This window comes from Ovis canadensis, chromosome 10 (genome assembly GCF_042477335.2).
Source record: "Ovis canadensis isolate MfBH-ARS-UI-01 breed Bighorn chromosome 10, ARS-UI_OviCan_v2, whole genome shotgun sequence".
Taxonomy (NCBI): Eukaryota; Metazoa; Chordata; class Mammalia; order Artiodactyla; family Bovidae; genus Ovis; species Ovis canadensis.
This window is the reverse complement of record NC_091254.1, coordinates 30750996-30895174: the sequence shown is the minus strand read 5'-3', so window position 1 is coordinate 30895174 and position 144179 is coordinate 30750996. Positions and strand designations below refer to the sequence as shown.

The window sequence follows — 144179 nt, the reverse complement described above, 5'->3', positions numbered from 1 at the left end:
CGCGGCGCCCGGGTCCCCAGCTCCTGCGCCGGGCCCAGGAAGCGGCCGCAGCCGCCCGAAACCTCCCACTTCCACTGCGCGCACGCGACGCGCCCGCAAGTCCCAGCCCCGCGGCCACTTCCCCGGCGCAGCAGCGGCAGGGGGGAACCCACGCGCCCGCGGGCTCCGCAGCCCGGAGCAGCCCCGCTCTCCTCGGGCCGGACCGCCCACGCGGGTCGCTGCCTCGGGACAGCACGGGCCGCTGGACCCCCAGGTCAGGCCAGATCTCAGACTGGCAACCGCGCCGGGGAAGGCACGGCAGCCCGCCAGACACCCACACCCACCGCCCGCGCTCGGCCCTCTCTCACCTGCCTGCACCGTGTCCGAGAGGTCATGGGCGGGGGCCGCGGTCCTGGGAAATTCCTTCAGCTTCCTGGCACTGAGGTTCAAGCCCCCGGAGTTGGCCGCTTCCTCCAGCGCGCGCTCCAGCCCCCGGTTCAAGGGCAGGTTGAAGCCCCCGCCGCCGCCGCCGCCGCCTCCCGCGGCCCCGCCGCTAGCTCCGGTCCCTCCGGGGTAGTGGTGGTGGGGATGATGATGATGGGGGTGCAGCGTAGCCACCGACAGGGCAGGCACGAAAGGTTGGGGTTCGCTTCCCGGCGTCGCCATCTTCTCCCGGGTCCCCCCGCCCCGCCGCGCCGCTCCTGCGGGGGGAGGTCACACCTTCCCCCCCCCACCCCCGGAACGGGAGACGACAGCCCGGGGCCGAGTCCCCGCGGCGCTCCGCAGAGAGATGCCGGAGGAGGGGCGGAGGGTGTGGCACGCGCGCGGAACCGGGAGCCGAGAGGCGGAGGCGGCCGTGGCAGCGCGGTCTCGAAGGTTTCCTGTCCCCGGGAAGCTAAGGACTGCGGCGGCGGCGGCGGCGGCGGCGGCGGCGGGCAGCGCGCATGTGTCTCCTCCCGCCCCTGCGCCCTCCTCCCGGCTGCTCTCCCCTCCTCCGCCGCTCGCTCTCTGCTCCGCCTTCCCGCGGAGCCGTCAGTCCAGCCCCGAGCCTGCCTCCGCCGCCCCGGGCGCGGGCCCCGGCTGCTGCCGCGCGCCGGCGCCGGGCTGCCCTTGCACTCGCTTAGGGCTGGACGCGGGGAGATCACCGGGTAGGCGAGAGGCTCTCTCAATTCTGCGAATTATTCGGATTCTTTGACCTCGAGTCCCCTCCCAACCCCCAGAGGCAGTGTTTCACGGTAGGATCAGGCTAACAGACGACCCCCGCCCCTAGCACCTGGGCCCCTCCAGTGGGCCAGACGCTGGTCTCCGTAGTCGGCGTTCGTGATCTCAAGGCATCCAGGGAACCCCGTGAGCGGAAAAATTGTTTCCCTCAGCCCACAGAGGAAGTGAAGAAACCCGTCTGAGGTCACCCAGGCAGTCAGAGGCGGAGCTGGGTTTGAAAGGAGAGCCTTCGGGCTCCAGGGTTGCGCTCCTTCTGTAAACGCCAGGGCTGGACGCCGCTGCGAACAGCTTAGGAGTGGAGCAGAGGGTTTTCTGAGCGATGGCAGAAAAGTACAGGCACAGAAAGGAGGAGTTTTCAAAATGCAGGTCGTTTCTATGGTGGACAGAACCCATGGTCGTGTGAGGAAGAGGGGCTGGCTGTGGCTGGCTGAGCCCGGAATTGGGTGGAGCTGGAGGGGTCAGAAAGGCAGTGACCCCAACTATAAAATAACTCGGTCCGGGTTGGAGCCTGCGCACAGGTATTCGTCAAGGTCACCTTGTGAGCTTCTTCGAGCCCCTGTGGGGCATGGGAGCTGACGTCCCAGTCTGCAGTTGAAATCACCTTCTGCCCAGACCAACACCAAGGGCATCAGAACTTCTGACAGCATACGAGTAGAACAGTTGGAAGGTTAATAAAGTCCCCCTCCTTTCTGAAGTTTCGGTTCCATCTCTCTAAGGCTCTATACCCAAGTTTTGAGCAGCGACCTTGTGAGGGACTTAGCTAGGGGAAGAGGATGCGGGTCAAATAAGAAAATAATTCAACCCTTGGTGGAGGGGGAGATGGTGTTTTAAGTGGTGATGGGGAACGGTGATGGATCTAAAGTACCGCATGATCCATGTCACTTGCACTGACTGCGCGCTAAGTAGCCCTTGATTCCTACAGGATTCTAGGGTGAGTTCAAAGTTCTAACCTCGGAGGAGGAGACAAGCGCCACCTGCTGGTATCCTCCGCCAAAACCTCCTCTCACCAGCTCCTTTTTCGCCCCTCTGCCCCTCAGATTTTTTTCTTTTTTTAATGTTTATGTGTTTGGTTGTGCCAGGTCTTAGTTGCGGGCATGTGGGATCTAGTTCCCTAGCCAGGCATTGAACCTGGGACCCTGCATTGGGAGCTCGGAGTCTTAGCCATTGTTGGATGATAACGATGATGGTGAATGTGCACGCATATTTATAAAAATAACCTTTTTATTTTCCCAAAAAGCCAGTGAGAAACAGAGACACAGAAAAAGATTTCATTTGAAAATCTTCAGCTAAATCCAGGTGGTAGTGTGTGTGATGAGTCTGCAGGGTATGGTTGAGGACACCTTCTGACCGACTTCAAATGTAGTTCAGGCTGTGAATCGTGGTACATCGTGTAATATTTTAAGACCACAAATTCTTTTTTTTTTTAGAGGAAAATATGGGATATAGCAATCTGCCCTTATGTTAGGTTGACCTAGTTATGATAGCTTGCTTTAAACTTTTCCTTCTCCAGATTTCTAAAGTGTAAACTCCTTGAAGGAGGGACCTAGTCATGTTTGCAACTTCTTTCCCATAGTTCAGAATCCAGAAAAGTTCTTTGCATATGACGAGTGCACAATGAAGATGGGTAATTAAGCATTGCACAATAGGCCAAGTGCCTTACAGGTTGCTATTTCTTGGTACATTTTTCAGAGGATGTCCTTAAATGAAGAAAATTTTCATTTAAATGGGCGGGGAGGGAGTGTTACTTTACCCTTGAAACTGATCTTGGTTATTTATACAGTCAAAAAACGTAACAAGCCGTTTTTTCTTGCTATCAAGCCGTTTTTTTCTTGCTCTCTGGCTTCTTGACTATTTTTTCAATAAGGTGGACATCTCTGATTTATTTGATACAAATCTCTTCTGAAAACAGAATCTTCTTCCTGTTCTACTCTCCCCACACCATGCACATAGTCTTCTGATAACTGCTGTGTTATCACATCAACCCAGTTAACCATCTTGGTTATTCTGGAAGGGGACTTCTGACCAAATGACGGAACATCCAGAGAATCAGAGGATCCTGACTGTTCCTAAGTCACATCTTTAGTTTCTATGAGATAGCCAGTAGTGTGTTGATAATACATTGTGCTGTTTGTTTATGTCAGTTTTATTTGGTTTTTCTGTCAATGCAACCAAAGGTTCTAAATATTTAGTCTTTATTCCTCCTTGTTTTCTAATATTGCCTCATTTTGGGATGGTCCACAAATAATCTTGTACCAACTATTTGGATAATGGCAGCTAACCTTTTACCATGCTTTGTCTTTCAGTTCAGTCGCTCAGTCGTGTCCCACTCTTTGCGACCCCATGAATTGCAGCATGCCAGGCCTCCCTGTCCATCACCAACTCCCGGAGTTCACTCAAACTCATGTCCATTGAGTCGGTGATGCCATCCAGCCATCTCATCCTCTGTTGTCCCCTTCTCCTCCTGGCCCCAATCCCTCCCAGCATCAGAGTCTTTTCCAATGAGTCAACTCTTCGCATGAGGTGGCCAAAGTACTGGAGTTTCAGCTTCAGCATCATTCCTTCCAAACACCCAGGACTGATCTCCTTTAGAATGGATTGGTTGGATCTCCTTGCAGTCCAGGGGACTCTCAAGAGTCTTCTCCAACACCACAGTTCAAAAGCAACAATTCTTCTGTGCTCAGCTTTCTTTATAGGCCAACTCGCACATACGTACATGACTACTGGAAAAACCATAGCTTTGATTAGACAGACCTTGGTGAGCAAAGTGGTGTCTCTGCTTTTTAATACCCTGTCTAGGTTGGTCATAGCTTTTCTTCCAAGAAGCAATTTCATGGCTGCAGTCACCATCTGCAGTGATTTTGGAGCCCAAAAAAATAAAGTCTGCCACTGTTTCCCTTGTTTCCCTATCTATTTGCCATGAAGTGATGGAACCGGATGCCATGATCTTAATTTTTTTAATGTTGAGTTTTATGCCAACTTTTTCACTCTCTTCTTTCACTTTCATCAAGAGGTTCTTTAGTTCTTCGATTTCTGCCATGAGGGTGGCGTCATCTGTGTATCTGAGGTTACTGATATTTCTCCTGGCAATCTTGATTCCAACTTGTGCTTCATCCAGCCTGGCATTTCGTGTGATGTACTCTGCACATAACTTAAATAAGCATGGTGACAATATACAGCTTTGGTGTACTCTTTTGCCGATTTGGAACCAGTCCGTTGTTCCATGTCCAGTTCTAACTGTTGCTTCTTGACCTGCATACAGATTTCTCAGGAGGCAGGTAAGGTGGTCTGGTTTTATAAATAAGTTCATTTATATCATTCTGTTTTAGATTCCACATATAAGTGATGTCATATGATATTTGTCTTTCTGTCTGACTTACTTCACTTAGAATGATAATCTCTAGGTCCATCCATGTTGCTGCAAATGGCATTATTTCATTCTTTTTTACAACTGAGTAATAATATTCCATTGTATATATGTGTCCATCATCTTCATCCATTCATTTGTCAAAGAATAGTTAGGTTGCTACCAAGTCTTGGCTATTGTATTAATAAATAATTCTGCTATGAACTTTGAGGTGTGGGTGTCTTTTCAAATTGGAATTTTCTCTGGATATATGCCCAGGCAGGTGTATCTGTCATAGTCCTGCCTGTCCCCTCCAACCACAGGTAGATAAATGCATCCATCAGACTCTCCTGACAAGTGAAGGAAAAACACTCCAAAACTATAGGCAAATAACAAAAAGCTTTTGACTCCAAAGGCAGCACATCAGGGCTGTGCTGTGTGTGCTAAGTTGCTTCAATCATGTCTGACTCTTTGTGACCCCATGGACTGTAGCCTGCCAGTCTCCTCTGTCCATGGGGATTCTCCAGACAAGAATACTGGAGTGGGTTGCCATGCCCTCCTCTAGGGGATCTTCCCAACCCATGTATCAAACCCAGGTCTTCACACTGCAGGCAGATTCTTTACCGTCTGAGCCACCAGGGAAGCTCTTTTATCTTGCTTCATATCATTCTTTAACCTCTCAGCTTCAGTTTTCTCCCTCCTTCCTAAAAAAGAACCAAGAATATTTCCTAATTAATACCACCCTTTTTACTCCCACCTCCCTCCCTCCCTCTCAGTTCTAAAGTTTTCTCTTTGTACTGTATCTGTAACTATTTATCAGTAAATATTTATCTGTAAATGATCAGGGTATGTAGGTTGCATTCATTAACTTTCAAGTACATCATTAACTTTCAAGTACATTCATTAACTTTTAAGTACATCAAATGCAGAGCTCAGTTCTTTTTTTCCTAGGAAATTCAATAAATAATGTTGTCTGAGATATTTTTATATTATAAGGCAACTAATAATACCAGTGTGAATTTCTCTGAAGATAATCAATACTTTCTTGGCATGTTTAGGAGATTTTATTTTATTCTATTTTGCATTCCAAAACAATAATCTAACAAAGCGAACTTGCATGAGAAAAATTAGAACAATGTCCAGAGTTTTTCATTAAAGCCAAATGCATTCAGTTTTAAGAATTGTATGTAAATGTTGAACTGTGTATGTAAATATGACATCATGCTTTCCTATTTTTTTTCCTAGTGGAAAAAATAAAACAATGGTAATAATAAATTCTTGCCAAATTAGTCTATCCTTGTTTGGGGGAAAAAATAAAGAAAAATGGGCTACTAGAATCAGCTTTCAAATTCGATTTTTTTAATTGAATTTTTTTCCTTATCCTTGAAATCAAAAAGTCGAAAACCACTTGCTTAGATTCTTGGTTTTCTTTTTTTTTTTAATAAACTTTTTATTTTGTATTGGAGTATAGCCAGTTAACAGCATTGTGATAGTTTCAGGTGAACAGCCAAAGGACTCAGCCATACATATATACTCAGCCACACATTCTCCCCAAACTCCCCTCCCACCCAGACTGCCACATAACTTTGAGCAGAGTTCCTTATGCTATACAGCAGGACGTTGCTGGTATTCCATTTTAAATAGATTCTTGGTTTTCCTAAAAGAGAGTTAGTCATACTGCACTCCAGCTACCTGCTTTCAAGCTTTTTCTCAAGCTTTGCTCACACCAACTGTAATCTAATATATTTTCTAGGCATTCTCATTCCAGGGTTTATCATTAAGACTCGAAAGAAAATATTGTCTGCCATTGGATTTTAAAAATATTTCGCAGATGACTATTGTTCAGACCAAAATTTTCTTTCTACTCCAACCTCCTAATAAAAATCCTCAGTCCCCTCACAGGGGCTTATTTTCACTTCTCAACGAGAAAGCCTTAGAAGCGACTGTGGTGGCCAGGCCCTGCTCAGCTGTTTCTTACAGTTCTCTCCAAGATAAAGCAGAGCTCTAGGTCCTTGACCAGGGAGTCTTTATTTACGGCCTCCTTTCCACAGCAACTCCTATTAAATGGAAAAACCACAAAATCGGGGCCATCGAGATAGCAGTCTCTTTTAAGAGGCTCTCTGAATGACCAGAGAGGAGCCATCTGTGAATGAGTGGTTTTATGGGCTGTAATCTGTGTGCTAGTTCATAAACATACTTGGGCTTAGGATAGAATGCCAATTTGCATGACTTTTATTATTTTTAAATAATATTTTTTGAAGTACATGTATATATGATATAGCCAATTGTGTAGCAGAAAGACAGCATTCTGACCTAGTGCTTATGAGACATATAGCATTTGGAACGAAGCTAGGAGGAAAATATAGTTTGGACCACTCAGGTGAGAAACTGTCATAAGAAGACTTTCTTTGGCTTAATGAGGTTGATATCTGCTTAAGGAAAAAAATATCAGTGACCAACAGCTGACCCTCTGGTTCCTGCCGGAAGTTTGTTAAGTGGCTACTAGGGGAAAAGTCACTGGACAGTTAAGGACAGAAGGGGCCCAGCTAACTAGACTTTGATTTATAAAGAAATGTATTTTGTGTAACTGACTTTTTAAAGATGTGACCATATAAATGTTAGAAAATAGATAGGAATAGATAATAGCTATACTGTGATTTTGGAGAAGGCAATGGCACCCTCCTCCAGTACTCTTGCCTGGAAAATTCCATGGATAGAGGAGCCTGGTAGGCTGCAGTCCATGGGGTCGCTAAGAGTCAGATACGACTGAGCGACCTCACTTTCACTTTTCACTTTCATGCATTGGAGAAGGAAATGGCAACCCACCCCAGTGTTCTTGGCTGGAGAATCCCAGGGACGGGGGAGCCTGGTGGGCTGCCATCTATGGGGTCACACAGAGTCGAACACGACTGAAGCGACTTAGCAGCAGCAGCAGTTACTGTGATTTATCTTTCTAAAAATTCACCTATTCATTCTATTAGCTTATTGGTGTATACATAATGCCTATTATGTTATTGGTTTGTAGTGTAATGGATATATGAAATATTTAAGGGAACCAGCTGTTTGTTTACAAATAAATAGCTTAACTTGCATGCAGAAACTGAAGCAGCACTATCCTCTATATGTACCTCTGAAGATCCCCTGGAGGAGTTTGGCAACCCACTCCAGTATTCTTGCCTGAAGAATCCCATGGACAGAGGAGCCTGGCGGGTTACAGTCCATTGGGTTGCAAAGAGTCGGACACGACTGAGCAACTAACACTCAGGAATCGTGCATAAAGGGCTTCATTGCCAAATAAGTTTGAGTTCAAAAGGTTTAGAAGTTATTTTACTCTAGGACCTCTCAGAGCCTTTGATATGCTAACATGTATTGTGAATATGCAAGAGGGAGAGGGGGTGTACATCTCTGGGGTGCCAGCAATGCAGGAGTTTGATCCCTGGGTCAGGAAGATCCCCTGGAGAACAAAATGGCAACCCACTCCAGTATTCTTGCCTGGGAAATTGCATGGACAGAAGAGCCTGGCAGGCTAGAGTCCATGGGTCTCAAAAAAGTCAGACATGACTTACATGTATAAATACATAGGTCAAAGAGTTCGTTTGGGTTTTTTCTGTGATCTGAAAACGAAAAACCCAAACGAACTTTTGGCTGACTCAATATATATAACATTAACATGTCTAACGTGCTTGAAAGTGAAAGTGAAGTCGCTTAGTTGTGGCCGACTCTTTGCGACCCCGTGGACTGTAGCCCACCAGGCTCCTCCGTCCATGGGATTTTCCAGGCAAGAATACTGGAGTGGGTTGCCATTTCCTTCTCCAGGGGATCTTTCCGACTCAGGGATCGAACCCAGGTCTCCCGCAATGTAGGCAGACGCTTTACCGCTTAGTTATATATGTTAGCATAAGTGTAACATACATAATGAGGCTTCCAAGGTGGCGCTAGTCATAAAGAATCTGTCTGCCAATGCAGGAGATGCTAGGGATGCGAGTTTGATCCCTGGGTTGGGAAGATCTCCTGGATTAGGAAATGGCAACCCACTCCAGTATTCTTGCCTGGGAAATCCCATGGACAGAGGAGCCTGGGTGACTACAGTCCATGGGGTCACAAAGAGTCAGACACGACTAGAACACACACACAGCAGCAGCAGCATACATAATCAATAACACACATATATAGCATAACTATGTATACAATAGGTGAGAAATTACCACCAAATCAATATTTTAAACAAGTCAAGTGTCACTAACGCAGCACCTCCAGTAAATACCGTTCCAGGCCTATTGTTCATTAGGTGGATTTTAAAGGAACTAAAAAGTCTTCCTATTTATACTTAAGGTACTTTGCATCTAACTAAAACAGTAATTTATATGTTCCCTCGAGACAGCTTTAAGACTCTTGATGTCATTACAGGGCTATTTTCCAAAGCCAAGGCTATCATTACTGCCTTGTCAGATGTAGAACTGGGGTAGGGGGGTTGTCCCAGAGTGGCTGCTCTTCCCCAGTTTAGTAGGAAATGCACTCTGGCTCTGAGGACATTCCGAGCTGTATGTCAGATCATTCCAGTGCATCATTTGAAGAGGGGTCAGACCTGGACCCGGGAATGAGACCTCTTGATGAAGCGACATTGCAAAAGCAGGAACGGCATCACCCCAGGCTTGTCTCCTGGCAACCATATCAATGGGGAGCGCAACCGACTGTGGGTTTAGAAGCAAAACCAGATAGAACTTTCGGCAGTTTCTGGCTGGTGCAAAAAGAGCCAAGTCAGGGATTAGTGGGATTCAGACTAGACCCCTGACCAGGAAGGAGCTTCACTCCAGTGAGCAATGCTGGAATCCCTCACAGGAGCCACAGGGGGCGTGTGGTCTAAGGGTCCCTCCCAGACACTGGCAGCCCCAGACAATCGAGAGAGAACAAGGACAGTTCCAGGTCTGCAGCTTGAAGCAAGCTGCAAGGAGTGTGTCCGGTAGAACCCAGCTCTGGGAGAAGTGTCCAGGAGGCCAACGGGCTCCCCAACCCAAGTGGTTGGAAGACGGCGCCCCAGGCCCGATGGTGAGCTGCAGGCCAATCAGGAAGCACTGCATCCACGAACTATCTCTGCAAAGACGGGCGAGGATGTATAAGAAACTGCCAACAGTGATTGCTCCTGGAAGGAAAGCTCGGAGAAGGGTAGAAAAGAGATTTTATCTTTCTCTGGTACCTTTTGTTCAGTTTAAACGTTTCATTTCTGCATCCATGGGCTTCCCTGGTGGTTCAGACAGTAAAGAAGGTGCCTGCTCTTACAGGAGCCACGGGAGACTCGGGTTCGATTCCTGGGTCGGGAAGATCCCTTGGAAATGGGAACCCACTCCAGAACTCTTTTTTTTTTTTTTTCAAGCAATTAATTACATTTTTTAAAATATCCATTGAGAAGATGGAGCTTGGGTCAATAGTTCCTGGGGAACTGTTGGTGAGTCCTGAGGAAGAGTGCTCTATGGGGTAAATCAGAAGTGAAGTGAGCCAGAATATTGCTGCAGTGATGGGAGGGTGAGATGAGAAGGGCTTGGAATGCAAGGAGACACAGAATGGGAAATACCTGGAAGAGGCGACAGAGCCTCAGTTTTCAGCTAAGGTTTGCTGAGCTACTGCTGCTGCTGCTGCTGCTAAGTTGCTTCAGTTGTGTCCGACTCTGTGCGACCCCATAGATGGCAGCCCACCAGGCTCCCCCGTCCCTGGGATTCTCCAGGCAACAACACGAATGGGTTGCCATTTCCTTCTCCAATGCATGAAAGTGAAAAGTGAAAGTGAAGTCACTCAGTCGTGTCTGACTCTTTGCAACCCCATGGACTGCAGCCTACCAGGCTCCTCCATCCATGGGATTTCCCAGGCAAGAGTAATGGACTGGGTTGCCATTGCCTTCTCCGTGAGCCACTGCTAAGCCAGGTCAGTGCTAGGCACTGGATGTGGATGGAGGGACATGCTATCTATACCCTGCATTTACATTAGATGCCAGAGGCAAAGAGGAGACATAGAAAGCCATGCTTGGAGAGGGCAAATACAGAGCAGCTTATGAACATCCAGATTGCAGACACTGGAAGAAGACAAGGGAAGCAGAAACAGGAGGTATAAGCTATTTACTGGGATCCCAAGTGGTGATAATGGTAAAGAACCATCTGCCAATGCAGAAGACAAGACATAAGAGAAGCAGGTTCGATTCCTGGGTCAGGAAGGTCCCCTGGAGGAGGATATGGCAGCTCATTCCAGCATTCTTGCCTGGAGAAGCCCATGGACAGAGGAGCCTGGCAGGTCCACGGAGTCGCAAAGAGTTGGACACAACTGAAGCAACTGAGCACTCAAGCACACAGCTATTCGCTCGAAGGATTAGGGGGTTGGGAGAAGGGGAAAGTTTGAAAAGTGGCTAAAAAGACAAGTAGGCTTCCCCAGTGGAAAAGAATCTGCCTACAATGCATGAGAGGCAGGTTCAATCCCTGGGTCAGGAAGATCCGTTAGGGGAGGGCATGGCAATCCACTCCATTTTCTTGCCTGGAGAATCCCCTGGACTGAGGAGCCTGGCGGGCTTCAGTCCATGGGGTCACAGTCAAACACGACTGAGGTGCACCAAGTACGCGTGCATGTACAAAAAGACAAACAGAGCAGAGAAACTGGTTTAATGTTTAAGATAAGGAAGATCTGAGAAGACCTGGGAAGAGAATGGAAAGCCCATGGGGAAGGCAAGACTGGAGCCCCCATAGGAGAAAGCAGCATGAGGGTGGCGTGGAGGGGTAGAAGTGGGACATCCAGAAAGGGGGTGGAGATGAGAGGGTGGAATCCAGGAGAGAATCGAGGACGCAGAGCCCCCCTTTGAGCCTGGAGGGAAAAAGTCAAGAGACCTGAGTACAACTGATTCACCAAAGTATTGGTTCAGAGCCCTTAGGGCTTATTCGCCGAACAGTCTAGAATCTAAACGTATATGACCTGCTAAGAACAGAACTGGAGGTTGGAGGAGGGAAGAGAGATGTGTGAACAATATTTCCAAATCAGAAAACACACATAATCAGAAATATTTGATCTTTGACTCTTGGCTCTAACGAGCACATTGACCCATCACTGAAACCTTGATGCTGTGCTCAAGTGATGTTTTTCCTCCTGGACGCGTATATTTTCTTATAATCCTTCCCTAATCACAAAATCCGACATGTCTTAAAACACGTAGCTTGGTGTTTAAGATGGAAGAATAAACTGGCTCCTAATAAGAGACCCATTCCTTTCTGAATCCCTCCCCACAGGCAGGGCCACACCACAAAGCTTATCCACAGCCTGTCACGTCCTCAGCTATGGAGGCCTCAGGAATCCAGTCCAATTTCCCCATTCTACAGACTAGGAAACTGAAACAGTCGCATGAGGGTGACTTGCCCAGGGCTGCGTGCTGGCCGGTGCAGACACGTGGACCAGGACTCAGGTATCCTTTTCCTGTCCGCTGTGTTCTCCTTGTCCCTCGTGAGACTGGAAGTTAGCTGACTCTGCCATGACCTATCCTTCTGGAAGGTCTCTTGTCCTCCCATCATGATGGTTCATTTGCTTTCTGCCTGAGTGCAACCTTATTATAGGGGTGTCATCTTGCGCACTAGCTCACTGGGCTGATGCTGGACAAGGGCTGTGTTGGGATCCAGTTGGAGGGGCCTGAGATGGTCCAGTTACTTGACTCTGAAACACAGGCAGTGCATCCTGGGCCAGCTGAAGGGTGATGAAGATGGAGGTACCCAGGGACCAGGCGAAATACAAGACCGTGAGTCATCCCACATTCACTTCGTGTGCAGTGACCCTCCAGGATTCTTTCTGTCGTGATCAGAAAGGCTGAGTTTAAAAAATTAAAAAGAAAAAGAAAAGTTGAGCTCTTCTGACCTTTATTCCAGTGGCTACAAAATATTTTGGAGTCATGGATCTTTCGAGGTTCTTTGGATATAATTTCAAAAGTATTTGAGGCTTTCTGGATCATCTAGGGCAGATCAAACATCACTGTTCAACTCTGACTCTGAGCGAGCCTTCTTTATTGAAAAAAAGAGTCTCAAGAGAAGCAGTCTGTTCCATGATGCAATCTCAGAGAAGATTCTACTTTTTATGTGCAGCCTGTTTTTCTTGTCCTGAACCCTGACCTTTCTTTTGGGCACAGAGGGGACCAGGTGACGTTGGAATTGTCTTCCCACTCAGAAGTAGAAGAGGGGATAGCTGAGGTAAGGCTGACGCTGAAGACTCTCCCAGCGCCCCCATTTTTAACACCTTCAACACCTGCTCAAGCTTCTCCAGCCCCACACCGACTTTGATCCCCACCCAGCCAGTCCTAATTGCCTCCCACAGCCCAGATTAGATTATTCATGTGTGCTTAGGCCTTTCCCAGCATTGCTGCCATCTGGCTAATGACGGGGCGCCATATGTCAGCAGCAGGGTATGGGTCCCCGCCTGTGGGTTGGGGCGCAGACCTGCCCTTGTGAACAGCATGGCTTCCCAGTGTGTGGTTCACTCCCCACTGACACAAGGCATTTCTGTTACGTGAGTCTGCACCTAGGACGCAGATGACAGAGCTTCCTCCCACACTGAACTGAGGTGGTGGTAGATGGCATAGATGTGTTTGCGTTCCCTTCAAGTCATCCATCACCTTCCATTTACCCGGAGCTGCTTCCCATATAGGCCCAGAGATTATCTAACTAAACAACCCGTTACCCCTGCAAGGTTAAAAATCAGAGGTGGGTGCGTGCTAAAGTCATTTCAGTCGTGCCTGACTCTTTGCGACCCCATGAGCCCGAGAGTCTCCTCCGTTCATGGGGATTCTCCAGGCGAGAATACTGGAGTGGGTTGTCATGCCCTCCTCCAGGGAATCTTCCCGACTCAGGATTCAGACCTGTCTCTTGAGTCTCCTGCATTGGAGATCGCGTTCATTACCACTAGCACCACCTGGGAAGCACCCCCTCCACCCCCGAAAAAATCAAGAGGCAAACGCTTTATTATTGAGTTCAGTGGATGCTATGGTCAACACCCAACACCCTCCCTAAGGGGTTCCAGATTACTCAGGTCATGCAGTGAATTATGACTGAGAGGAAACACACTTTCCAAGCCTGATGTTAAAAACATACTAGGTATCTGTAACAGAAGCAGGTACTTTCTGTCTTCATACTTCATCAGATGGGAAACTGTTAAGTGTGTTGGTTACCTTGTGTGACTGGTGCTTCTATGTGTAAACAGAATAGGGGGATCGAAAAGTACAGGTTTATGGCAGCCTCGTGATCGGATAGGGGAGAAACACACTTCTTCCAGGTCCTTCATTAGGCTATGCTGTCCTCCATTGGCTGTTTCTAATTACACGTGCCTCTTCCAGTAGAACAGAACCATTTGGGTCCAGATGACTGCATTAAGTCTTACCCGTTTCCTTTTATCATTCTTGAAAATCCAAGAAATCCTCTAGGCTTAAGGTTTTCAGAAAAATAAAGCCTGGCTTTCCTTCACTTCCCCCGGCCCAAGCTTCCTTTTCAACTAAATAATTATTTGAATGCAAATGAGCGGTATTAAATGCAAGACTCTTCATAATGGGCCATTTTCTTGAACTGTTGACTTCAGTAGGCAAACAAATATGTGGTCAGTATCCATTGGCCAACCTGGTTTAACTTCAGCAAGCCCAGGAAAAATCCAGAAGGCCTTCATAACATGGAGGAAGGTGAAATGAGTGACAGTCATAAGATCTAGTCCAGTTAGTGAGAACAACAGTGAAAATCTGGTGTTCACTTAAAATTTATTTTTGCAAGTTGTCATTGAAATGCAAATTTGTTGCCATTGACCTTGCCCTTGATTTTTCCTTCAAGTACCTAAAACAATAAGCTTTTTTAAATTGCATGATTTCAGAAGATCAGAGAAGTTCAGGAAAATAATGTGTGTTATATGTTATTAGCTACTGAACTAACCAGAGTTCTTGAAGGCCAAGGTTATTGAAATGCTGTGTGTCATGGAAAGAGAACTGAACTGAAAATGAGGGGGCAGCCCTCTTCCTAGCAAAGCCCACAATGAGCTGTGTCACTGTGACCAAGTCATTCAGTTTCTCTGGAATTCAGTGTCTACTGTGTCAAATGAAGGGATTGCACAATTCATACCTAAGATCTTTTTTCTCTAAAATGTCATTATTCTCAAGAGTATAGTTTAATCAATTATTTCAAGTTTCTATACTACCAAAAGTATTTTGATAGTACTACTTATCTAGAAAAAGACACATTTCTCTTTTTTTTTAGTTCTATTTGACTTTTTTTAAACTGGAAGATAATTGTTTTACAATGTTATTTTGGTTTCTGCCATGCAACAAGATGAATCAGCCGTAAGCATACATATGTCCCTTCCCTCTTGATCCTCCCTCCCGCAACCCACCCCATCCCACCCCTTCGGGTTGTCACAGATCATCCAGTTGCGCTCCCTTTGTTACACAGCAATTTCCCACTGGCTATCTGACATGTGGTAATGTATATATTTCAGTGCCACTCTCTCAATTCATCCCACCCTCTTTTTTTCTCCACTGTGTGCACAAGTCCGTTCTCTACGTCTGCATCTTTATTCCTGCCCTGCAGATAGGTTCATCAGTACCATTTTTCTGAATTCCCTATATATGCATTAATATACGATATTTGTTTTCCTCTTCACTCTGTGCAACAAGCTCTAGGTTCATCCACCTCACTAGAAGTGACTCAGATTCATTCCTTTTTATGGCTGAGTGATATTCCATTACATGTATGTATATGTACCACAGCTTCTTTATCCATTCATCTGTGGATTGCTTCCAATTCCTGGCTATTGTAAATAGAGCTGCAGTGAACAGAGTAGGGTAAAATTAGGAATGGCTAATGAGAGGCCTGAGGAAATGGCAACCCACTCCAGTATTCTTGCCTGGAAAATCCCACAGACAGAGGAGCCCACTTGGCTGCAGTCCATGGTGTCGCAAAGAGTTGGACATGACCGAAGCAACATGACTGAAGAGTCCTCAGGACTATGAGCAGCCTAAGGCTGGCAGAAGGAGAAACTAGTATCTTGAATAAGCCAGGAAACACTTAATATTCTGTCATACAATGAAGAGTATGAAGTATTGCAGGAAAATTTAATTCTAAGATTCATTGTAATTGGACTATTATTGGATCTTTCCCTTCTATTTACTTTTTTGAATATTTATTTATCTATTTGGCTGTGCCAGGTCTTACTTGCAGCATATGGGCTATTGAGCTGTGACATGTGGGATCTAGTTCCCAGGCCAGGGATTAAACTCTGGCCCCCTGAACTGGAACACAGAGTCTTAGCCACTGGACCACTGGGGAATCACTGAATCTTCCCCCTTTAAATACTGTGTTGTTTCTCTGGAAGCAGTAAGCAAGGAATCTTAATGTTGCAGAAAACAAAATCCATTTCAGAAGGAAATAAGAGAGGATGCAATGTTAGCACTGCAGAAGAAACTGAGGGAAAGACCATCTCAACATCAATCTCAAAAGCTAGCCAGCTGAGTGAGTTTAAGGAAAGTCCAGAATTTTCATATGACTTGATATGTTAATGTTGTGGGCACCTAAGTTATGAAGAAGGAACCATGATAGTGAAATAACGCTGACATTGTTTCTGATTATATTGATGCATGTACACAAAATAAATTCTGTTAAAATAACTTTTATGGGTAAAATCATGAGTGTCATCCGTACATAAAATAAACACATCAAGGAATTTAACTCATTAATGAATCATATTTCAGCTGCTTCAGAAGAGAATTCAAATTAGGGACCTCCCTGAAGGTCCAGGGGCTAAGACTCTGCTTCCAATTCAGGAGGCTGAGGTTTGAACCCTGGTTAGGGAACTAGATCCCACAGGCCTCAACTAAGAGGCATGCCACTCAACTAAGAGTTCGCATGGCATAGCTAAAGATCCCATATGCTGCAAATTAGATCCAGCATAGCCAAATAAAATAAATGAATAAATATTCTAAAAATTGATGCACATATATAGATACAGATAAGGAATGCCGAAGTGAACGTACAAGTAGAAAAGTAGCCTATCCACAGGGCAATTGTCAATTGCCCTCCACCAGATACAACTGATTTGCAATTCTGTGGACAAGAATCCTTTTCATTATTACTGGTTTCCTACAATTTACAGAGTTGTAAAATAGCTCTGAGGCAGAAAACAAGGGGAGATAACTCAGAAAAAATGCACTGGACAGAACATTCAGTAATCTTTTTCTTTTTTTTTAAATTCCTTCTAAGTCTTTCACAATTTTTCCTGCCAGTTTACACTGAAGGGCTGTAACACTGTAGAGCATAAGGAACCCAGGACATGGCAATAGGCAGGCCTGGGTTTGAATTCCTTTGTTATTTTGAGCAATATACTCGACTCCTCTGAGTCTTAGTTTCCTTTTCAGTAAAATGGGGGATGACAATCCCTACCTTTCAGAGTTGTTGTTAGGGTTAAATAAAGTAAACATATAAAGAAATGAATGCCATTCACCAAACAGTTCTGAAAAAGTGCCTTTATTATTACTGCCTTTATTTGGCAGTAATAATTACACAGAAAAGTCCATAGCATACCAAAGAGATAATATGGCTTTACTGTTGAAGAAATGTGTCTTTCTGGCATCCAGAAAGAGAGGTAACAGTGCTCTGTAAATCACAAAAAAAGCTTAGTTATTTCTCATTACCTGCTGATGGGAGTAGAAAACTATATAGTCCTTTGGAAGACAGTTTGGCAGTTTTGTAAAACTAAACACACTCTTACATATGATAGAGCAATCATGCTCATTAGTATTCAGCCAAATGAGTTGAAAAGTTATGTCCACACAAAAAGCTTCACAGGAATGTAGGTGGCAGCTCTGCTCATAACTGTCAAAACTTGGAAACTACTAAGGTGTCCTTCAGCTGAAAAATAAATGGAGGTATAGCCACACAATGGGATATTGAACCAGTGATGAAAAGAAATGAGCGATCAAGCCACAGAAAGTCACAGAGGAAGCTTAAACGCATATTGGTAAGTGAAAGAAACCAATCTGAAAAGGTAACATGCAGTATAATTCCAGTTATATGACATTCTGGAAAAGGCAAAAATATGGAGATAATTAAAAGATCAGTGGTTTCCAGGGGTTGTGAAAAGGGAGGGAGGGATCAGTAGGAGTACAGAGGATTTTAACGGCTTTGAAACTCTGCTATGTGTTATTTTAATGCTGGATTCAGATCATTATACATTTTTCAAAACTCATAGGATGTACACACCAAGAGTGAACTCTAAGGGGAATTTGGGGAGAATAGAATAGATACAGGTATATGTCTGGTCGAGTCCCTTTGCTGTCCACCTGAAACTGTCACAACATTGTTAATGGACTATAATATAAAAGAAAAAGTTAAAAAACAACAGACTGAACTAGAATGCGAACTATGGACTTCAGATGATAATCATGTGTCAATATCAGCTTATCAAATTTCGCATGTACTACACTAACGCAAGATGTTAAGGGATAAACTGAAGGTGCACAGGTGAGGCAGGATGTGCGAACTCGCTGTACCTTTCACTCAACTCTTCTGTCAACCTAAAACTGCTCCCTTCAAAATCTATTAACTGTTTAAAAATTAATTATTTCCTTGTACTCAGTGTGTGACCTTGGGCAAGATCTTTAAACCCTGTGGTCTCATTTCCTTCTGTGTAAAAGGGATATAAATGTAGGATCTTCCCTCACAGAGCCGTGGTGGGCACAGGGCATGGCAGTTCTGATATTCAGCAGGTGTACTTGGTGCATCGGATCATTATTCAAACATGGCTCACCTCCTTACCCATCAGCAAATGCCTTCCCTGCGCACGTGCTCCCCGCCACAGACACCCTCCCCCTTAGATTCCTCAGACTTCCTCAGGACCCAGTAACTACAGGTCAGTGCCCCACACGGCAACAGACCTCAGCTATCCTAGGGCAGGATTAAGGACAATATCAGTTCTCATTGATCAGTGTCCTGCCACACTGTCTGTTAAATGCTTTTATAACATTCCTGGTACCTACTGAGTCCTAAGGCCTCAGGACTGATAGTCACTGTTGTTAACATAACTATTATCCTTGGTAGTTCAGACAGCAAGGAAACTGCCTGCAATACAAGAGACCCAGGTTCAGTCCCTGGGCTGGGAAGATTCCCCGGAGAAGAAAATGGCAACCCGCTCCAGCATCCTTGCCTGGGAAATCCCATGAACAGAGGAGCCTGGCGGGCTACAGTCCACGGGGTTGCAAAGAGTAGGACGTGACTGAGCGACTAAACATACACACACTTATATTATTTCAATTTTATACTTTAAGCACAGTCGTTTTAAAAAATATTTATTTACTTACTCATCTATTTGGCTGTGCCAGGTCTTCGTTGTGGATGTGGGATCTTTAGCAGCAACACATGGGACCTAGTTCCTTGACCAGAAATCGAACCCAGGCCCCTTGCATTGGGAGCACAGAATCTTAGCCATGGGAGCACCAGGGGAGTCTCAAGCGCTATCTTATTTTTTAAAAGAGTTAATAGTGAAGTGAAGTCACTCAGTCATGTCCGACTCTTTGCGACCCCTACCAGGCTTCTCCATCCATGGGATTTTCCAGGCAAGAGTACTGGAGTGGGTTGCCATTTCCTTCTCCAGGGGATCTTCCCCACCCAGGGTTGGAACCCGGGTCTTCTGCATTGTAGGCAGATGCTTTTACCGTCTGAGCCACCAGGGAAGTCAAACAAACAAAAAAACATGAATAATCTATGGCTATTAAAGGAACATATATGCTTGAAAGGAATTTTTTTTCAACTTCGGAAAACACTATACACAGAGTAGAAGTTTTTTATGCCAGCTTGTAGTCCTGGGCTCAAAATATAGGCAGCAAAATTTAATTTCAGGGTATGAAAGCAAGGTGGTCAGCTGCTCTAGTCATGGTACATAATTCCTTTATCCTTCCTGTAACATTTAGAACCTATTGGGCTATCACTAGAGATGAGAATCTTGTGGCTCCATGACACAAGCCAACAGCACTGTCATTAATTTGGATGACTGTACTTAGATGTTGCCATCACCAAGATATAATAAAAAAAAAAAAAAAAAAAAAGAGACTGTCAGAGTGTTCCCAGTGAATCTGAGGCTCTTGCTTTGGAGACAAAGTGAAAGGAAGTGACTTTATTTAGAGAGAAATACTCCACAGAGTGTGGACCATTTCAGAAGGCGAAAGAGAGAATCCTGAAATATGGTGTGGTTAATTTTCAAAGTTTTTGTTTATTAATTTATTTTTGGCTGCACGGGTCTCTCACGGCAGTGGCCTCCCTTATTGCAGACCACAGGCTCCAGGTACGAAGGCTTCGGTAGTTGCCGCACTTGGGCTACAGAGCCCAAGGGGCTCAGGGGTTGTGACACACAGGCTTAGTGACCCACCCGCGACATGGGAGATCCTCCCGGACCAGGGATCGAACCCATGTCCCCTGCACTGGCAGGTGGATTCTTAACCACTGGACCACCAGGGAAGTCCCTGGCATGGTTAGCCTTTATGGACTGGGTAATTTCATAGGCTAATGAGTGGGAGGATTATCCCAATCACTAGTGGGGAAGGGCGGTGGTTTCCAGGAATTGGTTCACCACCCACTTTTTGGCGTTTTATAGTCAGCCTCAGAACAGTCATGAACCTGGTGGGTCTGTCATTTAGCATATTGCTAACGTCTTAAAATGAGCGTAAATGGAGGCTGAAGGTCTACTGGAGGTATATCTTCTCTCACTTTAAAATGTCACCTTCCCATAAAGTATCATTTTTATACGTGTGCCGAGAGCCTGTCTAGGGATCGTTAACTTACTGAGCTCACTGGGCAGGATGTGGGGCTCATGCCACCATTATTTTATTGTTTTGGGGCATGCCTCGTGCTTCTGTTGCACGGTTTGGTTGCTAAGCAAGTCTGCCAGGTTTTGTGGTTAAGCAAACCTTCTTTCTTGAGTGATCATTAACTTCCAGGGACCTCCCAAACTTCCTTCTTTACTAACAATCCCCAAGAGGGATTAACTCTTTAATTACCTACTTTGTCCCTCCCTAGCATTATTCTCTCTGACCAATGCACCAGTCACAGACTGAAGGACTGTGACTGAAGGCCAAGGACTCAGGGTGGGAAAGCTCTCTGCTGGGCTGACGGAGTAAGAGGAGGAGGGAGGGAGGAGACCTCTGCTTGTTGGCGGATAAGAGCCAAGTCCTGGTCTCATTATTCCCATGGGTCTCTCTACCACGGGGAGGAACCAGCTAGAATGTTTCCTGCCAGCTCTTCTCCAAGAGGGTTGAAGGGCTGGGTGAGTTCCTCAGCATCTCTGGGAGCATCCTGGAGTTTGTACTCCACAGCCAAGGAGGCAGAGCGCTGCACAAAAATGAAAAGAAATCCCACTCTTCGTGACTTAGGTTTCATTCATTCATTTCTTTCTTTCTTGGCTGATTGGTCCCCTGGCAGATGGACTGTGGGCTCCATGAGAAGAAGCTTCTAATGGGGGAAAAACTTAGTGTGGAACAGAAATGAAATCAAGCCAATTTTTAATGTACCTGACATCCTCAGAAAATGAATTATCTACATCGTAGCCCTTGTATTATAAAAAACAGCCTCTGAAGTTGACACAGAGACATAAGGCTGCGGAAAAAAGTAAGGCTCAGTCTTCCCTCGATCTCACTGAAATGCTATCTGACTGTTTCAGCTAAAATGTAATTAAATGGTAATCATTGTGATGAAAGCCAGCCATGCAAAATGAATATCAAATGGACAGGATTATGAACTTAAAATAGCGTGAGAAAATCCAAACAGATTTTTATCTTGAAAACTTCTCTCTCTCTTCTCTTTTTTTGGTCCTGTTTTTATTTCAAGAAGCGGAAAGATGTGTATGGGCTAATGGCACTTATAAAATGAAAGAAACGTTTTACCCAGCAGGCTTAATTGAGTCTAAGAACAACACAACTGTGACAATAGAGTTTTAAGTTCTTAAAGCCCCTGAAAAACCTTGGATGAAATGAATCAATAAATGATTCACTAAACAACCCCATTTTTTCCCCAAGAGTCTGGAGAATAAAAATTGTGAAGTCAAATCACTTTAGGGACCTCAATAATCTGCTGTAGCGCATCTGCCCTTGGAATATGTTGACAGAGGTGCTGGAGGGGGGTGTTGTCTCAGAGGAAGGCTGGGTGCAGACACCAGAAGGGCAGATGGACTGTGAGCAAAAAAATAAATTGGGAACTGTATCATCTGCCCGTGTGTGCCCTACCCTCATGCTCCACCTCTGCTTAAGATGCTGCATTTTTTCTGGCCACGAGGCAGCATGTGGGGATCTTAATTCTCCAGTTCCCCCACCAGGGATCAAACCCATGCACCCTGCGTTGGAAGCATGGGGTCTTAACCACTGGACCACCAGAGAAGTCCCAGGTGCTATACTTCTTAATCCACTTCAACACTTGGACAATTCGACTTTGAAGTATCTTCACTGGGTGCAGGACTCCATGAGGACTAACAGAATTCAAGCAAAGGGCCAAGAATCCCATGGCTGCCATAAAGTGTCCCCTATATGAGTGATGAGGGACAAAACAACACTCTTTTTCATTTTAAGGAAAAATTTTAAAAAGTATCATTTCAAACACGGACAACACTAACAGAAATTGAGGTAGAAGAAAAAAAAAATTCAGCCGACTCTGCTGCTGCTGCTGCTGCGTCGCTTCAGTCGTGTCCGACTCTGCAACCCCATAGACGGCAGCCCACCAGGCTCCCCCGTCCTTGGGATTCTCCAGGCAAGAACACTGGAGTGGGTTGCCATTCTATGTCCTCCAACATACCAAATAGTTTTTATCTGAACTCCCTTTTTAGTTCTTTTTCATACGCATCCATATTGTTTATAAAATTATGGTAAATGAGCCTGAGTTCTAGCTGCAACTACAGAGCCAATCTTCTGCAACAAGAGAAGCCACTGAAATGAGAAAGAAACCCGCTCTCCGCAACTAGGGAAAGCCTGATGAACAAAAGCGACGAAGACCCAGTGCAGCCATAAAAGAATACATAAAATAAAGTTTTGCTAAAGTAGAAAAACGTGACATGAATCGTCTTCATTCAACTTGTATCACAGTCATTTCCCCTTGGTTTCCAGTTTAATTAGTGCAAAAACTTTAATGAGTCATTATACAGAATGAGTACTTCCATTATTCTCCGTAAAATAACACAAATAAATAACATTTGTATAACTGGGAGTTCTACACTTTGTTTCACCTGAGGATCGCAGCAACTCCGTGCAGATGACTTTGTTATTCATTTCCTTTTCACAGCTGAGGAAAGAAAGACTCTGAGAGATGAAGTTACCTGTTTTTGAATACAGAGCCTGGAGGCCCTGGGTGATGACTTGAGCCCTGTGTTTCCAGGGGTCAAGACTCCATTTGCTTTGCAGATGTTGGTTCTGGAAGATCTTTACTTTTAGAACCTAACTGCCCAATAACTTCTACCTGTGACACAAGTATCCCTGTCAATAAGCAGAGCTCTCTGTCTTTATGAAAGGACCTCACAGCTCCCTACATGGGGTAATTTGAAGACACTGAGAAGTCTTTTATGTTCCTAAATATCCCATCCATCAGGCCTCCTGCAACGCCTCTATTAGAAAGGCATTTCTCTGAGCTTGGGTGACCTTTTGGTCTTTAAGAGGCCCTTATTAAAATCTCCAAAACATTGACAGGGATGACTGCATAAACAAGGTTTTGCTAAACCTAGTAAGAGATTGTTTTTCAGGCCTCAGTGTGCATGGGCTACCAGACATCTGTTGTTTTCTTTGCTCCATACCCTACCTACCCCCACTCTCACGTAATGGAATTGCCTCTCCCTCCCAGTGACATGGTTATTATGGAAACAGTCGTGTTAGAATAATATAATTATTGGTGGTGATCGTTCTAGGGTCAGGATTGAGTTATTCGAATCTATCTTGAGACTTTGGGATTGAGATACAGAGAAAAAGACACCGCCCTCCTCACCTCCTTTTCTCTGTCTCTCACTAAAAACTAATTTTACAGTCCTACTGAAAGCAAAAGCAGAAACTCTCTGCTCAGAGGATTGGGAAGACAAAAATTGAGTCCAGTTCTAAAGAAACCTATAAAAACACAAATTTTGAGCAGTTTGAATTTCAAGGAGTTAAATAAATGTTAGTAATCACTCCCACATCATCACAACTTGTGTATATTTAGTTCATCCTCTAGTCAATAAGCACCGACTGAGAACCGACTGAGAACTCCCAGGCCCTGGAGACACAGAGATGCAATCAGCTCCTTCCTCAAGGCTGATGAGAGAGCCTGGCAGGCAAAGAAATTATTTCAAGACACGTGACCAGCTCCCTAAGGACGAAAAATGTGTTAGGTACTATAACCAAGGAAGGTACGATTATGGAAGAAGAGGGGCCTAGCATGGGGTCAGATGAACTTCAAGGAGGTGTTAATGTTTTTTAAAAAATAAAGTCTTTTTAAAAATTTATTTATTCATTTGGCTGCATCGGGTCTTAGTTGCAGCAGGTGCTCTAGATCTTTACTTGTGGCACTCGGATGCTCTCGTAGTGGGCCCCAAGGCATGCAGGATCTTACTTTCTGGATCAGGGATTGAACCCAAGTCTGCCGCATTGAAAGGAAGATTTTTAACCACTGGACTCTACCAGGGAGGTCGCAAGGCACTAACTTTTGAGCAATCGTTGCTGGATGAGTAGGGATTTTCTGATGAAAGACGTTGGGCGTGTAGACACTGAGTCTGGGTGTGTACGATGCTCCATGTGGGGAGAGCCGGGTATGTGAATGAACGGAGGAGAATAAAGCGTGGTGTTTGGGGGAAGACTTGCAGCCTGTGGGGTTGAACCTCAGGATGCAGGAGGAACAGGAGCCCTCAGGGAAGCAGAAGGGCAGGAAGCAGAAAGTCAAGGAAGAGCCATCCTGGGCTGGGCTTCGCTCTGGGCTGACAGACTCCATCCTGTGTTTGAGGATGATTTCTTTGAAGGCAGAAGAGTAAGAGGTTAAGCACATGGGCTCTGTGGGCAGCTAGGCTGGGGTTCAGAGTCCCAGCTCTGATGCCAGTAGCTGTGTGACCTTGAATAAATTGATGATCCTCTCTAAGCAGTAGTTTCCTCATTTGCAAATTGGTGCTCTTTGTGGTATATAGCACAAAGGCTTCTTGAGAGAATTAAATGAGTCATGTTTTGAAAGCACTTAGCACAGAATCTGACAACGGTACTGATGGCTTAATACAAAGTAGGTCCTATTAGTACTTTGAGTAGCAGTAGGTTGACGGCTCCAAAAGGGAGTAAAGACACTTAGGGTATATCTAAGGATCTCTCAGGGCTTCCCAGGTGGCTCAGTGGTAAAGAATCTGCCTGCCAATGAAAAAGACCTGGGTTTGACCCCTGGGTCAGGAAGATTCCCTGGAGGAGGAAATGGCAACGCACTCCAATATTCTTGCCTGGGAAATCCCATGGACAGAAGAGCCTGGTGGGCTACAGACCATGCAGTTGCAAAAGAGTCAGATATGACTCAGCGACTAAACAATAACACGGATCTCTCAAGGAGGAGAAAACTATCACCACTTCTGGAGAGAAAGTTTAGAAATCTTGTTCACCGGACATCATTTCCTGTCCCCACTGCAAATTGTCTGGAAATGTGTTTCCAGGTAGCCATGTAGAAGAAAAACTATTAGGAATAACAGTAAGATAAGTTTCATTGAATAGTTTATGTAACTTATATAAAACCAAAGACACTTGAAAATTGCTAAGAGAGCAAATAAATCTTAAAAGTTCTCATCACAAGAAAAAAAATCTCGTAACTATGTATGGTGACAGATGTTAACTAGACTTCCTGCAGTGATCGTTTTATAATACATACAAATATCAAATCATCACATTGTACCCCAGAAACTAATATCATGTAACATGTCAATTAATCCTAAATAAAGAATAAATTAAATTAAATAAACTCAAAGACAGAGTCAAGGAAGTTTAATGTGTCTTGTTTACATCAGTTTGGGCTTCACCACACTGGGGAAAACCAAGATTTTATTTTTTTTCTCAACAGAAGAACATGCTGGCCTTTGATGCAGATGTGTTTAGCTGATTAAAGAGTTTGTAAAATGTGCGGGACCTTTTCCTCTTTGTCAGATTGGCAAGCAACAAGGAAAGACGATTGATGCACTGGAAAATAGTGTGTGTGGGGGGGGCTTTTGTTGTGGGCTACTTCGGGGAAGCTGAGATATTAAAATCTAATCACTTCTAAGCAAACAACGAGTCTGCGGAATGACAAAACATTGGAGCATATGTTGATTATTTAGATGACAATGGACTATTTGGCCAAAGAATCAAAGTTTTGTTGTCCATGATGCCAAACATCTGGAGACTTAGAAGCAGCTGTTTGGCAACCTGTGGACCAAATAGAAGCATCATTGTACCACTGTGGGTCTAGATTGCTGTCTGATCTGCCCACTGTCCATAAGATACGGTCCCACAAACACTGTTGACAAAGCAAGGACAGATATTAGCTTGGGTCAAGGTCAGGTAGTAAAGTCGATGGAGACAATTTTTCACTGGCATTTAGATCTAACCAGCAGATGTGGGGCAGATCTATTAGACAGACCGAACCTCTTAAGTGCAATAGAAATGGAATTCAGAAAGCTGCAGTGCGTCAGTACAATACAGGAGGTAGTCTGGAACCCAGGGCAAGAGTGATACCTCCTTGCTTCATCTTTTGCTGTCACTAGCATGACAGAATGAAAAGAGCATAGGGGACTACCCTGGTGACCCCATGGTTGAGAAGTCTCCTGCCAGTTCAGGGGATATGGGTTTGATCCCTGGTCCCAGAACTAGGATCCCACGTACCTCGGGGCAGCTAAGCCTGTGCACCAAAGCTCCGTACCTGGCTCAAAGCACACACACAGGAGCTGATATCAGCAGCTCAGGTAAGCCTCTCATTAGGGACAGGCTGAACCCCAGTCCCTCCAAAGCATTGATGGTGTGTGAGGAGGTTGGGCAAAATTATTTCTAAATGTCCTTCAAATTCAAAACTCCCCTGAGTTCCTTTTTTTTTAATTTTTAAATTAATTTATGTACTTATTTGGCTATGCCAAGTCTTAGTCTCAGTATTCAGGATCTAGTTCTCTGAGCAGGGATTGAACCCAGGTCCCTCACACTGGGAGCTCAGTCTTAGCCACTAGACCATCAGGGAAGTCCTCAACGCCCCCCTCCCCGAGTTTCTGACATCAATATTCAATTGGAGGAAAGCAGCAGCAACTTGATTCTTGGAAAAAGATCATTTCATTTACGTGCAGAATGAGAAACTCCATATGAATAAACATCAAACACAACTCTCCAAAGCTTTTTACTGGCTCCGAACCCAGACTATTACCTACCAAAGCCTAACACAACTCACCAGCGTGTTGACAATGTCCTGTGCTTTAAAGTGTCAGAATTTCAACTTCTCCCGCTCTTGTTGGGTTGGCCCCAGAACAAGATAAGGGACCAGAGGATCTTGTTGGCAAGTGAAAGACTGAGAACAGTAACAGCAGTTATCAGGGCAGCTGTGCCATTCAGCCTAACTTAGGCTGTAATTACTGGCTGGCCAGATAAAGTTCTTTGGGGCGGAGCTATCAATGTCTCTCACTTTGCAAACAAAATGCCATTCTTTCCATCAAACTCACTTTTAGGAAAGAGAAAGGACAGCCCAGCTTTGGACACAGAGCCCTTGTTGAAAAATCAGTGTGGTGAAGAGAAAAATTCTCTTTGGAAACTGTGAATTTCTCTTGTCAGAAGTAAAGTGACCTGTGAAGACTTCAAGAAACATAAGTTTTGTTTAAATATTTTTCTTCACATTTTCTTAAATTCTTTCACTACTTTTTTCCTCCCAGTTTTATTGAGATGTAATTGACATACTGCTGCTGCTGCTGCTAAGTCGCTTCGGTCATGTCTGATTCTGCAACCCCAGAGACGGCAGCCCACCAGGCTCCTCTGTCTCTGGGATTCTCCAGGCAAGAATACTGGAATGGATTGCCATTTCCTTCTCCAATGCATGTATGCACGCAAAGTCGCTTCAGTCATGTCCAACTCTGTGCGACCCCATGGACAGCAGCCCACCAGGCTCCTCCGTCTATGGAATTCTCTAGTCAAGAGTACTGGAGTGGGTTGCCATTTCCTTATTGACATATAGTGCTATATAAATTTACAGTAAACAATGTTATGACTGCACTTACACACATTAATAAATGATCACCACAATAAATTTAGTGAATATCCATTATCTGATATGATACAAAATAAAAGGAAAAGAAAAAAATTTCCCATGTGAAAGGAACTCTTAGGATTTACTCTCTTAACAAATTTTGTATATAACACACAGCAGTATAATTGTATTAGTGACATAGCACATTACATCCCTCATACTTACTTATCTCATAATTAGAAATTTGTATCTTTTTTTTTCTTTTTTACTTTTTATTTTATACTGGAGTAGAATTGGTTAACAATGCTGTGTTAGTCTCGGGGTACAGCAAAGTGACTTAGGTATACACATATATGTATCTATTCTTTTTCAAATTCTTTTCCCATTTAGTTTGTTATATTTAGACTGTTTATTAGTCTGTTATTGAGCAGAGTTCCCCGCACTATACAGTAGGTCCTTGTTGCTTATCTATTTTAAAGATAGCAGTGTGTACATGTCAATCCAAACTCCCTAACTAGCTCCCCCCACCATTCACTCTTTTTTATATTTCTGTGTCGACTATGTGCTCAGCACACTGCTAAGCCTTCTATGTTTTGTGCTGGGGATTCTCCACATGTTGCTCCAGACAGACTTTCATACCCTGCTCTGAGCCCCCAGGAAGCTGACCTCATATGGATGGCATCCTCTAAGCTCCACCCACTTCTGGTTTGTAGTTTGACCACTGAGGGGCATCAGCAAGAGTCAGAAGGATGGGAGGACAGAGAATTTAGGCTATTTGTTCCCAGCCTCCCATCTCACACCCGCTCCCTGAGTTGCAGCTACTGAAAATCCAAGACCTCTGCTGAGTTGTTGGCAGCCTTGGGAGGTCTCACCACCTCTTGTGGCTTCTTTGAACTCCACTTTGCGTGCTTGTGTTCAATCACTTTTGTTGTGTGCGACTCTCTGTGACCCTACGGTCTGTAGCCCGCCAGGCTCCTCCGTCCATAGGGATTCTCCAGGCAAGAATACTGGAGTGGGTTACCGTGCCCTCCTTCAGGGGATCTTCTTGACCCAGGGATCGAACTCGCATCTCTATGTCTCCTGCATTGGCAGGTGGATTCTTTTTTTTTTTTTTTTTAAGGTGGATTCTTTACTACTGATCCACCAGGTAATTCCCTTAACCCTGTAAATAACCCATTCAATAAGTGGCCCTTCACAGGATGTTTGCTTTTTACTCCAATTATGACTGATCCACATGCTTATTTCCAAAGGACGACAACCAGAAAGGACATAGTTACTTTGAGACCAATGGTGTAAAGAGCTAATGCGGGGCCTACATTCACTGGGAAGCAAAGACCTTCAGGATGTCAGAGATGCTATCTGGAAGCAGCCCAGAGCCTTGATTACTTTTGAAGGAAAGCCACCTGCCCACCCCTCAGACTGTAAAAGAAGTAAAGATTTTCAGGTAGAGCCACTCAAGTAATGGATTTCATTTGTTACTGCAGCAGAACCTATAATATCCTGACTAATCTTATCTAATTTAAGTCTTGGGAATTCCCTGGTGGTCCAGTGTTTAGAACTCTGAGCTTTTCACTGCCAAGGGCCCAGGTTCGATCCCTGGTGGGGGAATTAAGATCCCACAAGCCACGCTGTGGCCAAAAAAAATTTTTTAATTGAATTCAAAAAAACAAAACTGTCATTTTAGCCTAATAACCAACCTAAGAAGTAGATACTAATATTAATCCTCATTTTGTAGCAAAGGCCTTAAGTAACTTGCAGCAACAACGGAAGTAGTAGAGCTGGTGCTCAGATTTTTCTGACTGCAAAGCCTAGGTCTTAGAGGACACAGAACAGTTTTACCCTAATCCATACTCCTTTATGTCGGATGGGAGAATGACTGAAGAGACTTAGCACGCAGGAAGATGTACTTTCTATCAGTGAATCTTCAAATGGTATGAGCCCAGGACTGGCCTGCTCATCAGGCACACAGTACATTCAGAAAATATTGGAGGAAAAAAAGAAAAAGAAAATATTGGAGGAACCTCGCCTGAAGCTGAGAGGTGAGTGGAGATCCCCTTAATACCCTAGCTCACCTTCCCTACCACAAAAAGAATGATACAGGATTTTTCCCTTGCTCTAGGCCTGTAAATTATTCATATGAAAGTATCACACTTTTCCATCCTTCTCTAGAATAAAAACTGTAGCTCTTTTCTGGTTGCTTTTATTAAGTATATTTCTTCCGAGAGACTTAGGGACCTATTTATTAAAAACATGATTCTTAATGTACATAATGCCACTGAATTACACACTTTAAAATGGTTTAAATGATCAATTTTATGTTATGTATGTTTTATGGCAATAGAAAAAAAATTGTTTTAAAGTAAGATTCTTCGAAGTTTGATTGAAAAGGGTCCAGGACTGCCCCCTTGCATCGGATGATTTGCTTCTGGAAACGCAGGCCTTTCAGGGTTTCATAATCAGCTGGAGGAAACAGGCTTTGTCACTTGCAGGAAGAAATCATTGACTCTAGGTCAGATCAGTTCCTTGCATTCAACAATAATGGCTGTTTTTTCTGTTACCAAAGGAAATTCAGCAACACAGTGACTTCTGAAATTTTGCACATAGGAAGGAAAAGCCAAAGCAGGGCTTGGTGGCCCAAGCCGGAAATGTGACCTATTGAGCTTTTCTGAAGCAATGAGGTCAGAGAAATCCTTTTTCCTTTTAAGCTGGATGGTCCAAGCCTCAGCAGTTTGCATTCTATGGCTTTGTGGAGGATGAACTCGAAGGCTTAACATTCTGATGCAAACGTCCTCTGTGTTTTCCCATAATTAGCTTGCCCTGGTTTCTTCATTGAGTTTACAACACATATGGAGTAGGTCTTAGTGTGTGGAAATCATTCACTCCTGTTTATATTTTCTTAGATATGAAAGTGCTCCTTGGAAAAGCAAGCAGGAATTTACTTGGAAAAACCAGCACTGTTCCTAATATTTAGAATAGTGTCTGAACCATATATACTTGCCCAGGATCCTTTAAAAGACTTGTCAGGTGAAGTGGGAGTTGGAAGTCAGATTCTCTGGGTGGTGTCTGCAGCCAAAATGGGCAGGGAGGGAACTATCCTGAGATGGCCACCACACCTACTGTTTGCTTCCTGTCAGTCCTGACCTCGCCTGGAGGTCAGGGTATCCAAGAGGCCAGTCAAGAGTGGCCTTATCCCCACTCTGTCCTTATGGATGATCTGTTTTAAAACAGTCACACATCTCTACAAAGAGGATGAGAACTCACAATCCAGTTTGAAGCTTTTATTCTAAGAGCTGATGAGCTGCTTAAGTTTTCCACTACCCAGCCCCTATCCATTTCCCGCCCTTTTCTGACCTGCTCTGACACTGTATAACCTGGCTCTTACAGAGCCTAGAGCTAGTTTTATGCTTCAGTCACGACAGAGTTCTGGTTTGTGGTCATGAAATTTTACTACGAAAGAGATTATCTAAGCTTTTGCCACCCAGCGGCCTCGGCATCACCAGGAACTTGTTGCGAAGCTCAGGCTGCACCCAAACCTCCTGAATTACAGTCTGCATTCAATGAGATTCCAGGCAATTGCCCTTCTGGACAAGCACTCTTGTAACCCAGAGACTGGGCTTCCCAGGAGGCTCAGTGATCAAGAATCCTCCTCCCAACGCAGGAGACCTGGGTTCGATCCCTGGGTCAGGAAGATTCCCCTGGAGAAGGAAACGGCAATCCACTCCAGTATTCTTACCTGGGGAACCCCATGGGCAGAGGAGCCTGGCGGGCTACAGTTCCTGGGGCCGCAAAAAGTCGGACACAATTGAGCGACCAAACAACCACCCACAGGATCCCTGGATACTACTGCAAGGCTGAGCCTAGCTGCCAAAGCCTTGAACACAGGGGCTCTCTAAGCCGTGGCTCTCGCGTCTCCCCACGGGGCCTTTTCTGTTTGCCCACGGCCTGGGGCGACCCTGGCAGGCGCAGGCGCACCGGGCTCTTTGCAGGCCTTGGCGAGGCCCTGCGCATGCCCAGTGACGCCGCCACGGCCTTCGGGAAAGATCCCAGGTTCATCCCCTGGTGTCTGGTGTGCCGCAGGGACTTCGCCCAGAGCTTCCAGGAAGCTCCTGGTGGGCCCAGACGGTGGGCCCTTGGGCAGGTACAGCCGCCGCTTTCTAATCCTGGACATTGAGCCCGATACAGATGCCCCGCTTCCCCGGGGCCCCGCTGTACCCAGGGCATCCCTTCTGCCCTGTTGCCTAGCAGTCACAGGGCTGCTCCCTGGGGATTTTATCTGTGAGGGTGTTTTCCTCCTCTAAACGTGCATGGAGGACCGCCTGATGTCCAGGGGAATCCGCCGAGAATGGGAGCTAGTGCTGTCCATCCCAGACCCCCCCCCCGGCTTTTCTCAGACCTTGGTTCCTCACCAATAAAGTGCTGAGTGTCAGGAAAACAGACAGGACAGAGGAGCAACTTTGAAGTATTTCAATGAGAGGCTGAGGAGAGCAGAGGAAATTTGGGTTATATCCCCTTTGATCATGCCTTCCTCTCAGGCATCTCCTGAAATCCTGTTCTCTTTTCCCTCTTCAGCTCAACTCTAAAAGAATCTGGTCGTCATTTACCCCACAGTAAACAGACAGGAAGATCCTTTTTCATTCAGGCAATAACAAGGTTTGATAAGGGTGTCTTAAGACTGCTTTACAGGAAGAAATTCTGAACTAGCAATGGAAAAGGAGACAAGGCTGGAGGGAGGAACTGAGAATGAGTTAGGAGATAAATTAGCCAGAATTTAGTAACTGGTGACATGGTGCTGGGGTGGGGGTGGGATTGAAGGAGAGTGTGGGGATGAGATGGTCTCTCAATTTTTAGCCTGTGTGGCTAGGGTTGGTGGTACCAATACCAGAAAGAGGACAGAGGAGATAGTCAGAAAAGGAACACATTTAGGGAAGAGGAGGAGGAGTTTAGCATTGCCCAGGCTGAGCCAGGCATCTTATGGGCATTTAGTTATATGAGTCTGAAGTTTAGGAAATGAATTGCAAAATGAACCAACTAGGAAACATATGATTGGCCTGGAGCTACAGTGCGGGAGTAAGTGATTGTTCCTTTAAATTTGTTAATAAACTACAGGACAAAGCCCTCCTGAAACCTGTAAGTTTAAGCACATGCGTGCTCCATCACTTCAGCCGTGTCCGACTCTCTGCAACGCCGTGGACCGTAGCCCGCCAGGCTCCTCTGTCCATGGGATTCTCCAGGCATGAATACTGGAGTGGGTTGCCATGCCCTCCTCCAAAGGATCTTCCTGACCCAGGGATCCAACCCGCCTCTCTTATGTCTCCTGTGTTGGCAGGCAGCTTCTTTACCACTAGCGCCACGTGGGAAGCCCAGGTTTGAGTGGGGTCAGGTCAGCTCTGCACTGTTGCTCCTCTAGGGAGCAGGTCCGGGCACTCCTTCTCATCCTCTCTTCACACTTCCTCCCAGCCCCCAGCACGCTTCTCTCTCCACACCAGGTCGGGAATAGGATGTGACTGCCTTGGTCTCCATTCTCTGTAGTTCCTGGACGTGGCACGCAAGCCTTCGGTTTGGGGCTTTTCATTATGATCCCTATAGGAAGTAAGAGGAGGAGGAAAATGAGAGCAAGAACAAAAATGGTCTCCTGTGTAGTATTTCTACTCTGAGTCAATAGATTTTCTGAACCATTTAATTTGGCATTTTTCCTGGACACCCCAAAAATGTGCCTTGGGAATTAAATGAGAAAGGAAACATGTTGGCTGCCTCGATTGAGGGTGAAAAGCAAGGGAGTTCTAATAATGAAAATGATGGCATGTATTTTCTTCCTGGATTAATAGGTTGCTCTCTGGTTTTTTTTTTCCCCTCTTCCTTTTAGCTTTGTTGTGTGTGTGTGTTTTATTTGTCCTTCTCTTGAGACCAAATCTTGACTCTTGTATGAAACCTAATGCACGCAGATCGCTGTCTGTGAGGTCCCTTCATTGCTCTGGAGAATGAAATCAGAGCCCCCAGCTATAGGTATTATGAACCCAAGGCTACGAAACTCAGATAAATGAATTCCAAATGCTGCCCTGTGCGTGATGAATAGCAGTTCCTTGCACTGAACAGGATATAGGATTCATGTGACATTTTGTGCTGAGAAATAAAGTGTCACTAACCAGGCAAATCGCTTGTGGTTCCTCCTGTTTTCTCTCAAATTATAACGATATTCATTTTTCTCCTCTTTTTGACAAAGGAAAAAAAAAACAAATTTGACCATCAGCGCTTTAGCCTTCCTGCAGAGATTTTGTGCAGCAGGAAGTAATGCTGGCATTTTTTTTTTTTTTAGTGAAATTCAGTAATAAAAAGACTAATCTGAATAGTTTCTCTCAGTTGATCATCCTTCATCCTCGGTTACTTGAGTGAAAGTCATTTCTCCTGATTTAACAGAGTATTTGTTGTAGGGTGATGATAGTTTTTTGAAGAGGTTTCTGGGAAAATCCTTTGGGTTTTTCATAATGGAGGTAAACATACCGTTTATATTTGATTGCTGGAGATAACTAGTGGACTTCCACCTAACAGAAAAATGATCAGTGCATTTTCTTTACACACATTCAGTCAATAACATTCCATGACATATATGATGAACACAGATAATGCCTGGTGTGGAGAGAGTCTTGCTCTTGGGAAATACATTTTCTTGGCAGGAGACAGGTATATAGTGATGAAAATAGTGTGAGAGTGATGTAACAGAATGTTGTAGAAAGGGCCAAGGGGGGGTGAAATTGTTGTTTTAGTCGCTCAGTTGTGTCCGACTCTTTTGTAACCCCGTGGACTATAGCCCACCAGGCTCCTCTGTGCATGGGATTCTCCAGGCAAGAGTACTGGAGTGGATTGCCATTTCCTTCTCCAGGGGATCTTTCCGGCACAGGGAGCCAACCCACGTCTCTAGCATTAGCAGGCAGATTCTCTACCAATGAGCCATCTGGGAAACCCGGGGAGGGGAATAGAGACATGCTAGTTTTGTGGGAAGAAGAGATGGATTGAGAAGCTTCATAGTAGCTGTGACATTAAAGCAGGGTTTTGAAGGACAAGTAAGAGGAAGACAGGTAGCCTGGGCAGAGAAAGAAGAGTGAGAAGGCCGTGGGTTTAAGGTATATATGAGTTTAGGCTATGGGTGTAGGGGAGGGAAGGAAGAAGGCAGGGTGATTGTTGGGTGGGCTAGGTCAGTTCAGTTCAGTCACTCAGTTGTGTCCAACTCTTTACGACCCCATGGACCCCAGCACACCAAGCCTCCCTGTCCATCACCAACTCTCGGAGTTTACCCAAGCTCATGTCCATTGAGTCAATGATGCCATCCAACCATCTCATCCTCTGTCGTCCCCTTCTCCTCCTGCCCTCAATCTTTCCCAGCATCAGGGTCTTTTCAAATGAGTCAGCTCTTCACATCAGGTGGCCAAACTACTGGAGTTTCAGCTTCAACATCAGTCCTTCCAATGAACACTCAGGACTGATCTCCTTTAGGATGGATTGGTTGGATCCCCTTGCAGTCCAAGGGACTCTCAAGAGTCTTCTCCAACACCACAGTTCAAAAGCATCAATTCTTCAGCACTCAGCTTGCTTTATAGTCCAACTCTCACATCCATACATGACCACTAGAAAAACCATAGCCTTGACTAGACAGGCCTTTGTTGGCAAACATGTTTCTGCTTTTTAATATGCTGTCTAGGTTGGTCAGGGAGTTTAAATGTTATCCTGCAAATAGTGATGATCTGCTGCGAGGGTTTTAATCAGGTAAACTGCTGCTTTCTTTTATTTTCAGGGAAACATCCAGAACTTCTATTATTGCACTCTGGTACTATAAATTAAATATGGGTAGGATTATGCAATTTATATAGGATTATACAGTTTATGAAATGTTGCTTGCTGTTGGGATGTGAAAGTCTGGTTCCATCTAGCTCCAGGTCTCCCTTTTTGCTTGTATATGCAAAGTACACCCACATGCGTGCATGTGGATATACCTATGTGAGTGAGGATGGGGATGGGGCTGGAGATACTACTCCTGGACACCCACCAGCCAACAGCACCTGCTTAGACATCTAACTTCATTGAAATCTACCAGCCCCTTTAAGCTGGGGTTCCCCCATAACATTAATCCTTAATGCCTTAAGGCATCTGATGTATTTTTAATAAATCAACTTCTCTCTTATGTATCTAAAATGGAACTAGCTATGGACTTGGAGTATTCTTGGGCTTCCCTGGTGGCTCAGCTGGTAAAGAATCCGCCTGCAATGTGGGAGACCTAGGTTGGGAAGATCCCCTGGAGAAGGGAATGGCTACCCATTCCAGTATTCTGGCCTAGAGAATTCCATGGACTGGATAGGGGTTGCAAAGAGTTGGACACGACTGAGTGACTTTCACTTCATGGACTTGGAAGAACTGAGCAATGTCACTCAAATCACTTTCTGTGGGGCTTAGTTCTTCATTTTCTTCCAGTTAATGAAGACTGGAGACGGGGAGAAAAGTGAAGATGGACTTCAGTGGCTCCGATGTTGGATGTGTTGTCTTTGTGTGGTTCACGACCGAAAAATGGGCCCCTAGTAACAATGCCTGTTCTGTGCAACTGTGTTCTCAGTTATAATGGACTTTAAGGGAAGACATCTCACCCAAGTGCACCATTAAGATTCTCTTACTTGAGAATTTGAAACTTGGAAAAGGGACACAAAGATTGGGGAATCCTTTGAGCTGATTCATTATGGCAGAACTTGAAAGCAATGCTATTGAACTTCTTGGTGTTGTCTTGCTTTCTGCCTTCTGGAAGCTGGGGATCATTAATTTCTTTTAAAATTTCAATGTTAACATATTTATTTCATCACAAATATTAAAATGAAAAAATAAATTACAAGGTAAATCCTCCCTCCATACATACACTCTGTCCATTATTTATAAAATGTGACTTTGTAAAAGTATATAGAAGTATATACATATATAAGGGCCATTTACTGTTTAATAATATGGGTCAGGGTTTTTTTGGTTTTGTTCTGATTTGATTTTGGTCAAAAAATGTATTGTGGTTTGTCTTTCCATATCAATTGGTACAGAACTTTTAATGCTTTTTAATGGTTTCATAACATTCCATTACATAGGTAGAATATAATTTATAGATTGTTAATTTCTTCTTGGGCTTCAGTTAGAAGCATTCCTAAAAACCTAATTAGGTTTTACTGAGTAAATAGTAGAAAGTAAATAATAGAAAGGCTATGTAGATCTGTGAAGCATAAAGATGGAGAGTCCAGAAATAAACCCTCATCTTTATGATCAATTGATTTTCAACAAGGATGCCAAGACAATTCAGTGGGGAAAAGATCAGTCTTTTCAACAAATGGTTCTGTGATAAATGATTATCTATATGCAAAAGAATGAAATTGCATGCCTCCCTCCAACCATATAGAAAAATCAATTCATATTGATCAAAAACCTATATATAAGCATTAAAACTATAGAACCCTTATAAGTAAACTTGGGTATAAATATTCATACATAGTTTTGAATGAGTTTCTTAAACATAATATCAAAAACACAGGCAAGAAAACAAAAAAAACTAGACACCATTAAAATTAAAAACATTTGTGCTTCAAAAGGCACCACCAAAAAAGTGAAAAGACAACCTACAGAATGAAATTTTTTTGTAGACCATATCCAATAAGGTACTTGCGTTTAGAATATATGAAAAACTCTTACAACCCAATAATAAAAAGATGACTCAATTAAAAATGGGCAAAAAATTTGAGTAGATATTCCCTATTTGTTAAGGAAGATGCTCAAATAGCCAAGAAGCATATAGAAAGATGCTCAACATCATTAGTCCTCAGGGAAATACAAGTCAATGATATTCACTTTGTACCCACCAGGATGATATACTCAAGAAGACAACTAATAACAGTTGTTGGCTAGGAGGTAGAAAGATTGGAACTCTCCTACACTGTTCACAGTAAGAACATACTATGATGTAGCCGCTTTGGAAAATGGCCTGACAGTTCTGCAAGAGGGTCAACATAGAGCTACCTACCACAGGACCCTGCAATTCTCCTTTTAGGCATATACCCAAGAGAAATGAAAAAGTATGTCCATATAGAAAATTGTGTGTGAATAGTCATAGCAGAATAATTCATAATAGCCAAAAATCAACTTTAAATATTCATCAACTGAAAAATAGGCAAATAAAATGTAGTATATCTATACAATGCAGAATTACTTGAAAATAAAAAGTTTCAATACTGATACATGCTGCTGCTGCTGCTGCTGCTGCTAAGTCACTTCAGTCATGTCCAACTCTGTGTGACCCCATAGACAGCAGCCCACCAGGCTCCGCTGTCCCTGGGGTTCTCCAGGCAAGAACACTGGAGTGGGCTGCCACAGCATGGATAAACTTTGAAAGCATTATGCTGAGTAAAAGAAACCAGTCACAGAAGACCTCATATTCTGAGGTTCCATTTATATCGAAAGTTCAGAACAGGCAAATCTATAGAGACAGGGAGTAGCTTAGTGGTCACCCTGGGCTGGAGGGAAGGAGGGAAGGAAGTGTTGTTGAGGAAAGCTGGGAGATGACTGCCAATGAATTTCTTTCCAGAATGATGAAACTGTTTCAAAATTGACTGTGGTGATGGTTGCATATGTCTGAGAATATCTTAAAAATCAGTTGGTTTACATGGGTGAATTTGATGAAATGTGAATTATATCTCATAAAGGTGTTATTTAAAAGTCTATGGAGAAGTGTGTTGCAAGATGGTTTTGTGAACTCCTCAGCAAGTTTGGGGTTCGGCAGAGACTCTACTGGGACTCAAGGCTCAGGCTCACAGACACTGCAGTCCCAGGTGACCCCTCTGGGATTGCTCTAGCAGCGTGTGTGGGTCCAGCTGTGCTTGTCCTCCGATCCCAGGGCGCCTGATCTCCAGGGAACAGATCAAACCTGAGCCCCAGGTGTTAGGAGAATTCCTGGATTCAGCATCTGCTGAAATTTCATTTGGCCTTTGACCTCAGCAGCTGGAGCCTAACATTCTTTGTGCAGAAAATGAATCAGTGCCTCTAGGTTTGCTGTGATGATCAGGGCAGAATACTGTTGCCATCTGAGGCCAGCCCTGTCTATCATGAATCAGAATAACTCAGAATACCCAAGATAGAGCTCTGTAAGGCCTACCCTGTCAGAATAATGAATGGGAGGAATGAAAACCATGTTTCCAGACCTGGCATGAGTAGTTTGAAAACTCAGTCATGCCATTCAGACCATGTAATTCACCCTTAATATTCCGAAGGAGATATCTCCAAAATGGAAGGTGTCCCCCTCAAAGTGAGGCAGGAAGATCTACTGGAATACAACAACATCGTATGGGAATTTCTATGCCTTAAAAAAATTTTTTTTAATGGATTTATTTATCTGGATGTCTTGGGTGTTTTTGTGCAGGCTTTTCTTGTGACAGGTGGGGGTACTCTCTAGTCGCGGTGCACGGGTTTCTCACTGCAGTGACTTCTCTTGTTGCAGAGCTCAGGCTTCAGCAGTTATGACACGAGGGCTCAGTCGTCGGTTCCCAGGCTCCAGAGCACAGGCTCAGTTGTGGTCCACGGGCTTAGTTGCTCTGCAGTATGTGGCAGCTTCCCAGATCAGGGATGGGACCCACCTCTTCTGCTTTGACGGGCAGATACTTTACACTGAGCCCCCAGGGAAGCCCTACGCATTCTTTATTTTAAGTTTCTATTTTTTTTTTTTGATATACATAATATAGGAAAAGTGTACACCTATATTTGGAGAAGGCAATGGCATCCCACTCCAATACTCTTGCCTGGAATCTCCCATGGACGGAGGAGCCTGGTAGGCTGCAGTCCATGGGGTCGCTAAGAGTCGGACACGACTGAGCGACTTCACTTTGACTTTTCACTTTCATGCATTGGAGAAGGAAATGGCAACCCACTGCAATGTTCACTTATACATGGATAAATTAATGTTAGGGAAGGTGCTCAAAAGCTTTTTACTGATGGTTGTACACAATTTTTCAAGAAAAGTTTAGAGACTACTGCTCTAAAGGATGTTTTGGCTTTCTGCTAGATGGAGGAATAAAGATAGACTTAAACGATATGTTGATTCACATTTGAGACCTAGCCCCCAAAGAAAAACGAGGTTTGCAAAGATTTATTTTTCAGTATAAATTCATCATGCCAGAATTTAGATCTCTAGAGTTCAAACTGTTTTCCCACAATGAATGAGAGCAAACCTCATGTGGCTGGCCCTGCTTGGGATCCTAAGCCTTTCGTCCCTCTTTTTCACTAATTGGGCAATTAGGCCTGCAATGATAGATTCACTTTTGCCCTAACCTGAAAGATCTACTCTGATTTTTTTTTTAAATATTTATTTATTTGGGTGCACCAGGTCTTAGTAGCAGCATGTGGGATCTAGTTCCCTGACTAGGGATTGAACCCCAACCCCCTGCACTGGGAGCTCAGAGTCTTAGCCACTGGACCACCAGGAAAGTTCCAGGATCTACTCTGACTTTGAACTTAAGGATTTAAAATGCTCGAGAACTATGTTCTTAGCCAAAGTTATCAGCTTGCCCTCATCACTAGTCTAACTTCAGGCTGCTTTTCCCATTCTGAAACCTGAGCTTGTGTTTTGATCCTGAGACCCATAGCAATCAACACTCTGGTCTGGTCATTGAATCGAATATTTCACCCTGTGTTTAAGTCTAAATTGGAAAACCCATCTACTACTCTGTCCTACAAAGGCGCAAAGGCCTCACCAGTCTCCAGGCAAATGACTAGGGCCTGGGTACCTGCTGACCTAGGTTTCAATGTTTTGGATTCTTGGAATGTTTTACATGTAAGTGACAAAATGAAGCTGTATATAACTATCTAAAGTATTCTCATAACTGGTTTTTAGTACTGGTAATCAGAAGGAATGTTCTTGATCAGCATTTGAAGGTTCTTGTTAAGCAGACAAAGCTCAGCTTTCTAAGAATGTAAAGCTGCTGGCCAGCACCAGTTCCATTCTAATTTAAAGCAAAATCGAAGAGTATACAATCTCCCAAGTGTGTACAGTCTGGAGGCCATACTGCTGCTGCTGCTGCTAAGTCGGCTTCAGTCGTGTCCGACTCTGTGTGACCCCATAGATGGCAGCCCACCAGGCATAGATAGCGCCAATTTGCTAAGCCCCCTTGGAGAACTGAGTTCTGCTTACAATGGTGAGGAATTTACCACGGTCAGCCCACTCCCTGAAGCTTATTTGCACACTTGCAGATAAGCTCTCTGGTTTTCTATCTCCAATCCTTCTTAGGTTGATGCTCATAAAATGCATCTATGAATTTAATTAGCTCCGATTTCCATTAGTTCTGATTTCCATTTCTTTTCCTGCTTCCTAACTATGTTCACTTTTCATGTGCTCTCCAGATTGAAAAAATAAAAATTAACTGTAGGAAACAGGCCCATGAGTTACCCTAAAGTGTTCTGAGGAGAATTTAGATCTGTCTCACTTGTAGGTCAGGGTTCTTTTTTAGCTTCTTCATAGACCTGAGCACATGCCCACTCATTAGATTTCATGGCTGACTAAGAGAACTGGATTTTATTCCGGTTCAGGAGGGGCCTTGTTGATTCAGATCCATTATACCTTAACTAATTACACCTATCAGAGAGGCAGGTTTGATCAGTGATGACTTAAGAGCCAAACAACTCCTAGAGGTGTACCCAGGAGTTACTACACCTTGCAGCGTTATTTCAGTTTTCAATTACTTCATATCTTGCATTGTTACAGTGATCTACCTCACAGGATGACTGTGGGAGTGAAGAGTATTAAACTTATTACAAAATATTCTTATTTCCCAGATGTCATAATAGCTAAAACCCAACACATCAAGTTCTCCAGATTTTTTGTAAGAATTTTACATATGAATATTTGTGTACAGTATTTTCATCTGACTGTATAGGGTGAGAGTCCTTTTTGATGTCTAACTTAAATTTTTCTTCAATAGTCCATCAGCCTTGCTGTCTCAAACTAAGACCCTGACATCCGGTCCCATCACGTCATGGCAGACAGATGGGGAAACAGTGGAAACAGTGGCTGACTTTATTTTTCTGGGCTCCAAAATCACTACAGATGGTGATTGCAGCAATGAAATTAAAAGACGCTTACTCCTTGGAAGGAAAGTTATGACCAACCTAGACAGCATATTAAAAAGCAGAGATATTACTTTGTCAGCAAAGGTCTGTCTATTCAAGGCTATGGTTTTTCCAGTAGTCATGTATGGATGTGAGAGTTGGACTATGAGGAAAGCTGAGCACCAAAGACTTGATGCTTTTGAACTGTGGTGTTGGAGAAGACTCTTGAGAGTCCCTTGGACTATAAGGAGATCCAACCAGTCCATCCTAAAGGAGATCAGTCCTGGGTGCTCATTGGAAGGACTGATGTTGAGGCTGAAACTCCAATACTTTGGCTACCTGATGCAAAGAGCTGACTCCTTTGAAAAGAACCTGATGCTGGGAAAGATGGAGGGCAGGAGGAGAAGGGGACGACAGAGGATGAGATAGTTGGATGGCATCATCAACTCAATAGACATGGGTTTGGGTGGTCTCTGGGAGTTGGTGATGGACAGGGAGGCCTGGCGTGCTGCGGTTCATGGGGTCGCAAAGAGTCGGACACGACTGAGCGACTAAACTGAGCTGAACTTGCTGTCTCTAGGGGCTCTCACCATCACTAAAACTAGACCTTTCAGCAGATGGGAGCTAACTGTGACTCTCTCCAAAGTTTACTGAATAATAAATAACATTCAGAGAGGAAAGAAGTCCTTTAAAAGAAAAATGTTTGATATTTTATTTATTAATAGCACCTCACCTTTCAGAGTGTAAACCATGCATTGACTTTGAGTTTTTATGAACTGCCTTCAGTGAGCAGTAAAACTCATAAGGAAGCAAATGGAAAGATTTAAAGTTCTGAGATGAGAAAGCAGAGCAAAACCAATTCAGAAGGGAAAAACAGTCTCTGATACCTGGAGTTGAATTACCTGGCAGCTTACATGCTAACTGTGGAAACCAGGGGAAGGTTTGAGTCCTCCGAACTTCATTCCCTCGTCTATAAGATGGATGTATGTGTTAGGTTAATCTGCTGTAGCAAAGAGACTTAAAAATGCATCCCCCTAAAGAATCTAGAAGATTATTTCTAGCACATGTAATAATTCCTGAGTGAATAATCAGATTGGCTGGGCAGTTCTGCTATTGAACAATCACTTAAGGATCCAATATCACCTTGAAATCCCACATGTAACCCCATAAGAGTGTCTGCAAACATCCATTCTTCATTCTTCTGGGGCATGTGGCTGCCACTTACGCTTTGCCCCCTACTTTGTGACATGAAGTGGCAAGGGAATTTAGAATGCATCTTGAAAACATAAACTGTGAGGCAAAATGTGATGAATTTGATTTGTTGTTGAGTTGCTCAGTTGTGTCCAACTCTTTCGTGACCCCATGGACTGTAGCCCACCCAGGTTTCTCTGTGGGATTTCCCGGGCACGAATACTGGAGTGGGTAGCCATTCCCTTCTCCAGGGGATCTTCCCCACCCAGGGATCGAACCTGGGTCTCCTGCATTGGCAGGAGGATTCTTTACCACTGAGCCACCTAAAAATTAAACATTATTGTACCCATGCTATAATAAACCCAGGTCCTATGGAGGGACCATGGTAGATGCTCTGATTGACAGACTCAGCTGGGCTCTGACTCAAGACTTAGCAGAAACTTCCATCGTCCAATCCCAGATGGAGAAGTGGAAGTGACGAGTCCATCTTGAAGTGGCTCCTCCAAACCCAGTGACTCAGCTAATGCTACAGAGATACACACTAACCACTCAGCTGAGCCCTTCCTGAATTCCTGACCTGCAAAATGCAAGAAAGACGAAAAGGTGATGTTAAGTCCAAAGTACTGGAAGAGAATTGAAGACAAAACCTTGAGTCAAAAACATAGATCTGAGACTTACAGGCATACATGTGGTGGTCGAAAGCCCTGGAAATAGGAAATATCCCTAAAAATGGAGAGTAAATAACAAGTAGGAGTCAGATGCTAACCCTCGTGTGTAGTCTGAGGAAGAGGAATCGACAGAGGAGACTGGAGAGAAAGGGATAAGGAAGAGGACACAGAAAACAATTTTACTCTGTCAACTTGTTAAGCCGCTCAGTCATTGTCTGAGCCTTTGCGACCCCACGGACTGCAGCACGTCAGCCTTCCCTGTCCCTCACCATCTCCCAGAGTTCGTCCAAACTCATGTCCGTTTTTACTACTTAATGGCACCCCACTCCAGTACTCTTGCCTGGAAAATCCCATGGACAGAGGAGCCTGGTAGGCTGCAGTCCATGGGGTCGCTGAGAGTTGGACACGACTCAGTGACTTCACTTTCACTTTTCACTTTCATGCATTGGAGAAGGAAATGGCAACCCACTCCAGTGTTCTTGCCTGGAGAATCCCAGGGATGGCGGAGCCTGGTGGGCTGCCATCTATGGGGTCGCACAGAGTCAGACACGACTGAAGCGACTTAGTAGCAGCAGCAGCAGCAGCTTAACTTCAAAGGGTTACCTGAAACTCTGTAAGTGAACTCAGAGCAACACATTCATTCAGATGATGCACGTGCAGAACCAGTATGAGGCAAGACAGAGAGAAAAACTGTTTCCCTATTGAATAACTACCCGGAAGGAAAATGTTGCCTGTGGATGAAAATACAGAACTCTTTCAGAGGAGGAGGAAAAGGTCAGAGGAGTTCACACCCCTTTCTGTTAGTTTATAGAGAGCCACAGAGAGCCTTGGTGAAGTGCTTGCAGGGCAGTGTTACTCAAAGTGTGGTTCTCACGGTGGCAGAACTGTTACCAGCCCACCCAAGATAGCTATATGAATTGACAGAAAGCATTTAGAAACTTGTTGGGCTTTGGTATTGCTGTGAAATGCAAATGTTTGGTCACCAGACTCATCTTACTGAGCAGGGCATGGACCAGTTAGGATGCTGTCAGACGCCTGTTGTGAGTGGGACCCAGCGTGAGCTGGAGGCTGGTCTCGTGGGAGAAGTCCCCATTGTTGTTTAGTCGCTCAGTCCTGTCCAACTCTTTTGTGACACCATAGACTGTAGCCCACCAGGCTCCTCTGTCCATGGGACTCTCCAGGCAAGACTACTGCAGTGAGTTGCCATTTCCTCCTCCAGGAGGTCTTCCTGACCCAGGGCTCAAACCCGCGTCTCCTGCATTGGCAGGCGGACTCTTTACCACTGAGCCACCCGGGAGTCCCGGTCAACTTAGTTAACAGAAAAGAAACAAACAAATACGTTTGTCATATTAAACATGGATACAATGGTATTCATTGAAAGTATGCATTTAATAACTGATATTTAGGGACAAAATTAAGTAATGGAAGGAATTCTTGGGGAGACGGAATTGAGAATCTCCCCTAGTTCAACCTCTCATTAAAGTGGTATCATTACCTTGAAGTGATACTATTCATTGAAAGGTTAATTTGCGTCCTATTTCCCTTGGATTCTAACCTTCTCTTTTGATTCTAGAAGATGGCTGGGGCCTTATATTCTTGTATTTCGAGACCCAAAGCACAGATTTCTTAGACACAACTCCTCTAATACCACTACCTTCCTGGCATTTGCTCTTGAAAGCCTAAAGTATCTTCCTGGAGAGGGAAGAGAGAACTGAATGCCTTTGTGGAAGAAAGTGGTAGAAGCTACGTGAATAGGGTGGGGAGAAGGCTTCTCCTGAGCCTGGAAAGTGGGTGGGGTGCAGTAATGATGACCTGAACCTCCATCCTTTGCAGCATCACGAGGGGGTGACCAGGCTTTCAAAGAGTGGGAACAGCAAAGTTGGGTGGGCGCCCTACATGGGGGCTCCCATACCCAGCCAGCACCCTCTGCTGGTTTAGCTGAGAAGGAGCAGAGTGACCCGTCTTCAGAAGTCTTGGACAAAGGACAGACCACCGATGCAATTCTTGGACTAGAGACAGAAGGCCCTTTCTCAGATGTTGGTTGGGGAGAGACAAGCCTATTAACAAGACTGAGACTAAATTTCCTGCCTCCCAGATAGGGTCAAGGTCAGAGTAAAGTTGGCTTTGTAGAAACAAAAGCTTGGTATCTAGTGCACCCAAGGTTGTGGAGTCAATTGGTATCTGCTTCTTCATCATTATCTAAGCTTTGAGATCAGTGATTTAACGATTTCTCCAAGGTCAGGTATTGGCAGAGGCTGTTGGATTTTTCTATCACATGCTGCCTTATTGTATGTGCTTACGGCTAAGAAAAAACAGATCCAATCACAAAGCCATTTAGTAGTAATAGTGATACCAACAATACCACTGTGCTGGGAGTTTACATTTATCATTTAATGTAATTCTCATAACCCTAGGATATCATTATGATGCCACCTTATAGAAAATGGAACCTTGGGGACTTTAACTACCTTATAGGCTATACATCTTGGAAAGGCTGGACCAGGGTTTAAACCAGGCAGTCTGATTCCAGGGCCTGCCCACCTAACCTCCACAATATTCCTGCAGCCGACCCACAAAACCAGGCTTCCAGGAAAGAGGGCAAAAGACTTGCCATCTGTTTTCTATTCAACCAACCTGATTTACTTTAGGCTCAAGGCACTGAGAGTGCACTAATATGAAAGCCTGTGTGAGTCGTCTGTTGCAATTAGAGGGAAAGGGGAGCTTTGTACCAATGATGCCCTTTATTTTTAATGTGGAATTCTTTTAGCCTCGCAGTGAACTGTGCCCAGACCCCAGTTCTGCCATTTCACTCTTTCCCTCCAGAAAGTTTTCCAGCCGAGTGGGGATTTAAGCAACTGCAAACCTCCAGGAGAGTCACACAGCTGAGGCACTCTGAAAATAGAACCATATTATTTTACTGTAGGTTTGGCAAATGCTCTCAGAGTCAATATATTCCTTGTCTGGTTTCCAGCAGCAATGCTTTTTGCCAGTGGGTCACCTACGTGCCTCCGGTCTACCTTTGAGTAAGAAATGAAATTCTTCGAACAAACCGGCTTTGATTTTTCTCCTTCTCTCAGAAATCTAATTCCTCACAACCACATCACTGAGCAATTCCACATGGTTGTAATTAAGACCACATTTCCCATGCTTGGCTTTCTGGTCTCTGATAAACGGCATGAATGGAATATTCAGGTTCGAAACTCCCTGGACACACGGCCCATTTTACTCCTGGCCTCTTGTGTTGCTGCTCTTTCAGGGATAGGAGATGCTGTGAGCTGAATGTTTGTGTCCCCGCCAATTCCTCTGTTGAGATCCTAGTCCTCCAATGTGAGGGTGTTAGGAGGTGGGCCTTTGGGAGGTGATGGGGTCATGAGGGCGCCACCCTCACAAATGGAATTAGTGCCCTTATAAGAAAAGACCCCAGAGAGTTATCTCCGTCTCTTTCTGCCAAGCAAGGACCCTGGAGAAAGCAGTCATCTGCAACTCGCAAGCAAGTCTTCACTGGAACCCAACCATGCTTGGCACCCTGACCCCCAAACTGTAAGAAACAAAGCCACTCAGCCCAGACTCACATTATGCAAAACACTATGAATATTTTATATTTCTAATTTTATGAGAGAATAAAAATACATGTTAAGTAAGAGGAACTAATTCCCTTCCATTGTGACCTGCATTTGTACCTTGCATTGCCCGCGTGTTTTCATCTAGAAAAGTGAAGTCTGGTGCCCTCTTGTGGCCTTTCGTTTTGTTGTCCTAGGAAATTTTTATTCCACTAAATTGCATCTAGTGTCTCTCTGGAGGAAGATGGCTTCCTTGAGCGAGAATCACTGCTTCTACTTCTAGCTGTCTCTCAACAACTTCAGATTGGAATATGCCACCCACCAAAGTTGTAGTAATACTGGTTGGGACTTTTCTCTTAGTAGCCAAGGGCTCCAAAATCACTACAGATGGTGACTGCAGCCATGAAATTTAAAGACGCTTGCTCCTTGTAAGAAAAGCTATAACCAACCTAGACAACATATTAAAGAGCAGAGACATTACTTTGCCAACAAAGGTCCGTCTAGTCAAGGTTTTTGACTAGATGGTTTTTCCAGTAGTCATGAATGGATGTGAGAGTTGGACCATAAAGAATGCTGAGTGCTGAAGAATTGATGCTTTTGAACTGTGTTGGAGAAGACTCTTGAGAGTCCCTTGGACTGCAAGGAGATCCAACCAGTCCATCCTAAAGGAGATCAGTCCTGGGTGTTCATTGGAAGGATTGATGCTGAAGCTGAAGCTCCAATACTTTGGCCACCTGATGCGAAGAGTTGACTCATTTGAAAAGACCCTGATGCTGGGAGGGATTGGGGGCAGGAGAAGGGGACGACAGAGGATGAGATGGTTGGATGGCATCATTGGCTCAATGGACATGAGTTTGAGTAAACTCTGGGAGATGGTGAAGGACAGGGAAGCATGGTGTGCTGCAGTCTATGGGGTCGCAAAGAGTCAGACATGACTGAGCGACTGAACGGACAACAGCTAGAGCAGATACTTTGAGGTCCTAGGGAGGTGCTTTTTTAAAATTTTGGTTCTACCAGTTTATTATTACCAACCCATCACCCTCCACCCTCATGCACACATGCTCAGTCATGTAACCCCATGGACTGCAGCCCGCCAGGCTCCTCTGTCCATGGACTTTTCCAGGCAGGAATACTGGAGTGGGTTGCCATTTCCTTCTCCAAGGGAGTTTCTTTAAAGAAAGAGAATGTACTTGTAGGGAGAGACCAATTGGCTAGGTGGGGGTGATCAGGCCCTCTCACCCCACGCCACTCACGTCCTACAGCTGGGGCCATCTGCGGCATTGTGCCCGCACATCCTGGCGTGGTCCCATGTGAGCACCACCAGAAAATCTCCTGTAGGAGGTCAAGTCTTACAGTCGTCGTTGTTAACATTAGAGAGTAAAGCATCTCTGTCTTGCTATGGTAAATGAAGAACGTCTGCCGTTCCTACAGCTCCTCGCGTCTTCTTCCAGCTTCCCCTGCTCTCGCCTTGCCTGCCCTGGGTTCAGCGAACGGCGAGATACAGCGAGACACAGTGAGAGAGTACGTAAATAAGATAATTCCAAAATTCTGACAGATCAAGTCCAGGTATCATACAAGGACCATCATGATCCAGCCCACATCTTGCTTCCAGTCTGTCCCCATCCTCGTGCCTCTCGACCCTCAGAAAACCAGCGGCTCCTCTTGCAAGACCACTGAAGTGCCATTTCCTTGTTAAAACATTTTCTAGGTGAAAAAAAAGTGTCTATTTTTTCTTGGTGCTCCACCCCCTCCAACCTTCAGTAATGGCCAGCAACTACCGTGCTGCTGTGCTCTGTTTATCTGAATCCTTCTTTAAGGGCTGTTGGCCTTCAATGCAGACTTTATGTCTTGAGATGAGGCATCTGCTCGTGCCCATTTACCCAGTGTTTGGCACAGAGATGCAATTAATGTTGGTTGAATTACTGTAAATTGAAGATCAAGGCAGAAAGTTCTAATGGAAGCAAAAAACAGGCAAAAACTAATAGTTGTCCCGGTGTGGTGTGTGCAGTTCAGTTGTGTCCAACTTTTTGCAACCCTATGGACTGGCGCTGACCAGGCTCCTCTGCCCATGGGAGTCTCCAGGCAAGAATACTGGAGGGGGTTGCCATTCCCTTCTCCAGGGGATCTTCCTGACCCAGAGATCAAGCCCATGTCTGGGGTCTTCAGTGTTGGCAGGCTGATTCTTTACCACTGTGCCACCTGGGCTTCTGTGTCTCCAGGGGCCCCCAAATTCCCCTCCCTTTTGATCTCACTAACCCAGCTGTTTGGTGCAGAGACTCTAAAGGCAGCATCACTTACATGTTGCCAGCAGATCCCCTTGGCCTCACAAGGGAGGAAAATGTCCATTTTCCATCGCCTCTCTCTGCACTTTGGAAAGCATTGAGTCAAGCCAAACTCTTGAGGCAATTAAAGGTTAAAGAGAGCTAGTAAGCACTGCGTTTTTCCTGTAATACTAATATGTGAGGAGAGCAGGACCTGAAGCACTGGTAAAGCTCAGAGGTTATGCTTGACCTGTGTCACGTTGCTTTGAGTGATGGAGCCAGGACCGGAATGTGGGCCCCCGACGCCCAATTCCCCACTCCATTCACTGTGTCGTCGTGCAGGGCCTCCTCCTGGCAGGGGGGCTCTACTACTGACCTGGACGTTTTGACTGTCTGTGTACCACAGACACACGATAGCTCAGTAAACATTAAGATACTGTTAGATACCGCAGGCAACTCTCACTGGCCAGGCAGCCCCACCCCCAACTAAAGTAAGCGAAACAGCCCCACCAAGGAAAACCACATTCCCAGAGGATCAGCAGGATATCAGGAATATGAGGGAGGAATCTAGGCTCCCTGGGCCTGCCTTTGGATCTGTGCTTTGCCATTCACCTGTTTGTGGGCCTTGGCAATTGATTCTTCTCTGCCTTCACTTCTTCATACATAAAATAAATTAAAAACTGTGTGTGAAGAGAGTTCAGTGAGTTCTGGTATGTAGTCAAGGATTTGATCAATTTTAGCTATTATTGCTATTATTTAAAGGCTTGTTTCAGTTTTCCAGACTGTCCACGTTGCTGAAACTCACTGCGCAATTAAAATCTTTTTTTGTATTGGCTATAATCTTTGATGGGTGATTTCTGTAAAGAAAGCGTATTTGAGCACACGGGCACACAGCTACTTTACCTACTGTGTTATATACAGCAGCAGAACCATCTGGTCCCTTTTTTCTTTCTCTGTCTCTCTCTTTTGATTTCAAAGTTAAAAACCAGTTTCAATACCATAATTTCATGTAGGGTAAGCCCTTCTGTACTCTCCCGCCTGTCCTGTTTCTGAGGTTTAGGAGCTTAAGGTAAGCCACTGTTTAAAGAACGGGGTAAGACTTTTGTCAATACAGAGAAAGGAAGCCTTGCCTATTTGCCTCCCAGAGACAGCTGTTCTCTAGTCAGACTCACCCCTAAAGGGAAGTTGGGTCTTGGGGGGCATTATTTGATTATTTTTATTTCCCTGCAAATGGCTCCATCCCTCTGACCTGTCGTCTCCTTTAATACCGATTCGTGATACAAATGCCCCTTGATGAATCAGAGAACTAATAGTGCCTTCCAGCCAGCTGACTTCTGCATCCAAAAACACCCACTAGCAATCACAGCTCCCCGATCTCCGGGAGTCTCCCTTTCACTGTTGGATGCCGCAGCCCTCCTTTATCTTAACACACGCAATCTCCTTAGACATTGGTTCCATCAGACAGTGTGCGTTTTCGCCCCAGAAAGTGAAAAGAATGTCTCTGTCCCAGAACGCGGGATTAAATCTTTTATCTGGAAGAAGTCAACAAACGGATTTGCGGTAAGATCTTTGAACTAAGTCTTAAGAACATCTACCCTTAAGACACCACTTGAAAGTGGAATGCCGGGAAGTTTCCTAGAAAAAAATGAAAAATGAAGTGTGGGACTAAACAGACTTGACTGTTACCCATGACAACCTTGAATTTAATAAAACAGAGGAATCTCAAAACAGGCGCCTGTCAGTACCTAAGCACGTGACTCCTATAAGGAGCCCTATAACTGTGACCCGAGTGTGTAGACAGAAACTTGGGCTGATATTTCCTGACTTTGCACTCCAGTGTCCTGGTTAAACTGCAGCCCCATGATCTGGTAGACTTCTTCTCTTAAATTCAAACCACATGCAGTGACTTATTAAATAAGCATTTGTCATAACACATCCGGGTAACTATTGGGCAGATGAGAAGGCTGGCAGCAGATCTCTTGATAGTTACTCCATTGTCTGGTAATGCAGGGTGGCTTTTGAAAGCACGGCCATTTGCCACTTCTTGAAACCCTCGGTGTGAGCAGCTGCAGGATGGATGAAGACTGAAAAAGTTGCTTTTCTCTTTCTGGGTGGGTAAAGAGGAGGGTGTGGAGGTCCAGCCAGGGCTGTGTCTGTGCCGCCTCTAAGGAGGATGAAGCCCAGCCAGGCCCCAAGCTCTGCACCAGATTTGCTGGAGCGATGGGTGAAAACCCAGAAAGCTCATCCAGGCAAGTGTGCTGAAGCTCCTCCCCTCTGCAGCTCTGAGAAGCATGTCAGAAGGCTGTTGGATTAATTGGGAGCCCGTTCTTGACTCTTAGTAACTTGTTTTGTTGTTGTTCAGTTGCTACCTCACGTCCAACTCTTTGTGACTCCATGAACTGCAGCGCGCCAGGCTCCTCTGTCCCTCACTGTCTCCCAAAGCTTGCTCAGATTCATGTCCACTGAGCTGGTGATGCTGTCTAACCATCTCATTCTCTGCCACCCTCTTCTCCTTTTGCCTTCAATCTTTCCCAGCATCAGGGTCTTTTCTTCACATCAGATGGCCAGAGTATTGGAGCTACAGCTTCAGCATCAGTCCTTCCAGTGAATATTCAGGGTTGATTTCCTTTAGGATTGACTGGTTTGATCTGCTTGCAGTCCATAGAACTCTCAAAGAATCTTCTCCAGCATGACAATTTAAAAGCATCAGTGCTTTGCACTCAACCTTCTTTATAGACCAGTTTCACATCCATACATGACTATGAGAAAAACCATAGCTTTGACTATATGGACCTTTGTTGACTAAGTGATGTATTCTGCTTTTTAATACCCTGTCTAGGTTTGTCATAGCTTTCCTTCCAAGGAGCAAAAGTCTTTTAATTTCATTAGTATAGTCATTGTCCGCAGTGATTATGGAGCCCAAGAAAAGAAAATCTGTCACTGCTTCTGCTTTTTACGCTTCTGTTTGCCATGAAGTGATGGGACTGGATGCCATGATCTTAGCTTTTTAAAAAATTTAATGTAGTCATTTACACATGATGAAAAATACCAAGTATCCCCTAAACACACTCACCCACATCCTCCTTGCTGATGAACAGCAGCCGGGAAATACAGAAGTGTTTATTGAGTCACTTGGATTTGCAGGTTGATTGGAAGTTTCACTGCTTTTCTGTGATTATTGTGGCTGCTCAAGATGATGGCAGGAAAATAGGCCTATAGGTTGAAAGTCAGCAGGCCAGACCCTAGTCTCATCTCTACAGCTGCTGCTGTGGCCTCTTCCTGCATGAGTGGTATGGCAGGAAGTGATCAGGGGAGCCTGGAAAGGGAAGCATTCGGAAGAGGATAACATTGTCAGATTCCCCAAATACTCAGGATAGGTCAGTATAGGACCAACTGATCTAGATAAGTCGGTATAGGACTGATAAGTGCGTGGGGCTCTTAGAAACAACTTCACTGAAGTACTGACATGGAGTACGACATACATATTTAAAGTACATAATTTAAAAGTTTTCCTGTATTTATCAAAATTCTGGTGGTGCAGGGCTGTCAGTCCTAATTTCATTTATTATTCAACTTTTACAGTTTGTACCCCTGTCATCTTCTAGGCCAGTGATTTTCAAATGGAGTTTTATAAAAATATCGATATCTAAACTTGATCTCTTTCTTACTGAATCTCTTTTCTTGATATTCTCGGTATAATTCCTGATACATTAGGTCTCAGGATTATCATGTTATATCTCAAGACTTTTTTCATCTATAAAGAGTTATACTCATTCATATTTGTAAAACAGATGAAGGACTCACTCTTTGAGAACAGACTTCATCATCATCTGTAGAAATATTCTTGTTTAGAAACTGTTTTGGAATACAGGCATAGCTCACTTTATTGTATATCACAGATACTGTGGTTTTTATAAATTAATGATTTGTGGTAATGGATGATTTGTGTTGTCAGATAATAGTTAGCAGTTTTAGTGATGAAATATTTTTAATTAAGAAAAAGATAAAGCATATAGATGGTTCTCACATATGTACGCCCCCTAAAACCCTCACCTCAATGAAGCTAATGAGCACGTCCATCGCCCCCCAGATTTCCCTCTGCTTCTTTCCCCTCCTCCCCACCCTCTCCTACCTGCCCTCCATAGAGAGCCACTGTGACCTGGTTTACATTTTCTAGTTTAATACAGCTGAAATCATACAGGTTTATATAAATAAAATCATAACTCTTTTTTAAATCTGATTTCCTTATTTTGAGAATTGGCCTAATTATTCTGAGATTGAGACTCATCCTTGTTGAAGCATCTGTCAGACAGCTCTCTGTCTTTCTTTAGCCCTCACGCTCTCCCCCGCCTCCCGGTCCTGTCTCTCTTCCTTTGTGCTGAGTGGTCTTCCATTGTAGATATACCATGGATATCTGGATATATCTTTAGTGCTTTTTAAGTGTTTATATCCCAGTTTGTTTTTATTTATTTTTGTTTTGCCGTGCTGCGCCACATGCAGGCTCTTAGTTCCCTGACCAGGGATTGAACCCAGGCCTCTGGAGCAGAAGCGTGGCATCCTAACCACTGGATTGCCAGGGAAGTCCCTATCTCTGCTGAGCCGTCCTCCTGTTTGTGGACACTTGTTGTTAACAGTTTGCAGTTAATACAAATAAAGCTGTTTTGAATATTCACATTCATGTTTTTGCATAAACACATGCTTTCTTTTCTCTTGGGTAAATACTTAGGCTGGCTTATATAGGTATGTGTATATTTAACTTTTTCAGAAACTGCTAAACTGTTTTACAAACCGATTGTACCATTTTTCCTTTCCACCAGCAGTGTCTGAGAATTCCAGTTCCTTCACATCCTTGCCAGCACTTAGTACAACAGGCTTTTTAACCTCCAGTCATTCTTATATGTGTTCTCCATGAACTCTGACGATCAAATGTTCTGATAACCTTCAGAAAACATCAGTGTTTTAACTGTGGATGCAAAAACAAGACAACAGAGAGAAGAGACAAGGAACAGAGGCTGTTTTCAGAGACTTTTGGTTATAAGGGCATGCTCCACATCCATGCGAAAATCCTGGATATACTTAAAATAGGTCCACTCTCCATCTGCATCACAACAGTTTAAAGTTTATTATTTGCTCAGTTCCCAGTATGGTAGTTAGGTGGGGACTTAGAGGATAAAATATCTCTTTCTTAATTTTACCAAATCATAAGGCCACATTGCTTCTTAAACAGTATCTAAGTATGAAAGTTGGATAAAAAAAATCAGCTGAAATTCCTCACAGTCCTTTCACCAAGCTATAAATATGTCCCATGTGTCCTCATCCTTTTCAACAGGGCACACCCACACGGATGACAAACAGGGAGGCTGGACAGGAGCGACGGAGACAGAAGGAGAAACAGATAGGGTGACCGGCCATCTGTCCCAGTTTGTGGGGACTGGCCCAGTTTTAGCACAGAACACCTTGAGTCTGCGAGTGGGCGTATCGCTTCAGTCAGAGCGAGAGCAAGAATCAGATCAGTAACGCCTGAGGGCTTCGATGGAGGAAAGGCCATGTCAGGCAACCTCAGGCTGGCTCAGGGAATGCTTCTCATTGCTCCCTAGAAAGGGGAAGCATCGCTTTCATAAATCACCAGTGAGCTATGTGTGGAAGAACTGACTAACGAATTCCAGCTCTGCTTGTTCCTCAAGTCAGATGTATGATTTTCCTTACTATTTAAACTATGTGCCCTCCCCTTTGGCCAACAACATATAACTTACATTTCTTAAATGTGTATATCACTCTATTTCCTTGTACCTGCAAGCAGTTTTGTGAGGAGGAAAAAAATCGTATAGAATTGTGAGATAAGGGAGTCATGTTTGAGTAGAGACAGGAGTAGAACTACCCTCACGGGTTAAATGGAATTAGAATGAGCAAGAAAAAAAAAAGAATGAGCTCAAAGCTGCAATTCCACAGCTGCTACTTTGTTGGGCATCAGCTGTTTTCTTTTCGGCTTCTCCATACCTTAGGGTGAATGGCTGCATAGTTAGGAGACACAATTATAGCTCCACCTATAAACTAAAGAGAATGTAAAACTCCCTTGAACTCCAGTTTGGAAAACCTCTGAGGAAGGACTCTGATTGGCCAAGCTTGGGATGCATGGCTTTGCTGCAGAAGATGGATGGAGCACTGTGACTGGGACCCTATCCACAGGGTCAGGACTGGAACAGAGAGCCTGCGTGCATGCTCAGTCACTCAGTCGCGTCCGACTCTCTTACCCCGTGGACGGTAGCCCACCAGGCTCCTCTGTCCATGGGATTCTCCAGGCAAGAATACTGGAGTGGGTTGCCATGCCCTGCTCTAGCCATCACAACAGGTGTGTGTAATTTCCGGTTCTTACCTCTCTCTCCTTCCCCAGCTCAGTTGGCCAAGTGTCAGGAGACTCCACATCTCATCTCCTGAGCACTAAGTTTACATTCTGAAAATCTGCCAGCATTCATACATGTCCAGACCTCTGCTTGCCTGTATAGACTGTTCTTGCCACCAATAGCTCTACCTACTAGACCCTCAACTGCACTGTGACCTCAGGTGTCCTGGCTGCACTGTGCCTTCTGCTTGGCTTATCTTCAGTTCAGTTCAGTCACTCAGTCATGTCCAACTCTTTGTGACCCCAAGAACTGCGGCATGCCAGGCCTCCCTGTCCATCACCAACTCCCAGAGTTTACCCAGACTCATGTCCATTGAGTCGATGATGCCATCCAACCATCTCATCCTCTGTTGCCCCCTTCTCCTCCTGCCCTCAATCTTTCCCAGCATCAGGGTCTTTTCAAATGAGTCAGCTCTTCGCAGAGCTGCCTTATCTTAATCTCCTACCATCTGGCCAACCCTCCTCATTCCAGCACCTGCCTTGGCTGCTTGTGGTCCCAGGACAGCCATGGAGAAGACAGCGCCAATGTCAATGTCACTCTCAGTTTCTAGTCCTAAATATGAAGGGCTTTCAGAGATCTCCAAATGAGAGCTTCCCTCAGATGCAACCCAGAGTTTGCCAGTCACTGGATAGTCAATAGTGTTCACATTTCATCCTTGTTGTTCAGTCACTAAGTCGTGTCTGACTCTTTATGACCCTATGGACTATAGCACGCCAGGCTGCCTGTCCATCACTACCTCCCGCAGTTTGCTCAAACTCATGTCCATTGAGTCAGTGATGCCATCCAACCATCTCATCCTCTGTCGACCCCTTCTCCTCCTGCTCAATCTTTCCCAGCATCAGGATATTTTCCAATGAGTTGGCTCTTTGCATCAGGTAGCCTAAGTATTAGAGCTTCAACTTCAGCATCAGACCTTGTAATGAATATTCAGAGTTGATTTCCTTTAGGATTGACTGGTTTGATCTCCTTGCTGTCCAAGAGACTCTCAAGAGTCTTCCCCAGCACCACAGTTTGAAAGCATCAGTTCTTTGGTGCTCAGCCTTATTTATGGTCCAACTCTCACATCCATACATGATTACCAGAAAAACCATAGCTTTAACTATACGGACCTTTGTCAGAAAACTGATGTCTCTGCTTTTTAATATGCTGTTTAGTTTTGTCATAGCTTTCTTCTAAGGAGCAAGTATCCACAGGGATGATTAAAGTAGCCATTTGTTTCATATTCTTTTAAAAATTGTGGAATAAGACATGCACTCAGGAAAAAATGTATAAAGCACATATGTGGCATTTAATAATAATTATATAGCAAACACCCATATGGCTACCACCCAGATTGATAACTAGATCATGACCAGCAATCAAGGAACCCACTGAGGCTTCTGCCTAGTCATAACCTGTCCCTATCCCAAGTCCTACCAGGAACCACCCCCTGACTTTTGTGTTTATTTCTTCATTTTCCTTTATAGCTGTACCACTTATGTATATATCTCGAAAAACTGAAGTTGAGTTTTGTCTACTTTGAATGTCATATAAATTTAAACAGAACACATTTATTTTATGTCTACTTCTTTGATGGTGATTATCTTTTCCAAGACAGAAAAATTGTTGTCGTTCTTAAAACACATTCTCCTTTTTTGCCGTTCTGCCTGTACTATCCAGATCTGATCTGGCAAGAAACACTTGCTGATTTCACCGTTGCTGATTTCACCGTTCTGTCAGTCCAGGTCTACCTTGAAGTGTGACTTGCAGTTTCCAGGTGGAGTTGATTGGCATTTTCCAGATTGCTTAGTAGCAAACCCAGTTTCGTCACTTAGACTCTAAATCCCCACCGGCTGCCTACTACCCATCCCTTCAACCAAACAAAGAACATTAGATGCTTTCTGGCTTTTTTTCTTTTTCTTTTTTTTCGGCCACACCATGAGCCATGTGGGATCTTAGTTCCCCGATCAGGAATGGAACCAAGGAACCCACTTTGCATTGGAAGCAGGGACTCGACCACTGGACCACCTGGGAAGTCGCCTGTAAGATGCTTTGTTATCTCTGCATCTTCGCATTTGGAATGGTGTTCGATGACTTTCATTGGTACCTAGTATGTGAATGTACAGGGCTTCCCTGGGAGCTCAGATGGTAAAGAATCCATCTGCAATGCAGGAGACATGGGTCTGATCCTTGGGTCAGGAAGATCCCTGGAGGAGGAGATAGCAATCCACTCCAATATTTCTGCCTGGAGACTCCCATGGACAGAGGAAGCTGGCAGGCTACAGTCCATGGGGCAACAAAGAGTCAAATACGACTGAGTGACTGAGCGCACACACACATGGAAATATACAAGCTCTTAGTCTATAGACAAAGAAAGAGAATTCTTCAGGCCATTTTCCTGAGGTAGGAAAAGGATATTGATGAGTTGGCTAATCTTGGATTAATAACCACCAACCTGGAGCAACTAACAATCTCTTATGAAGAGAAGCTTTTCTCTAGGGCTTTAAAAAGGTACACACTAACACATTTTGAAGTACCCCAATTCTAGAGTATATTCATATCACTTAAAGAATATTAAGATTGTATAATTCTAGGTTATAACTTTTTGAAAGTAGTGATGTGAGCAAGCGTTTGGTTCAAGCTGCAACTTTTGGGAAGCCTGCATGTGCAGCTATATTTATGTCACACAATTTTATCAGTAGGACCCAAGTGTGTTCTCTGTTGCCATGAGTCATGAAAGTCTCACCTCTTGTCGTTGTTCCAGACATAGATTTCTGTATCAATGGTGTCACCCAGAACTGACTTAAACTGAGTGTGGTCATTTTGAGGCAGAGAATGAAAAAAATAAAATGAGAAATTAAAAACCTCTTATATTGGCAATCAAGTCAGACACTTCCATTGTGGTTTGGAGAAATTGTTGCATAAATGCACCCACTGCTCCGAGCTTATTCATGCTCTGCACTGGGGCAGCCTGGGCCAGAGTGTGGTGGTTACAAAGGCCTGCATCAGTAGGTTCTATTTCTTACCCAAGCTCCCAGCTGCTGAGGTCTGAAGAGGGATCTGACTGTGCAATCTTAGCAAAACACTCTTTTTTTTCTTCTTCTTTTTCTAAATTTATTTGGCTGCACCAGGTCTCAGTTGCAGCACTCGGAATCTTCAGTTGCAGTATGCAAACCCTGAGTTGCGGCATATGGGATCTAGTTCCCTGACCAGGGATCGAACCCCAGCCCCCGGCATTGGGAGCATGGAGTCTTAGCCACTGGACCGCTAGAGAAGCCCCCAAATACTCTTGACTTTCAGAAATAAGACCCTGCAGCACAGCATTCCCAGGCCTACCCACATGTCCTGGTTTCCTTGCACAGCTGAAAATTCTCTTACCAATAAGATAAGGAATGGGTGAGATTAACTTTCACATACCCTTTTGTGGGCTATCAAATATAGGAAAAAAGAGGAAACGAAACACGAAGTTTATGATGACTTCTTGTTCTCAGACAGACTTCAAGTCAGGACCTCTCCTTCCTGAAGCAAAGACATCGGGGGGCTCCGTGCAGAGGGACATTGGATGACTGCAAAAAGCAACTGAAAGTTGTCTGCGTTAGCCTCGGAAGTGGGATCCTGTGGCTTCTGGAAACTTCATACAGCAGAATTTAATGTAAAAATACCCTTCAAAGGGCTTCCCTTGTGGCTCAGTGGTAAAGAATCCGCCTGCCAACGCAGGAGGCTTGAGTTCCATCCCTGGTCCGGGAAAGTCCCTTGGAGACGCAAATGGCAAGCCACTCAAGTACTCTTACCTGAAAAATCTCGTGGACAGAGGAGCCTGGAGGGCTACAGACCATGGCAAAGAGTTGAATGCGACTGAACAAGAGCAACCCTTCAAAGAGTCGGTGCTGGGACTTCCCTGGTGGTCCAGTGGTTAAGAAAAGTGAAAGTGAAAGTGAAGTTGTTCAGTCGTGTCCAACTCTTTGGAACCCCATGGACTGCAGCCTACAATGCTTCTCCGTCCATGGGATTTTCCAGGCAAGAATACTGGAGTGGGCTGCCATCTCCTTCTTCAGGGGATCTTCCCAATCCAGGGATCAAACCCAGGTCTCCTGCATTGCAGACAGACACTTTACTGTCTGAGCCACCAGGGAAGCCTCCTTCCAATGCAGGGAGTTTGAGTTCAATCCCTGACTGAGGAGCTAAGACCCCACATGCCTCCAGGCCAAAAGACCAAACCATAAAACAGAAGCAATATTGTAACGAATTCAATAAAGACTTTAAAAATAGTCCATGTCAAACACACACACACACACACACACACACACACACACACACACACACACACACCAGTGCTGAGAGTTTAATTTCAGAGCTGATTTTACCTGCGCAGCCTGGGAACACACCCAAGCGGGGCTGGGAGTTGCGTTCTCTCTGTCCTCTCCTTGGCTGCCATCAGATTAAGAAAAGAAAAATCCCAGCACAAAGTGATTAGATGTCCTTCCCCTCCTCCTGCCTCCTTCTCATCCCTCCCCCAAAGTTTCTCTTCACTTCCACTTGCCCTGGATAAAATCTAGTCCATGCACATCCCACACAACCGGAATGTAGTACAACTTTTTTTGTTGTTATTACTGAATGAAAGATTATTTGCATTCTATAGCCCTGTATGAGTTTCGAAAGTAGTGTAGCTGGGTATATGGCTTCCATTGAGTGTTTTGGATAAGGATAAGGAGATGTTTGCAGTGATAGGGTTTTATAGTCAATTATTCTCACCCTTAGCTGCTCTATCAATAAGAGACTATGATTAAAATGAGCAGAAGCAGTGAGCAGAAGGTTTCTCATAAGCCCATCCCCAGAGGGCCAGGCAGAGCTCACAGCTGGGGGTGGTGGGTACAAGGGGCTGGCATGAGGCAGAGAGTGGGGCTGGTGCTGACAGCAAAGCTGGGCGATGCCAGAAAAAGAGTTTTGATGAAAGAAAATCAATCGACACCTCACCTTTGAAAATAAAAGGAAGAGCTAGGTGTGTTTAGGATTTATAGGAAGAGCTTACATTTGTTAGGTTGTTTTTAAAGCTTTGTATTGCTTTTTAAAAAGATTTTTAAAATTTTTATACAAAGGTTATTTTCCATTTGCAGCTATTCCAAAATATTGGCTATATTCCCCCATGTTGTATAATGTATCACTGAGCCTCTCTTACACCCAACAGCTTGTACCTCCCACTCCCATTTTAACCCCTGAACTGCCCCTCCCCACTTTCCCGTTGGTAACCATTAAAGAAGATGTGGTATATATACACAATGGAATACTAGTTAGTCGTAAAAAAGAATGAAATTTTGCTATTTGCAGCAACATGGATGAATTTGGAGGGAGTCATGCTAAGTGAAATAAATCAGACAGAGAAAGACAAATCCTGAATGATATCACTTATAAGCAGAATTTAAAATGTACATTTAACTTAGTTTGAGAATTCCTTTTCACTCAACGGTAAATATCAATCTCCTCTTACATTAAAATTCATTCGTCTATAACTCAGCACAGGCGAGAGGAATAGCAACAAATGGTAAGAGTTCATTTATCAAGTGAACTAATAATTAATTGACAAATGGGGCTTTATTATTTAGGATCCTCTGGGAATACGTGAGGGAAAAACTGAGTACGGGAATCAAGGTAAAAACTTACGAAGTGTTTATCTCCATAGGTAAATGCATCAGTCATCGTGTGACCCCCTTCAAGGCAAAGTTTAGGGACTGTGAAAAATGGAGATCTAGTCAAAGTACTTCTTTGCTGTCATTTCTTATACATCTTCCACTTCAGGTATTTAAATGATTACAGTATCCTTTGGCCTTTAACTACAGAAATAGAGCTTGACGCACCCTTTGCATTAAAAGACCAAATTCTATCCCCAGAAAGAGAATGTATATTAGGCAATACCTGAGATGCATTTCTTTCTTCCTATTAATACAAGATTCCCTGTGGTGGAGCAATAATTTTATCATCTGAAGAAGGGAGTGTTGTGGAGAAGGAAATGGCAACCCACTCCAGTATTCTTGCCTGGAAAATCTCATGGACAGATGAGCCTGGTGGGCCAGTCTAAGGCATCGCAGAGTCGTACACAACTTAGCAAATGAACAACAACCACACACAATCAGGCAGATTGTGATTTGGGGAAATAGTTCTTGATGGGAATGTGACATAAAATGAAGAGGGAAGTGACCTAGCAATACGGAATACAGAGTTTTGTCAGAAATTAACATTTGTGTATAGAATAATAATTGCAAATATTCAAACAATAAAGTCCGTGGCTAAAGAAAAAAAAGAAAAGAAGTGAGTGTTGGTTAAATAAACTGTGTATCAGTCGTGTGATGGGCTGCCACACAGTCACTCAAAATCAGGTCTTTTTCAAAGATATTTCGTGAAGTGCAGAAATGTGTATGCTATAGTATTTTTTAAATGAATAATACTATATGTACACTTCCTATTTGTAATATGTGTGTATACATATACATAAACATACACGCATATGTATGCAAAAAAGATAGAAGTAATATAACGAAATATTAAGCATGGTGGTTTGTAAGTTGTAAGATTATGTACGGTTTAGAAATTTAGGATATTTTTTCATGTCAACTATCCTATAATGGATTCATTTTATTTAAAATCGGGGGGAAAAATCCACATTTTGAATATTTTACAGAATTGTAACTCCCAGATTAAATAATATATTTTCTGGAGCCACCAGCAAAGGTGATTAAAGTGGATGTCATTAAGGCCAAGAAGATAAATTTCACTGTGTTGTGAACTGTTCCCTTTGGTTTCTAGGGCACGTGCTACAGAGTTGTCTGTAAAAGAAAAGCCACTGAAAACTGCTGAAGAAGCAGGTCAAGTCCTTTTCCTTTAGAGGGTCAATGGCATGATCACGGCCAGGAGCTAAATGATGCCCAAGAATAACCTGAAGGTGCTTACTGGCTTACAACTCCATTGAACACCCTGCATAACTGGTGTTCTGGCATTGAGGGGATTCCTCCCGGGAAGTCTAGAGAGTGGTTTGGACTTGCACTCATGGTGTAGGCTCAGACAGGAACTGCAGGAACCTGGTGGCCCTGCGCTGCACTTCAGCTCGACCTGGATCCACACAGAGCACTGCAGGACTCTGGAAATGGTGACCACAAGGATTGATGCGTAGTGACTCTATGGGAAATAGGAAAACTTTCTGTCCTATGAGTTAGATGCCTTTGACAGATGATTAGTTGTCTAAAATAAGAATAGGACTGTACTAAATGTTCATACTATCAAACTTTCAGTTTTAAACCAAGACTTAGAGAAATTAACCATCTTGTCCAAGAGAAAAAAAAAATCCACATCATTTATCAGTTCAGTCGCTCAGTTGACTGTTTATGACTCCGTGGACTGTAGCACACCAGGCTTCCCTGTCCATCACCAACTCCTGGAGCTTGCTCAAACTCATATTCGTAAAGCTGGTGATGCCATCCAACCATCTCACCCTCTGTCATCCCCTTCTCCTCTCGCCTTCAATCTTTCCAAGCATCAGGGTCTTTTCAAATGAGTCACCTCTTCACATCAGGTGGCCAAAGTATGGGGGTTTCAGCTTCAGCATCAGTCCTTCCAATGAATATTCTGGGTTGATTTCCTTTAGGATGGACTGGTTGGATCCCCTTGCAGTCCAAGGGACTCTCAGGAGTCTTCACCACCACAGTTCAAAAGCATCAATTCTTCAGCGCTCAGCTTTCTTCATAGTCCAACTCTCATATTCATACATGACTATTGGAAAAACCATAGCCTTGAATAGACAGACCTTTGTTGACAAAGTAATGTCTCTGCTTTTTAACACGCTGTCTAGGTTGGTCATAACTTTTCTTTCAAGGAGTAAGCATCTTTTATTTCATGGCTGCAATCACCATCTGCAGTGATTTTGGAGCCCAGAAAAATAAAGTCAGCCACTGTTTCCACCATTTCTCCATCTATTGCCTTGAAGTGATGGGACTGGATGCCATGATCTTAGTTTTCTGAATGTTGAGTTGTAAGCCAGCTTTTTCACTCTCCTCTTTCACTTTCATCAAGAGGCTCTTTAGTTCTTCTTCACTTTCTGCCATAAGGGTGGTGTCATCTGCATATCTGAGGTTATTGATATTTCTCCTGGCAATCTGGATTCCAGCTTGTGCTTCATCCAGCTCAGCATTTCTCATGATGTAGAAGTTAAATAAGCAGGGTGACAATATACAGCCTTGACGTACTCCTTTTCCTATTTGGAACAAGTCTGTTGTTCCATGTCCAGTTGTAACTGTTGCTTCCTGACCTGCATATAGGTTTCTCAAGAGGCAGGTCAAGTGGTCTGGGATTCCCATCTCTTTCAGAATTTTCCACAGTTTATTGTGATCCACACAGTCAAAGGCTTTGGCATACTCAATAAAGCAGAAGTAGATGTTTTTCTGGAACTCTCTTGCTTTTTCCATGATCCAGCAGATGTTGGCCATTTGATCTCTGGTTCATCTGCCTTTTCTAAAACCAGCTTGAATATCAGGAAGTTCACGGTTCACATATTGTTGAAGCCTGGCTTGGAGAATTTTGAGCATTACTTTGCTAGTGTGTGAGATGAGTACAATTGTGTGGTAGTTTGAGCATTCTTTGGCATTGCCTTTCTTAGGGATTGGAATGAAAACTGCCCTTTTCCAGTCCTGTGGCCACTGCTGAGTTTTCCAAATTTGCTGGCCTATTGAGTGCAGCACTTTCACAGCATCATCTTTCAGGATTTGAAAGAGCTCAACTGGAATTCCATCACCTCCACTAGCTTTGTTGTTAGTGATGCTTCCTAAGGGCCACTTGACTTCACTTGACTTCACATTCCAGGATGTCCAGCTCTAGGTGAGTGTGAGTGATCACACCATCATGATTATCTGGGTCATGAAAATCTTTTTTGTATAGTTCTTCTGTGTATTCTTGCCACCTCTTCTCAATATCTTCTACTTCTGTTAGGTCCATACCATTTCTGTCCTTTTTTGAGCCCATCTTTGCATGAAATGTTCCCTTGGTATCTCTAATTTTCTTGAAAAGATCTTTAGTCTTTCCCATTCTATTGTTTTCCTCTATTTATTTACACTGATCACTGAGGAAGGCTTTCTTATCTCTTCTTGCTATTCTTTGGAACTCTGCATTTAGAAGCTTATATCTTGCCTTTTCTCTTTTGCTTTTGGCTTCTCTTCTTTTCACAGCTATTTGTAAGGCCTCCTTAGCCATTTTGCTTTTTTGTATTTCTTTTTCTTGGGGATGGCCTTGATCCCTGTCTCCTGTACAATATCATGAACCTCCATCCATAGTTCGTCAGGCACTCTATCAGATCTAGTCCCTTAAATCTATTTCTCATTTCCACTGAATAATTGTAAGGGATTTGATTTAGGTCATACCTGAATGGTCTAGCGGTTTTCCCTACTTTCTTCAATTTAAGTCTGAGTTTGGTAATAAGGAGTTCATGATCTGAGCCACAGTCAGCTCCGGGTCTTGTTTTTGCTAACTGTATAGAGCTTCTCCATCTTTGGCTGCAAAGAATATAATCAATCTGATTTCGGTGTTGACCATCTGGTGATGTCCACGTGTAGAGTCTTCTCTTGTGTTGTTGGAAGAGGATGTTTGCTATGACCAGTGCATTCTCTTGGCAAAACTCTATTAGACTTTGCCCTGCTTCATTCTGCCTTCCAAGGCCAAATTTGCCTGTCACTCCAGGTGTTTCTTGACTCCCTGTTTTTGCATTCCAGTCCCCTGTAATGAAAAGGACATCTTTTTTGGGTGTTAATTCTAGAAGATCTTGTAGGTCTTCATAGAACCATGGAGGTTCTATGAACCTCGAGGGACTCTCAAGAGTCTTCTCCAATGCCACAGTGCAAAAGCATCAATTCTTTGGCGCTCCGATTTCTTTATGGTCCAACTCTCACATCCATACATGGCTACTGAAAAAACCATAGCTTTGACTAGACAGACCTTTGTCGGCAAAGTAATGTCTCTGCTTTTCACATCATTTATACTCAATTGCTTTGTGTCATTGACCCAGAACAACAGAACACAGTTCCTTTCCTAAAAGTATGTGGAGGAGGAAAAAATGTATTGAGTAATTACTATATTTAGCTGCTGAAACAAATGTTCCTTTGTTAAAAAAAAAAAAAAAGACATTTACTGGGACCCATTACCACATTACCAAGTTACTCATACATCTCAGCATAAAAGTCTGTGAAAAACGATGATGTGGATTCACTGAGAGGGAAATGCCCTGAGGTCTGATGGACAGATACCACACCAGTCAGGCTTTATGAGCTGATAGATGGGAAGTGACTGGCTTTTTATGACAGTGACTTGGGGAGAGAGAACAAGCCCATAGGGAAATCTGTGTTTCAAACAGATTAGATGGTTTATGATTTCTGTTTGGATTAGGGGGGAAAAAGTCGATGGACATAGGATAAGTAGAAATGGCCCTTTTATCCCTCAAAGTATAACCTTTTTGATGCTTCCAAGGAATTTTATTTTATTTATTTTTAATAAGCATAGTTGATTTACAATGTTGTGTTAGTTTTAGGTACACAACAAAGTGATTCAGTTATATACAATATGTATCTATTCTTTTGCAGATTATTTTCCCTTTTAGGTTATTATAAAACCCCCAAGTGTAGTTTTATTCAGGGAAAAGAATACATTAAAATGGACACCCCCTTTTGTCCTTTTTCAACAGTATCAATGGTGACCAAGGAAAAGGTGCATACAGGTGTGTGTGTGTATGTGTGCCTACGTGGCTAGTGAAATAAAGAGCTAACAAAAGTTTGTTTTAAAAAGCTAGCATTTATTAATTTTTTACAGTGATCAGAAACAGTACCACACATATCTTAAAACATTATCTCATCTAATATTCATAAAGACTTATACAACATGTATTTTATCCTCTTTTACAGATGGAGAAATTAAGTCATAATGAAATCATCAGCATTAAGAATCAACAACGTTTTGAGTGTTTACTATACAAGACTATAGTAAATATTCATATATGAATTTTAATCTTCATATTCACTGTTTTGAATTAGATACTCTTCTCACTGAGCATTTATGAATAAGCAAATGGAAGCTTAGAGACCTTAAATGTCAGGTCTAATGTCAAACATACATCATTTGTACTATTATTTTTTTATCCAATTAATAATAGGAACTTTATTATAAGATTCTTTCCACAAACTGAACTATTCCCAAGTGCAATTATAAGATTTTTATCTTATAAAATCTCATAATTATATCCCACATAACTGCAATTCATTAAAAATTCAAAAGCTGAAGGCTGTGAATTCGACTTCACAGCTGCATCAGGTATAATTTAGAGTCAGTCGCTCAGTCATGTCTGACTCTGTGACCCCATGGACATCAGCACGCCAGGCTTCCCTGTCCTTCACCATCTCCCGGAGTTTGCTCAGCCTCACGTCCATAGAGTTGATGATGTCATATAGTGTAGTATATACTATTGATTGCTCTGCGTTCTTGATTAAAAAAAAAAAAATTAGTCCCCTTTAGTCCTTGGCCTATCTCTGTGAAATACATTCCAAAACCAATAGACAAATTTGGGCAAGTTACTTTTCCATTGATGATCATCAGTGGATGGCTGGGATAAGGAGGATCCCATATCCTCCTTATCCATATCTCAGTCTCTTAAAGGTGTCCATTTTTCTGTAGTTTCCACAATAATGTGATGTACACTAGTGTTTGGGACACTGAGAAGTTCAGACTCTAGGAGTTAAGGAAAGTCTGACTGCACAGGAGGCCTTTGGGGGTTGAATCTTATGGAGTCTGAGTGTACGGTGAAAAGAGAGTGCAACTCTGGAGCATCAAAGAGGTCTGATCATCCCGTGAATAGTTAGCTTCCCCACTCCAGACCTTGTGCTAAGATCCGGATGTCTAATGCTATGTGCTAAATGGTTTTAGTATTAGGTCTGTTTTGCAAATAAGGGAAGTAAGGCTCAGAGAGAAGTATTTTGCTCAAGGCACATAGCTGGTAAGTGACAAAGAGGATGGGAACCTACAGATGTTTGCCTCTGAGCCCCAGCACTAAACACCCTGCTCAGCGTTTCCCAAAAAAAAAAAACAGGAAGACTGCTGACTGAGGAAGAGAGACTGGGCTTAGATACCAACCCTGTTTCAGCTTGTTCTTATTGTTAACTTCGAAAGGAGTTAAGGAGGGAACCAAAAATCATAAGGGGAAGATGAGGATTTATGGAAGAAACTAAAATGAATAAGGTGGTGTGTGAAGTCAGTGAATCAAATGCGTGACGTAAATTTTAGCTTGGAAAACAGCAGTTAACGTGATAAGAGATCAGACTTTCCTGATTAAGCCTCTGTGCTCCCACTACAAGGGGGACTGGTTCAATCCCTGGTGGGGGAAGTTCTGCATATTACACAGTGCAGCCAAAAAAAATAATAATAAAGAATCATGATGTTACAGGGCTTCCAGAAATTACCTACTTTATTGTCCTATTTTTCCGATAGAGAAATCCAACGTACCATTGCACAATCATGGTCTTGCATTTTATTTAAAGACTTCCCCAGAACTACCCACCTTTTAACATTAGTAAGTTCATCCTTACGTCTGATGGTGAATCACCTGCTGAAAAAAGTTTGAACAAAGCAAGATCATCCCTCCAGCAGCTGGGAGGGTCCCATGACTCAAGTCATGCTGACACCCCATCAGGAGCTCTGTGCACTGAGAGGCGGTCTTCTTTCCATCCTATGGCCTTTTTAGGGGGATTCTAAGAGCGCAACTGATTCCTCTTTTTTGTTCTCTCTCTCGTAAATCATGAGTTGGGGAAGGTCTGGTTGGGGAAGGTCTGGTATTTTGCAATCGTCATGCAGCCGTGAAATCAACGTGAAATGTAAGGCTTTGTGTGTGTGTGTGTGAGAGAGAGAGCATCTGGATCCATCTGAGTAGTCATTCACAATACCTTGTGAATCTCTAATAAATGAAAACCACAGCTGATACAAAAGACAGCTAAATTGTAGGTATTATTGAATATATCGTTTCAAATACCATCATATCTTTTATGATTAGTGCTTCTTAGGTCCTGATTAGGTAATCTTTGTTCTCTTTCAGATCACAAAGATATTTATTCTTCCATGTGAGAGAGCTTCCCATGTGGCTTAGTGGCAAAGAATCCGCCTACCAGTGCAGCAGACACCAGAGAGGCAGATTTGATGCCTGGGTCGGGAAGATCCTAGGGAGTAGGAAGTGGCAATCCACTCCAGTATTCTTGCCTGGATAATCCCATGGACAGAGGGAGCCTGGTGGGCTACTGTCCATGGGGTCCCAAAAGTTAGATGCAACTGAGCAACTGAGCACATAGGAATGCAAATAGGATTGAGCTGTTACCAAATCATATTTGAGCCCTTCAGTGACTACTTTAGATAGGAAATAGGAGAAGGCAATGGCACCCCACTCCAGTACTCTTGCCTGGAAAATCCCATGGGTAGAGGAGCCTGGTAGGCTGCAGTCCATGGGGTCGTGAAGAGTCGGTGAAGAGTCGGACACAACTGAGCGACTTCACTTTCCCTTTTCACTTTCATGCATTGGAGAAGGAAATGGCAACCCCCTCCAGCATTCTTGCCTGGAGAATCCCAGGGACAGCAGAGCCTGGTGGGCTGCTGACTATGGGGTCACACAGAGTCGGACACGTCTGAAGCGACTTAGCAGCAGCAGCAGCAGATAGGAAATAGAAAAGAGAAGAAGGCTTAATATGTGTTAAAGTAAATCTGTAGCCATTTAAATTTGAGAAGAAAGAAAAAACAGAATCCCAAGCATATAAGCTGATATGGAGAATTTGAGCTGCTTTTAGAATTAGGCCCATTGGCTCTTGAGCCAAACCCATATGGGCAAGGTAGCCTTCTTTCATGGATTTTCCAGGTAAGTGTGATTAACTTCCATTGTTCTCTTTCCAACAAAAGCAAACTAGTAAATGTTTAAGTAAGTTTAGCACAATTTTTTATAATTTTATAAATTCTATGATTACAAATCAGAAGTCATTTATCAGACAGTCTCTTAATACCATATTTAAAGAGACTGCAAACCTCTCTTGAACTCCCGACTATGCTTTTTTCCATCTTTTTTCCCCAGAAGTGTTATCTAATAGCCTATTATAATTGTGTTAGGGCCAGCTCCTCTGAGAGCTCTGCTGCTGTGATGTGATCCAAGGGATCCAAGACAGGAGCCTTTACTCATCAGAGTAGTGAGAGCCGATGCACATGTGTATCTGGGTTGATAGAGGTGATGAGGAGAGGTTAATTTGCACAATGGGATTCAATTCCCCTTGGTAGTGAGTTAAAAAAAATTGTGGTTACCTGGATACCCCTGAAAAAGTAGGCTGTGAACTTTTGGAGAGCATCTCCTTACACCCTAAGGAGTTAAGAGCATTCTAGAGCTGGAGAGAAGCACCCGCACCCTGCCTTTGAGCTTAGGGCACTCCCTGGTCACCATCCTATTGAATTAACCTAATAGGCTGGGGAAGGACCGATGTGTCATTATGTCAAGGAGATGCCCACAACCGGTTCCTAGGGCTCATTTCTGTCCTGTGTGCTTGAGAAGTGACTGAGGTTGAAAGTTTAATTTTTTGATAAGAATTAGCCATTTAGAGACTTGCCTGGTGGTCCAGTGGCTAAGACTCTGAGCTCCCAATGCAGGGGGCCCAGGTTTGATCCCTGGCCGGAGAACTAGATCCCACATGCCTCAACTAAGACACAGCACAGCCAAATAAATAATTCTTATTTTAAAGACTTGTGACTCAGCTGGTAAAGAATCCACCTGCAATGCAGGAGACCTGGGTTCAATCCTTGGGTTGGGAAGATCCTCTGGAGAAGGGAAAGGCTACCCACTCCAGTGTTCTGGCCTGGAGAATTTCATGGACCGTATAGTTCATGGGGTCGCAAAGAGTGGGACATGACTGAGTGAATTTCACTCACTTCATTTTAAAGATATAGCCATTTTCTCTAGCACTCTTGGGGCAAGAATGCTGTATTCTGATAAAACTACGTTCAGTTCCACAAATGTTGGCTGAGCCCTCACTGTGTGGTGGGCTCTGTGTCAAATATTGTGGAAGCCACGGTCAGCTGAGTAACTTGAAGTGGTGGTAAAAAGTGGTATTTGGAGAAGGGGGATGCTTGGGTGTAGATTCTGGGTGTAAATGAGTTGGAGGGGAGGGGGAAAGGAATTCAATGAAGTGGGGGTAGGGTAGAGAGTTATGAGAGGGATCACCTTTGACCACACTCAAGAAATGCCAAGAAAGGGTTTGACTTGGGTTGTAATTGTTGGCTGTCAAAATGAGCTTAAGCATGTTACCTTCCCTCCTTAAGTGCATGCATTAGTTGCTCAGTAGTGTCCAACTCTTTGCTAACCCATGGGCGGTAGCCTGGCCAGGCTCCTCTGTCCATGGAATTCTCCAGGCAAGAATACTAGAGTGGGTGGCCATTCCCTTCTCCAGGGGATCTTCCCGACTCACGGATGGAAACCAGGTGTCCTGCACTGCAGGCAGATTACCTCCTTAATCCTCCTGAAGTCTCATCTTAGGAAGATGATTCTATTGAGAGAAAAGGGAACGGAAGCTCATCATCATATACCCTCTTCTTCATTATCATCATCACATGATTGTAACCAAGCAGGACCCTATGGTTGGATGGCATCCCCGACTCAATGGACATGAATCTGAACAAAAACTCCGGTAAGCAGTGAAGGAGAGGGAAGCATGGCCTGCTGCAGTTCATGGGGTTGCAAAAAGCTGGACAGAGCTTAGCGACTGAACAACAGCAAGGACCCTATGGGGCCTTCCCAGGACAGACCCCCCCACCCCCAGTATTCTCTGCTTTAGCTCCTCTCCGGAGTACCTAGATAATAGTACCTGATGGACATTTCCTGAGCTGTTTTGCAGATGGAAACCACCTGCCCCCTCAAATGGAGGAAGTACTTGCTGACCATGAGCACACAGCCTCAGGCCTCCTGGAGCCCAAGGACTGATAACCCTTGTGATACCACCTGACTGTCTCACCATCAGCCAATCAGAGAATCGTGCACAAGCTGATCACTACCTTGCGACCTTCTCCTCACCTGCCCTTTAAAAATGCTCTGCCAAAACCTTTGAGGGAGCTCAGGGCTTTTCAGGGCATGAGCCACCTCGTCTCCTTGTGTGACTTCGCAATAAACCTTTCCCTGCCCCAGACTCTGACGTTTCAGTTTCTCTGCTCTCACTGTGCACAGGGGCACATGAACTCGGGTATACATGATTGCTGTAGCGTGACTGGCATCTGCCATGTGCGATTCTAAGTGCTCTTCACATGTTACTTCCCTCTCACAGCTTGAAAAGTATATGCTGTGAAGTCACTTCAGTCGTGTCCGACTCTGTGTGACCCCATAGACGGCAGCCCACCAGGCTCCCCCGTCCCTGGGATTCTCCAGGCAAGAACACTTCCTTCTCCAATACAGGAAAGTGAAAAGTGAAAGTGAAGTCGTTCAGTCGTGTCCGACCCTCAGCTACCCCATGGACTGCAGCCTACCAGGCTCCTCCGTCCATGGGATTTTCCAGGCAAGAGTACTGGAGTGGGGTGCCATTGCCTTCTCCTGTATATATTTTGATAATAATAGCTGCTGTATGTCGGATGCTTCCTGTGTGCTAGGTGGACACTGTGCTAAATACTTTACATTTATCATTTCATTTATACTATACAACGGTGTATATATGCCCTATATTGACAAAACAAAGGCTGGAAGAGTCCTGTGTTTGTCTCTGCACTCTCAATTTAAAGGAACCTGTTTATTTATTTGCACCCTTCCTTCACATCCCTAAATTAACCAAACCACAACACAGTGATCATTTCTGAAGAATGTGAAGTTGTTGGTTTGGTGTCATCCTCAAGAGTTCTGGAGAAATCTATCCTGCTCAAGACAGCAGGAAAAAAGAATTTCAATGCCTATTTGGTTACTAAGTATACAGAGAGCAAGACAAGACAGAGAGTTCTGAGCTCAAAGTGCAGAGAGTCCGAGTAACTGTCCAGAACAAATGAAGCGCTCAGAATGAATGACTAAGGACATTGCCACAATGTTCTCTGCTCAGCCTATTAGATCACCCCAGGAAAACACACAGCTATTTTTGAGGATGGAAAGGAGCTTTGTGTGTGCCCTCCAGCTGCTCTCTTGCCTTCTGGTAGGCTCTGAAAAAAATCCATGATGCATGCAGACAAGCGATTCTGTTCCAGCCTTTGCTACTGAAAGCACGGTCCACGGCTCAGCAGCCCTGGCTTCGCTCAGGAACTTGTTGCAGCCTCTGGGGCCCCACCTGAGAACTACTGGATTGGAATCTGCATTTTACGTAGATTCAAGGTAATTCCTACACACCTGAAAGTTGTTGTTCTGTCGCTCAGTCTTGTCCAACTCTTTGCAACCCCATGTCCTGCAGCACTCCAGGCTTCCCTATCCTTTGCTATCTCCCAGAGTTCGCTCAAACTCATGTCCAATGAGTCGATGATGTCATCCAGCTGTCTCTTCCTCTGTTGCCCCCTTTTCCTCCTGCCTTCAATCTTTTCCAACATCAAGGTCTTTTCTAATGACTCGGCTCTTCACATCAGGTGGCCAAAGAATAGGAGCTTCGGCTTCAGCATCAGTCCTTCCAGTGAATACTCAGGTCTGGTTTCCTTTAGGTTTGACTGGTTTGATCTTCTTGCTGCTCAAGAGACTCTCAAGAGTCTTCTCCAACACCACAATTCGAAAGCGTCAATTCTTCAGCGCTCAGACTTCTTTATGGTCCCACTCTCACATCCGTACACGACTACTAGAAAAACCATAGCTTTGACTATATGAACTTTTGTCAGCAAAGTACCAGTTAGGAATGATGAATATACAAAAGAGGTTTCCTAGCTCATAGGAGCCTGGTAAGTGTGAATATGGTCAGGTTCAGGGCATTAGCTCTGCACACAACTCAGTCTGAGAAGCACATCTCTTCCCAGGAGGGCTCTTGAGTCAGCAACTTGCAACTGATGACATTTTCCAAGGGACCTTTTTATTTACGGACTTCCCTTGTGATTTGAGTGGTAAAGCATCTGCCTGCAATGCGGGAGACCTGGGTTCGATCCCTGGATTGGGAAGATCCCCTGGTGAAGGGAAAGGCTACCCACTCCAGTATTCTGGCCTGGAGAATTCCATGGACTGTATAGTCCAGGGGGTTATAAAGAGTCGGACACGACTGAGTGACTTTCACTTTTTTATTGACCCTTGGTTTGACTCTCTGAGAGCAGCTTCAGCTCCAGAGAATGACTACAGGACTCTTGGGAGCCCTTCTTCACTGACCAAGTGTTGTCATGATTCATTGATATGCTCTACTTGCCTTTCCTCCTTAAAAAAGGCCTAATGTTTAGTGCTGGAGGTGATATGGTATCAGCTGTGTTGACAAGAATGTCACAAGCTCTTCCACCAGCCTGAAGAGCTTCCACATGCCTCAGAATAGAAATGAAGCTTCCTCTTGCAGAGGCGAAATTACTACTGGAGATGGAGATTAGGCATTGATTTTTTAAACTGAATCCACATTTTCCCTGTAACTGGAAAAGAGAGCCAGTCATTCTCATCACAAACTCTCTGTTACTTCAATTCTGTATAATTTAACTACAAATTTTTTGATAGAGGAGGCATTCATGCATAACTGGAGAGAATAGGGTTAAGCCTTAAATTTTTTAGACTATCAAAAATACACCAGTTATGGCTCACAGTCTCTATATTTTGCCAAAAACTCATTAATTCACCACCTGTTTTTAACAGCCAGTATTATGTTTAGAGGACTTTGATGATCAGAGAAGGGGGTGAAACACTGAGCTATCTTCAGGGAAATCCAGGAACCAATTTGGCAGGGATACCATACTGTAACTCCAGGAATAGTGTTCATCAGTGTGAGCAAAATCACTCAGTCCCTTGGGGTCTGTACTAGTTTCTGCCTGCTCATTGTGATAGTAATAGTTCCCTATCATAGAGCTGTAGCAGTCTCCTATTGCTGATTCACACCATCAATAATTTAGTGTCTTAAGGGACTACCCTGGTGGTCCACTGGGTGAGATTCAGCACTCCCAATGCAGGGGGCCCAGGCCTGCAACAAATACCGAAGATCCCACGTGCCACCACTAAGACTTGGTGCAGCCAAAATAAACAAGTAAATACATAAACATTAGGGGAAAAAAGAATTTAAAAGGATACAAATTTGCTGTTGCACAGTTTTGGAGGTCAGAAGTCTAAAATTAGTCTCCTGGAGCCAAAATCAAGATGACAGCTCGGCCAGAGCAGCACTCAAGCTCAGTAGCTGTGGGGCATGGCCTTAATTGCTCCAAGGCATGTGGGATCTCCCCGGACCAAGGATTGAACTCGTGCTGCCTGTATTGGCAGGTGGATTCTTAACCACTAGACCGCTAGGGAAGTCCTCTCATTGGATAAGTCCAACCCACTCAATCTGCAACCTAAACTCCCCCTTGCTGTGCAACATAACTACATCCTAATCCCTAATCTGGGGACTAGGGTGTGGACATTTTTGGGGGACCATCATTCTTCTGGGGCTTCCCTGATAGCTCAGTTGGTAAAGAATCCACCTGCAATGTGGGAGACCTGGGTTTGATCACCTGGGTTGGGAGATCCCCTAGAGAAGGGAAAAGCTACCCACTCCAATATTCTGGCCTGGAGAATTCCATGGACTAAGAGTTGGACACAACTGAGAGACTTTCACTTTTCATTCTCCCTATCAGAGGATCTGATTTAATCTGAAGAAATTCCCTGGAGATTTATGTATAAGCAAGAATGATAATTTATTACTATTTACTGTAACACACATAACTTTGGGCGAGCGGAGTAGGTGGGAACGCCCATGTTGGCTGATCAGCATCTCCTTTCCCTGTAGGCAAATTGACACAGAGAATCAATTTTTAAATAAAGATAGCTTGAGGAGAATGAAATCAGAACATCAAATTAAGCTGAATGATTTTAAAGGCTATTGAAATGAATTGGTGAGAGAGAAGATGTTGGTTGGATCCATCTATATTATAATAGAGATATAACTTCCACTCATCCATTGGTATTCATTGTACTGGTACAACACATGTGTTTTAATTTTTAATTTTCATGTGGCAAAATATTGAGAAATTCAGTTGTTGTGTTCTTACTGCTTTGCAGAAAAACTTGAATGAATGAGATTACTTTTTACTTACCTCCTTGAAAAGGACGGGCTGGGATTTGAGTCCCCCAGGGCAGAATTAAGAGGTTTATATATTTGGTGTAATTGTGGTTTTGTCATATGATAAGCAGAAAGGCAGGAGTCGCCTGAGTGGGAAGTAGCTTCCTCAAGAAGCAGCTAAGAAAGAGAGGTTTTGTTTTGTTTTCTCTTTTTTGAATGGAAAAGACATAGACAGCCTGTGAGAGAGAGGCAGATTCTCTGAAGGGGCATTTGGTTGCTAAGTAAATGCATCCCATAGAGTCTGGTGAAGGAGCCTTGCGCCAGTGTTTGGCAGAGAGTGATGGAAATTTCCAGATTAATAGACTTCAGAGCATGCAATGAGAGGACTTCCCTGGTGGTCTAGCGGTTAAGAATCTGCCTGCCATTGCAGGGGCCAAGAGGTCAATTCCGCATCCGGGAAGATCCCACATGTCTTGGAGCAACTAAGCCAGTGCCCCACAGCTGCTGGGCCCGAGCGCTGAAATCCTGAAGCCCTTGCACCTAGCGTCCGTGGTCTTCAGCAAGAGAAGCCGTTGCAGTGAGAAGCCTGTGCACCGCAGCTCGAGAGCAGCCCCGGGAGAAAGCCCTCGCTAAGTAACAAAGGCCCAGGGCAACCAACAATTAAAGGGGAAAAAAACAAACAAACATGCAAAGGCCGAGATGCAACAAAGACCGGAAATCTTCCCTTGGATGTTACATAAGTGTCTGGGCCCTTGAGAAACTCTGGGAGGAAACAAGTCTCTCCGCCACACAACAGATTTTTCTTCCCACTTATTCCAGTGGGAATACCAAGTCCAACTTACTTTACTTTAGAGAAAATTTTAGAAAACTAAGGTAACTTTGTTATGGTAACAGAATTATGGAGAAAATTCAATGCAAGCCATACAGGATTTTTCTTTTTTTTCTAGGTGTTTTAGCCTTCTGTTTAATCAAATAGTTCATGGGGAAATGACTTGAGGTATTGTCTACCCTGGGCTAGGAGGCTCCCGCGGAAACGGACGCAGTGTCAGGCGTGAGACTGGGAAGCAGATGTGCAAAGATGTGGCTAATGGCTTGAGATACGAAGGTAGGAAAATACGAAGAATTCTCCCAGAGCAACTGGCGAGCCTTTGTGGATCTTAGGGTAAGTGAAGCAGCGGTGAAAATGAAGGGAAAGTGTTCATCGTTCATTCTTGTTTGACTCTTTCCAACCCTGTGGACTGTAGCCCACCAGGTTCCTCTGTCCATAGATTTCCCAGGCAAAAATGCTGAAGTGGGTTAGCATTCTCTTCTCCAGGGGATCTTCCCGATCCAGGGATCAAACCAGGGTCTCCTGCATTGAAGGCAGATTCTTTACCATCTGAGCCACCAGGGAAGCCCTGAGGCAGAGGTAGAAGAGACTGCAAACTGGGTTGAGATCACAGTGAAGAACATTTTCAGTGTTGACTAAGACACGGAACTTTGGACACACCAACTGTCCCCGAACATGGGATCACCTTAGCTGAATGTCTTCCTCTCTTGTAAGATGGCATCTAAACCACACCCCATAAGCCACATGAACAGCTACAATTTTTCTGAAGCACCTAAAACCTATGAAGCACAGGACTAGGTCCTGGGGAGGAAGCAACATGAGGGAAGGAATTCAGAAATGAATAAGGTCCCTGGGGCCACAATCTAGTGGGCAAAACAGAATACTAACAACTTAATATTTTTAGCCCTAATGCAAACAACTGTTTTGGTGAGAAAGCCTTCTCTAGCGATCCGAGAGGGAGCCTTGGGGTACCGGACCCCCCAGCCGCTGCTCCTCGCACTCATGCAAGACGTCAGGGTTTTATGTATACCACATTTTTTGTCATAAAAATAGACCACAGAACAGGGGGAGCTTCCGGTTCTACTCGTCCAGCTAAGGGCGTCTTCAAAGAGGAAAAGCAGGACCTGTATAATGAAGACAGAGGAGGAGGAGGACCCGGGGACAAGAATTTCTCATTATCTGTCAGACAAGGGCACAGTCCCTCATCCTAACATCTCAGTAGAACACGCTGACCCTGCGGATCAGGGTTTGCTTGAAGCTGCCAGACTGCCGTGTATCTTTTGTCTTAACTGCTTCGGTCCCTTAAAGGTAAAGAGGCTCTTCCGGGGGTGTGGCATCTCTGTGAGCCTCACAAAGCTCTGATTTGAACATGGCAGGGCTCTTCTTCCTTCTGAATGGGGGACGTGCAACAAACAACCTGAAAGCTGGGCTGTTGCTTCATCTCTCTATGAAAGCAAAAGAGAGACGGTTTGTTAAAATTAAAGAAACTAAGACCCAGGGGTCAGAGCCCCTTTCTTAGTGTATTGCTTACCCGGTCTTTCACTCTGGAGAAGTGTCACATTATGATAGTAGAGTTTCTCTTTTCCTTTTAAAATATTGTATTTATTTTTTGGCTGAGCCACTTGGCATGAGGGATCTTAGTTTCCCAACCAGGGATTGAACTCACATCCCCTACATTAGAAACGCAGAGTCTTAACCATGGGCCATCAGGAAAGCCTCGTGATAGTAGATTTTCAATACACATGTATGTATTTATTATAAAATGCAATAAAATAATTATAAAATGCAATAATATTAAAATACTTTATTATGGTAAGATACGAATGTGTGAGTGCTCAGTCATGTCCGGCTCTTTATGACCCCATGGACTGTAGCCTGCCAGGCTCCTCTGTCCGTGGAATTTTCCAGGCAAGAAGACTGGAGTGGGTTGCCATTCCCTTCTCCAGAGGATCTTCCTGACCCAGGGATCAAACCCATGTCTCCTGAACCGGCAGGTGAATTATTTACCACCGCGCCACCTGGGAAGCTAAAATAACCTTTACTATTGAAACTATTTCCCCCTTTTCAGTCTGTTTTGACTGAATATTCAAAAATCTTGGAGTCCAGTCTCACCGAGTCACTTGGCATGAAGTATAAATCAAAGATAGCAAGTTGGACAATCTTTGTTAACCATTTTTTAAGACTATAATTCAGTGGCATTTAGTTCACTTGTAATAATGTGCAACCAGTTATCAGCACCATCCATTTCCAGAACTTTTTCAGCATCCTAAACGGATGCTCTGTACACATGAAACTACTCCCCCTCTCCCCCTTCCTCAGGACCTGGTACCCTCTGTTCTACTTTCTGCCTCCATGAATTTGCCTATTCTAGCTTCTACATGTAAATGAAATCATACGAATTTGGGGTTTTGTGGATTAAAAAAAAAAGTGGGTATCTTTCAGGCAGACAGACGGGAGGAAAAGAAAGGGAGACAAGCCAAATGCCGCTTTCCTTGGCTCTTTCACTTCCTGGCGCGTGTCCTGGCTTCGCTCCCACACAGGATGGTCCCTCCTTCCCTGCACGTCTGCGTGGCGACGGTGCCCATGAGGCTCCTCCTTGCAGCCCCTTCTGCCGTCCATCTCAGCTCGTTTCGTTTCCTTCCTGTTCTGTAAGAGGCTGATTTCCCCTTGGCCGGCTCTGTCAGATGAGCTCAAAGGCAGGGTTGCCTTTCTCCTGCTGGCACAAATCCCTTCTTGTGCAGCCTGGCTGGGTTGGGGCGGGCGGCTGCCAGGCTTCTAGTCTCTTCCGAGGGTGCCCTGGCCACAAAGGAACTTTGTGTGTCACCACCGGGCCCTGGCGGGAGCCCAGCCGGCTGAAGCGGTGAGTCGTTCCTGGTACTCGCTTTCACTGCCCTCGAGACCTGGGGCCTGGGGGGCACTGCGACCGGGAAGAAGACCTTCTCCAGGAAAAATAAAATCTGCCTCTGTTTCTCCTGCGTGGTTCTTGGTTTGTAATTACCTGTGACTTTCATAGGATGAGGCAGTCGAATCCTGGACTCAGATGTTAGTACACACCCTATACCCTTTTCCTTCTTGATTTAATTTAACCCAAGAATCCTGGAGTGGGTTGCCATTCCCTTTTCCAGGGGATCTTCCCAACTCAGGGACTGAACCTAGGTCTCCTTCATTGCAGCCAGATTCTTTACCACCTGAGCCACCAGGGAAGCCCATATACCTCTCTGCTGCTGCTAAGTCGCTTCAGTCGTGTCCGACTCTGTGCGACCCCATAGACGGCAGCCCGCCAGGCTCCTCCATCCCTGGGATTCTCCAGGCAAGGACACTGGAGTGGGTTGCCATTTCCTTCAATGCATGAAAGTGAAAAGTGAAAGTGAAGTCGCTCAGTCGTATCCGACTCTTAGTGACCCCATGGACTGCAGCCTACCAGGCTCCTCTGTCCATGGGATTTTCCAGGCAAGAGTACTGGAGTGGGGTGCCATTGCCTTCTCTGATATACCTCTCTACCTGTTAGTAAAGATGATTTAAAAGTGGCTTCAGAGGGAACTGACAAAACCATACCATCTTGGTCTAAAATCTCCTAGTCTCCCTACAAGAACACTGTCCTTACCTGGGACTCAGTTTGTTTATTTGTTTTTTGCTTTGTTTTTTTGACTAATAGACTCTCTGATTTACTTTGCATGACATTGGCCTCCTTCATTTCATTCTTCTTCTGTGTCTTGCTAGTGACTGGGTGGCAACTGGATACACAGTTTCATGTTAGATACCTGCCTTCAAAGCCTGACTCTGCTACTTCCTAGCTGTGTGACCTTGGGCAAGTAACTTAGCTTAGCCACAGATCCCTCCTCTGAGAAAAGGGAACAAATGATTTGTTATTCTCAAGGACGTTGTTAGGATTGCTGAAAATAATTAGGAAAAGTATCTGCTGCATACCAGACTCAGATGTTGGTACGCACCCCATACCCTTTTCCTTCTTGATTTAATGTAAACTGTTCCCAGACGGCATTCAGTGGACTTGAGTTCCTGGGACAGAACATCAAGCATCCCGAGTTCTTTTAGGTCAGGCCAATCTAGGATCGGCAAAAGTGCAGTGTGTGCTAAGACGCTTCGGTCGTGCAGGAGTCTTCCTAACCCTATGAACTGTGGCCCGCCAGCCTCCTCTGTCCATGGGATTCGCCAGGCAGGAATACTGGAGTGGGTTGGCATCGCCTCCTCCAGGGGATCTTCCCAACGCAAGGATCCAACCGGGTCTCTTATATGTCTTATATTGGCAGGCGGGAAGCGGGTAATTGATAGCATGCACTCATTTGGCTCGTGATCCTGATTCTCACTTAGGGCTTCATCCGAGAACCCACGTCTACGCGGCGCTGCCCCTTAACTACTCCATGCCAGGCTGCACCTAGGAGGGGGGTGTTCCGAAGAGACACCAGGCAAATAAAGCCCCAAATACCTGCGACGTGGTTACACAACCTGGAACTGACAAAGGGCAAAGCCAAAGAACCTAAAAGGAGTGCGATGTGGGTTTGGTTTTACCGAGCAGAAAGGCCTCTTCTAAGCAAGCCAGGACTGGCTCACCTGTGTGTTGTTACCGGGCAGGTAACTGGGAGATTCTTTCCCCAAGAGACGCTGGGGGCGCTGCTGGAGCGCGCTGAAGCTCCCCGGGGGGGTGGCGTGGGACGTGATGCATTCGGCCGTAGGAACTGTCAGGGCTTGGGTTTCTATTTGTGAAAACTTTCTGTATTGGTTGGTTGCTTCTCCCCAGCCTCCCCCGCGATGCGCTGTGCTCCCCGCGGCACAGCTGTGATGGGACTCTAAACCCTGGCTGCCAGCGGACAAGGACGATTAGGTTGGACGGATGCTGACCGTGGCGTCCTCCGGGTGGGGTTCCGCGGGGTGCAGCCCGCTGAGGTCAGAGAGACGTGGCTCGCGCTCCGGGTAAGTTGCAGGTCCCCGCCAGGCCCACAGCTTGCAGCGCAGACTTGAAATCAAATTACTAAGATCATCATTTCAGGCAATTGTACTGGTGCTAGAGACCACCCGTCTGGGACTCGGGTTGGGCGTGGACGTCCGCCAGATCTGTGATGATCTCGTTTCCACCCCGGAAAGCGCGGTTCCATCCGAGTCCCCCGGCTAGGGGTAGGGAGGGGTTTCCGGAGGCAACGGAGAGCGGGGGAGTGCATAGCTGCTCCGGCGGACCCCAGCCCGCGCCACCCGGGGCCCGGGGTCGGGAGGAGAGCAGGGGCCCGCGTTCTTTCCAGCTCGCCTCCGCGTCTCCTCCCAGCGAGCAGCAGGCCGGGAAGCGGCGCTCCGCTCCGCTGGGGGCGTTTCTCCGATTTGCTGCGGGAGCCCGGGATATTTTTGGCTGGCGCGGGGAGATGTGGGCGAGGGGCGGTGTCAGGGCGCCGCTTCCCCCTCGTCGCCCCCTCTCTCGGTCGCTGGGGGGCGCAGTGACCTCGCCACGCCGCTCGGAGCCGGGCCCATAGAGGAGCCGACGCGCGGAGCCCAGCTGGCTTTTCCACCGCTGAGGTGAGCGGAACCGGGCCGGGGATGCAAGGGCCGCGGGAGGCGGGGGAGGGCGAGGACGGGGGTGGGAGGGGTGCCAGAGAGGCCTGCGCAGAGCGGAGAGTGCGCGGGATGGGGACCCCAAGATAGGTCAGGGCAGTGCTGAGTCCCCCCGACCCCGGGAGATCTTTGCGGAGTTGACCTGCAAAGGGATGGGGTGCGGGGTGGTGGGCGACCCTGTGCTCGGCTTGGGTCCGGAGGGGCGCAGGAGCCGGACCGCCAGGCACCGAGGGCGCAGAGCGACTCTTCCGTGAGCGCAGAGCCTGAAGCGGTCCCGGACGCCGAGTGGCTTATCTCGGTTCCACAAAAGCGCGTACCCACATGGCGAGGGCCCCCCAGAGGACCACCTCCCCAACACGCCCCAACAAACTACTGGCACAGCCACTTTCTGCGCCTTAACCGAAGTAGGTGAGAGCCCGAAAGCGGCACACCGGGCTTCTCTTCGGCCGAGCGCCAGGTGTGGGATCCACCTGCTGAGATTGCGGCGGGGACGCGCCAGCTGCGTTTCACCCTCACCCCGCCCGCCGGGTGACCGCGCGGGAGGTTTGCTACCGATCTCCTGCGGAGTTGATGCTGTCAGCTTGGGGAATGTAGAGAACCTTCCGAAGAGGGGTCATTTAGACTCAGTGGGAATGAAGACCCAAAGGAAAGGGGATGATCAAGCGCTGCCCTGTGTTACTACAGTGCAATTTGAAAGGATCTTTAAATAGGCTTGCAGGCGAAAGTGCAAAGGACTGGGGTTCAGCCTATTTGGGTGTTTTGGACCCTGTCCTGAAGTCGAATAATAGCAGGGGGATCTCGACAAGTCAGGAAACCTCGTTGAACTTCAGTTTGCTCCCGTGAGACGTGGGAGGATCGGAGGTGCTCCACCTCCCTGGGTGGTTTGGAAGATAACGGTGGGAGGGTGGTGTTTTGAAAAGCATCACCTGTGGTTTCTACAAATTTAGCATTGCAGACCACACCTCCTTCCTGGCCCCTAACCGAAGCTTTCTTGTAGCGATGATAAGGACTTTCTCAGCAGCGCGGGAGTTTTCCTGGTTACCTGCCGGGGTGAGATGTGTCGATTTCTCAATCTCTTGTTGCAATTCCTCTTCACGGCACAGAGCCAGTTACTCTGCCCAACAGAGTGTGACGTCAGGGCATGGGAACTTTGCTTGGTTCATCAACTCCTTTAGGACGTGTACAAAGTGGGGGCGGTGCTCGGAGAGTTGAGGAAAGTTGAAAGTCGTTGTGGCGGCTGAGTGAGGGGGACTTGGAGGTTTTTAAAAATTTTTATTTATTTATGGCTTTGCGCGGGTCTTCTTGTATGCAAGCTTTCTTTAATTGCAGCGAGTCGGGGCTACTCTTTGCTTATTTTAGCTGCGTTTGGGGGCTTCTCATTGCAGTGACTTGTCTTGTTGCAGGACACGGGGCTCTAGAGCACAGACTCAGTAGCTGTGGCCCGCTGGACTTAGTTGCCACGTGGCATGTGGGATCTTCCCCCATCAGGGATCCAGCCAGCCTCTCTCATTGGCAGGGAGATTCTTTACCACTGAGCCACCAGAGAAACCCCTGAGGGGTTAGAGTTGATTGGGTATGGTCCCTGGGAGATCAGTTAGCTCCAAAAACATTTTCTGAAGTTGGAGTTCTTGTTTTCTGACAGGGGAAAATTCTGTCAGAGCCAAGGGTAGACAGCCAAGAATAAGCATTTTAATTCGAACATCTTCAGAGGAAGATAGGGGCTCTGGAAATGTTTCCTACACAAGTCACACACAGCACACGATAATAGCAGGGAGGAATCTGAGCAGTTTCTCTTATTACTAATTTTAGATTCCTATTTCTAATACTGAAAGGAGAGATTTGCAAGGTTGGTTGGTTGCCTTACTGTTAAAATTTAAGCAGTCCTTTTTAGATAAGCATGTCCAGCCTTCCAGAGATTATAAACGTGAGCAATACTAGAGCCCTTCTGTCATATTTTATCTTTTTATGATACCAAATAGGACCTCTGATTGGCTTTTGCATTTTAACTAAAAGGAGTTGAAAGATGACTCATTTAAGAGTTTGGGAAATACAACTGAGACTGTCTTACACAGAACTGTAAATCTTATAAAATAACCCTGATGGTGATAATAAAGCCAACTTTTAGACTGTTGTGTGCCAGACTCAGATATGCATATTACAATCCGTTTAGTTCTCACAACCATCTGTAAAGAAACTGAAGCACAGAGAGGCTGAGTGCCTTGCCCAAAGTCACACAGTGAGCAATGAGGAATTTCTTTTCGATTGGCATAACAATTATATTTGATTGGTACTTTTTTTTCTTCTTCTTCTTCTTAGCATCTGCACTGGGTTTTCTCCCAGCCGGGGTGAGAGAGACTGAAGGCTTTGGAGCAGGCATCCAGGATGCTGAACTAGTTGCCAAATTGCTGTGTGGTCTTTATTTTTTTTTTTATTTTTTTTTTGGCTGTGCTGGGTCTTCATTGCTGCTCCCCGGGATGGCTCTTTGATGCGGCGCGTAGGTTCTCGTTGTGGTGGCTTCTTTTGTTGCCGGAGCATGGGCTCTAGGGCTCACCGGCTTTCCTAGTTGTGGCCCTTGGGCTCAATAGTTGCGGCTCAATAGTTGCGGCCTACCTAGTTGCTTCGGGGCTTGTGGCATCTTCCCAGATCAGGGGTCGAACTGGCAGCACTGGCAGGCGGATTCTATACCACTGAGCCAGCAGGGAAGCCCTGCTGTGTGGTCTTTACTTCCTTTTTCTGATCCTCACTTTTCTCATGCACAAAACCGTGCTAATAATCCTATTTTGAGTGAATGTTTTATTTCTCACTGGAACATGGAGTGTGAACTGGAAAGAAATACTTCTCAGGGTATAAAGGGAAGTTTCAGAGTCCTGTTTTTGTCAGCTGTAACAAATGACTGGCAGATGGCAAATAAGTAAAAACTACACATGGTGTGATTCGCCCAGCAATTATGTTTGAAAATTGTTTTAAAAAAAGTCTTTAGTTTCTTTTCTTAGATCCTTAGCATTACCGTCATTAAAAAGAGATAAATGCAAATTAGACCTCAAACGTTTTCTGGCAGGGAACATTGAATGGCACCTAGGGCCAACTCATGCTTTTCTGTGGTTGATTTCAGGTGATGAAAATTGGAGGGTGGAGGGTTTTGTTTTTTTATCCTTGTATTCTTCTACATTCTTTTATTCCAACAAGCTATAGTGGGTCAGAGAACAACTAAGTCCTGAAAATATATGTAAATTACTCCTGTGTTCTCTCTTTGTTTGGAAATTGAGGATGGCCACTTTAAATCTGGTAGGTGAAGAAACTTGAACTTCTGAATATACTTACTTTTAAGGGCATTTTTTTTTAAGTTTGCTTTTTTTTAAAATGTGGACCATTTTTAAAGTCTTTATTGAATTTGTTACAATATTGTTTCTGTTTTATGTTTTGTTTTTTTGGCCTGGAGGCATGTGGGATTTTAGCTCCCCAACCAGAGATGAACCCACATCTCCTGCACTGGAAGGTGAAGTCTTAACCACTGGGCAACCAGGGAAGTCCCAAGGGTACTTTAAACAATATGGTTCAATTGTCAAATCATTTGAACTGTCTATGACCTATATAAAATCTTTTTCTGGGGCTGCGGTTCTCACTGTTAATTTCGACTCTGGAGATTTGGGCTGGGGGAGGTCACCATGTCAGTGTTACCGATGTTACCGGGCTCCCAGCAGCTGCTCCATGCTTGGTGACTGAGGATCTTCTGGAGAGATGGTTAAGTCCATGAGATTTAAAGGTCTTCCCTTCACCCCTGTGCTGTTGTGGATAAGAGTGTGGACTTGGAGCAAGACTAGCCTGGGTGGGAAACTGGCTCCGTTGACTGTGCCTCAGTTTCTCTTCTGTAAAATAAAGATGGTGTGGTCATATCTACCTCATAGGTTGTTAGGAGGATCAAGAGTGTGTGTGTGTGTTTAGAAAGCTTAGAACCATGTCAGGCATGTAGTAAACACCCTCCAAGAGTTAGTAGTGAATGACTGCTGATGGGTAAGCAATCAGAGGCTGCGTGCTGTGGAACACAGTAGGTCAGTAGATGGGGAGTGTGTACACTTGGAGGGATGCAGCTTTTAAAAGGATGATGGGGAATGTCTCAATCCAAAGGGAAATTTGAATAAGATCAGGATGGGGGTGGGAAGAGGAGGGTAGAAGAGGGTAGGGTGCAGAGGGGTATAGAGGCATAGGTTGTAGAGGTGATAGGTAAGGAGGAAAGACAGGCAACTCGGCTACACAGGAAGACATAGCACATGTTGAAGGTTGGTTGGTTGTTTTTAACTTGGGGATTGTCTTATGGAAAATTTCAAACATTAAGTAGAGAGAACAGTCCATGTGCCCTCCTCCCATCTTCAACAGTGATCAGTGTGGCCCATCGTGTTTCATCCATATCCCTCCCTGGACCTTCCCGCTGTATTATTTTAAAGCACATTCAATAAATTCTGTCAATTCTAAATCCTTCTGTATATGTTTCTGAAAGATAGGCACTTAACCGAACATGACCATGATACCTAACCTCTCTGACTTTGCCGGCCAATAGAATATAAATTGGGCCCAGGAGAAGCTCCCCTGCAGTGCTGGTGTGAAGAGAAGGGTGGGCGCCTGGAACCCTCAGTGCAGACAAGCAGTGCCCCGGAACTCAGCCATCGCGCCGGTGGCCTTGTTGTTACCGGCAATGGGGTTTCTTCCTGCATAGTTCAGTCGTGGCATTCTCACTTCTTCTTGCTCTCTCCCTTCTCCGTACTAACTTTCGGCACATTTATTCCTGCTGCCTTTGTCTAGTCTCTGTTTCCCCTTGTACCTTTCAGTTCCATTGTTCTCAGCCTGACTCTCAGCTCATGCTCCTTTGATGCCTGTAGTCCACAGAATAACAGCATCTCTTTCTAGACCTTTTGGAAGGGAGATGGCCTTGGCCCATTTCATTTTTTCCAACAGCATTACTGAGATGCAGATAGAATTGACATCACATACATTCACCCATTGGAAGTGTACAATCCAGTGGTTTTCCTATCTTCACAGATATGTGACAGCATTCGCATAGTTGATTTGAAAACATTTAGAACCCCAGAAAGGTATTTTTACCTGTCGCCCCTATCTTCCCATCCCCCAAAGGAACTGCTAATGTACTTTCTGTCTCTATGGGTTTGCCTATTCTGGACAATTTCATTCATTCATAAAGAAGAAATATTTTTTGTCAATGTCTTCTTTCACTTAGTAGGGTGTTTTCAGGGTTCACTCATATTGTAGCATGTGTTAGTACTTCCCTTCTTACTGTGGCTGAACAATGTTACACTGTATGGCTGTTTGTCTGTCCAGTTGCTCAGTTGTGTTCAACTCTTTGCGACCCTATGGACTACAGCATGCCAGGCTTCCTTGTCCTTCACCATCTCCCAGAGCTTGGTCAAACTGATGTCCATTGAGTCGGTAATGCCATCCAGCCATCTCATCCTCTGTTGTCCCCTTCTCCTCCTGCCCTCAATCTTTCCGAGCATCAGGGTCTTTTCCACTGAACTGGCTCTTCACATCAGGTGGCCAGAGTAACATCCTTTATTCATTGATCGATGGACATTTGGGTGGTTTCTACTTTTTAACTGTTCTGAGCAATGCTGCCATTAACACTCATGTGTGTATAGAAATAACAAATCACTGTGTTGTGTAATGGGAACTAGCGCAGTGTTGTAGGTCAACTATACTCCAAAGACAAATTTTAAAAGAGGAGATCAGACATTTGGTTGCCAGTGATGACAGTGGAGGGGGCGGGGAGGGAAAACTGGATAAAAGCCGTCGAAGGTACATACTTCCAGCTCTAAGATAAATAAGTACTAGAGTTGTAATGTGTAACAGGATGAATATAACTTACACTGCTGTGTGTTATGTGTGAACGTCATCAAGAGAGTGACTTCTGAGCGTTCTCATCACAAGGAAAACTATTTCTTTCTCTTTCTTTAATTTTGTGACTTTATGAGAGGATGGATGTTCACTAAACTTACTGTGATAATGGCTTCATGATGTATGTAAATCAAATCATTATGCTGTACCCATTAAGCTCAAATATATCTCAATTTAAGAATATTTACATGTAAGTTTTTATGTTAACATATACTTTGGTTTCTCTTGGATATGTAGCCAGGAGTGGGATTGCTTGCCCAAATGGTAACTGTATGTTGAACTTTTGAAAAACTGTCAAACTGTTTTCTAATATGGCTCCCCACCTTATTGAATTGGCCAAAAAGTTCATCTGGATTTTTCCAACCCAATATTTTGTCTAAACAAGATGCTCTAAAGCCATCTTTCAAGTACAGATACCTAGCCTTACTTTGGGTAAATTTTTATATTAATATTTTTCTAAGTCTTAATTAATTATCTAATTATATTCATGTATAAGTCTTTTTTTATTATTGATTTTTGTATGTAAGATTTTGAGTAAAACATTACTTGAGCAGTGGTCCCTAAAGTGGAAGTTATGCACCTTTAGGGTACAAGATGATTCATTGGAAAGCGAGAACAAAATCCTATGCTCTTGGATCTGTTTCAATAATGCTTTATAATTATACAGTGTATTAGAATATCTGTGCATATGTAAGATTTATAAATAAAAGTCTTTACTGGAGATGTAAATGCAAAGATGTTTTTTCAAATAGGAAGTCATATCATAAAATTCTGGGGACAACTGTTCTAAAGGCATGGGATCAAATAAATGCAGCTGTGTGGTTCTTAATCCCATGCTTTGTGACACATCTGATGGGGAAATTCTTAAAATTACTTTGCTAAGGAAATTGAAAACATCCTGCTAATTTCAGCCCACGTGGAACACGTAAATACCAGGGGAAGGAGCTTTGCATCAGGCGTGGTGTCAGATTTTTATTTTTGTTCTGCTTCTGCTGATTGCTAATAGACTTTGGGTGAGACCCTTGATGGGCTGCATTTCAGTTCCCAGACTGCCCTAAGAACACCTGAGATATCATAAATGTTCATTGTGCAGAATGAGAGTGTTAAGTGTGACGTGTGCCGTGACCACAGGGAAAGTCAGTCATTCGTGCATCTTGGGCAACCCTGAAGTCTTCTTAGGCAAATATCTGGAGTTCCTTGACCTCTGCCCTGCCTGGGTCTTCCCCTTCCCACCCCACCCTGCTTTCTGTCCTTCCTCTGTGTTCTTCTGACAAATGACTTCACAAGTAAGGGTCACTGCCAAGGTTAAGCTGCCCAGAGAGGAGTCCGGTGGCGCCACCAGCCACCCCTGCAGGCTGGTACTGCTTCTTCTCCGTGCTGTCCTCTTGAGAATGCAGCGCATGCGCAGTGGAGGTGCAGCTGTCTGCGAATTGCAGTTGACTCGGGTTCCTGGCCCCTGACACGGAAGCCAGGAAGTCTCCTTATTGGGCATCTTGATGATTTCTGGATGAGCTGTGATCGCTGGAGTCTGCAGATGCCTTGGGGGGATATGAGCCTTTGTTTAAAGTCAAAACACGAAGGGAAGTGGATACAGAGAGATGGGAAGAGGTTCTGGGGAACTGTCTTAACCAAAGGGCTCACGTGCTGTGGCTCGAGATCGGTTCAGTCTCTGCTTGCTTCTGTCTCCTACTGGGCATGCTCACTAAGACACCACAAAGCTGCAAGGAATGAATGCGACCTTTGATGCCAACTCCTGTGTGCGATTTCTCTTCTCTAACATCCTCTGTTCTAAGGAAATTGTTGGCAGCCATTTGAGGTCGTGCTCTCCAGTTTCTTCTACTGAGTGATGTCTGTTCTTGGATTCCTTTCTCAGGCAACAGAAATAGCCAACATAACCATGCTTAGGTACTGTTGGTGAGTTTGTTCATTCTTTTATTCATACACACAATGTATTTGTTGGGCACCTACCTATTATGTGCCCCTGTTCTAGATACCAGGGGCAGAGCAGGGATCAAAATAAAAATTACATAGCTGATTCATTCATTGTACAGCAGAAACTAACACAGCATTGTAAAGCAATGCTTCTCCAATTTAAAAAACCCAACAACCTGGGGACTTCCCTAGTGGCGAAGACTGCATTCCCAATACAAGGGAACACGCCCCAACAAAGGTCGAAGATCCTATGTGCTGCCACTAAAACCCTGCGCAGCCAAATAAATAAATAAAAACTGCCCTCAAAGATTTTACATTCTAGTGGGTGTTAGTCATTGAGGTTAAACAAAATGATGATTAGTGGTGAGGAGTAAGGAGAAAAAAAAATAGAGTTGCCAAAGGGAGAGGAGCTATTAGGGAGGGGCAGTTGCCATTATTTATAGGGTAACCAGGGAGGCCTGAGAAGATAACATTTAAGATGAGCCTTTTCTCTGATGCTCCCAGCAGTGTATTCAGGTACTAGTTAGTGCTGAGGCAGAGAAAACCCCAAATCCTAAACCTGACATACTTTGCCTATTCATCGAGTATCTTTAAGATTGTTAGGGGTATTAGCTGCTAAAGTTGTTTATCTACCATCAAAATGCTGGCTGCTTGGGCCTCCCTGGTGGCTCAGATGATAAAGAATCTGCTTGCAGTGCAGAAGACCTGGGTTCCACCCCTGGGTTGGGAAGGTCCCCTGCTGAAGGGAATGGCGACCCACTCCACATTCTTGCCTGGAGAATCCCATGGACAGAGGAACCTGGTGGGCTACAGTCCATGGGGTTGCAGAGAGTCGGACACAACTGAGCAACTAATACTGTGATCTACTGGGCTTTTGTGAGGTCACTCTAGAGGTCATGGTGGCTCACAATGAGTCATCTTCCCCTCTTGCAAAGGTTGCATCTTTGGAGTGGATGTGGTACCCCAGCAGTGGCCCTAGTGATGCAGTCATGCTCCATGGGACCACTGAGTCCAGTGCACAGGGACCTTCCAGAATGATTTAGGGTGGGTGGGGGAAGTCCTGGAGTCTCTTCCCTGTCTAGGGTCTTTGCTGGTGCCCATGTGTTAACTAGTAATCTGGCCTGTGTTTGCTCTCAAAAGGAAAATCCCAGTAGAAATGACAGTAAGCTTTGCAACTAAATTTCTCTTCCTTTAATATGTGGTTGGAGATTGATTTTTATCTTTGCACATAAGCATCTCTGATCCAAAGGAGCTCATTTATGACAGTGGGAAGGACTTGGAGAAGATGCTGGTCATTCCTTAGATTCAGATTATCTGCTGCCAGTCAGTACCTGAGAGGTATCAATGTAGGTGTTTAGTCCCTGTCCCCCCTCTGCCAGTATGTCGGCTACTGGAAGGCAGGAAGCTTATCTTAGTCACCACTCTTACCCTCGTGCTACCAAAACAAAAACAATGCCAGTCATGTAGCATATGGTCAATAAATATCTGTTTAGTTGAATAACAGATTGTAAGCAGTGTGGCAATAAGCAACATAACCAGCAACCATTTCTTGATAGCTCACGAATCATCTCTGCCCCAAAGATCAAGAGATGGAGAGGATATCTTCTCACCAGGAACTGCACTTTGTTTCCAGTCATTGCTGTACCCTCTGTGTCCATGTGCCTCTCAGGGAAACTTCTGCTCCTTAATGAGTGTTCAGCCTGGCTTGCCATCCTTTCCCTGCCCCTCCCCAGCTGTGACCTTAGATATAGCTTGAATTTCTGTGGTTCTATTCCCGCTCTAAAATGTTCTTATTTTATAACCTGGCAGAGCCAAGGTCTGCAGACTCTTTGTGTGAAACAAGAACATCTTTCTAGAAGGAAGTAGTACAAGCACCTGCTTCTGAAAATGACTTTTTATAAGAAAGTCTGTTTTTGCTCAGTGCAGTTGTTGCCATATCTGAGAGGCTCATAAATAACATCATTCTCTTTGAATTATTAACTTTAATCTGTTTATAAAAACACAGGGATCACACTATTACTTACCATATGGTTTCTCAGCTGTAGTCGTCTCTCACACAGAAAACTAAATATGATGTGTAGAAATATGAGAATACAACATGACTTACATAGCTTCATTCTTTGGGAAATAGTAAGATTATCATAGGTCATGGGCTCAGAACTAAAATTAAAAGTAGTAAAAGAAAAGATATAATAGAAAATCAACAAAAAGCAATACGAGGATGTTCATTGCTGTATATTTTATTATAGTAAAAAACTGAAGATAAATTTTCATTAATAGGAATATGACTAAGAAATGATGATACATTTATACCCTAAAAGTGCTAAGATAGTTTTAAAAAAAGGGTGTGTACCCTCAAGACACATTATTGAGAGAAAAAGAAAGTATATTTAGCATATGTCCCATGTGATCACATGTGTATAAAAAAGAAAACATGCCGTGTCTTCTGATCTGACATGTGTGTGTTAATTCATAGACGATCTGGAAGGAATAAAATGGTTGACAGTGTTATTTCTGGGACAGAATTGGGGTTGGTGGGGCTTGGTGTGATGAGAAGGCCTCACTTTTTACTCTAGACTTCTGTGTTTGGGGCATTTTATAAAACCATAGTCATGGTGGGCTTTTTTTTTTTTTGTAATTATAACACTTGAAATTACTGGAGAGGAGAAGATGTGTGACAGAGAGAAATTGGGGCACAGGTGGGATTTGAGCTCGGGAGAAGGAAGATGAAACACTTCAGATAGTGAGAGCTGGCAGTTTATCACCAAATCCTGTGATATTTTGTGACTGGTGATCTGGAGCTTGTGTTCTCAAGAGGGCATATATATATATACATTCAGTCCAGGCCAGTCACTCAGTCGTGTCCGACTCTTTGCGACTCCACGGACTGCAGCACGCCAGGCCTCCCTGTCCATCACCAGCTCCCGGAGTTTACCGAAACTCATGTCCGTTGAGTCGGTGTACACACACACACATATATATATGTCTGTCTGTCTGTCTCCGGCATCAGTCTTCCTTGGTAGCTCAGTGGTAAAGAATCTGTCTGCTGATGCAGGAGACGTGGGTTTGATTCCTGGTCTGGAAAGATCTCCTGGAGAAGGAAATGGCGAGCCACTCCTGTATCCCTGCCTGGGAAATGCTATGGACAGAGGAGCCTGGCGGGCTACAGTCCACGCGGTCACAAAGAGTCGGACACGACTTAGAGACTGAACGTGTCTCCTGCATCACTCCCAACACTGTGACCTAGAATGGCAGACCCCAAATCAAGAAAACCCACAGATTTTTTAGAACGATTTTCACATTGCCTTTTTGGGTCTATTTGTAAGCATTGGGTGAGAAAAATTTCGTATCTTTAGGAAACAGGGGCTCAGTTTCATCTCTGATGAGGAGGTCTGCATGACAGTCGAGCAGGTGTATCAGTCACAGGAGTCTTTTCTCTAGCCTGTAACTCTATGATCACTTTGTTGGATTTGTTCGTTCAGTCTGTAGCTCTTATTGAGCCCCCATCCGCCACTCTGAGACAAGGCCCCTGCTTTCCTGGAGCTTCTAGTCGGGGGTGGAGCGGTGGCCAAGGATGGCAGGAAGCAGCCGGAAGTGAGAGCTGCTGTGCTGAAGATTAAGCAAAGTGGTGTGATAAGGTGTAACCAGGGCGCTGTGTGAAGAGAGGTGGTTAGGAAAGACTTGTTTGAGGAAGTCATTCATAAACCCGGGAGTGTATAAAACAGGAAGGTGTCAGACGTGTGGTCATTTGAGGGGAGAGCGGCCCAAACAGAGGGACGAGAACAGAGAAGGTGAACAAGAGCTTGTGGGAGTCAAGAGCTTGCTTCGTAGCTGGGACTGACAGAGGGTGGACAGGCCAGAGAAGTCTGCTGTCGTGCGTGGGGAACAAGGTAACGATTTTGGATTTTATTCGGGATTTAATGGGAAGCTATGATGGGGTGGGAGTTGCCAACTTTTAAAAAATGCACAATGTGAGAGTTACAAGTTAAGTTTTATTTTATATAATTTTATTTATATTTATATAATTTATAATTATAATTATTAATACAATTATTGATATAATTTGTATTTATATAATTTTATTTATATATTTATTTTTGGCTGTGCTGGGTCTTGGTTGCCGCACAGGCTTTTCTCTAGTTGCGGCCCATGGGCTCAGTAGTTGAGTTCCTGGGCTGTGGAGCACCAGCTCAGTGGTTGTGGCGCACAGGCTTAGTTGCTCCTCAGCAGGTGGGATCTTCCCAGACTAGGGATCGAACTTGTGTCTCCTGCATTGGCAGGCGGATTCTTTACTTCTGAGCCACCAGGGAGGCCTGTCAGTTAAGTTTTATTTGAGGTGAAATGGGGGGTCTCGCCTGGGAGACAGCACCTCAGATAGCTCTGAGAAACTGCTCCAAAGAGGCAGGGGGAAGCTCAGTATATATGTGATTTTAGTGATGGGAGAGTATATGCAATCAAGCACATATTTTCCCAAAAGTTTTCTGCTAGTCTCATGATGCTTTCTGCTAGTCACGAGGAAGAGTCATCACCATGAAGGATTTTAGGGCATTTCTAGATGTGAGGAGATATTCGAGTTGGCTCATAAAATCAGCTCCTGAAAATATCTAACTATCTGAAGACCTATCCTGCCAGTCCTGCTCATCCCCGGAGCACAGGGTGCCTCATTTCTGCTCTCCACCCTGAACCCCTTCAGGGGGTGTTGAACATCAGTAGCTTCAGCGGCACATGTTTAATCCTTGTAGAGGTAGACGGCAAGTGCCAATTTGTAGTTGACAGGGTCAGGTAGGGGATTGATTTGGATTTATAAAAGATATCTCTGAATAACTTGATTATAAGCAGGTGAGAGAAGAATCAGGGAGACCATTGGGAAAATGGTGACTTAGACCAGGTGGTAGCTATAGATGTAAGCCCGTTGTTGTGCTCAGTCACGTCTGACTCTTTGTGACCCCATGGACTGTAACCCGCCAGGCTCCTCTGTCCGTGGGATTTCCTAGGCAAGAATACTGGAGTGGGTTGCCATTTCCTCCTCCAGGGATCTTCCCCACCCAGAGGTCGAACCTAAGTCTCCTGTGTCTCCTGCATCAGCAGGCAGATTCTTTACCTCTGAGCTACCGGGGAAGTTCGGGAATAAGCTTGCTGGTGGGTTAAAGATGGAGAGCTCTGGAAGATAGGGTCATGATGACTCCTAGATTTGAGACTTCAGCAACTCGGGGTGGGTATGTTTCCTGAGACGGGGAAAACCAGGAAGAAGCAGATTGGGGTGCGTTGCGGGGGTACAGAAATCAGTGTTTCTTTGGATATATCAGGTGTGATGCCCCTAGACAAATGTCAAATAAGCAGTAGGATACACTCTTCTGGAGTTCAGGGGAGGTCAGGAATACAGGTCTATGTGGGAGTCACCTGTATACATAAAGATGATGTTTAAAGCCCTGGAACTGTATGAGGACCAGAGCCTTGCTCGTTGAAGTGTACCCATGGACTTCACCCTTCCTTTAGGCTCAGTATCCAAGCAGACACTTTCACTGCTAAACCTTCCCCTTGCCAATCTTGCAGTGACTGTTGAAGGCTGAGCTTTACAATGTGGGGGACAGCAGCAGAGTGTTAGAAGACACACGTGCTGGGCTGTAATTAGTGACGAGAGTGCTTCTCGTCTATGTCGCTTGCTCTCAACATTGTAATCATTGCCTAATTTACTAATGCTAACAATGGAGCTAAAAGCGCGTGGACCGTTTTAAAGACAGCATCTAGATCACAGTGTGTTCTTTAGATATTGTAAGCAAATCATGAATTTTTATTGCTTTTATAATCTAAGTAAGTTTCATAATGTCATCTAAAGTTATACAAAACCAAGTTTTTAGTGCTGTTGGTTGCCCTCAGTTTCACATGCCATGGGTCCACTTTGTTGAAGTACGACCACAAACTAAAGAAAAAGCAGAAACATACATATACTACCATATGTAAAATAGATAGCTAGTGGGAACCTACTATAAAGTGCAGGCAGCTCAGCTCAGTGCTCTGCGATGACCTAGAAGGGTGGGGTGGGGGTTGGGAGAAATAGCCAAGATGGAGGGGATATATGTATCCTTATAGCTGATTGACTTCTTTTGTACAGCATATACAACATTGTAAAGCAATTATACCCCAATAATAATAATTTAAAAAGCTATAAAAACATGTCTTTACTCCTAGGCAGCATTCCCATTTTGGGTTTGACATTTAATTTTGAAATAATGCATGGGATGTTTTACATTTTGCTGTTTTAGTTTTTTATCAGCAGTATCCTTATACGACTTTCAGTTCAGTTGCTCAGTCGTGTCTGACTCTTTGCAACCCATGAATCGCAGCATGCCAGGCCTCCCTGTCCATCACCAACTCCCGGAGTTCACTCAGACTCATGTCCATCAAGTCAGTGATGCCATCCAGCCATCTCATCCTCTGTCGTCCCCTTCTCCTCCTGCCTCCAATCCCTCCCAGCATCAGGGTCTTTTCCAATGAGTCAACTCTTCACATGAGGTGGCCAAAGTACTGGAGTTTCAGCTTTAGTATCAGCCCTTCCAATGAACACCCAGGCCTGATCTCCTTTAGAATGGACTGGTTGGATCTCCTTGCAGTCCAAGGGGACTTTCAAGAGTCTTCTCCAATACCACAGTTCAAAAGCATTAATTTTTCAGCGCTCAGCTTTCTTCACAGTCCAACTCTCATATCCATACATGACCACAGGAAAAACCATAGCTTTGACTAGATGGACCTTTGTTGGCAAAGTAATGTCTCTGCTTTTCACTATGCTATCTAGGTTGGTCATAACTTTCCTTCCAAGGAGTAAGCGTCTTTTAATTTCATGGCTGCAATCACCATCTGCAGTGATTTTGGAGCCCAAACAAATAAAGTCTGGCACTGTTTCCACTGTTTCCCCATCTATTTCCCATGAAGTGATGGGACCAGATACCTTGATCTTCGTTTTCTGAATGTTGAGCTTTAAGCCAACTTTTTCACTCTCCTCTTTCACTTTCATCAAGAGTCTTTTTAGTTCCTCTTCACTTTCTGCCATAAGGGTGGTGTCATCTGCATATCTGAGGTTATTGATATTTCTCCCGGCAATCTTGATTCCAGCTTGTGCTTCTTCATAAAAAGAATTATTTTTTGCTTTGAAACCCCTTTCCTATCTCAGTGTCATATCCCTTACATTTGCTGCTAGTTTTATGGCCAACTTATTTATTAATATTTTACTTTTAAATCTAAGTGGAGTTTACTGTGTTGTATAGGGAAAAGTCCAGACTCTGTTGAAACATGAAGTTTCTTTGCTTCCTCATAAGAATGTGGAGTTAAAAAATATGATTGATGGTGCATGGGGATGACCCAGAGAGATGTTATGGGGAGGGAGGTGGGAGGGGGGTTCATGTTTGGGAACGCATGTAAGAATTAAAGATTTTAAAATTTAAAAAATAAAAAACTAAAATAAAAAAAAATATATGATTGAGCCCTTGTTTATGGTAAATGATTCTCACTCCTTGCAGATAAGCTCTCCAGCCCTCCAGCGGGCCGTGTGGTGAGTTCAAGGTCCAGTCCAACAGCGCAAGGGAATTCACACTAGCCCTGAGCCCTGAAGATGGTGTCACAGTCTTCGGGCCGGCAGGACTCACCTGTGGACCCCTGGGAAGGGGTCAGCGATGACCCAGGCGACACTGACAGCTTGCCCAGCCTCCTGGACACTGAGCACCCCTCCTGCCCATCAGACATCAGGTTCACAAGGCACAGAGCTGCCTGGATTAACCCCCCATGTGCGCAGCAACAGCTGCAGGATGCGTCCCCCCAGGTGCTCCCAGTGGGGAACAGAGAGAGCCACACTGCGTCCAAATCTCCCTTGGGAGCTTCACCCTTGTCTCTTGGGGACTCCGTGGTGGAGACATCACTGTCGAAGGGCACCGCAGACTCCGTGGGCAGCTCCTCTGCCCGGGGCGCAGCTGGCAATGGCAGTGACTCCGCTGTTACCTCGAAGGAAGAACGGGCAGTGCTCCCAAGACGCTGTCCTCACACGTCTCTCATCACCAGCTCCAAGACTGTATCCGGTCTCCCATGTCCTGAGGATGGCAGGGCTTTTTTCAAGCCTTCCCAGCTGATAGCTTCTGCTGATGCAGGTAACTCTAGTTTGGACTTCCACCCTTCCTGTCTGATCTCACACATGCTCTTGCTTGGGGCTGAGGCTGAGTGTTCCTCATGAGGAAAAGGCTACCGGGTTTCCAGGATGCTCACCAGCCAGGGCACCAGCTCAGTTCCTAACGTCTTTAGCCCAGCCACTGGGAGGGTCACAACTGATGGAGTCAAGAATTCCCTTTCTCCTGAGTCTGCAGGAGAACTCAGTCAATAGTCAGTGTCAGCTGTCATCTTAGAGCACCAGAAGTGTTCAGCAGTTAGCCTGATGGTGGAAGGTGGTCCCTAGAGAGTGAGCCCCGCTTCACACCAGTGCTCCTGTGGGAGAGGAACACACCTCACCTGTTAGATTTACCTGGACAGGGTGTGACTAGAAAAATAGTAAGGTTTAAAAACAGGAACCACAGTTCCTCCAAACAGGCCAAAACTTTTTTCCAATTAAAACCAAGTCTCCCATTGCTCTAAGGTCAGGCACATATTTCTAAAATGACAAAATTCTGAAACCCAAGTAATCCATGCCAGATGCCACTCGAGTCAATAAATTAAGCTATTCTTGTTATTATGATTTGTGGCTTGCTTAGTTAATTTTAAATATTAATTATTCTATATTCACACTTAGCATTAAATTGTATTTTTGTTGGAATCCTAGTTCAAATTGTCAAGGAAGTTTTTTATTTCAAAGCAATTTAAAAGCTGCCTGTGTGTGTGTGTACACTCAAGTATATTTATTTCTCATTAGCAGAAACCAGTCCCTCTTCCTTTCCTGAGATATGAGGTTTATTTGTTCTACAAAACTTTCGAAAACTCAAAGATGGTGACAATCTTTAACATACAATTTAAGAATAAGCAGATTCTGGACAATCTTTTCAATGAGCTAACTTGGAGATAAGAACCAAAGTTTGAGCAATATAGCACAGTCTGATGGCATTCGTGCTCAGTAGCTCGGTCTGATTGCAGGCCTTTTTTTTCTTTTTCACTCACCTGCCTGGGCAGTTCTCAGGGAAAAAGTGACTTACAAATTTAGTGGTTGAAAACTGAGAAGTTAGTCTCCTACTTGATTGTCTCATGGGAGGGTGAGAAGTAAAGAGAGAAAATTGAAAGTCTTCTTTCCCACAGACTACCACCACGACAAGTTATAAAGAGAAGATGATCTTTAAGGCCTAGTGAGCTGCTGCTGCTGCTGCTGCTAAATCGCTTCAGTTGTGTCCGACTCTGTGCGACCCCATAGACAGCAGCCCACCAGGCTCCCCCGTCCCTGGGATTCTCCAGGCAAGATCACTGGAGTGGGTTTCCATTGCCTTCTCCAGTGCATGAAAGTGAAAAGTGAAAGTGAAGTCGCTCAGTCGTGTCTGACTCCTAGCCACCCCATGGACTGCAGCCTACCAGGCTCCTCCGTCCATGGGATTTTCCAGGCAAGAGTACTGGAGTGGGGTGCCATTGCCTTCTCCGAGGGTCTAGGGTACGCCTGCCCCAAATAACTTTTTGTGTTCCTGCACAAGCAGTTGTTCTGCAATTTAAAATTATCCTTTCCTGGACTTCTCTGGTGGTTCAGTGGTTACAACTTTCCAGTACAGAGGGAGCAGGTTAAATCCATGCTCAGGAAGCTAAGATCCCACATGCCTCTCATCTTAAAAAAACAAACAACAACAACAAAAAAAACATAAAACAGAAGCAGGATTGTAACAAATTCAATACAGATTTTTAAAACATGGTCCACATCAAAGGACATCTGTAAAGAAAAGTAAATAAAATTATCCTTTGCCCCAGAAAGAAAACAAACACACCAGCCCCTTTTGTCCAAAAACAGTGACCCTAGCAATCTAAGTACCTTTAAAAAACCACTCTGTTTTTTTGGCCATCTGTCTTAAACCTGGCGAGGGGATTCATTACACGGGCTTAAGGAAAAGAAGTCCCGAGTGATCTGGTTCTTTCTTTGGTGTAGGGGCAGCCATGGGCAGAACAGGCGTTTGCCATTATGAGGCATTTTCCTGGAGCGGCTGCATCTCAAATGGCAGTAGCGGGGGGTTTCCTTTCTTAGATTAAATGGGAGGGAAGCACAGCTGAGCCTGTCTGCATTTCCTGAGGCTGTAAGAAACAATTCCTTTTGTTGGCATAGGATCTACACATTTACAGTGCTTCTACATTCCTTAGCTCCTTCAGTTTCCTAATAAAATGATTATCCTAATTCCTAGGATGAGGAAATTTTACTGTAGAGACACAGCTGGTGTGTGGAGAGCTGGAACTGGAAGCCACTGCCTGATTTTTCTCTGCATTTTCCCCTCTATCCTCAGAGTCCCCAAGCCAGGACCTGTAACCAAATGCCGCCAGACTTCTGATTTTAAAGCTGTGTTTTTTTTTTTTGTTTATAGCTGCTTTCTCAGGGCAATGGCAGAACCGAGTGATAATTGCAGCAGGTGCTGTGTGGCCCTCAGGTCCTACATTTACTCCATAATCCTTTCTAGAAAAAGTTTGCCTACCCCAGATGGCTTCTGAAGCTAAGAGGTCCAAAGTTTTCAATGCAACAGTGGAGTTCTTGAACACAAGGCAAGGAAGGGGTTATGTTACTGAGTCCAAACCCACTCTGCCCATCACACAACAGGTCAATTAACTGAGAGATGAGGTGTTGAGGCAAGGACTATGGCTTTATTCAGAAAGCCGGCTGACCCAGAAGATGGTAGACTAATGTCTCAAAATAACCATCTGATCAGGGTCTGGAAGCCAGGTTCTTTTATAGAACAGAGATGGGGGAAGGGAGGATGTAAAGTACAAAAGACCATTAATCTTACAAATATCTCCTGGAATGGCCAGCTTCCAGGAAGGAATGTGTTAATTTTTTCCTTCCTATAGCCATCCACTGGTGGATGGGGGTCCTGAACAAAAGGCATTTTGGTGTAACATTCAGGCAGAGGGGCAGGGTTCCCTGAGGCAGGCCATTCATTATGTATGGACAGTAGCCTTTTAGTGAACCAAAGCAATAGGGCAGCACAGGTTAAAGCCAAAGAAACGGGTCCATCGTGGAGTCAGTTTTCCTGCAATAGTTGGAGGACTCCTGCTTGCCTGTGTGTTTGCCACCCCAAGAGCTTTGAAGCCGTCAAGGCATCTGTAGCACTCGGTTCTGATTCATCAGGTTGGCACAGCAGCGCTTGTGGATGCCACAGAAATGTGTTGCCTTATGTGCTGCAATCAGATATCACATGACAGGCCTCATTTTTGTCTTGGTGGCGTTCATTGCCAGTAACGGAGTGGCTTAATAAGGATGCAGAATGGATGAGTCAGCCGAATATAATCTCTGCAGTTTCTTCTTGTTTCTGACTAGGGGAAGATCATTTTAGAGAAGCGGTGCTGACCTTTTTCAGATAGATTTTGTCACTGTAAACAGGAAGTTTTAGGTCATTTGCAGTGAGTTGGAGGAATGATCCCGTAATTCGTAACGGTCCTGTTTCCAGACTATTCCTTCTCACCTTCCATCCCCTGTAGGTAGTTTCCATGTTTTTCTTCTCTTTCCCCTCTTTCCTCATTGCTCTCCTCCATGCCCGTGGTTCTCCCGTGCCTTCTCTAAGGATTCCTCTCAAGTTATTCCAGTAGCTTCTTGCAGAATTGATGACCCTCTGCCACCTACAAGGCCTTCCATCAGAGGAGTCTTTCTTCTTGTGTCATCCTATTTTATTCTAGAATTGTGCTAATATTTTAAACATTTGAAAGTCACTCCCTAAAATTGTTTTCATAGATAAACTTTGAATTTCTTTTTCTCCATTTTTAATAACTTGCTGTATTGGCAGATGCTGTGCAAGTTGGCGGAAGAACTGTTTCCTCAAATTCCTTCTCACCAGAGGCATTCGTTCTCCCTGTTGATGTAGAAAAGGTGAACATGGCTTCCTTCTTCTTTTTAAAACCACCAAGAGGGTTAACACTTTTAGTATGCCTATTCTGATTTCGGTCTGTAAACTTCACTGGAGGAGGCATGGCAAATAAGTTTCATTTCAACATTTGACTGGTAGGGTCTGCCCTCAACTGGGAAATTTTCCATGATTGATGAGTAATGTCTGCCATTGCAGCACCACCAATCTAGGGTTTAATATCACAGGAAATTCAACTTGCGCCATCTTTTGGTTGCAGTGGGCTAAATCTTCCACCTCTGGAAGATATGGGCTATTCTTGATGTAATGACCTATGATAACACAGTGAAATAAATATATGTCTATGCATTAACTTCACTTAAATATAACTTCTTGATTTTTCAATCTAATACACCCTCAGTGGCGGGGTGAGGGAGGGTGGCGGGGGGAAACCAAGTTGATTATGCTTGTGAGAATTTTAACTGATCATCTTTGCCTCTGCAGGAAAATGCCCACTTTTATGTTGCAGATATGATTATATCAGTCATGGAGAAAATGAAGTATAATATTCTAAGTCAGCAGCACTCAGAGACCTGGAGTACCGAGGAGGCCGGCAGGTCACTCGGCAATGATCAGGCGGACTTGGAAGGGACCTTTTATACCCACGTAAAGCAGGAATCTGGGTCTTCCGCTTCATCTGACAGTGGCTATGAAGGTGAGTGGTGGCGGGGGGGTGCAAAGATGAGGAAGCTTTCTGCTGTATTCTCCCCACACACCTGCCAAACCCTGTCCTTCTGGAGTAACCCGATGATCCCCGCCATTTCTGCCACTTGGCTTGGAATTGGTCATCATGTGCCACTCAGCTGTGCAATCCACCTGCTTTTTCTTAGGCTCCATCCTGCTTTCCCCTTCCTCTGTCTTGTCACCCAGCATTCCTCTTCTTTATACTGGCTTCCTTCCCCACGTTGTCCTCTTTCATTCATCCTGGTAACAAGGAGTCCGTGATGCACTGGGTATCCGCAGATGTTGGGGATCCACAGGTAGGGCTTTGCCTGAAATACTTTATGTGTTGAATCATGTTTAGCTGAATTAAAAAAAATGTTAATATATTAAATAAAAATTTAAAATATTTCTACCACCCAGATAAAAATTTGATCTTTTCTCAAGTATCACCCTTGTGACATTTATGGTCATAGAGGTTACTTCATGAGGTAGAGCAGAGTTCAGCAAATTGCAGCTTGATCCAGACAGTGTTAAAAAGGCAAGCAAACAACTGCGCAGTATCAGCACGCACCTCACATGGGGTGAGCGATGCTTCCTGGAACTTTACCAGTTATATATACTTTTGTGCCTGTACCAGGTTGTAAAGTAAATTGTATGTTACTGCTGATCATGATCAAAAGAGTGTAAGAAACACAGAAGTGGGTGAAACTGCCCCCATTTAACCCAGGAGGAAACCGAAGCTGAGAAATTGATATCCCCCAGCTAGAATGGTTTATCAGTGATCACATTTTTTCAGTGAGGGTGTTTCTTGAAGTAACAGCATGATTTGCAAAGTCTTTTCCCAGTTATTTGGCATTTAGGTGGCTTTCAATATTTTAACACTTTAAATGGATTGTAAAACTCCTTTGTGATCACAATCTTCCTTTTTCACTTTTTTTTCCTCTCTGTGTGAAGACATTCTTAGGCTAATTCTCCAAACTGGTATTAGGGATAGAAAAGCATGAACATATTTGTATTCGTGTCTTGGAGGTCCTGTAGCAAAATACTACAAATTAGGTGGCGTAAGACGGCAGAAATGGGTCCTTTCACAGTCATGGAGGTCACAGGTCGGCATGGAATTGTCTGGAAGGTTGGTTCCTTCTAGAGGCTTTGAGGGAGAATTTTTATCCCTGCCTGTCTCCAGACTCTGGGCAGTCGCTGCTGCTCCTGGCTTGTAGTGTCCTTCCAGTCCTCCATGTTCACAGAATGTTTGGTCTCTGAGTATCCGCATCTGTGTACAAATTTCCCTCTTTTTACAACATCACTCACATTGCCTCTAGGACTCACCCTGATCCAGCATGACCGCAGCTTAACTTGATTACAATGACCCTATTTCCATATGAAGTCATGTTCACAGGCGCTGGGTAGGGGGCATTTAGGGGAACAGATTCAACCTAGTGGGCTCCCCAGGTGGCTCAGTGGTAAAGCATCTGCCTGCCAATGGAGGAGACACAGGAGACATGGGTTTGATACCTACTCCAGTTATTCTTGCCTGGGAAATGCCATGGTGGGCTGCAGTCCATGGGGTCACGAAGAGCTGGACACGACTGAGTGAGTGAGCACACACACTCAACCTAGGGCAGTGTTCATGTCACCTGTACTCTTTTCCTTACTGTGAACAACAACAACAAAACATTGTTTCTCCTGTCTCTTCCGTTTGTTAAACTTTGTATTGTGGAAATTTCCAAACTTCCATGGAAGTAGGTAGAATACTCCTATGGATCCCAACAGACTCATCAGTCTGTTTCACTTAATCTTGTGAACATAAGAACAACACAAAAATAGCTCCCTGCCCTTTTTATTTTGATTGGAGGGTAAGTACTGTACAATGTTGTGATGCTTTTTGCCATGCATCAACATGAATCGGTCCTAGGTATACATGTGTCCCCGCCATCCTGAACTCCCCTCCCTCCTCACCCCCGACCTCTCTAATTATTGCAGCTGAATTTAAAAATTCTTTTCAGGTCAACTCAGCCCTTTCATTCCTCCTTTTCAGTTTAGCCGGGTGTTGCAGGTTGGACAGTCTCTTTTTCTTCTTCCTTTCTTCCTCTAGGTTGCGCTGTGTTACAGGTCAGCCCAGTGGTTGAAACACCTGCTTTCTCTGAGGTGACGGAAGAGGACTGCAAATGTGACTTTGATGACTTTGTTATCGTAGGTGAGATTTGGAAACTCATGGGCCGTGATGGAGGCACCCTCCCCCACTCACCTGATGACACGCATCACACACAATATGTGACAGTGTCATTCAGGGAAACCCCTCCCCAAATCAGATTGTGTCCCTGATATAAAAAAAAAATGCGATGTCTTGATATTAATCTCTCATCTCGTGTAGGTTTGAATGCAAAAGCAGATACCATTAGGGTCTGATATCTGTTTGGCCCCCTCCTTATATTTTGGTGAAATTTCAGATAAGCGTATTTTAAAATCCCATCTGTAGCCTCATAATAGCTGTTGTTTTACAACAGAAATGCAAAAGAACCTTAAGGATGGCGATCTTCAATAATTGGTCCTTTCTGAGATGTAGGCAGCTAGTTTTGTGTTTGTATCAAATTGACTATGGTTAAGAGAAACAGACTAAAAGCCCTCCATTACCTTTTCTTCAATTTTCCCACAGAACTTGGAGATTTCAGCAATACCACAGTGCCCTGTGGATGTTCCTCCGACACCTCTAAGAGGTATCTACCTCCCACTTTCATCAGCACACAGACCCCTGGGCCATCACACCAGGCCTCTGACATCTTGGGCCAAATTCAGCCAGTTCCGATAACAGGGATCACTGTTTAGAAGTGAAACAATCACCACGGAAGTTCCTACAGCGTTTCTAGAGTGTTTGAAAGACTTCTGTACACATTCTCATTTAATCCTCCTGGGTGGGATGGGCAGGGGTTTTATACCCAATTTGATGGGTGTAGAAACTGAGGTTCAGATGAGAAGTGCTTCTGGACACCATGCTGTTAAATAGCAGCGGGGGAACTCCAACTCGCTTCCCAGTTTGCTCAGTAGAGAAGAATCTGCCTGCCAATGCAGGAGACGTGGGTTCAGTCCCTGGGTGGGGAAGATCCCCTGGAGAAAGAAATGGCAACCCACTCCAGTATTCTTGCCTAGGAAATCCCATGGACTGAGGAGCCTGCTGGGCTGCAGTCCATGGGGGCACAAAAGAGAGGGCTTGAACCCAGGTCTTCTGACTTTAAACCTGGTCCTCTTCTCACCACCCCTCCCCACCTTGGTACCCTCAATAAACACAAGCTGCTCTGTGGGACGTGGAGGGATTGAGTTAAGTAAGATGACCACTGGGGCGTGGTTGACACACACATGGTCTGCTGTGTGTCACCTCCTCTGCTTTTTTTGAGGGGGGAGGGGAAATAGTTAAAAACCCTCAGCAAAAGACCCTTAAACACACTTTTTATGAAAATAATTTTCCATGTCTGCATCTCTTACATTGCAGTGTCATTCATGAGCCAAACTTCAATTCTGCTGAGCTAACAGCCAAAGAGTTATACCGCGTATTCAAGAAATGCTGGATGCTGGCAGAAGTTCATTATCAGTTGGCAGGCTCTCTCGATGCAGCTGGCTCCATAGTAAGTCTCAACAGAATTTGATCTTCAGTTCTTAAATTCTCATTTTGCCTGCCCTCCACATCAGAGGTTTATGTGTTTCCTTGTATGGCTGCTGGGCGTTAGGGGAGACTCGAAAGGAAGGATGAATCTGATGTTTATTGGGCATTTGTAATGCACCAGGGCCTGTGCTCAGCAATTCATGTCTTAATCCTCACATATCTCCTGTGAGGTAGATGCTATTGTTAATTTAATTTAATTGATTTACTCGTTTATTTATGGCTGTGCTGGGTCTTCATTGCTAGGCACAGGTTCTTCTCTAGTTGTGGTGAGCCAGGGCTAATGCAAGGGCCTCGCATTGCAGTGGCTTCTCTCGTTGCAGCGCATGGGCTCAGCAGTTGCAGCTCACAGGCTTAGTTGCCCTGCGGCATGTGGAATCTTCCCAGACCAGGGATCAAACCCATGTGCCATGCGTTGGCAGGTGGATTCTTAACCACTAGACCACATGGAGGCCTGTTATTTTAAGTTTAAGGTGTTAGTTGCAGACCCTCAGCGGGGCTGCTCAGTGGTACAGCGGGAGTTGAGCCCCCAGGCTGCCTCATTTGAAAGTCCAGGCTGGTCCCCTTGTGGAGCGCTCTGCCCTCCAAACAGGCAGCTCACTGCGGGCAGAGGATGGGGTGGCAGAGGCTGTAATCGGGTAGGAGAGAAAGCACGCCGGAAGTGCAGGGGAGGCAGTGTTCCACGTCATCAGGGGAACCTGGAAAGGCTGAATGGAGATCTCAGGACTTGAGCCAAGTATCAGGCCAGGCAGAACTGTAGCAGGTCAGGTAGGAGTGCATGAAGGGCACTCTTGGCAAAGGAGCAGCTGGAGTAAAAATGACTGGGAGGTGCCTGGTGCTTCTGGGTTTTGGTTCTTTTGGCTGCGTCATCTTAGTTCCCTGACCAGGGATCGAACCCTTGCCCCCTGCAGTAGAAGCACAGAGTCTTCACCACTGGACCACTGGGGAAGTCCCCATGGTGTGTTGAGCAGAGTCATTTGATGTAGTTGGAGAACATGTTTGTGGGTAGTGGGGTATGTTTGGGGGAGGGTTCATCTTAATCTTCCTGGGAAATAAGGCTCAAAAGCAGCCAAACTGTGGAGATGTAGACGGTAATCAGAGAAGTCTTGATTTTAGATGCTAAGAGGAAGGTTTCATGGTCAGAGGTGGGGGTGGCGTCTGCACCTGTACAAGCTGGGCAGTGTCTGCAGAGAACAATTCCTGGAGAAGGGGATTCAGATCGACAGTGTCTGTCAGCTATTGACTAGGCAGGGTGAGGCTTCGGCTTCTGCAAGGCAGGAAGGCATTCCAGTTCACACTGACCTACTTACAGTAATTCGCAGTCTGGAAACAAAAGAACTAACTAAAAATACCGAGCAGAGTGATCTCAGCTGGGTGGCGTCTGAAGCAGTTCTCCTGCAGAGGGTTTTAGACAGAGACGGCTCTGGCCAGGTTCTGTTATTCACTTAAAAGCAGTTTTTATTTTTCAAGGTAAAGGTTAATGTTGGGAATACATCTGAACGTTTCTTTTGTTTCAGTTCCTGAAATGTGCTTGTTTAAGTTGCTCCTGAATCCTCTTTGGGTTATTTATGCAGGTCGTAAATGAAGAGCAGGTCCAAAAAGACTTTGAATCCAGCACAGATGTCGTCCAGGAAATTAAACTGAAGTCGAGGATCAGAGGGACTGGAGACTGGGCGCCCCCTAGGTTTCAAATCATATTTAATGTTCATCCACCACTCAAGTAAGTCTAGGTTGCTGCTTGGACCACCAGTCCAGTTAAAACAAAAGTTGTGGTGGGTTCCTTCTGTCTCTTCATGGAGATGGGTGAAGGCAAAAAATAAAACACCAAGGGACAATGGAAAATTTGTTTTAGGAAAAAGAAATTTGGGCACATTTTTCTGACTTAGCTTTCTTGGCACCCCATTTATAGTGGGCTTTTGGTCTTTAAGTTTTGACACGTTGAGAACTTAACTATGTTTCCTTAACTATAAACATTACATAACAATTGAAAAGTAAACAGGTTCATATTAAGTGGCTAATGGTGAACCTTAAAAATATCATACAGTAATTTTAAGACTAGACCACTCTATTTTCCAGGTAAATGTGAAATAAAAAGTCAGTGAATTCATTTTTTTAAAGGAAAATTCCATCTTGAGGAGAGCTCTTATAGTTAAAAAACATGGCAGACTGCAAAAGAAATCATCTCTGTTCTCTAAGAAGTAACAAAATTCTAAAAGACAAATAAGATGGTGCAAAAAGGATATAGATATATATAAATATATACAATAATTTAAAGTAGTGCTGTGCTGACTTGCTCAGTCATGTCTGACTCTTTGTGACCCCATGGACTGTAGCCTGCCAGGCTCCTCTGTCCATGGAATTTTCCAGGCAAGAACACTGGAGTGGGTTGCCATTTCCTCCTCCAGGGGATCTTCCTGACCCAGGGATGGAACCTGCATCTCCTGCATTGGCAGGTGGGTTCTTTACCACTGAGTCACCTGGGAATCCCATAATTTAAAGTAGTAATTTATTTATTCTGAGAGTATATGACATTGTAGACAAAAGGATATATTAACCAAATGCATTTTTTTTCATTCCTCTTGGTTGGTATTTAATACAGTGTGCAAAGTGCAGAGTTATGAAGGGGCTGGCAATTGTCATTTCCAGTGCCCCACAGAGGTGCCGTATATTCTTTTTCCTCTTGGGAGAGTATGAGGAAGTTCTCTGGGGCTGCTTAGGGAGAAGAGTTCCCTCTCCAAGCCTTAGGTGGGGTCACTTCCCTTGACGTGGATTGTCTTTCCTCTGGGATTTTTCTGGGTTCTCTCTAAAGCACACATTTTTTTTTTTTTTTACCACGCACACATATTTTTACCATGCATTTTTACTTTGGCCATTTTTGCTGACCTTAAACTGTATTAACGCGTTACAACTTTCTCCATATTGCCAAATCCCATATGGAATTGCAACACGGACAGTTGAATAGCAAACACTTCAATATTCTATCTTTCACCAGAAATCTTTGACAGCATTGTCTTACAATACCTCATATTCATCTAAATGTCCCTGGATCCATTTGTAAACTTCCCAAGCAAATTTGGGGATGGTGTCTTGTCCCCCTGAACCTCCTCCCATGTGTTATATGCTTCTAGTTCTCTCAGGAGAGAGAAGTCTGTGATGCCCCATAAGAAGTCTCTAAAGACTCTTTGGTGGTTATTTGTGATACTGACTTCTGCTTTGGTGGAAAGCTGGAAAGCTCTGTTCTTGGGAAAGAAAAATTCTGTTTCTTTCCCAAATGAAAAAATGATAAAATTAAGCCCTCAAGCTAAGAACATCCTGATGTTCATTTCTCTTCCAATCAGTGAAAAACGCTCCGTTGGTCTTTTCTGAAATATAACTCTTATCATTTTCTGTCCTCAGGAGGGATCTCGTAGTAATAGCCCAAAATTTTTTCTGTGCTGGCTGTGGAACGCCAATAGAACCTAGTAAGTATGCATATTGGGTTGCTTACTTATTAGGCAATGACATTTTTACCTTAAAGCATAAATATTGGTATATTCATTTCTCTCAAGTACATGCAAGACAATATACACAGCAACAAATCTTTTGTTCAACAGTGATTTAATAAGCATATGAATGAAATTTACATAATTTTACATTCATACTCTTACATTTTTAAATATCATAAGAGCCCCTCAAATAACCAATTTCAAATTTCCTACTTATCTCTCTATACATCCAAAGAAAGTGGAGCAGTATGCATCATTATTTTTTTAATGTTTTTTAACTGTCATGAAAGTCACATAATATAAAACATACTCTTGTTGTTGTTCAGTTGCTAAATCCTGTCCAGCTCTTAGCGAGTCCATGGACTGAATTATGCCAATCTTCCCTGTCCTTCACTATCTCCCTGAGTTTGCTCAGATTCATGTCCATTGAGTCAGTGATGCTTTCTAACCATCTCATCCTCTGCCACCCTCTTCTCCTTTTACCTTCAAACTTTCCCAGCATCGGGGTCTTTTCCAATGAGTCAGCTCTTCACATCAGGTAGCCAAATATTGGAGCTTCAGCATCAGTCCTTCCAATGAATATTCAGGGTTGATTTCCTTTAGGATGGACTGTTTGGATCACCTTGCTGTCCAAGGGACTCTCAAGAGTCTTCTCCAACACCACAATTCGAAGGCATCAATTCTTCAGCTCTCAGCCTTCTTTATGGTCTAATTCTCACATCCATGCATCATTAGTCCATCCACATTAGTCATGTATGGATAAAACATACTATTTTAACCATTTTTAACGGTATAGTTCAGTGGCACTAAGTATATTCACACTATTGTGCAACTCTCACCATCATTCATCTCCCCAACTGTTCACCTTCCTAAACTGAAACTCTGTCCCCATTACACTGTCCCCATTCCCCCTTCCCACCTCCTATCCCCCAGCCCCTGGCATCTACCAGTGTACTTTCTGACTCTATGAATTTGACTTGGTACCTCACGTAAGTACAATCAAATAGTATTTGTCTGCACCTCATGTATATTGTAAGCTGAAGCTGAAACTCCAATACTTTGGCCATCTGATGCAAAGAACTGACTCATTGGAAAAGACCCCAATGCTGGGAAAGACTGAAGGCAGGAGGAGAAGGGGACGACAGAGGATGAGATGGTTGGAAGGCATCACCAACTCAATGGACATGAGTTTGAACAAGCTCCGGGAGTTGGGAGTTGGTGAAGCCCAGGGAAACCTGGCGTGCTGCAGTCCATGGGGTCACAAAGAGCTGGACATGACTGAGCGACTGAACTGAATGTATATTGGAAAACATATTTAAGGTTAACTTAATGTATGTCCTACAAATAGACTATACTTTCTTTTTGGGGGGTTGGAGATTGGGATTGACGTACGTATACAACTATGAATGAAGTACATGGCTAGTGAGAACCTAGTGTATAGCACAGAAAGGGGGACGTGTATTGTTTTTATGAGAGATGCCCACAATGAGAAGTTGTTATAGTCATTTCATAACACTGCCCTCTCTTTGGTGAAGAGGCCACTGTGACCTGCACTGTGACTGCCCATTACTTTCCGACTCTCATCTCCCAGCTCTTGCCCCACTGGGTGTTGAGCTCAGGCCACGTGGCCTCCCTGCTGGTCCTTGAAGGTGACAGGATCACTCCTGACTCAGCGATTTGTCAGGATCTGTGCTTCTCTCTCCCTGGAATGCCCTCCCCTGGACACACCCCACCCCACCAGGTCCAGTTCCCGTCCTTCCTTCCCATCTGCACTCTCAGGTCTTCCTTAGCTGCCCTATTGAGACTCCACCTCATCACCCTCTTGGCCACAAACACATACATACACTTGATATTCCCCTTCCGTTTTGTTTTTATTCAAGTCCTTATCTCCCTAAAATACTCTGTCTTATTGATTTTTCTTACTATTATCTGTCTCTCACTAGATTCTAAGTTCCATGAGGACCGATACATGGTTTCTTTTTAATTGACTTATTAAAGTATACTTGCTTTATAGTCTTATGTTACTTTCTGCTGTACAGCACAGTGAATCTGTTATATGTTTACATATATCCCCTCTTTTTGGAATTTCCTTCCCATTTAGGTCACCACAGAGCACTGAATAGAGTTCTCTGGGCTATACAATAGGTTCTCATTAGTTACCTCTTATATACATATTACCAATATTTGGTCTGTGTTATCCATTGCTTTATCTCCTGCTCCTACAAGTATGCCTGGCACACAGTTGGGACTTGAAAGATATTTGTTAAATGATTGGATGGCTTACATAGGACCTAACCAGACTCCTCTGAGAAAGTTTGAGGGAGTGGCCTAAAGGCCTAGAACATCAGGTTTCATCCAATCAGAAAGGCGAGTTGCCCAGTTGAGAGTGGGAATCACTTATTTTGCTGTGAGAGCATCCATAGGTCTGACCTGTGGAAGCCTGCTGCTAAGTCACTTCAGTCGTGTCCGACTCTGTGCTACCCCATAGACGGCAGTCCACCAGGCTCCCCCGTCCCTGGGATTCTCCAGGCAAGAACACTGGAGTGGGTTGCCATTTCCTTCTCCAGTGCATAAAAGTGAAAGTGAAGTCGCTCAGTCGTGTCTGACCCTCAGTGACCCCATGGACTCCAGCCTTCCAGGCTCCTCCGTCCGTGGGATTTTCCAGGCAAGAGTACTGGAGTGGGGTGCCATTGCCTTCTCCATGTGGAAGCCTAGGAAGAGAAGATTTGCTGGAAAGGGTTCCCTTGGCCTTTGATAGGTGTTCTGGGATGGAGTAAGACTTTGAACATCTCCACCTCAAGAAATAAAAGCAAAAAGCATAAATCCATCTGAACTTCCTTCTGCCAAACCTGCCATGGTAGAGTGACAGTGCCTGCCATGCGTCACAGTTGGAAGTGGTTTTCTTTCAATGACTCATCTTCCCAGCTAAAGTCTAGTGGGGACCATATCTCTCTGGTTAACCACTGTATCCTGGTGCCTCAGTAAATATTGAATGTATGAGTCTGAAACTGTGAAGATGTGTGACCATGATTCCACCAACTGTTAAAGTACCTCCCAGAGTTTGTTCAGATGTGAAGACGTAGGTGTGCAGTGTTGATTGGAATGTGGTCCTTCCCTCATGGAGCTTGCTGACAGGATGTCATCAGCCAAGTAAATAACTGGGTGATACTTTCAATGAAAGAGCAAGTCAAGAATGCTGTGGTTTTTATAGCCAGGGAACTTAATCCAGGTTTATTGGCTTGGGAGTGAAAGGGCTGTTTTGGTGGCTTCAGGACAATTAGCCTGAAGAGATTCGGGCTTGTCAGAGTCTTCCTGCCAAGTAGGAGGTTGGGTCTGAACTCCCACCAAATGCTCAGACCTTGAATCTCATGTTCTGTTGGCCACGTGTCAGTTTAAAGGCCCATCTTCCAAATCCAGGAGTGCTGGAGGGAGGGTTCTCTTTTCCAACATCCGTTCCACAAAAGTGAAGCTCATGACTCAGGGCCTCCAGTGTCTGCTGTTCTCCCCAGCATGGCTCCAGCAGCATGAGGACAGCCATCTTGAGTCTTGACCTTGGGCCGGCGTTGGAGGCAAGGGCGGGGCGCGGGTGGGTTTCCGGCCTCAGGTGACCCGGTGCTCATCGTCCTGTGCACCCCGGCAGAGTTCGTGAAGCGGCTCCGGTATTGCGAATACCTGGGGAAGTACTTCTGCGACTGCTGCCACTCGTACTCGGAGTCCTGCATTCCCGCCCGGATCCTCAGGATGTGGGACTTCCGGAAGTACTACGTCAGCAACTTCTCCAAACGCCTGCTGGACCACATATGGCATGAGCCGATCTTCAACCTGGTGCACGTCAGCCACGGCCTGTACACCAAGGCCAAGGAACTGGACAGAGTGAGGGTGAGCAGCCACCTTTCTTGGGGGAGGGAGTCCAGCGGCCAAAAGGGCCCTGCGGCAGTAAGTGGATGTCTCCCCCAGCTCCAGGGATCCAGACAGACCCTTTAAGGGGCAGACTTGCCATCCAGCAGCTGGAGCTTATGCTTCAGAGACCTTCTCCTGCTTCGGCTCTTTTCAAAGCCCCGTACCCAAGTCTTACCTTTATGCCTAGTTTTGTTTGTACCTAGCTTTTGAATTTTATTGTCTTTTAAATGGGGCTTCCCTGCTAGCTCAGTCAGTAATGAATCTGCCTGCATTCTTAGAGACCAGGTTAGATCGCTGGGTTGAGAAGATCCCCTGGAGAAGGAAATGTCAACCCCGCCCCAGTATTCTTGTTTGGAAAAATCCCAGGGATAGAGGAGCCTAGTGGGCTACTGTCCATGGGGATGCAAGGATCGGACACAACTTAGCAACTCAACCACCGCCATCTTTTAAAGAAAAATTGTATGTGTTTAAGGGTACCTGATGACTGGATGTATATATATACACACAGTGAAATGATTGATAGTCAAGCTAATTAACATATCCATCCCCTCACAGGGTTACCTGTCTGTGTATGCGATGAGAACATCTGAAACTTACTCTCCTAGCAAATTTCCAGTTTTTAATACAGTCTTGTGAATTATAGTCATCATGCTGTGCATGAGATCTCTAGACTTATCCTTATTGTTCAGTTGTTGTTCAGTCGCTAAGTTGAGTCCAACTCCTTCATGACCCCATGGTCTTATCCTAGGTAACTGTAACTCTGTGTCCTGGACCAATTATCTCCCCATTTCCCCACCTCCTCAGGCCAGGATCCACCCTTGTAGTCGGGGCTTTTATGTATTTGACTGTTTTAGATCCCCTGTATAAATGAGATCAGGCAGTGTTTGTCTTTCTGTGTCTGACTTCACTCACTTGGCATAATGTCCCCCAGGTACATCCATGGTGTCTGCAGTCACAGAATCTCCTTATTTTGTACATAGTTTGGTGGTTTTAAAAAAGAAGGCCCCCAACATTGTGTAAGCTTTAGACTCCCCAAGACCTGGGTCCTTCCTGGGTCCTCTGTAGATCTCTGGACTCAGTCATGGGCCCCTTTATAGACTCTATAGACTGTGCATTATATGCTTTATATATATGCACAGTTGATATGCTTTATTGACTGTGCATTTTAAAGGCTTATATTCTAGAGTTACAGCATTTCAAGGTTAGAACTAACATTTAATTTTGACTTATACATTTCCAGTGTTACTTATCACATTACACTTTCCCCCACTCCCTGTTTGGTTTCTCACATTAGGAAATCCAGGAGCAGCTATTTCACATCAAGAAGCTGTTGAAGACCTGCAGGTTTGCTGAAAGGTACTGCTGTGGGCTGGGCTGGGCTGGGCTGGGCTGGGCTATGAATGGGAGGTCTGATAACCTCCACAGTCTTTGTGGTCCATCTCCACCAGTGCAGAGTGATTGTCTCATGCCTTTCCTTGGGGATGTAGACACTCTTGAATGTTGCTAAACGTTCTTACTCACCACCAGGGAATTTAACATGTTAAGAAGAATGGACCAGTATAAGTATCAAACAACCCTAGCCAGTGGACTTTTATTATTATTATAAAAAAAAAAAGAAAGTGAAAGTCGTTCAGTTGTGTCCAACTTTTGCAACCCCATGGACCGTAGCCCACTAGGCTCCTTTGTCCATGGAATTCTCCAGGCCAGCATACTGGAGTGGGTAGTCTTTCCCTTCTCTAGGGGATTTAAGTTGTGATAAAATACGCATAAATTTACCATCCTGACCCTTTTTAAGTGTACAGTTAAGCGGTTAGGTACATTCATGTTGGTAGGCAACCATCATCACCATCCATCCACAGAGCTCTTTTCATTTTGTAAAACTGAAACTCTTTACCCACAGTAGTTCTCCATCCTCTGTTCCAGCCTTTGGGAACCACCATTCTCTGTTCTGTCTCTATGATTTTGACTGTTCTAAGTACCTCATATGAGTGGAATCATACAGTGTTTATTGTTTTGTGCCCGGCGTTTCATGTGGCATCATGTCAAGCTTCACTCACACTGTGGCCTGTGTCAGGATTTCCTTTGAAAGGCGGAGTGATGTTGAATATTCATACATTGTCTGTATATTCCATCTTTTGTTGATTGATCCACCCATCTTGGGTTGCTTTCTTTTGGTTATTGCTGCTGTGTTCATGGGTGTACCAGCGCCTTTTAAAACACTATGATAAAGAGGCATGTCAACTTTTATTGGCTGTATAATATTCTGTACTATGATGTGGTATTCATTTAAGTATTTTCCTGTTACTGAACACCTAATACATTTAAAGTATCTTTTGTTATCAAAAAAAAAAAAATCACACCCAAACACTAAGCTTCAGCTGAATCTCTGACCACATCCATAGCTATGTCCTGAGGATGAGCTTTTGGAGGCCGTGGCCATAAAGGCACAGGCATGAATTCATTTACCAGAGATATTTTTAAGAGGCGGAAAAACAGCTTACTCAAGGAGGTAGGATTATTTGTTATAATAGGTGAGGTCATAGTATTAGTCTCTCGGTTGTGTCCAGCTCTTTGTGTCCCCATGGTGTGTCCCTGGCAGTCTCCAGTCAAGAATACTGGAATGGTTGCCATTCCCTTCTCCAGGGGATCTTTCCGACTCTGGGATTGAATCAGGGTCTCCTGCATTGCAGGTAGATTCTTTAGCACCTGAGCTACCAGTTGGGATTATAGGTTTTTAAAAACTTTTGTTCTCTTTTAAAGCTGCTTTCTGTTTCTGATCCTTATTTAATGATGCACTACTTCTGAATTACATTTCTTGGGGAGCAGCTTGTCCTTTATAATCATTTTGGCCTTGAACTCTAGCTCCTGGCTTTGGGGTGAAAAATTAGTTTCTTCTCAGAGCCTCAGTTTTCTCTGTAACATGTAACAACATCCACAGTTCTTACCATCTGCAAAAATGTCTTGAATATCCACTCTGTGCTTCAGATGAAAAAGCCGCAGGACACGTGTTCAGAGAGAGTCTGGGGAGGAAGTCAGCATGGAGAGATCTTTGCCAAAGTGCGTGCCTGTCACTGGTGCATGTGCTTCTGAGGGCATGGGGGAGGGGCAGCATGTAGTTTTTAAGGGACAAGGTGGGGAGGCAGGCAGACAAGGCTTCCTAGGGACAAAGCCAGAGCTTGAAGAGCAAGTCAGAGCAAAAACAAGGGTTCAGGGACCCTCTGGCTGAGAAAATAGTGTGAGCCAGGACCACCCGTTGCTGGGCAGAGAATTAAACTGGGTTTAGCATCCCTAGTATTATCAGTATTGGGCTTTCCTGGTAGCTCAGACGGTAAAGTGTCTGCCTACAATGCGGGATACCCAGGTTCGATCCCTGGGTCGGAAAGATCCCCTGGAGAAGGAAATGGCAACCCACTCCAGTATTCTTGCCTGGAAAATCCCACGGACAGAGGAGCCTGGTAGGCTACAGTCCATGGGGTTGCTAAGAGTTGGACACAACTAAGTACCTTCACTCACAGCATCCCTAGAGCATCAAGTTCAGTGTAGGCTTGGGAATGCAGTGCGTGGTGATGCTGCTAACTGACATAGGGGGTTCAGAAAGAGATCGGGGGGCTTGGAGAAGATTACCTACAGTTCTGAATGCCCTTGGGACATCCAAGTGCCTTTAAGCAGCCCGCACTTGGATTGTGGTTGTTGCTTAATTGTGTCTGATTCCTTGTGGGACTGCAGCCCGCCAGGCTCCTCTATCCATGAGATTTCCCAGGCAGGAATACTCGAGTGGGTTGCCATTTCCTTCTCCAGGGGATCTTCCCGACTCACTTGGATGTTTGTGTCTTAATATCATTGCTGGACCTGAGGTTTGGGAGTCATAGCATCAATAACTCTTCCTGGGATATCCGTCAGTCAGACTGATGGACTTAAAATTGAGCTGGAGTTGAATAAAGTGGTCATTATTATCTCAGTACATGTTGTCAGGACTCAAAAACCAAATTTTAAGTTTTCTTTCACTCAAAGTGTACATGGGCAGCTGTCAGAGACACTTTCCTTATTCAGCTTTTTGAAATCATTATTTACGGAATTTTACCTTCCTGGCTTCCAAGCAAAACTTGCAAAACGTAAAGTAGGGAGTTAACTTGTTCCTGGGGTTATTTTTTTTTTTTTTAAGTTGAAAAACTTCAGTTTTGAGAGCCAGGAAAAAACAAACCCTCTCCCAGTTCCTAGTTCCTGCCCAGACCTGTGTGGGTGGGTTTCTGATTTCCTCTGGTTTTCTCTCCTGAAGCACATTAAAGGAGTTTGAGCAGCTGCCGGGACACTTGACGGAGGCTCTCCACTTGTTCTCCCTGGAGGACATGGTCAAGGTCAAGAAAGGGCTGCTGGCGCCCTCGCTCAAGGAGATTCTGAAAGCTTCCCTTGAGCACGTGGCCAGCTGTGAGGTGAGATCTGCTTCCCCAGCGGGCGTGCCCTGAGCTGTCCTTTCTTCGGCTGATCCTGGGGGGGCTGTTTTGCACTTAGCCCCTTTACCCTCACAAGCTGAGGAAAGTGCCAGCAGCACGTGTCATTGCCGTAGTTTAGTCCCTCAGTCGTGTCCGACTCCTTGCGACCTCACGGACTGTAGCCCACCAGGCTCCTCTGTCCATGCGATTTTCCGGGCAAAAGTGGGTTGCCATTTCCTTCTCCAGGGGATCTTCCCAGTCCATGGACTGAACCCACGTCTTCTGCATTAGCAGGCGGGTTCTTTACCACTGAGCCCCCAGGGAAGTCCCTGCACTATTTACAGATGAGTGAAATGAGGTTCAGAGCTGTTCAGTACCAGACCAAGAGTGTCCTGCTGGTATGTAAGCCTGGGCCAAGCGACTGGTCGTCTGAGCGCCCAGCCCGGCGTGTGGCCTCCCTCCATTCTTGTCTGCTCTGATGTGCCAAGTGCAGCCGCATAGACTCAGGATCCAGTGGAAACAGCTCTGTGTCTTCATGGACTGATGAATTGCAGGGGAGCTCCCAGAAATAAAATGAGATCATTTAAGAACACGTGTTTAAAATCATGATCTTTCTTTGGTGCCTCAAACTACCCTGATGCAGTTGTCCAGACAGAACGGACACTCATTTATTGCTCTGACCCATCCACTGTGGCAGGAGATAGTATTCTGTTCCTTCTAGAGGCTGGAATCACAGACACTTAAAAAATGATGTTTTTGAAACTGTATATCATTAGAACGCTTGTATAGTGAAAGGAGATTACCGTCTTGGCTTATAGAATACCAAACTGAAAATTTTCTTTCATCTGACGTAGACAGGCTTTTTAATCGTTACTTGTATCCATGACATTCAGTGGCCGCCTGCAAATATGATATGTGGCTTAGGCCTATCTTTTGTCCTGTGCAGAGTGTTTCATTTTGACTTGTATGAAAATTGCAATTCACAGATTTATATAAACCTTTTAAATGCAGAAACTTGTTACTTCCACAGCCAATTTAGGGGATTTTAGAAGAACACATTTCAGTACCTGGGGCGGGGGAGTGTGGAAATCTGGTGTTTATAGAGTTCTATGAAAGTGGAACTCAGTTTCTCCATTAGGAGAAATGTTACTCATGAAGATTTTCATTTTTGACTTCTGTTCTTACAGCTGTGTCAAGGAAAGGGCTTCATTTGTGAATTTTGCCGGAGTACAGCTGTCATTTTCCCATTTCAGACTGCAACGTGTAGAAGATGTTCAGGTATCTTAATACCATAATACCGTAAGCTTAATAGCAATATTATAACATAAGCGCGAAGTTTCTTAAGCAGAAAATTAACTTAAGCTTGAAACTGAAAGTCGCTCAGTCGTGTCCAACTCTTTGGGACCCCATGGACTCGTGGAATTCTCCAGGCCAGAATACTGAAGTGGGTAGCCTTTCCCTTCTCCATGGGATCTTCCCAACCCAGGGATCGAACTCAGGTCTCCTGCATTGCAGGTGGAGTCTTTACCAGCTGAGCTATCAAGCTTAATAACAGCTTAATAACTAAAGCATAGTGTTATTTCCTTAAGGTATAATGATGCTAGTGTGTGCTTCTCTGTTGAATTGGAGCTGATAAAGTTTTGGTTGCACAGGGAGGAGGTGTAATGGGGCAGGGATAAAGGATGATGTCTCAGGGAACAGAGTTCAGAGATAGGAGGTGGCCCTGTTTGACCTGTCCCCCAGTTCTTCTACATCAGGGCAAGTTACAGCTGCACCTGTTTTGTAATTGAATCACAGTCAACCCCAAGTTCACTCCAGGGGTCCCCAACCTCTGGGATCTAATGCCTGATGATCTGAGGTGGAGCTGATGTAATAATAGAAATAAAATGCACAAAAAATGTAATGCACTTGAATCATCCCCAAACCATCCCCCACCCTGACCCATGGAAAAATTACCTTCCACAGAACTGGTCCCTGGTGCTAAAAGTTTGTGAACCGCTGCCCTAGGGTTAGTTCTCAGGCTCCACACCCACGAGGGTACGAAGGCTGCAGGACTGGGCCAAGGAAGAAGGCTCGTTGCCATGAAGGCTCGGGGCATCTCTCAGAGAACTATAGAGCTGAGGTGGATTTTCAGCATTTTCCCAAATTAGGGACAGGGAGCCAGCCAGGCCTTTAAACCTCATATTGACCAGTCACTGGATGTGGCCTGCGACTACCAAGGGGACATAACCTTGATCGAGGCAGCTGTCTCTAGTTAGGGCCATTTCCAGAGAAGGGATGTCACCTCCTGAGCCATCAGCCACCAGCTCTTCCGGCACCCATGGTGGATGGTCTTTGAGCGGATCTGGGAGGCACTGCAGTCCACTACCCAGGCTCTCTCAGCCTGTTTCACTGGTCCTTATGGCCTTGTTGTTTTTGTTTAGTTGCTAAGTCATGTCTGAGTCTTTGTGATGTCATGGACCGTAGCCTACCAGGCTCCTCTCTCTATGGGATTCCCCAGGCAAGAATATGGAGCAGGTTGCCATATCCTTCTCCGGGGTATCTTCCCGATCCAGGGATGGAACCCATGGATTCTTTACCACTGACCCGCCAGGGAGGCCCATCCTCATGATCTTCTGGGGACAAATCCTCTTGTCTTCAAGGGACCTCTTGGCTTTAGGTCCTCTCTCCCCAGGCTGGGGATGAGTGTCTGTTACATATTTGAGAAACCAGCTACCCATTTGCTGATGGCTCTCCTCCTTGCTTGCAGCGTGCAGAGCTTGCTTTCACAAGCAGTGCTTCCAGTCCTCCAAGTGCCCCCGGTGTGCGAGGATCACAGCGAGGAGAAGACTTCTGGAAAGTCTACCCTCTGCGGCGACATGATGTGCTTGACTATAGTGAGAAAGACCTTGAAACATGCCTTATGATCACATCGCTCATGTCTCCTGTTGATAACATTGTTTTTTTTTTACTATTGTCTATTAAGAAAAAAGATGACCAATATTCTCTTTATTATATATATTTAATATTTTTGGAGACTGCGGATTCTTTGTTATTAAAAGTAGAGTTGTTACTGGTGCCAAAGAATGCTCAAACAACCGCACAATTGCACTCATCTCACACGCTAGTAAAGTGATGCTCAAAATTCTCTAAGCCAGGCTTCAGCAATACATGAACCATGAACTTCCAGATGTTCAAGCTGGTTTTAGAAAAGGCAGAGGAACCAGAGATCAAATTGCCAACATCTGTTGGATTGTTGAAAAAACAAGAGAGTTCCAGAAAAACATCTATTTCTGCTTTACTGACTATGCCAAAGCCTTGGACTGTGTGGATCACAATAAACTGTGGAAAATTCTGAAAGAGATGGGAATCCCAGACCACCTGCCCTGTATGCAGGTCAGGAAGCAATAGTTAGAACTGGACGTGGAACAACAGACTGGTTCCAAATAGGAAGAGGAGTATGTCAAGGCTGTATATTATCACCCTGCTTATTTAACTTATATGCAGAGTACATTATGAGAAACACTGAGTTGGATGAAGCACAAGCTGAAATCAAGATTGCCGGGAGAAATATCAATCACCTCAGATATACAGATGACACCACCCTTATGGCAGAAAGTGAACAACTAAAGACCCTCTTGATGAAAGTGAAAGAGAAGAGTGAAAAAGTTGGCTTAAAGCTTAACATTCAGAAAGCTGAGATCATGGCATCTGGTCCTATCGCTTCATGGCAAATAGATGGGGAAACAGTGAAAACAGTGGCTGACTTTATTTTTCTGAGGTCTGAAATCACTGCAGATGGTGATTGCAGCCATAAAATTAAAAGACACTTACTCCTTGGAAGGAAAGTTATGACCAACCTGGACAGCATATTGAAAAGCAGAGACATTACTTTGTCGACAAAGGTCTGTCTAGTTAAGGCTATGGTTTTTCCAGTGGTCATGTATGGATGTGAGAGTTGGACTATAAAGAAAGCCGAGCGCTGAAGAATTAATGCTTTTGAACTGTGGTGTTGGAGAAGACTCTTGAGAGTCCCTTGGACTGCAAGGAGATCCAACCAGTCCATCCTAAAGGAAATCAGTCCTGAATATTCATTGGAAGGACTGATGTTGAAGCTGAAAATCCAACATTTTGGCTACCTGATGCGAAGAGCTGACTCATTTGAAAAGACCCTGATGCTAGGAAAGATTGAGGGCAGGAGAAGGGGATGACAGAGGATGAGATGGTTGGATGGCATCACCGACTCAATGGACATGGGTTTGGGTGGACTGTAGGAGTTGGTGGTGGACAGGGAGGCCTAGTGTGCTGGGGTTCATGGAGTCGCAAAGAGTCGGACACAACTGAGCGACTGAACTGACCTGAACTGTTACTGGTGATTTTGTTTACAAATGTTCAATGTTTTGCTGCTACTGGTGTTTTTTTTTTTTTAAGGTTTTTTTTTGATACTTCTTAACTTGTATTTGAATGGTTGTATTTAGCTAATGGTGGATCCTGTTTTTTATGAATTGTAACTGACAAGATGAATTACTCAGTTCCTATTCCTATAAAGCTTGTTTTGTGAAAGGAATTGGTACTTTCAATGAAAAAAAAAAAACTGCAAGCAAAAATCTGTATTCTCAGGCTTTTTTTCTGACCTAAATTCCATTTTGTAACTGTATCATAGAGACTTTACTTCTTCCAGGGTTTGTGTCCGGGGCATGGTTTAACTTTTGCGGTTACATGTATGTATGGATGAGTTTTGAGTTGCTTAACAGCGCATGGAGGTGCTATTTGAAGTACTTGCCTCTAGATGGCGCCCTTCAAAGGGCACAAATCAAACCTCTTGTCAACTCTATTCCACAAAGTCAGGGCATGTGTGGGTGACTAGAACTTTATTCCTGTCTTTCAGAACTTTGTCTTGTAGATATAAAATTGAACATAAAGTAGTTGAAAACATAAATAAGCTATTTACTTCTTCAAATACAGGGGAAATGCTGTTAATGAACAATGTGATGCTAGTAATAACTACAATCACAGACATTCCATGAACAAGGTTAGGTGAATCACTGAACCTTTATGAATCCCTTTTTCTTATTATTTCTTATATTTGCATGCTTTCTTGAAACATGTGAGCTTATTTTTTCTTCCACCTCCTGTATACTTTATCCTGCTTGAGAAAGAGCCCTGGGGCTGGGTCCCTTCTCAGCACATCTTTAGTCTGGAATGTGGTGTCATATCCCCGGAATTCCCATGCCCTAAAAAAACCTGCTCGGAATGAACTTGTCAAACATCACTGCTGCTGCTAAGTCGCCTCAGTCGTGTCCGACTCTGTGCGACCCCACAGACGGCAGCCCACTAGGCTTCCCCTTCCCTGGGATTCTCCAGGCGAGAACACTGGAGTGGCTTGCCATTTCCTTCTCCAATGCATGAAAGTGAAAAGCGAAAGTGAAGTCGCTCAGTCGTGTCCGACTCTAGTGACCCCGTGGACTGCAGCCCACCAGACTCCTCTGTCCATGGGATTTTCAGACATCACTGGCCGGCAGTAAAGTGGGACAGGTGGTTCCCTGGCCCCACCCAGTCCTGTGTGTGTGTGTGTGTTTCATTCAGTGGGTTAATATTGTTGTTTAGTCACTAAGTCATGTCTGACTCTTTGTGACCCCATGGACTGTACCCCGCCAGGCTCCGCTGTCCATGGGATTCTCCAGGCAAGAATACTGGAGTGGGTTGCCATTTCCTCCTCTAGCGGGTCTTCTTGACCCAGGGATGGAACCCACGTCCCCTGCACTGGCGGGCAGATTCCTTACTGCTGTGCCACCGGGGTAGTCCTGGGGTGAAACTGAGTCCATGGAGGAAATGAGTGTCTCCTGTGAACCTGGTATTCTCTCATTCTATCCGTGTTTTCTTGTCCCACGTACCTCTGCCAAAGCAGGGTCCCTTTTCCTTATTTAAGCTGGGTCTCTTTTAAATAGAAATTTAGGCACAGATGGACAAGGAAGCCTGACGTGCTGCAGTCCATGGGGTTGCAGAGTCAGACACGACTGAGCGACTGAACGAGGATAAGAGATGAAATTTAAGACGTTTCATTCCTTTAAAATATTTTGTTTATTTATTTGGCTATGCTGGGTCTTAACTGCGGCATGTGGGATCTAGTTCCCCGACCAGGGATGGAACCCAGGCGCCCTGCGTTGGGAGCGAGGCGTCTTAGCCACTGGACCACCAGGGAAGTTCTGATAATGTTTTAGCCTTACCCATAGCTTACATTCCCTCTTAGGAACTCAGAGTCCGAGGGACATGTTGATATTCCTGAGAACAGCTCCACGAGGTTCATGTCGTTATCTCCTCTTTGCAGGTGAGCACACTGGGACTTAAGAGAAATAACTTCCCTAGGTTCCCACAGGTAGTGTGTTCTGCCTGCCTCCAAAGACTGTGGCACAGCCTCCACTTCTTCCGTGGTCTCTTTTGGAGATGATAAAAAAACAACTTTAACTTGTGAGAGCTGGTCACCCCCAAGTTGGTGGCATCGTGCCGAGAGCATTCTCACATCCTTCCCTTGTGTTTATTTATTTGCGGGAGTTGCTGCGGCTCATGCACTGCTTGAAGGGCTCTGCGTTCAGGTTGCCATGTCTGTAAGGCACTGGTGAGTGTGTGGGTCTGTGTGAGTGTGTATTCATGCTTGCGCACAGGTGTGTAACACAACTTTTGTTGAGGAAGAGTGCACAGGCGCTACCCAGGAAGTGATACTTGTGAATTGTTTTGAGGAAGAGTGTAGCCATTGGAATAGCCAGTCTACAGATCTGACTGCACTGTGGTTCCTCCCAGCCATGGTAATAGAGGCTCCGTCTCACTAAGGCACCTGCTGGAACAGAAAAGTGGGCTGAGCTCACGTGCAGCATCTTGGAGGAAGTAATTTGTTGTGACTCTTCTGGTTGTTGTTTGGTTTCTAAGTCGTGTTTGTCTTTTGCAACCCCATGGACTGTAGCCCACCAGGCTCCTCTGTCCCTGGGGTCTTCCAGGAAGAATACTGGAGCCGGTTGCCATTTCCTCCTCCAGGGGATCTTTCCAACCCAGGGATTGAACCTGAGTCTCTTGGGTCTCATGCATTGGCAGGCAGATTCTTTACCACTGAGCTACCTGAGGGGCCCTTGTTGTGACATAGGTTGCTCTTTAATAGGATATACTCCTTGCCTGGTTTTCCCATGTGATTCTTCCTCGATTGCCAGAAGGAAGGTGAAGACCTGGCATTTCTTATCAGACCATGGCCCACTGTGGGGCACCCAGATGCAGAACCCGGATCCCAGTGATTAACTTTCAGCCTTTGTATTCTTCACTTGGAAAATCCCAGTAACATATGCTTTACAGTCCGATGCTCTGCAGGTAGGGAGTTATACCTTCAAGGAACATGGGGTGAGGAGGGCGAGCCATCCCAAAGATGTTCTGGTGTTTTGACTTGGGTGAGAATCTTTGGCTGAAACTATGGACGAAATCCCACATCTGTGCCTCCTACCCTAGTGACTGACCACACTACATCCATGACCTGAGCTGTTCGGAAATAAGGGGATGATAACAGTGTGTAGTTGATATGAGGATCTGACATAAAAACAAATCACCCAGCAGAGGGCTGGCTGACCCCAGGCGGGAGCACGCAGGCAGGAACCCAGCTGGATGAGGGTCGCGGTGGGCCTGGGGTGCGGGGCCCCTGGAGGGCCCGGCAGAGGCCTGACACGATGCAGAGAAGAGCTCAGGACTGGCTTCAGCTCTATGGTTAATCTCTGGGCTCCCTCTGGACCGGAGAGCTGCCCCTTCATGTGTGAGGAAGCGGGGAAGTGTGTTTTTCAGTTTCAGGCTGAGGTTTCGCAGCTGTGTTTGCACTCTGCCTCCCATGGCACAACTCATGAACACACTGTTTGAGTTTCTGGTGAAGCGAAAAAGAGAACTCTGCTTCTCCTTCCCAAACCAGTTGGGGAATTATTTCAAGAGAGAGGTCCTTAAATGTTTGTTTTGAGGAAACAGCTCACAAGGATGTTGACAATGAGGCGTTGCAATGCTCCCCCACATTCCCCTTTGGAGAAGACCTTGAGAAGTCTCGTGATGGAGGCTTCCTGTATGTGGCATCGGGCTGCCCTGAAACCCACTGCGCCATGGTGACTGGGACTGAAGTTCCCAGCTCTCCCCTGACACGCTCACAACATCCCTCGCGGTGAGAAGAGGAAGCCGGTTGCAAGGAGCCTGTGGGACGTGTGAACTCACCAGCCCTGCAGTCCGGAGCCCTGGGCCTGTAAAGCCTTCCTGCCACACCCAGGCAGGGACAGAAAAGCTTCTAACTGCTCACTGGGAAGCGTCCCCTTCTCACCTGCCTGAAGTGAAGTGAAAGGTCCAACTCTTTGTCACCCTATGGACTGTAGCTCTGTCCATGGGATTCTCCAGCAAGAATACCTGAGTGGGTAACCATTCCCTCCTTCAGCGGATCTTCCCAACCCAGGGATCGAACCCAGGTCTCCCACACTGCAGGTGGATTCTTTACCAGCTGAGCCACCAGAGAAGCCCAAGAATACTGGAATGGGTGCCCTTCTCCAGGGGATCTTCCGGACCCAGGAATTGGACTGGGGTCTCCTGCATTGCAGGAGAATTCTTTACCAGCTGAGCCACCTCCCTTCCCCGACTCTTGTTCTCACCTGCAGTCCCACTCACTTTAAACGAGTTTCAACATTAAAGGGAACTGCTGCATAGCACCGGGAGCTCACTTCCGCTCTGTGGTGACCTAGAGGAGCGGGGCCACGTGGGAGGGAGGGGGTTCTCGGACGGAGGGGATACATGTATACATCTAGCTGATCCACTTCATTGTGCAACAGAAACTAACACCACATTGTAAAGTAACTATACCCCAATTTTTTAAAAAAAGAAGCCATTCCATTGGCCACTTGTTGAGCGGGTACTGTTGCCAGGCAGATAAAGGTGACTTTGGGAAAGGGCTGGACTCCAGACTCCAGTTACCCGGATCTGAACTCCTTCCCCTGAACTCGGTTCATTATGGGCCCCACGAGGATCAAACAAGAGTACCTTGTCTTCCCACTAAAAGGGGGAGACCCTGGGGATAGCTTCTCAATCAAAAGTCAATAGAAGACGGCGTATTAGTAGCTGGTGGACAGTCTTCATTATATCAAGGGACTGGACAATGGCTCCCATTAACCATGGGCCTGTAAAACAAAAGGAAAGATGGGTTCACAGCTTGCAGCATGTCCACCAAGATCTGCTCTCCTCCTAAATACACCGTCCTAGCCTCGTGCATCTGCTTGAGCCAACGCAGCCAAAGAGGGGCCAGTGAAATTCAAGTGGAGGTGATGCCACCACTTCCGGTCCGGCCTTGAAACATCCTGCCTTTCCTTCCACTCTGTGCCCTGAGACCCCGCTCTGATGTTTAGCCTGAGAGGAGAGAGCTAACCTGGATCTGGAGTGTTTGTTCTTATACATGTGGATTGGTGACAGGATGTAAGAGGAACAGGTGGGACTGTGGGGGAAGGGTGGCTGTGGCCCCCAGCCTTCCCTGAGTTTAGCCCAGTTCCTTTAACAAGGTTCTCTGGTGTTCCAACTAGACCCCCCTGTCCCAAGGATCTCAGCCTCACGTGGACACAAGCTGAACTCACCTACTTGTGACTATCCCCTTAGTCTTCCCAACTTTACTAAATTATGCTAACAGGTGAATGTGTTCTCCCAGTTCTGTACCAACTTCAGAACTGGGGGCAGGTGAGGACTTCAAATGATAATTCTTTCTATCCATGGCTTTGTCTGTGTTAACAGCACTAGAGTCTTGGATGTCTGGAGAAAGGAAGAAAGGGAATACTTACTGTGCCTCTGTTATGTAGTAGAAGTAGGGGCTTCCCAGGTGGCTCAGTGGTAAAGAATCCACCTGCCAATGCAGGAGACACAGGAGACATGGGTTCAATTCCTGGTTTGGAAGGTCCCAGAGTAGGAAATGGCCACCCACTCCAGTATTCATGCCTGGAGGATCCCATGGACAAAGGAGCCTGGTGAGCTACAGTCCATGGGGCTGCAAAGAGTCAGACATGCTGAGCAACTGAGCACACTTTGTAGTAGAGACGGAGATTTTCTGTTTTAAAATGAATGGCCAGAAATTCTCTCTGGCGAAATGACTTTGATTCTGTGCCACAAATAACAAAAAGTAGACAGGCGTGCAGATGTCTGTGGCCTGAGCTTTCCTTGCCAGGAAGAATGGCCAATGCCAAGGTCCAAATATGCCTGCTCTGTCCCCAAACCAGATGACTGGAGCAGCCTAGGCAGTGGTTCGAGAGCAGTCAGGAGCTTGATCTCCTAAGGCTGCAAAGGCCATGGGAACGAGCCCAGATTTAGATCTGTATGAACCTGGAGCCCATTGGAGGATATATGAAGGGGAGTAGCATGCTCTTTGTTGTTCAGTCACTAAATCATGTCCGACTCTTTGCGACCCCATGGACCACAGAACACCAGGCCTCCCTGTCCCTCACCATCTCCCAGAGTTTGCCCAAGTTCATACCCATTGAGTCGGTGATGCCCTCCAACCATCTCATCCTCTGTCGTCCCCTTCTTCCTGCCTTCAGTCTTTCCCAGCATCAGGGTCTTTTCCAGTGAGTCAACTCTTCACATCAGGTGGCCAGAGTATTGGAACTTCAGCTTCAGCATGCTCTGGTTTACATTTAAAAGTGATCACTTCAGAGAAGGGTGTGCTTAGGGGAAGACACAGTGGCTGGGTGATCAGTTGGAGACCATCCAGATTCAGGGAAGGGCTACACCTGCAGTGGTAGCAGTGGGGTTGAAAGAAGCTGATGGTCTGTTATCCAGACATCACTGTTGTGATTAAGACTTCAGAGTATATCTGTGCTCAATTGTGAGAAGAAATGCAGTAACAATTGTGTCTTTGGCTGTGACCACAGCTAGGCATCGACTCAACACTTAAGGAGAGTGATCTAAATTGATCATCTCCTCTCTCCCTTCTTTGTTTTTATGACTGTTAACATTGTTTTGCTGCTGCTGCTAAGTCGCTTCAGTCGTGTCCGACTCTGTGCAACCCATCAGGCAGCCCATCAGGCTCCCCTATCCCTGAGATTCTCCAGGCAAGAGTACTGGAGTGGGTTGCCATTTCCTTCTCCAATGCATGACAGTGAAAAGTTAAAGTGAAGTCGCTCAGTTGTGTCCGACTCTTTGAGACCCCATGGACTACAGCCTACCAGGCTCCTCCATCCACGGGATTTTCCAGGCAAGAGTACTGGAGTGAGGTGCCATTGCCTTCTCCAAATGTTGTTTTAGGAAAGAGAAAAAAGTATCAACCCGTCTCTACAGCAGGTGGCAGTCTTGCTTGGAGTTTGAGCCTCAAACAATGACGCATGTGCATATCAAAGCTACCAAAATCCACAGTACTTCAAGCCAGATTTGGTGTCTCCATGGGAAGAGAAGCAGCTAATCAATAATTATCATTATCTAGAAAATCACCCTTTAGGAAGGTGGTTGATCAGAGTATAAACATGTCATTTTCACTAAGGATAACATGTCACCTTTTTATAAGGAAGAGTTCGTTTTTCCTGCCTTTCCAGTCATTACAAACCAACCCACCGCACCAGGAGTGTTTCCTGCTAAATCTTCACTGTCTTTATCTCTTTAAAGGTGGGGCTCCCAGGGCTGTTTTTAGAGCTGGGGTGTAGAGTATGGGTGCCTGACAGCACAGAGGTTCAGAGCCTCAGACCTCTTGGGTTTCAAAGCTGGCTCTTACTAGCTATGACCTTGTGCAAGTTATGTACGGCTTATGTCTCAGTTTCCTCATCTCTAAAATGAACATAATAGCGGCGTCTGCCATGTGGGGTTGTTGTAAAGACTGAATGAGTAGTGTGAAATATGGGCTTCCCTGGTGGTAAAGAATCTGCCTCCCGATGCAAGAAATGTGGGGTTCAATGTTCAGTCCCCGATCCAGGAAGATCCCCGGAGAAGGAAATGGCAACCCACTCCAGTATTCTTGCCTGGAGAATCCCATGGACAGAGGAGTCTAGCAGGCTACAGTCTATGGGGTTGCAAAGAGTCAGACAGAGCTTAGCACTGAACAACAGCACGTGTAAAGCCTGTGAAACAGAACTGGCGCACGGAGGTGACAGCATGATGTGAGTGACAGTAACTGTTGTCGGCATGGCGAATATGCATTTCAGGGGTGGGAGCAGCTTTGCAGTGCACCGAACGCTCATCACCCCAAGCCAGGGACAGCTGCCACGGAAACCTCCTCTCCCCCAAGGGTAGAATCTAGGTGATAGAAACCTCAGGTTGGAGTGGACGGAGAGGCATGAGGTGTGTCTCTGCTTTTAGAATGGACTACAGGCTGAACTTGTGGAGGGGCAGTGCTCAGTTGCTCAGTTGTGTCTGAACTCTTTGCAGCCCTGTGGACGGTAGTCCACCCGGCTCCTCTGTCCATGGAATTTTGTCCATGGCATTCAGGCAAGAATTCTGGAGTGGGTTGCCACTTCTACCCCAGGGAATCTTCCCGACCCAGGGATCAAACCGTCGTCTCCTGCATTAGCAGATGGATACTTTACCACTAGCGCCACCTGTGGAGAGGCAGAGTAAAACCGAAATTTGTACTTGGTCCAACCTCCCGCTCCTGTGAAGTTCTGGTCTCAGAAAGCACAGTGGCGCCCCCTCTGCCAATGTCCCCTGACTCCCCTGCCATCTATACCCTAGTCCTAACTGCACATTCAAATCAGCCTCAATAAATGGAAATCTGCCCCCGTTCCAACGGTTCTGCAGGGAAAGAAAGCGTGAGATGCAAACTTTGCCCCAACACTACCACTGTCACGAAATCCATGAGGAAAAGGGACTATTGGAGAATTCAGTAAGGAAAAGGGACTCCTTCTGAACTTAGCCTTTTTCTTTTGTTTGAAAAACAGAAATTCATTATGGTAGGACCTTGACCATAGGGTCAACCATGAGCTGGTCTGTCCCTCAGTGAGTGTCCAAATGCTCTGGGTCCATAAGCTGCCTCAATAAGAGAGGAAAAAACGTGTCCAGTATTTGAGTAGCTGTGGAGCAGCACCCTTATGGCAGAAAGTGAAGAGGAACTAAAAAGCCTCTTGATGAAAGTGAAAGAGGAGAGTGAAAAAGTTGGCTTAAAGCTCAACATTCAGAAAACGAAGATCATGGCATCTGGTCCCATCACTTCATGGGAAATAGATGGGGAAACAGTGGAAACAGTGTCAGACTTTATTTTGGGGGGGCTCCAAAATCACTGCAGATGGTGACTGCAGCCATGAAATTAAAAGACGCTTACTCCTTGGAAGAAAAGTGATGACCAACCTAGATAGCATATTCAAAAGCAGAGACATTACTTTGCTGACTAAGGTCCGTCTAGTCAAGGTTATGGTTTTTCCAGTGGTCATGTATGGATGTGAGAGTTGGACTGTGAAGAAGGCTGAGCACCAAAGAATTGATGCTTTTGAACTGTGGTGCTGGAGAAGACTCTTGAGAGTCCCTTGGACTGCAAGGAGATCCAACCAGTCCATTCTGAAGGAGATCAGCCCTGGGATTTCTTTGGAAGGAATGATGCTAAAGCTGAAACTCCAGTAGTTTGGCCACCTTATGTGAAGAGTTGACTCATTGGAAAAGACTCTGATGCTGGGAGGGATTGGGGGCAGGAGGAGAAGGGGACGACAGAGGATGAGATGGCTGGATGGCATCACTGACTCGATGGACGCGAGTCTGAGTGAACTCTGGGAGTTGGTGGTGGACAGGGAGGCCCGGCATGCTGCAATTCATGGGGTCGCAAAGAGTCGGACACGACTGAGCGTCTGAACTGACTGACTGACTGAAGCAGCACCAGTGAAAAGACAGTGCTTCACAGAGCTGAGTCAGGACTGTCCCCTGATCCCATCCCAGCCCGTCCTGCCAGCATCGCTTAAGAGAAGAAGCTAGGCTAGTCTTGAAACCCAAAGAACCAGGGTTTATTTGGAGACTTAGTTTTCACACACATCACTCAGTTACATGACGGACATGAGCAAGTCACCTCACTTCCCCAGGCCTTCATTTCCCCTCCCATAAACTGAGCATAAGTGAACCAAGTCGGTGTTTCCAGAAGTGAATTCCCTGGAACATTAGTCCTTTGAGTTGCTCCATGAAGAAAAGAGTTCTATGGTCTAAAGCTGTAATTTCAGTCTTGTCCCTCTGGAAACAGCTGGCCATGTCTGGAGATAATTTTTTTTTAATTAAAAAATTTTTTTAATTTATTTTTTGGCCACACCACACGGCATGTGAAATCTTTGTTCCTCAAACAGGAATCGAACCCACTCCCCTTTGCAGTGAAAGAATGTTTTCCTATCCACTGGACTGCCTGGAAAGTCCCTGGAGATAATTTTGGTTATTACGACGTGGGAATGGGGACTGCCCTGGCATAGAAGCCAGGGATGAAGCCAGGAATGCATAGAACAGTCCGCACAACAATTATCTGGCCCAGAGTGTTATAAGGTTGAGGAACTAAGATATAATGAGGGTGCTCCCTCGTCCAGTGGCAACCCCACGAAGTGGGTTGCCATTTCCTCCTCCAGAGATATAATGAGAAGCCCTGATCTGAGAGTTTGAGGTTTATGGAGCACATCTCATCACTTTCTTTATCCACACATATTAGCACAATGAAGACAGAAAATGTTAGTGTTAGTCACTCAGTCATGTGCGACTCTTTTGCGACCCCATGGACTGTAGCCCGCCAGGCTTCTCCATCCTCTGAATTCTCCAGGCAAGAATACTGGGGAGTGGGTTACCATTTCCTTCTCCAGGGGATCTTCCCTACCCAGGGATCGAACCCAGGTCTCCTGCATTGGCAGGCGGATTCTTTACCATCTGAGCCACCCTTGAAGACACAAGTGTCACCATAAATTTTTTTTCACCCCGTGTTTCATTTGATCACGGAATATTCTGCCTCCCCACCCGCACCATCACATACCCACAGCCTTACTATCCTCATGCAGAATGCCCTCCAGATAATGGGCCACTGGGGGAAAGGCTGGCAAGACGATCTCCAACGTGGTTTTCCAGTTCCAAAAACATCTGAAGGAATTTTCCTCTGATGAGGCCTCTGAGGCCTCATGCTGAGTCGTGAGGACAGCTCTTGAAATCCCCCTCCGTGAGTTGGGTCCCTCTGTGACCTGTGTGCCGCGTGACTTTGGACTGCTGGCTTCAGCCCCGGGTTCCTCGGTTTCCTCTGCTCTAAGAGGAGGTAACATCCCCACCACCGGGCGCCCTCGCTCAGGGAGCTCTCAGGTCAGCGTCACCCATTGTCTATAAATTTTGTTTATTTCCTCAAGGCGCTGAGATGCCAGATCTGCCCGCAAGAGGGCGCAAGGCACACGGTTTTTTGCCTCAAAGCGTTTTCAAATCCATTTGGAAGGCCCTGCAGGCAGTTTTGCCAGAACGCGCCTCCTGGGTCAGATTTCTCCTGAACCACTGAACCACGGACTTGAGAGCCGGAAGTGTGTGTGTCAGTCACTCACTCATTGTCCGACTCTTTGCGACCCCACGGACTCTCCAGGTTCCTCTGTCCATGGGATTCTACAGGCGAGAATACTGGAGTGGGTAGCCATTTCCTTTTTCAGGGGATTTTCCCAACCCACGTCTCCTGCACGGCAGGCAGATTCTTTACTGTCTGAGCCAGAAGAGACCCTGCAAAGGATGGGATGCGACCACCAGATTTTGCAGTTAACAGCCACAGAAGGCTAACTGTGAAGCTGGTGAGAGTGACTTGCAAAACCAGCAGAGTGGCAGGGAACCGACTCCAGGAACATTCTCTGTGGGGTTGGATGGCCGGGCAGAAACAGTGTTTCTGGAAGGAAAAATATAATGCATCAAGTGGGTTAACAGCATGTAAAGCTGAAATGAAAGGATGCTGCTGGTGTGTGACTGTGTGTGTGTATGTGAGACACACGTCGAAAAAAAGAGAGAGGAGAAAACACCAGATTCTGTACTGTTCCTTTCCTCTGGACCAGCTTGGTGGTGGTTTAGTCTCTCAGTCATGTTCGACTTTTGCGACCTCATGGACTGTAGCCCACCAGGCCCCTCTGTCCATGGGATTCTCCAGGCAGGAATACTGGAGTGAGTTGTTACTTCCTTCTCCAGGGGATCTTCCCAACCCAGGGATCAAACCTGCGTTTCCTGTATTGCAGGCAGATTCTTTACCACTGAGACTTTTGGAGGACTGAAGTATTCAGGACTACATTTAACACACTGAGCTTGAGAGTATCTTTCACACCCACAGCCCTTTTAAGGGACATTGTTCCATCCCCCCACTAGGGGTTCAGACACCCATATTTTGTCCTTCTCCCTCCTCTCCAGCCGCACCTAACCCCAGGTGTCCAAGTCTTCAACTGGCTGGGACCTGTGGTTCATTGCCTGGTGGGGTGGTTGAGCTGGGTCCCTTGTTCCCTGAGATGTAAGTTATTAAAAGATAGAGGTGATGAGCGGTGGGAGTTCCAGGTGACAAGTCACAAGGCGAAAAGGGGGCAAGGGTGGCCTGAGTGACTACACCAGGCCAGAGGGTGAGGGGAGAGGACAGAGGTGTCCCAGAGCCGTACACACACCCCGAGAAGCAAAAGTGCTATGAGAGGGGATGAAACCACGTGCCAGGGAAGGGCTAAAGGAGATGGAGGGTTACTGCAACGTTCTGTCCTCCGTGTTTTTTCAGAGCAAATTGTTTGGGTCTTTAGGCTGCCCTGAGAGTTTAGAAAAGGCAGAGAAACCAGAGATCAAATGGCCAACATCCGCTAGATCATGGAAAAACCAAGAGAGTTCCAGAAAAACATCTATTTCTGCTTTATTGTCTATGCCAAAGCCTTTGACTGTGTGGATCACAATAAACTGTGGAAAATTCTGAAAAAGACGGAAATACCAGACCACCTGACCTGCCTCTTGAGAAATCTGTATGCAGGTCAGGAAGCAGCAGTTAGAACTGGACATGGAACAACAGACTGGTTCCAAATAGGAAAAGAAGTACGTCAAGGCTGTAAATTGTTACCCTGCTTATTTAACTTATATGCAGAGTACATCATGAGAAACGCTGGACTGGAAGAAACACAAGCTGGAATCAAGATTGCCAGGAGAAATATCAATAATCTCAGATATGCAGATGACACCACCCTTATGGCAGAAAGTGAAGAGGAACTAAAAAGCCTCTTGATGAAAGTGAAAGTGGAGAGTGAAAAAGTTGGCTTAAAGCTCAACATTCAGAAAACTAAGATCATGGCATCTGGTCCCATCACTTCATGAGAAATAGATGGGGAAACAGTGGAAACAGTGTCGGACTTTATTTTTTGGGCTCCAATATCACTGTAGATGGTGATTGCAGCCGTGAAATTAAAAGACACTTACTCCTTGGAAGAAAAGTTATGACCAACCTAGATAGCATATTGAAAAGCAGAGACATTACTTTGTCAACAAAGGTCCGTCTAGTCAAGGCTATGGTTTTTCCAGTGGTCATGTATGGATGTGAGAGTTGGACTGTGAAGAAGGCTGAGCACCAAAGAATTGATGCTTTTGAACTGTGATGTTGGAGAAGACTCTTGAGAGTCCCTTGGACTGCAAGGAGATCCAACCAGTCTATTGTGAAGGAGATCAACCCTGGGATTTCTTTGGAAGGAATGATGCTAAAGCTGAAACTCCAATACTTTGGCCACCTCATGCGAAGAGTTGACTCACTGGAAAAGACTCTGATGCTGGGAGGGATTGGGGGCAGGAGGAGAAGGGGACAACAGAGGATGAGATGGCTGGATGGCATCACTGACTCGATGGACGTGAATCTGAGTGAACTCCGGGAGTTGGTGATGGACAGGGAGGCCTGGCGTGCTGCGATTCATGGGGTCGCAAAGAGTCGGACACAACTGAGCGACTGAACTGAACTGAACTGAACTGAGAGTTTAGTGGTAAAGAATCCACTTGCAATGCAGGAGACACAGGAGATGGGGGTTCAATCCCTGGGTTGGGAAGATCCCCTGGAGGAGGAAATGGCAACCCACTCCAGGATTCTTGCCTGGAGAATCCCTATGGACACAGGAGCCTCGTAGGCTACAGTCCCTGGGGCCTCAAAGAGTCGGACACGACTGAGGGACCGGGCACACACGAACTAGTTTCCTACAACTAAATGGCTTAGTGAAAGTAAAGATTTGAAGGCACTGTCAGATTGGAAATCTTATGACAAAAGCGACACTGACGGTGTGTGTATAGAGTGAAATCATATTGCAGGGGAGCCTGTGGGTGTATGTGCAGGCTCAGCGGGCACAGCCTTCCTCCCTTCCCCCTCCCTCCCCCTCCTCCCCCCTCCTCCCCCTCTCTTCTTCCTCCTCCCCTCCCCCACCCCTTCCTGCTCCTCAGTCTCTTCCTCTTTCTCTTCCTCTTTCTCCTTTACTTTCTCTTTCTCTCCCTACTTCTCCTTCTCCTCCTTGGCTCTAATACCTTCATTTTTAAAATCTTTCATATTTTGAAGTTGTTTCCGAATTACAGAAAGTTGCATTCTGCTGACCACCTGCCCTGATAGGTTCAGGGCTGACTCCCTTCTGTCATTAAAATTTGAGCTCAAACATCACCACTTTGTGGCTCCCCAGGGGGCGCTAGTGGTAAGGAACCCGCTTGCCAGTGCAGGAGACAGATGTGTAAGAGACTCGGGATTGATCCCTGGGTTGGGAAGATCCCCTGGAGGAAGGCAAGGCAACCCATTCCACTATTCTTGTCTGGAGAATCCCATGGACAGAGGAGCCTGGTGGGCTCCGAGTTGCAGAGTCGCTGGACACGCAAAGGACATGACTGAAGCGACTGAGCCCAGCACAGCACATCACCCCTTTGAGACACCTCGTCGCTCTCACCTTCTTGCTAACTTGAGTAAAGGGAATTTATATAAGGATACACAGGGCAATCGGGGAGGGTGAAGGGATCCAGTGTTGCCTAATTGAGTCAAGGGGTTGACAGGTTTTGCGCAAGGACACTCCTGCTAAAAGTGGGGGTTGGAGGGCTATGAGGAAGGACCCGGAGCAGCTAGCTCTGGCAGTAAGCACAATATTAGGTAAATGTGGGCCACTTGCTTGAAGAAGTTGTGGGACTATTAATCATATCTGTGGGCACATGGGGAAAAAAGTCACCACGAGGATAAAAACTCTGTTTGTTCTGGGACATGCACCACAAACAGGCATCATGTCTCAATGTATCCTGCTTGCACGGACTGTGAAACTGGACTCAAGAAGCGAACCTGCAAACCGCTCCAGAGCCACGGAAAGCTCTAGCACGCATGCATGTGCGCGCCCTCAGTCGTGTCTGACTCTCTGTGACCCCATGGACTGTAGCCCGCCAGGCTCCTCTGTCCATGGAATTCCCCAGGCAAGAATACTGGAGTGGGTTACCAATTCCTTCTCCAGAGAAAGTGCTAGAGCTGTGGCCAAAACAAATGCAAGATTTTCTTAACCCAGGGCTCACTGGGACTCCCACTGAAAAAGCAACCCTTAGTAAAGATGAGTACAATTAAAAAATAGTCTACTCAAAAGAGGAAATTAGGGACTTCCCTTGTGGTCCAGCGGCTAAGACTCCACACTCTCCAAGCAGGGGACCCAGATCTGACTGCTGGACAGGGAACTAGACCCCACATGTCACAACTGAGAGTTCTCATGATGCAACTGAAAACAAAATATCCCGTGTACCATGGCTAAGACCTGGTGCAGCCAAATAAATAAATAGTTATTTTAAAAAAGAGAAAATCAGCCATTATGAAGGAGAGTTAGCAAACATAATAAACAGGAGATTAACACGCTGAGAATGTTAAAGAACAGAATAATCTGAAAGAAACCATAAAATAAACATATTTATCATTATAAATATGATATTTTATAAGTTTAGAAATTTTACAGTTTTTAATAAGCTTAGAAATAGAAATAACAGCATAGATGCCATGAAAAAGAGCATTAAGAATCAAATAGAATTTCTAGAAGTAAAAGAAAAACTCAATTATACACCATATTAGGAACAGCTGCAATACTGGAGAATAAAGTTGAAGAAATTATCTTGAATGCAGTACACCAAAATAAAGAGATGGAAATGCACATGAATAAAAGTTCAAAGACACAGAGAACTAAATAAGAGACTTTTAAAAATTGCATTGAGAAAGAGGGCTCAGAGGGAAGGGGGGAGGGACCAATGAAGAGCAATGGCTAAGACATTTCTAGAAAGGAGCAGTATGCAGCCTAGATCTGAAGATGCATTTTGAATGCCCAAGCTTGCATGTAAGTACATGCGTGCTCAGTCTTGTCTGATTCTTTGCAACCCCATAGATTGTAGTATTCTTGCCTGAAAAAACCCCATGGACAGAGGAGCCTGGCAGGCTACAACCAGATGGTCGCAAAGAGAGGGTCGTGACTGAGCGCGCATGCTGAAGGGCCAAAGTTGCCTGCTACGCGGGACCATGATGGGGAGGATAAGAAGGGGCTTCAAACAGACAGGTGGGGTCGTGCTCCAGCTCCGCCTCTTATTAGAAGAATGTCTTTGGGGAAACTACTTAAATTCTGAAAGCCTCAGTTTCTTATGTTGTAAGCATTCCAAGTGGGCGTTTGCTGTGTGGATTAAAGATACAAAACTAAGGTCTCTGATGTTCCCTCTTGGGGTAGGCAGAATAACGGTCCCCCAAAGACATCTCGGTCCTAGTCCTCGGAACCTGTGACTACTGTTACGTCTCATGGCAATGGGAAAATTCAGGTGGGCAGGCAGAGTTAAGGTTGCTAATCAGCTGATCTTGAGATGGGGAGATTATCCTAGATTATCCAGGTGGGGCCATTGTAATGAGGACATGCGTGCTAAGTCGCTTTAGCCCTGTCTGATTCTTAGCAACCCCATGGACTGTAGCCCACCAGGCTGCTCTGTCCATAGGATTCTCCAGGCAAGAATACTGGAGTGGGTGGCCATGCTCTCCTCCAGGGGATCTTCCCAAACCCAGGGGTCAAACCCGAGTCTCTCATGTCTCCTGCATTGGCAAAGCAAGTCCTCTACCCCTAGCGCCACCTGGGAAGCCCTGTGATGAGGACAACTATCCTCATAAGGCACAGACAGAGAGGAAAACTTAGAGATGCCGGTAAGAGAAAGAATCATTGCTGGCTTTGCAGACAGAAGGGGCACTGAGCCAAGGGATGAAGGCAGCCTCTAGAAGCTGGAAGAGGCAAGAGAACACAGTCTCTCTAGAGCCTTCAGAGGAAACATAGCCTTGCTGACACCATGACTCTATCCCTAAACTCAGTGAGACCGTTTCAGACCTAAACCCTTCTGAGCTGTACGATAATGAAATTGTGTTGTTTTAAGCCACTGATTAGTGGTACTTTGTTACAGTAGCTGTGGGAAATGAATATACCTTTCATCTGAGCATCATTCCTGCTTGCTTTTTTAAAAACATAGTTTTATTTGTTTGGGCTGTGCTGGGTCTTCTTGCTGCTCTCTAGTTGAGGTGCGTGGGCTTCTCGCTGCGGTGGCTTCTTGCGGTGGAGCACAGGCTCTAGGGCACAGGGGCTTCAGTAGTTGAGGCACGTGGGCTCAGGAGTTGCGGCTCCCAGGGTCTAGAGCACAGGCTCAGTAGTTGCGGCACATGGGCTTAGTTGCTCTGTGGTATGTGGGGTATTTCCAGACCAGAGATCGAACCCATGTCTCCTGCATTGGCAGGTGGATTCCTTACTACTGAGTCACCAGGGGAACCCTATTCCTGCTTTCTTAAAGCAGTCTTTACATTATCTTTTGGAAGACAGAGCTTTTTGCAGGACGCACCTCATAGTGTTATCTGGGGGTAGAATATGCTCTAACAAAACCAGCCAAAGCAGAAAGCCTGCTTCTTTTTGGGATGTAGCTTCTCTCCTGTTCCTTCTCAATTGCTTTTAGCTACTTTGTTAGAAAACAATGGCTTCATTTGGGAGTCATCCCACTTGCGAATTCAAATGTACTCTCAAATAGCTGATAAGCTATTTTTTTTTCTTGCCTGATTGTACAGCGGCCCTCTCATGCTGCATCAGACACTGTTTGCCAGGAAAGGATTGAGAGGGTGTCAACTCTGAGGTTACGCGGTGCCTGGCAGGGGTGGCAGACGGTTTGTGATCTCTGCCCCTTGCAACACTCAACATCCTGTTTGATGCAACCCTTTGATGCAGCGTGAAAGGCAGCAAGCGCCTCTATTTGACCCACTTCCTTATTCTCAAGCACAGGTATTGGGATTTGCATATTTCATAACCGGGTCTTCATTATGTCGCATAAAATTCTTAGCACGTGGAGACACCACAACATGACCATTGGCAGTGATGAGTTTTTATTAAAAAAGGAGAAAATGCAGAGTGAGGCTCAGCCTAGTTTTGACACATAACTTGCCCACTTACTTCCATTCATATGGGTCTATCACCCTCTGCTTCTCCGGTGACACCGATGCTAGTGGAACTCACTGGCTGTTGAGAAGAGGAACAAACTTTTTTCTGGTTCTTCAGTATAAAGGAGCTGCTTCTGTTTTTGGAACAAGCTCTGGAAATGTGGGATACTTTAAGCTTCCCCCTTTTCTAATTTTTTTTTCAAGAATAAAACAACTGAATCTGGCTCCAGGTAAAATAGTGAAGCATTTAATTCCTTTCCTTAGGATTTGTACCGTGTTTGCCCCCCCCCCCGCCCCCGCAAAAAAGAAAGATTACAAAAGTAAACTAGTAGAAAACGGGAGATTTTTAAGAGAGAGTTAAAATAATCACAACAAAGCACCCGTTTCCCCTACCAAGTGATTATATATTTTAAATGACAGTTCTCAGTGTTATGATGAGTATGTGGTGGAAAAGATGATGTTGACTGCTGCTGTGTACATGAGTGGGGGCACGAATTTTCCAGAAAGCAGAGTGACTTTCTGTATTAAGAGCCTTCAGCAAGTTTATACATATATATATATATCTGAAATGATACTGTTCAGAATATACCCTATTTAAACTCATCCTTTCAGTTTCCTTGTGTCTAAAATAGAGATATTAACAGGGACTATTTCATAGAGTGATTTGAGAATTAACTTATGGAAAACTAGCACACAAATGTATGCTTGACAATTGCTAGGCATAATTATTGATGAAAAACTAAGAATCTTTTCAGATAAAAATCACCAATTTTTACAATATGGTGGCCTGAAAATTTGGAGTATTGTTACTCTATGTTCCAGAGCAAACCTAAATACCACTTTAGGATGAGATCTCTGGTCTACTCCCTGCCCATTCACTTCTGGAAATAGATCTCTTTAAGTGTCTCAAAGCTATGTAAACTGGAACTTTCAATTTAATTCAGACTTATTGTCATAAAAAGGGGTAAGGATTTCTTCGACATGAAACTACACATATAAGTTTTATGGATTGCTTTTAGGGCAATCTTCGTGTTCTGAGGGAGCATTCTAGCGAACACTCAGAGCCTGAAATTGTTTCATGTGAGCTGATAAAGCTTTCTAAGCGGCAGGTTTGTAGGATCAGGCTCTGGATCTCTTTGAAGGTTTTCAAAGGTCTTTGAAGACCAGGCTTCTTGGCCCCCAAGGAAGGGAGGTTCAGATTAGCCTTGGCTGGTAATGATGGGGCTGTGGTTAGGATGAGCAAGTCACGGCCTGCTGTGAAAGAAAAGAGAATTCAGCTGTTTTGGAAGGCAGTAGAGTGAGCAACAGGAACTCCCAGAAAATAGGGAAGAGAGCATTGCAAGCAGTGTTTCCGGAATGGAGAGCTAGTTGCCTGGCGCTTGAGAAATAGGGAATGGTCAGAATGGGGAAGGGCTGCCTGAAAGCGAGAGGAGGGCAGACTAATCGACTTGTCCTGGGTCCTTCTTAGGGAACTTCTTATGCACCTAGAAGCCACCTTGAATGGTGTCTTCAATCACGGACCCTCAAGCCTTCTTCACACACTTGGAGACTTCTTTCCCCTCCACCTCTGAGCTGGGTATAGGGTAAACCTGGGCTTCACCTGCCCTCTGCTTTGTCAACTGAAAGATTAGATCCTCAGCCTGGGACGGTGCTTAATGGTATCCCCATTACCATTATAAGGTGATTTGTTGTTGTTCAGCTGCTAAGTCGTGTCTGATTCTTTGTGACCGCATGGACTGTAGCACGCCAGGCTCCTCTGTCCTCCACTCTCTCCCAGAGTTTGCTCAAGTTCAAGTCCATATATAAGGTAATATGGTTTTCCTATTTTTAAAAACCTATTTGTCTTTTACACAAGACATGCTCTCTGCTTGCGTCCACTGGGAAATACAAATAGCTGTAATTCCATTTGCACTGTAAAAAGGGGGTCAAAGAGACAGATCCCGTGGTTACAGATCAGAGAAACAAACAGCCTCTGCTATTATAATGGAACGAAAGCAGCTGCAATCTAAATTCAGGGTCGTTTGAGGGTTCTTGGAGAAGTTGCCGAAAGGACTACTAGAGATCATTTGGGGTCTCTTTCTCAGTGTTCTTGCCAAGTGGAAAGGGAAAATGCAATTGGAAAGTTACAGTTAAGGCAATTCTTCCTATGACACATGATGTTACAAAAAAGTGCCCTTGTCTGCATGCTGTTTCAAGGACTGTCTATTATTGTGCTTTTTGGGCCAAGAGAATGTTCAGTTAAGGTCAACTGAAAATCTGGTGTCTGAGCATATATCTCCCAATTAGATAATGACTTTTTGTAACTGTCTCTGTATCTGCCCTAGGCCTTATGGAGACTATTGATCTGTGTGCTGGGCCAAGTTTTGCATTACTATAAATTACATGCGTAATTCTTACTTTTTAGTGCCTCACTCCTTAAATTAAAAGTTTATGACCGAAGCAAGAGTGACTCAGGGATCAAAAAATGCAATTAGTGTGCATCTCTTTTTAGTACAAAAAAAAAACCTTCTACAACTTAAAAACTATATGGATTGAGCTAAAAAAAAAAAAAGTAAAGGAAGAAAATCAAGCTGATGATTGTCTGTACAGTTTTAAATTAGCCCATGGATCTTACTGAACTTTTAAAAATTATGTTAGGTGGCCTGAATTCCTGAGAAATATGCCGGTTGTCCCCATAAAGTTCCAACTCTGGCTTCTGCAGAATTTCCTACTGTCAACTTTCTGTCTTTGAAACAGTAAAAATTTAACTGGTTCAGCTTTTCCAAGTGATCAACATATTCAGGCTTCCTAGGTGGCTCTAGTGGTAAAGAGCCAGGCTGCCAATGCGGAAACGTAAGAGACGCAGGTTCGATCCCTGGGTCGGGAAGATCCCCTGGAGGAGGGCATGGCAACCCACTACAGTATTCTTGCCTGGAGAATCCCATGGACAGAGGAGCCTGGCAGGCTACAGTCCATAGTGTCACAAAGAATTGAGCATGACTGGAGCGAGTTAGCATGCATACAAACATATTCAGCAATTGTTAAGGAGGGTCAAACAACATTTCAAAACTGATGAGACATTTTGAGGAGACTTATCCTTATTCTTCTCACACTCTGGGTGCCAGGAAATATCCTTTCCGATTGGAGAAGCAGCTGGGGTGGAGATTCTCTCAGAAGGGACCCTGCACGCATGCACTGTCCATGGGCCACGAGGGCCCAACGGTGAGGGCACTGCAGCTGCTTTTTTGAGCAAGTGGGACCCAGTGAAGGTGGAAGCAGTGGCCACGGGTTAACTCGACCCTTTCTCCGCACAACCCTTTATATCCACATCTGAGGACTGTTTTGTTTTTTTTAAACTTTTTACTATTCTTTCATTTAT

At 45.0% G+C, this 144179-nt stretch overlaps 2 protein-coding genes across 7 annotated transcripts in view; one reads left to right on the top strand and one right to left on the bottom strand.

The window, feature by feature from the left end:
• Positions 1-1599, bottom strand: part of LRCH1 (leucine rich repeats and calponin homology domain containing 1) — a 219366-nt gene extending 217767 nt beyond the window's left edge. For both annotated transcript variants that reach the window (XM_069601308.1, XM_069601309.1), the window contains exon 1: positions 348-1599. In XM_069601308.1, the coding sequence (XP_069457409.1) occupies positions 348-645 (298 nt within the window). In that variant the 5' untranslated portion in view covers positions 646-1599. The remainder of the gene's footprint in view (positions 1-347) is intronic.
• Positions 1600-81563: 79964 nt separating this feature from the next.
• RUBCNL (rubicon like autophagy enhancer) lies at positions 81564-123027 on the top strand. Of its 5 annotated transcripts, none has more exons than XM_069601304.1 (14): positions 81564-81848; positions 97826-98446; positions 102239-102321; positions 102800-103010; positions 105111-105212; positions 105672-105732; positions 106503-106635; positions 108245-108390; positions 110067-110131; positions 113796-114034; positions 115350-115411; positions 118332-118485; positions 119673-119763; positions 121235-123027. In XM_069601304.1, the coding sequence occupies exons 2-14, from the start codon at positions 97918-97920 to the stop codon at positions 121345-121347; spliced, it is 1989 nt and encodes a 662-aa protein (XP_069457405.1). In that variant the 5' UTR covers positions 81564-81848; positions 97826-97917; the 3' UTR covers positions 121348-123027. The 5 variants fall into 5 exon arrangements, with proteins under 5 accessions (XP_069457405.1, XP_069457404.1, XP_069457406.1 ...); XM_069601303.1 differs by lacking the exon at positions 81564-81848 and adding an exon at positions 82055-82439; XM_069601305.1 differs by lacking the exon at positions 81564-81848 and adding an exon at positions 83469-83525.
• Positions 123028-144179: the final 21152 nt, after the last annotated feature.

What these genes read in the sequence shown, in the direction of transcription:
- RUBCNL (XM_069601304.1), top strand. Translation starts at nt 97,918, where the DNA reads ATGGTGTCACAGTCTTCGGGCCGGCAGGACTCACCTGTGGACCCCTGG. An exon ending in ACCTGCAGGTTTGCTGAAAG is followed by an intron (nt 115,412 to 118,331) that starts GTACTGCTGTGG and finishes TCTCTCCTGAAG; the next exon opens with CACATTAAAGGAGTTTGAGC. An exon ending in AGCACGTGGCCAGCTGTGAG is followed by an intron (nt 118,486 to 119,672) that starts GTGAGATCTGCT and finishes CTGTTCTTACAG; the next exon opens with CTGTGTCAAGGAAAGGGCTT.